The sequence below is a fragment of the Netta rufina genome, assembly GCF_964035555.1.
Source record: "Netta rufina genome assembly, chromosome: Z".
NCBI classification, from domain to species: Eukaryota; Metazoa; Chordata; class Aves; order Anseriformes; family Anatidae; genus Netta; species Netta rufina.
In genome coordinates, this window is record NC_140126.1 from 62,056,067 (window position 1) to 62,200,245 (window position 144,179).

Below are 144,179 nucleotides of genomic sequence, written 5' to 3' on the forward strand. Positions count from 1 at the left end.
AGAAAGTGATATCTTGAGTGAGACAAAAAATGGAATTATTTTATTTGCTACCATGAATTTGCCTCTTTCACACCCCCCCCCCCCCCCCCTTTCTTATTCAGCAGCTACAGTTTTAGCTGCAGTGTATGCCTGAGTATCAGTGTTTAATTTGCAATTTGCATGAATGCCATCACCAGTGAAAGAAGCAGTTTTCTCAGGTCAGATTCAGCTCTAGCTAGTGTTCTTGGTTGCTCACTCCACTGCCTTTCCATCACTCCTTGTTTTCCTAATTGTTAGGCATTTTGTTTCTTTCTGTCCTGACTGCAAATTAGTGCAAATTGTTTACATATCTTTCTACAGCTGTTGCAGCGTTTTTCAGGTGTTGCACATTGTTTGCAGCTGTGCAGCTTCTCTTCTGAGAAATGTCCTGTCTTTCCAAGCTCTGTAGTACAGTCTACTTAGTGTAGATGTATTTTTCCCTCAAACATTTTATTTCTAGGCAATTTGTTTTTCCCCCTCACATACCTAGAGAGATCGATAAAGGTTAGTCTGTGTTTTCCACCAATCTTTTCCACATTTTGGTCCTTGAGTCTTCTTTTCTATTTGGAATGGAGGACTTATATTCAGAGAAGAGGTTGGATCATGGGGGCCATGGACTGTTGACCCACTGCCTGCACCCATGGCAGAGTCTGCACTGGCTGTGCCTCACCAGGGCACTGCTCCATGGTTTTGAGCCAGCTCTAGGTAGCAGCCTTTCAGCCTGCATTATATGGCAAGTTCAAGGCAGAGTCCTGGAACAAGATGGTGCCAGTAGGCTCTTTGGGGTTCTTCCAAAGATTTCACAGCTCCCACTGATTTCAGAGCAGGCTCTGATCCTCCTGAGGATGTGCTTGTTGCTGGAGCGTTGGTCTATTGCTCTGAGTGACCAACCTCCCTCTTAATGGACAATTCTATAAAATACAAATATATGCCTTAAACTCACAAACCTGGTGTTTCTTAATATGGAAGCTTCCTCATAACACCCACATATGCCTCTGACTCCAGTTTCATTGTGCTCTTTTTAATGATTCTGCGATCCTGTTTTCTATGATGGTATACAAAATAGCCTTTCCCTCCTTCTTCATCTTCCCCTTCCTTCCTCTGCAGCTGCAGGACTAACATCAGGAGCCTGCACAGGGCAGTCCCAGAGTGCAAGCGCACCCTGCCACTCCATTTACCCCTAGCACAGCCTGCTGTCCATGCAGAGGCAGTGTTGGGAAGAAACAGTCCCAGCATCCTTCTAAGCAAATCCCTCTTGTGGCTGGTTGCAAGGCCAGAGGGGATCTGCAGACTGCCAGAAGCCAGGTCAAGGTTGCTGACAGAAGATGATATTGATGCCACGTCCTGGGCTGTGAGGTACATTGCCCTAGGAGGTACATTGCAGGGCCATTATGTCTACGCTGCATCAAGGTCTGCGCTGACATAATTATTTTAGGTATTGATCATGCCTCCTGCAATACCTACCAAGCAGATGGTAGAGCTGCAGTAGCCCATAATAGTCAGTACTAACACAACTATTTACTACACAATGCCACTCCATGAAACTCCATATTTAGGTTATTTAGCTTTGTTCAAAGTCTGCTCTGTAAATGTTAAAACTTCTTGGGAGAAGAGATTCAATCCAGTCCAAGGAAAAGAATCTAAGCAGAGCCTGGCAAAGCATTCAAATTACTCTATTTAAAAGGAAACTGGATGCTCAGCAAAATCGAAGGATCTCTAAAATAAGTAAAGCAATTTATTTTTACTCTCTCTGATTTGCTAACTACAGGAAGAAAAAACATGTTTTGCTTGACAGTACTTTTTATTATGCAGACAGGTCTTTGTAGGGGAAACAGGCCCATGAATTTCAGTGAAAGCTTCCTTAAATGCCTGAGATCATTAACAATATTGTTGGGAGGATGAAGGATTGGCAAGTGTAAACCAGAGTACCCAAGATGACTAAGAGCAACACAAAAACAGAATCACAGAACCCGAGATGATTCAGCACAGATAACCACAGGGGACATTATCACATCGTGTATCACTACTAATATTTTGTCTAAAAATGCCCTTAGTTGTTTGCATGCAGCCATTTAACAATTAAGGCTCAAATGTAAGAATAAATATCAGCTTAAGGGTATGGCTGTGATTTATGCAGTGTGTCTCAACATGGAAGACAGAGATTAGAGACAGTGCATCGGCACTGCTAGACACAGAGTGAGAGGGCTGATTTGCCCTGTGGCAGTGAGCAGGAAGCACCCAGGAAAGGCCCTGGCCAGCAGTAGGTGGCACCCTGAATCGTCCCCAAAAATGCACTTGCCAGCACAGAGGAGAATAAGGTCTGCTTTGCTCTGTGCTTGTGTGGATCAGACATGGTTTTGTTCAAATTTCCTTCTGCTGGAAGTGTATGTCTTGTAAATACACCTTAGTTTCTGTGCCATGTACTATTTTTACCTCTCCTAATGCAATGCATGAGGCTACTAACCTTAAAGTAACCGATGCAGGCTGGTTCCATGTTTGCCCCTCTCATCCTTTGCAACCTTTGTGGTCTGACAGACCTTCGTGGTCTGTCCTCATACTACATTGTAGGCCTACAAGAGAGGGCAGATAATCTGCAGATGCTGGCCAGCAATAACATATAATACTAACTTAGGGTTTGATCTGTAGGCAGTGGCTCTGCGTGAATACCTATTTGGAAGAAAAGAGCTTTTCTGTCTTGCTGCATGCTTTCACATCTGTCAATAATTCTCCTGAGCAGTGTACAGATGAAGCTGTGAAAGACAGATGCTCACATTTTACAGACTGATAGTCTTATTCCACTGTGCTTTACAACAATTCTCAGCTGAATCTCCTGTGCCACTGCTGTTACCTGAGGCTTTTACACCATTTGATGTAGGCTTGCCTAGGAGTCTGTGTTTATGGGAGCAGAAAAACAGACCTATGGAAGGTATCATGCGGCTGCTCTGTGAAATTTCCCAGACTAAGCAATGGCAAGATTCTGCTAAGCACATGGGCATGAGTAAAATTACCCTGACATTTCCCCTCTGAGTTATCATGTTCTCCAAATGACCCAAACCTTTTTGATTTAAAAAGAGAGCTACTTTTTTTTTTTTTTTTTTTTTTGAGGTGCCTTCTTGTGACTATGAATAAATCACATGCACCATCTTTCTTGTTTGTTTATACTGTTCTGATAGAAGGAACACTGAACAATATGTGTGTTAGATTGCAAGACAAGTACTGTTTGGACTTCTTTCATCCTTTAACTTTTTTGCTTGGATATTTGGAACAAAGGCAGTACAGCTACACTTATTGTGGTAGAAGGAACAGGGAGTATTATTCACTTGTGACTTACCGTGGCTGCCTCCTTTGCCCACATAAGAAAGGGCACACCATTACTGGAACCAAAGCAGAAAACACTAAAGAAATAGAGTAATTGTGATCTCTATTTTCTCCCTGTGATTCTCCCTGTTCTGCGTTGGCTGAAGGGGCGGGTACAGGTGAATTCTCCATCAGCGCTTGCCAACCTCCCAGAGACACCTGAAGTGCAGGAGTCACCACCCGGGCATGCTGAAAACAAGCTGTCTCAAGCACTGTAAAGCTTCAAAGCTGTGGGGACATATTGACTCTTACATGCAGTACTTTAGCTGATACCACTTCAAAGGCTACCTCTCTGCTGCTTGTTTCAGTATCTCCATCACTTAATTTCACCTGCTTCATTCTGCATTTGCTCTTTGTACTTGCAGCTGGATTTTATAGCTACCAAATGACATATAGCTACCAAATGACATATGACATAAGTGGTGGAGTCACCATCCCTGGAAGTCTTCAAAAGACGTTTAGATGTAGAGCTTAGGGATATGGTTTAGTGGGGACTGCTAGCGTTAGGTCAGAGTTTGGACTCGATGATCTTGAGGTCTCTTCCAACCTAGAAATTCTGTGATTCTGTGATATCAAGATTATATGACCAGCTATACTTGTGTCTATATAGTACATAGATTTTGATTTTTGAATCTGATTTTAGGCAGGGATTTTCAAATTAGCAATAAGTTCTCAGTTGACTATTACTGTAATGTGTTCCAGGTCACCTGAGTTGCAATTGCAGGCTGTAGTTACAGGTTTAGTAATTATTAACTCAGTATCAGGAGTGAGGCCATGGCACAATCAGCAGAAGAACTGTTACCAAACTTTCAGACCAGTGCTGAAAAAACTGTGTTTGAAGATGTCTTTACATTTTAGAAATACTCACTTTTTTCTTTTCTAAAAAAAAAAAAAAAGAAGAAGTTAATAAAAATATGTTTCATTTACCTAGGATGCATTGTCTAAGCTGTTTCAAACAAGGAGATGACTCTTGCATGTGAACTTGTAAGATAGGAAATGTTATGAAATTCAATACCAGTTTCTTATTCAAAATATGAGAGCTACTTGCAATATATAAAGATGAAAGCAACTGAGAAGGTAGCTAATTTTTAAATACATAAAACCTGTGAGCCAGCTTTGGCACGCAAAATAATACCGTAATGTATACCCCAAATTATTTTCTCTTCCATACCCTATGCAACCTGCAGCGCTGAGCACACCCCGACTGCAGAAGCGCGGCACAGCACAGCGCGCCACCACGCGGGCAGCAGCACACACACAGGAAAGCAGGTTTGTTTTTCCTGGCATGTGCGTTTCTACTGCTGTTTTGCCTTTTTACCGACACTGGAGGTCTGAACGATGCGAGCAGGGAGGGAGACGTGTTTCAGTCTGCAAGAAGGGGGTGCCTCACCCAGCTGCTGCCCGCCTGCCAGCGTAAATTCGTCGACACGGGCTGCCCCCAAATGATGGGCTTTTTCCTCTCCTCCTCATTTCTTCTTCCTGCACACTTATGCCAGCACTAGTACCTGGCTGGCCAAACAGCAAACTGCACTGATCTGCCTGAAAATAAACCAGAAGGACAAACTTGCTGGGTGTTTGCGTGACCACATATCCTCGTGTCATCACAAGGGGCGATAGGGAGTTTGGGAGATGGTGAGATCATCACCTTCAGCAGCAACAACAATTTATGGACATCTTCAAATTATGTATCACATTTAGAAATATACTATGTCTCTTAAAGTTTGCTAAATATGTGTAGGCTTAAACATTGTGCCCATCTGAGCTTGATAGAAGATGACTGGAGACAGCTGGCACGCAGCATCATCTAAGACCTGCTCCACTTCCAGTACCCACCAATCTCTGAGGTGGAACAAGCAGAGGAAGACTGGTTTTCCTCCACTTTTGTTTTACTGACAACTCAAGGTGTGCATGCTTGTTGAAAACTCTCACTAGGACGTGTAACCCAGTGTTAAAAGTGATTGTCTTACCAGGCACAAATACTTGCAGAGCCATCATCACCTGCCCAGCAAGAACAAAACACCCAGGTAGATTGCCAACAGCCATGCAGGCATTTCGGTGTTTATTGCATTCCTTAGGAGTAACTATCATTCTGCATAATTTGTATCATTCTGTGGCAATAAATGCAAGAAAAATGCTCAAATGCTGCTATTCAGAATATCTTCTAGTGTAATTCTGCCTGTGCCAGAGACTTCAGACTCTGCCAGTCATTTGCAAGTGATGAATGATGCCTGCAGAGCTCTGTAGTCACAGACCAGTCCTCAGGCTCATAAGCTATTCTCTCTTCAAAATAGGACTAAACAATGTAAGCCACCAAGACTAAGCCAAGTGATACTTAAAAAACAAAGCTGTAGTCTGTACTGGTATTTGTCCTGCCCCAGTGCTTTCCATCTTCTTGGAAGATATATACTGTAATGTAAGTTGCTTTAAATAGTTTAGTTAAAATTAGTTCCAATGCAGATTCCTTAAAGGAATTGAGTGTTTAATACTGACGGAAGTAATAGTGATACACATAACACATATCAGTCTACACTGTTACCTTTGCAAAATGGGAGACAGCTATCCCTAAATGAAAGGGAGGAGGGAAAACACTTCCTCATATTTTCTGCATGTGGGAACACGTAAACCAACAGTGTTGTGGTGTAGTAGTTATCTTGCAAAGTCACACCCTTATTATTCCACGGTAGCTCATTTGTGTAGTCATAACCTAAAATAAAAGTGTACATATAGGAGTTACTGTGAGGCAGCTGAGATGAAATATTTATTTTGAGCCATTTCCTCACATGGAAATAGTTCGTAATAACTTTTTCTTACAGAGTATCTCCAGACTGTAGAGAAAAAAAAAATGAAGTTTGAATGGATCAACATTATTATCCTCCAAATCCTGTGATTCTGAGAGGGAAACAAACTTGTGGAAAGTCTCTCTCTCTCTCGGCAAACAATGCAGAAGAGAGGAGCTAAAAACCAACAGCCAGCGCTGCCGAAAAAACTTTCATCAGACAAAATAAAGGAATAATCACTGTTGCAAAGCATTTTGGACATGGTTGCACAAATTTTAGCTCTTATGCTAACAGAAAAAAATGCAGGTGAAAATTAAGGAATAAACAGGATGTTTCTGCTGCTGCTGCTGCTGTTCCTCTAGAGTATGTAAAAGACATTTCCAACCACTTGTTAATGATTAAAACACCTGAAATGAATTATGTGTTTTTCAAGTCACTTGCTGTCAGTTGTTACAAAGCAGTAAGTCATCAGAAATGACAGGCAAGTCCGAAGACTTTAAATAGAAAGTCTGAAGCTCACAAACTCAACAGATGGAGACACATGATGCGTTCTACATTGTTCTTACTATGTAATCATTTTTTCAGTACTGGATAGCTAAATGTGTGTGTGTGTGTATATGTGTGTGTAACCCTTAGCTGCCCAGGCAAACAAACAGCATAGGATGGTTTACCCCCAGCTTTTGCAATTACTCAGTTATCCTAAGGCACATCCCAGTATGGATATTGTCAGACTCAGCTTTTGCTCTTGAGCCTCACAGCATCTCTGCATGTGGAAAAATACTGCACCTCCAGTAGCAGCAGTCAGAAAATCCTTGGTGGGAGGTTGGAGTTGTGTTATACTGACCAGCTAGCTTGTCCCACTAAGCCCTTCTTTTTGCTTCAAAAAGGCCTGCATGAAGAGGTGGGCTGGCAAACCTGGTCAGCATGTGCTTGAGTCAAACAGAAGTAAAGCTCTTCCCCAGAACTCACCAGTTCCTCGTTCTGAGTAGTTCAGATGCTCTGAAACCTGTCCGGCATGTACCAATTGTCATCCACAGTGGTGTTTACCAACATAGCTCATGAACCCCCTTACCTAATACGCTAGCTTCTATATGTCCATGTAGGCTTCTGTTCACAAATGTTCCTGGCTTAGAAGGTGCTTTGGCAATGTCATTTTTCTTTACAAACAACACCTGTCTTCTGTTGTGAGAAGCTGTGATAGAAAAAAAAATGAGAACAAACAAAAAAACACCTCTTCTTTCTCACTGCAGCATGAATGTTTGGGTGAGTATCTCCTAGCTCACATTTTCCAACCTTGTTTCCACTTGTGACTGCACTTCCAGTTCTACTGCCTCTGAGTCTGGTTCACTGTTCTCTTAGCTGCTCAGTTCCCCAGGCTTGCTGGTGGTGTGCTGAGACAGCAGCTTAGCCAGTCGTGGCTTCCAAGCTCCCAGCTCTGCCTCCGCATTTGCACCCTACACTTGTTGCTGGAGCCTGTTCAGGCAGTTCATCCTGCTTAGCTGCTGGCTTCTGGAGCAATTCTGTGAATGTATAGTTACGTATGGGGGTGGTCGGGAAAGAAAAAGAAGCCTGAATTCAACATCTGTGAGCCACCATGAAAGCATATTCTGCGTGAGGCTGTAGCTTTTGCAAAAGCAGGTCATAAGCTCAGCAGAGTTTCACACGCCTTGTGTTGGTACTTGAAACCACGAGTTGAGACCGAGAGTAGGAACGTGGTGCCTTGCACCGAATTGGCTAAAGCTGCTGGGGAATACCTGCCATTTGAGTGTGCCGCCCTCAAAAAGTGGCTTCTTCACATCTCCTGGAAACAAATATATGTTAAATTGAACGTATCCAGGGGACATTTCTGGGTACTCTACTGGTAACAGCAAGAAGTGTAACTTGTTCTTACTTGGTATGAGCAAATCCTGGAATAAATGTGAACTGATTTATATAAGAATACACAAGGGATTGGACATGTAGAGGAATGGTACTTTCCATAAAATGTAATGGACTTTCCATAATCCGGTGAGTCTATAGTCACCAAACATGTGATCACTCACAGTCCCAAAAAAGGGAACAATGCAGTACATGAAGGAGTATTAAGTGCAGATAAGAAGCTCCCAGTCATGGTGTCAATTGGGAGTCAGTGAATTTGTAGATTGCAAACATAGATCCAAAGAGATGCTCAGGTCTCCAGTAGGATGGGGAAGGTGTTAATTTGGATTTATGTATGCACAGCAAATACTCAAGGTAGTTACACATTAAATTTGTAGTGTAGTTTCATACTAGCCTGCAAAAGAATGATTATCAGGAAGTCATAAAAAATATTGAGACATTTCTCTTAAACTTGTTTTAGACTCTTTGGCCTAGAACTTGTGCTTCTGTGCTTCTTGTTTTGTTTTGTTTTTAATAACTATTTGGTGTCAGATTCGTAGTTTGCTGGCCTGTAATTACAGAAGTTACTGGTCTGTTAAGTTCTGGTAAAATGTGTATATAGCAAACACTAACTCTGTCACCCACAAAAACTAGGGTTGGACTGGTTTTAAATTCCTGTTGTTTTTGTTTGTAGTCCAGAACAGCAGTGTTCTGAAAACAGGAACCCTATAAGTTCAGACATATGTTTTAGGCATGGGCAGTTTATCCCAGCTTGGTCTTGTACCAACATTTTACTTTGTTTTAAACTGCCCACTTCGTTCTTCAGATGAATATATACAAGAAAAGCTATATTTGTCTGTTTAGCCCGTGGCTTCTCTCTGCTACATTTGCCCATTCCCTCATCAATGAAGTCACCCCATGTACCTTTATTATTACATTTCTTTTACGCATCTGTCAGAATATTAATTTTATTCTGTGTGTGTATCAGACTAGAAGGGTTTACAATGGTTTGTTTTTAAGTTTATGACTGAAGCTGATTATCCTCACAAGACTTGCTATTTCTGGACTCCCATGGGAAGCTGTGAAGATGTGTCCAGGCTCCTGTCAGTAGCACTGCATGGGGACTCCTTTTGGCAATTGGAAGTGTGAAGATGACCCTGGGCTAACTCAACAATCCTGTCCACTACGATGGCCCTACTTCCAATAATTAGCCAAAATAAATTCTTTGCAGTTTATACCAACGTGTCTTGTGACAATGCCGTCTTTCAGTTAAGGGAAAACTGAACCTTTTTTACATCTGTTGTCCCCCAAGCCCGTATTAGGTAGCATATAATATTTGTAATAAATAACTTTATAATTTTAAATTCGCAAAGCAGTTTACTGCACTCAAATTTTACAGCCAACTTCGGAAAACCAATTCTTTTGACTAAAACACATTCTAGTAGTAAGAAAATGAATTTATTTGTATTGTATGCAACTACAAAATAAATAAATACACAAATAAATGTAAAACATCTTGTGTGTGTACCTAGTACTATCAAGTCTAAACTATACCAAATGGCTCTGAAGAATGTAAATATGTGAAAGTGATGTTTAACATGCACAACATGGGGACAACTCGAAGTTGATACTTTCAGGGGAGGACCTTCTGCATGCAGACTCGCTAATTACTACACTCCAGCTGCTTTCTGGGGTCAACTACAACAGCTTTGGCGACAAATTTTATTTCCTTTACATTTGGGGCCGGCAGCCCCAACCCTTGGCTCGGCTGCACTGGCTGAGGGCACACGGAGCTAATCCCACCTCACGCTGCCCGCCATTAGGTTTGTGCGGCGGGGGAGAGGCGGGGCAAATGGCGGGCGGCGCCGCGGCGCCTCTCCCCGACCGCCAGCGCCCCCGGGCGGCGGCAGCGGGCAGCGGCCCCCCTTACCCCCGGCATGGAGCGAGGCGGCGGCAGCAGCGCCGCCGGCCCGTCCCCGTCCCCGTCCCCGTCGCGGTCCCCGTCCCCGTCCGAGGACCGCGAGTGCTGCGCGGGGCTGTGGGAGCTGCCGGTGGAGCGCTGCGAGAGGCGGCCGGAGTGCGGCCGCTGCAGGTGAGGCGCGGCGCGGCGCGGAGCCGGCGGCAGCGGGAGGGCGGCCGGAGATGGCGGCGGCCGCTGCGGGCCGGCCCCCGCCCCGCCCCGCCCCGCTGCCCGGAGGCTGCGCCTGGCGGCGGGGCTGGGTGCCCCGCGGGGCTGCTCTCCAGGCAGCTGCTGGGAAATGGCGTCCCCGCTGCTGGCAGGGAGGGCAGCGGGGTTTGTAGTGGATTTAGGGGCGCTGGGTGAGAGCTGCTGTTGTGCTTTCGTGGAATCGTTAGGGTTGGAAAAGGCGTCCGAGATTATCTGGTCCAAGCATCCCCCAAACAGCACTGTCACTCCCTAAACCATGTCCCCAAGCACCATGTCCAACCTCTCCTTGGCCACCCCCAGGGACGGCGACTACATCCTTCTGGTGGAGGGAGTGGGCAGTACCTCAGTGGCTCCTGAGGCAAAAAGTTTGTGCAAAAAACACCAAATAAAATATTATTTAATACCTCTGTTTATTTGATGCGTTGCTGTTGATTGGCAAAACAAATAGGCATCTGATTTTACGAAGTGTAGGTGTTTTCACTGTAAAATAAAGCTCTTTGAAACTTCAGGAGATCACTTCTGGTGAGGTTCCTGTAAACAGGTCTTGTAAACGTTCCTTAAATGAAAGCTGATGAGGCTTACTGGCAGATCTGCTACGTAAACATTCTGATGCTATATCCAAATTCGACTACATTGCAAAGGTATGCATAGTGTCAGTCATACCATTTGTAAATGTAAAGTTAGATATTGAAAAAAACAAACAAACATGGGTAATGGTTGATGGCCAAGGTGAAAACTGGACAGATACATGACTTCCCTTTTGCTATTCTCATTTTCTTCAAGTAGTTTTAGCTCAGGGGGCTTCTTGAGCCAGATTTGGCTTTGTGATTAATATGTCCCAGTTAATAGTTTCCATGCCGCGGTTTTCTCTGAACCCATGTAAAATTATTGTTTCCACAACATCTTGCTGGCAAAAAGACACCTCAGGCCTACAAAACCCAAATTGGAAGAATTACCCTTTTTAGTTTATTTTGATTCTGGCTTCTACCTTCTTCTTTTTCACGCAGCTTTCAAGGTGTGAGTGAGCTGGAGATTTGCACCTTGGATAATGTGTTTCTGTTTATTTTGGTGAGGACCAAAATAATGTCACAGCCTCATGCTGTGACTGCATAGTTTCTTGGTAACCTTTGGGTAAGGGATTTTGCTATATGCCTTTTGGAAGCTCCAGGTTGGTTTTTAAGAAGTAGAACACCCTCTTCTACATGTGTGTTGACCGTTTCTCAGGTCATCAGTAGTCTTGAAAAAGCAGCATTTCCTTTTGCAAAAGACACGCTAGTTCTTCCCATGTAAATCACAGAATTTTGTGAGTGTTCCCTAACTGTATTTTTAATTATAGTTTCTGCTTGTGTGAAATTTTACCTGTGGTAGGTTTTTAAGTTGTCTCACATTTGCTACCTCTAGTCCTGAGGGGCCAAGGAACTGTGAAATGAGAGTTAACCTACTGTCATTCAGCCATTTAACCTTGAGTTCTTCTGTGATGCCTGTGGGGTGCTGCTGATTGTTGTTTATTTTGTCAGTGTGTTTCACAACCTCTGCTGTGTTTTCTTCAGTGCTGGACAGGCTCTCTGATGAGTCACATACAAAAATGGTTTTCAGAATAGGAGTCTTTTTTTTTTTTTTCATAGTAAAAAATGATTGAAAGTATTTACTCAGCCTGTCATCACCATGTAGTGTTAAAACACTGGCTTTCTAAAGAGCACTAAATGAGATCTACTTGTTGCAAAGAACACTAAAAGAAGTGCAAGGACAGAAAGAAGGGAGGATAAAGAGACCACGTGCTTTTTAAGAAACAAGGAGAGTGATGAGTTTAAAATTAAAACAAAAAAAAAGTTTTGATGGATATTGCGATGACAGACTGCATTGTGCAATCAGTCTCTTTGTGTTTTCTCTCCATCATCTACCCCAGGAACAGTTTAACTAAACCATGGTTTTCATTGAGCATAGCATTCTGAGGCACAGCTTGGAGTAAAAGTGAACACTTAGGCAACTTAGGCTATGTCATGGGAAGACATATTGTGAAATGTTATTTTTACCCTGAATATTACCATGAACGATAGTTGGGGGCAAGTATCTCTAAATGAATTCCTAAATTTTCTGAAAAAGTAGATTTAAAATAGATTTTTCCTGTAAAGCACCTTAGTGGATGTGATTTAAGAGTATTTGTACTCCATACTTGTAGTGGTGATAGTCTGAATTAAGCACAAATGCGTAGAATAATGGGTTTTCTTAAGCATGATTTGGTGATCCCTCATGGAGACTGACTTTTTGATGTGGCAAGACAATTGACTTACAGCTTCCTCGCAAGTACTCAGTCAGTAAAGATGTGAAAAGGAGATGTAGGAGGAATAAGGTAGGTAATTTTTCAATTTAGATAAAATGAATGACTTGTAAATGTTGAAGGAGTTGAGTGTTCGTAAGTATTACGCTTTAGAGAGCTTTTTTTTGGTAGCAGAGAAAGTGGTGGCATTAGTGATAGCTTATGATGGTGAGTTTAAAAGAAATATTGTAAAGAAATTTTACATTTTGAAAGTATTTTTTTTTTGCGGTGTGTGTTTATGTGCAAGTGTGTGGAATGGCTTGTTTACAAAAAAAAAAGAGATTGTGAGAAATGATCTTACTCTTCAATGATGTTAGAGATGGCAAACTGCTGGTGCAAAAGAAGTATGTGCAGGTACTTCAAGCTGGACTATTCTTAAGGCTACAACTTGATAAATATTCTGTTTGCCTGCCAAAACCAAAAGGTGAGTGGTGATTAACTTTGAGTCACTGATGGCTATCTGGTCAGTTTTTAAGGCTTCCTTGGAAGACTTAGAGGTTGACTTTACCTCCAGGAGTTGAATCCCTGCTCCCATATATTTTACTTTGAAAATAAGCTCAGAATAGCATCCAAGTTTCTGCTAGTATATAAAACAAAATAAAGCAAGCCCCACAATAGAATCCATACACAATTTGGTGCGATGTGACGTGGTGTGACAGTCTTGGAGCCACATAACAATTTGAAAGTGTGGGTCAAAGCTTGTTCTTTTTCTGGATGCCTGTTGTGCTTTTAGGCAAAAAAAACATTTGGTTGTGCAAGAGTGATAAATGTAACTGTGAGAATCATTTACGATCTATGTTTGGCCATTGCTTGGTCTCAGTTTGTGGGCAATCTGAAATCTCTACTGGAAACTCCTGTATGTTTGCAAGACTTTTTTGTTGTAAAATTAGGGTAACAGCTGGTGGTGTTTTCTTAGGTTCTACTATGATACATGCTGTGATACAGTATTTGTATTTCAAGTTTAAAAAAAAAAAAAAAGAGAGAGAAGAACTTTAATCCTTTAATGCTATTGCTCCCTGTGCCTATATCTAAAATATTACATATACTTAAAATTGGTGTTCCATGTGGTTATGTGTTAATCTGTTAAGGTCAGTAGACGGATAATGACATGTCTGGATAATGAACAGTCTGACTTCATACTTTGAGAAAAATATAACGTTCTTACATAAGTATCCAATACATACTAATAATTGTATTGAGTCCTACAAATACTGAGTGAGAAAAAGTAATGTGATCGTTCTTCAACACAAGTAAATATATGCAGCTGCTTTACAGCACATCGGTAAGGTATTTAAGTGTAAACATGAATTTTAATGTTTAATTAACAATATCAGAGAAAGCGAAATAAGCATGCATTAATTCTTTTAGTGATGCCTTGTGCATAAATTGCTTCTTAGCCTTTGATTTCTTTGATGTTCTTAAAGTATGAGCTGTAGGCATTTATTTTCACTGCTCTAAGCATATTGCAATTTTTTACTTCCTGAAAATACTGGTTGCTTATCACTGTTTAAATAAACTGCTTATGTAACTAAACCTATATATTTTCCTATGGTTCTTGACTTGTAAGACGTGACTGACTGTTTTGCAATGTAAGATATTTTTCAAAAGCTTCATGCATTTCCTGTTATATTTGCTTTGAGAAAAGGAAATATGCGTGGTGACAGGCATAACTTGAATGGATTTTACTATGCTAGGTTCTTAAGAAGTGCATTGAGGGTGTTTTATTTTATTTTATTTTATTTTATTTTATTTTATTTTATTTTATTTTATTTTATTTTATTTTATTTTATTTTATTTTATTTTATTTTATTTTATTTTATTTTATTTTATTTTATATTACAACTATTAGTATTAGCACTTTCAAAAACTCCTAAATCCGGACAGTATGTATTTATGCTGTGATTATACATATCCTTTTTGCCCCACTTTTTTGCCCGGTTCTTTTAGGGTCCTGAACTCTGCCATCTCATGGTCACTGCAGCCAAGGTTGCCTCTAGCTTTCACACCCCTGAGCAGTTCTGCCTTGTTTGTATCTACAAGGTTCAGCACAGCAGCTGCCCCTGTGGGCTTCTCAATCACATGAGCTGGGAAGTTGTCATCCAAGCACTCAGGTCTGTATTGCTTGAGCCTGGCTGTAGTCCTCCGGCAGATACCAGGAAATGCCCAGGAGGACCAAGACCTCTGAATGTAAGGCTTTGTCTAGTTGTCTGAAGAAGGCTTCATCTCTTTCCTGATCAGGAGATCCAGAGCACTACAACAATGCGATAAATATTGTTAATAAATTAATTATAAAATGCAGTTATTTATAAAAATATAAATAACATTTACTTATAAAATTATTTATACAGAAAGTTTTTGATAACGAGTTTTAAATAATAAAATTTAATTCTGAGATGAAGCGAAAAACCTGTAGAGATAGCCCTTCTAAAACATGAAACTGACCTCCTAGCTTTCCTTACTCACAGTCAGAGGTTACGTTACGATGATGCCACGTACCAGAGTTTACGTGGCAGTGTCTCAGAAATGTCTGCAGTGTCAGCATTTGATGAGGAAGGTATTTTGGTAGATAGTATTCTGCATTTTGCTGATATGTCTTAACACAGCATGTGTGAGGGGTGATCATGTTGAAGAATTTAAATCTCAAGTCTGCATTTGGACATGTGTGTGGAAGATTTGCTCACTTTTCCAGTGGGGAGGAGCAGGAAGACACGGTGGCGAAGTTGTCCTTATTAAAACAGCTGTCCTTAGCTGCAGCTGCTAATAGCAAACAGGCTGAATTGTTTCGTCTGTTGCATTATAACTGAAGGAATCCACAAGTATTAAATCCTCATGGAGTTTTGCCTCTACAGCTTAACTTCATTTCTTGTAACTTTTTCTGTGATTCTGTGCTCTTCACCCAGAGGGTGGTCAGGCACTGGGACAGGCTCCCCAGGGCAGTGGTCACAGCACAGAGAGTGACAGAGTTCAAGAAGTGTTTGGACAACGCTCTCAGACACATGGGCTGATTTTTGTGTGGTCCTCTGTGGAGCCAGGAGTTGGACTCGATGATTCCCGTGTGTCCTTTCCAGTTTGGGATGTTCTGTGATTACTTTGCAGAAAACACAGTGCATTTGCAATTCGGTTGTACATTTGTGTTGATCCAATATCTGCATGTGTGATTTTTTTAAACTGTAGCCCAAAATGTGGGCACAGCATTCATTCCCTGAAGTGGTGAATTGCTAATGCCTTTGTGAACTAGTTTCAACACAGATAAGCATGATTAAATAGTTAGAGAAAATATAATCTTGCCACTCACAAGTTGTGTTTCTTCAAAAAATAGCTAGAAGTGTTGGCAAAGATTTCTCACCTCACTATTGTGAAAGTAAAATATTTATTTTTTTATTCTTATAATTTAGTTATTCTTCTGTACGTAAATCGCTTCAAATATATATGTAATTTAATACAGAGAGGTAGAGATGTGCATGTGTTCCAGTTTCCATAAGCTTAAGCAACTGAGAATAAGAGAGCTCAGTGTAAATTGTGCCTGACCCTGATCTGGCTCTTTGTTGACCCTGTAGCTATCACGAGTGGCATGGGGAAGCGCTCTGTTGCCATGACAGCTTTCTTTTTGATATCTGATTTATGTATTTGTAGCCAGACCTGAGCCAGCCCCCAGACTTTGAGCTGATTGTGCTGTACTGGCCAGCTGAGAATCAACAAGTTATTGTTGTCTCTTGCTTAAACATTTGCGCATTTAAGCAAAAACATTCCTTAAAGGTTTTATAGCCTAATGCAGGGTAGTTAAACAATAAACACTTATTTTTACAAATGCAAAAAAAAAAAAAAAAAAAGTATTGTGAAAACTTTTTATTTTTTGGCCTTGCAGTGATTTCAACTTTAAGTGATTATGTAGGTTTTCCTGTCATTGGAGCAATAGAGGTATTTAGGCAGTAAATAATATGTCAGCTTTTCTGAAGAGGTTAAGAAATTTTAGTGGAGTTGTAGGTGTGGAAAGGAAGCATGCACGAGCCTGAAAGTCTCTACCAGTTAAGAATTACCTTTATCTTTCTTATATGAATATGTCTCAAGTTTTTATTTTTTATTTTTTTAGTAGAAAACTCTCAAATAAAGGAGTTTTAAACCATGCTAGGAGGGACTCCTGGAATTACTTACTGAGAAATAAAGTACATGTAGAAGTTACCAACTACAGGTAACGTTGAAGCTGGACTGAAATTGATGCATACACCAAGATACATGTAATTTGTATCACATTTTAGGAAGAGATACTGTAGGTAAGCGAGAAGAATGACCAAGCGTTAGTACAGTTCCCAAGTTCAATGCCTGTGATTTCTTTTAACCTTGCCACACTTTTATTAATGTTGCTTTAAAATGACTGTAGTGTGCATATTAAAATCTGTGGCTTGTATTGGTTTGAAATATAAAATATCAAACTAAGCATTGTTCAGTGGGTTTCAGTTTATTTCTATTCTGCAATTAGTAGGTAATGTATCTATAATAATATATCATGTTGTTGTTTCCTTGTCCTGAATTAACAGTAATGACTGGTGCCAGTGCTGTTGATGAATTGAAAATTTTACTGACTTGAATGCTACTTCTTTCTGCTTGGCTAAACTTCGAAGGCATTTATTCATTTCCTATTATATTCTGAACAGACTAATGAGTACTGACCTTTTTAGGCCACTTATTTTGTGCTTGGCCAACTTAGTAGGCATACATTTTGATCTGCTGGAATTAAAAAAAAAAAAAAAAAAAAAAGCCAGTGTCAGGCTGGCCACATCCTTTTGACTATGGATAACTAAGTGCTAGTAGAAGCACAACCAGAGACAAGAACTGCAGCAGAGAATAATCTTGTTAATTAAAGCAACTGTAGTGCCTTTGATCTGCTGCTTTTCTGTAATTACATCAAGAGTAACTTTGCCTTGGGGATGGTAGTTTATTGTAAGAGAAGCCAAAGATGTTTCAACAGTGATCAAACCTCCTCAATTTAATCATATGGGATACTAAAAATACAAATGGTTCCTTTACAAGAATTGCTATTGATTTTTATAAACATAACACAAAGCAAAAAACTAAAAACCAGTATGTATTTTTTTCCTGTTACGAAAGTAAATATGATGGTTACGAAAGTAGATGAGAGCTGAAGACTCTTATCTCTATACCCAAAGGCTTGGTTTAGGGGCAGCCAATTCTTTCATTTTTCTTGCATTTTATGAGGGAGAATTTGGCAGAATTCTGTATACCCAGAATATCTTTTTTTTTTTTTTTTTTTTTTCCTGCCTTCCCTGAGAATGAATTTTCAAGATCTTCTGACTTCTTCCACCTGTAGTTTTTTCTCATGCCTTTCGTTTATGTATTTCTCTTGTCTTGTGTTTCAGTTACAGAAAGTGGTTGTTGCTGTCATCTCTCCTCCCAGCAGCTGTATTTCATTCCATCATCTGGTCCCTGTTTCAGATTTACCCATTTAATGTTCATGTTTGTTACTTCTTCATTTTTTGAAGTCGAATACTGTCTGCACTGGATTTGGTTTTCCCATGGCTCTTTTATAGCTTTAACTGGATCATAGTTTTGTTCCATGAGCTCTGCTGAAATGTTTTTTGTCAAATTCTTTAGTGTTTTTCGCTTGGAACAAATAATCAACCTTTGGATTCCTGGATGTCAACCTGGTGCTCAACTGTGTTGTTACTGAAAGTACAGATTTCCTTTGCCTTTTAAAACATTGTCCTCAACTACATGTATTTTTACCTCTGTCTTCCTAGGTACCATTTCCAAGTTACACCAATTAGGCCTATCATTTCTGTTAAGTTTCTATAAATTATTTTCCTCAGTTCATAAAGCTATTAAGCTTCTAAGTCAATAATGAGGACCTTCAAATTGTCTGTAACAGATGGTTTGGGTTCACTTGTCTTCTCACAAGTGTCCAGCTGCATCAGCTTAGTCACATAGAGGAGAACGTGTCCTTGCTGCACTTCGTTTTTGTATTGCTTGGCCCGATGTAAAGGAAACAGATAAAGTGTGTCGTGGGAGTTTCTTACTATGGCTCTTCTAGCACATCATTAGTAATTTATGCTGTAAATGTGAATGGTGTTTCTTCTTACCTAATAAGTAGTCAAATACTGTCCTGGATCTTTACTTCTCTCTACACATTTTTCTTAATTGCGACCATATTAGTGATTGATAACACACACACATATACATATATTATTTTTCAAGCAGAAAATCAACTGGCATCCAAAAGACTAGACATTTTACATAAAATTCAGTGTGCATGTTCCTTAGGTTTTGGAAGGAGCATCTTAAAAGGCATATCTTTTGTACATTTTTTTTTCAGTGTCTAGCAATACACCCTTAGAATGTCAGTTACAAAATAATTTCATTTTCTTGTGGTGTTGTTGAAATTGGCATTCTTTCCAATACTTCTTTCTAGTTTCCGACCTTCAATACTTCTATTTATTTCAAAAGTTCAGTTTAATGAAGTTGAAAATAGGGGAATCATGTGAACAAGCGATAGAATAAACGGACCAAATTGGAATGAATGCGAAATGTTCAGGAATGATGTATTCAGATGTTCACATCAGAAAGTGGAAAGAAAATACTCCTTAACTTATATAAAACACCTATAGTTTGTGGGTTTGTTCAGGAAGCCAAACAATCTGGAGAAATCCAGTGCTGGAAAAACTGCCATGATTTTCCATGTGAAGAATAAAAACAAATTACTTTAGATACTAGATGTCTGTTTACATTTCTTCTATATTCTAAAAAGCAAAAAAAAAAAGCATTTAAAATTGTAAGAGGAATACAGGATATTTGTTTCAGATGGTAGCCTTTCCAGCAATACTTTGAATGCATGCTAAAATGGCAATTGCTAAAGCTAGAGGTCTGGATAACCTTTTTTATCCAAGATATTTCAAGAGATGTCAGTTTCAAAATTTTCTTTTGGTATCTAATTTTTTTTTTTTTGAAGTCTTGAGTAATGGGGTGAAGAGTGGAGGAAAGCTAATGCTGTGATTACGTGTATTTAATTTCAACTTCACAGTGGTTACCAGCTTGACATAATTCTTCCAGACTTTAATGTTAAAAATCCTACAGAACTTGACATAGAACCATATTTATTAAGAAAACGCTTATTAGCAGGGGATTTTTAATTTTCTTTTTTATAAAGCTTGTAATACCTCCTTATCTTCTTAGATATGATTACGTATTGAGTCAGTAAAGGTACTGATATAATTCCTGTGAAGAAAGAAATATCAGTGCTGAAAAAATGATAGAGCGAACATTAACATTGAAAATTAGGTAGTCTCAGTGTAACTACAGTCAGGAAACCTAAACCCACTACTTCTTCAGTTAATCACTAGACAAACTTAGTTTTGGTCTTTGTGAGTATTTCTTCCTTGGGTGACAGGGAAAAGACAATGATTAATGACTGTTTTCTGATCTTAGAAGACGGATGGATAGTAAGAATTGTCCTTGAGTAATCCATCTATGGGAACAAGAGCAGAAGTCAGGTATCTAGCAGCAGAACCACGTGGTGGAAGCTGCAGTTTTTGAGAGGCAAGTGGATGTTCCCTGGGTAATGGCAATCTGCAGCTTAACAGATGGGAACAGAGTTCCAATACTTTTTATAAGAAGAACTTTATTTTATAGGAGAGTTTTCAAAGAGCAGCCCAGACATAAGGTCAGGCTGTTGAGAGGACTGTGACTAGCAGTGACTAGTTTTGTTAACACTTGTTTATATTCTTGACTGGTAGAAAATAGTAAATCAAGAGGGTGGTGTTTTAGAAAGAAAGGTTCTCAGAAAAGCAATTTTGGCATTTCTTTTGATTTATTACTTTTATGGGACAACAGTGGTGGTCCTCTTCAGTTTTATAATATATGGAACTTGTTTTTTTTTTTTTTTTGGTAGTTCTGAAGTCAGTATTACACTTAAGTAGTTGGGGATTAGTCCCTTTAGTGTTTCCTTTCGTATCTAGTGAGACTTCATTTAGAAACTTGGTAACTGCTCTCTCTTTATTAAGTGTGTTTATCAGACTGAGCTCTTAGTCTGTAATATCATTAGGATTTAAATGTGTTTTGCACTTTTTAATATAAGTACTTGTTAATTGTACTCTCTAATAGGGAATTTCTTCATTAAAATACCAAAGAGATGAGCAATTAAATCCAGATGTGGTGTTTCTCTTGGAGACCTACACCTATCTCCAAGTTCTCTTGAACTTGGAATTTGACCATTTAAGTTCTTCTGAAAGCCCTCATGTGGGTAGAAACAGACATTTAGTTGAATGATGCAGTATGCAATGCATTAAGTTGCTTTTAAGTGCCTCCTTGAAGGCCATCTCCAAGTTGATTAAAAAAAAAAAAAAAGGCCATCAAGTACAACAAACTTTCTTCTGCATATTTGCATCTGCGTGCACTGTGGAACTTAAGCAGAGGTGCCATACCATTGCTGAATGGTATGTATGCATTTTAAACTCAAGCTGTTTCAAGGGATTTAGAAATCTAAGTATCTTAGAGCTTCAGTCTCTAAAACTACTTTGTTAATGTCTTTGACATTTATAACAGTACAGTGGTTATAGTCCCTCAAACCCTATTTAGTTATTCTTTAATGCCATTCTGTTATGAGCCACTGCTTTGGTTTGGTATTTATTAAATGTTTGCAAACGTAGGTTGTGTAGCAATTTTGAGGGCGGGCAGGGGGGAAAAATGAACACCGGCAGTAGCAGAGGGCTAGTGAAATGTACCACAAAATCAAGTGGGGGAAGGAGAGAAGGAAAAACAGCAAACCCACATTCATAGCAGATTGGTTAACAGAGCTAATAGTATCTAACCTGGATGACAGGTTTTGAGGCAGTGATGGTTATATTTGAGTGAAAAATTTCGGAAACTCATTTGACGTCTCTTGATAGTATCCCGGTAGCCAAACTGAGAAGATACAGATGAGGTGAATGTGTCTACAAATTAAGGAAAGAGTTGGCTGACTGTGGAGATCCAGTGATCCACAATTAACAGCTGACATGACAGCTGTTTAGGAGAGGCTTTCTTGGGGATTGATGCTGTATCAGAGGCTGCTGGTCATGTTCCTGTTAACCTGATTGACGAGGTGGAAGGCGTGAACAGCAAGGCTGCAGGTGACATGGGCTTGGGAGGAGCAGCTGCTGTACAGCAGGAGGGTAGAGCTGCCGTTCAGGGAGATGTTGAAAAATTGTCATTAGGAACCTCACAAAATTCAGCAAATTCAGCATCATACACTCAGGGCTGACCAAGACCTGGCAGCACTGGAAGCCTGCACAGGGGGTGGTTTGGGAGCCACTTTGCAGCAAGGAACCAGGGCACGTATGTGGTCAGCAGGTTGAGTGGGAGCTGCAGCAGTGTGGCCCAGCAGCAGAAACGATCCAGCTCATGCCAGGCTGTTTAACTAGGCTGTAGCAAAAAAAAAAAAAAAAAAAAAAAACCAAAAAAACCCCAACAAAACACAACATAAAAAACTCGGAGTGAGAGTGGTGTAGTACTGGGGCAGGTCGCTTGTTAAGGCTGTGAAGCCTCAGTTTATGGAAGTGCCCAGGTCAGTTTGCTCAGGGCTTTTGAAATTATTCCTGCTTTGATTGGGAAGCTGGCCTAGATGACCTCCAGAGGTCCCTTCCGATCTGAACTATTTTATGAGTCTGTTTATAGCTTTGCACTCTGTGCTCTGCCTGAGCTCTTACCTGTGGCCTCTCAGAACAGGCAGTGCTAATTTTCTCAGCACAAAATCTCACTGTTGCGGTGCATGCCATTCCCATCAGTCTTCTAATGACGTATTTAGGTGCTGTCTATCCTCGTTTTTGTTGACTTTTATGAGAATGCTTGCTAAATACAGAATGTTAGTTACACAAGTTGTATTTTCAAGTTGCACAAGAAAGGTTCATTTCTGCATTGGACTTTCTTATTTGAAAGGAGGTATTATTGTAAGGAGCTTTTCCTCAGGAATGTTGTTAGCAGGGTGCCCTGAGTTCTCATTAGGTACAAGTTAATGTGGTTCCATTTGTTAATGGGTTTGTTGGGGGACTGCTATATACAGCATTTAAAAGCATGTGTGCTTAATTGGTTGTATACCTTAAAAGCAACATCTTAAAGTATTGCCAAAATCTTTAGAGTAACTTAATTAACTTGATGTCTAGATATATACATAAAAATGTCGTATAATAAGTAAAAAGCAACATTTTAATGAAATCTAATAACTGTTGAATAACAGGTTTATTATTTTAAAATACATTATTTATTGTATTACACCATTAAATCAGCTTCTATTTGATAAGATTTATGTGGAAGATTGCTAAATCAAAATCAAAGTGAAAGTATGTGCAACAGAAGTGCCTGCTATTTAGAAAAAGGACACTAGAGTGTAGTATAGCATTTATGTACTTGTAGAGCTACGAGGTATCAGAAAGTCTGCCAAACAGGACATTAATCTGCTTGCATACTGCCTTTTTCATACGGTTTATAATTTATAGTCAGAGAACTTGAATATAGCTCTAAACAAAACTCCATTCTTCTACCACCTATGACAGAAGTGAATAGTTCACTAGAATTAATTGAAAGTTGTTTAATATTTAACCATTTCCTAGCATTGTTTATTCATCATATAAAGCTCTGTTAACTTTTTTTTTATGTGGTTGGTTGGTTTGTTTTGCTTTCAGTTGAAGATAAACTGCAGTGAATGGTGGATTTTCATTTTAATGTGAATGTGTTCTGCTTTTTAGAAGGCATCCACTTTTATGTTCATGCTAAATATGGATTGGAATACGCTTTCTGTTGTGGATTCATCAGTTTTACCAAAAGAGAGTATAGCAATAAATTACTTTCGTTTCATTGCTTTTTTGTTGTTTGTGAAAGGAAAAAAAAATAATTCATAGCTCTAAGAGATTGGTTAGGGCATTGTGGCATGGATTGGGAGAAACAAAAACTTAGCTCTCCTTTTAACTTACTTCTGAAAGATGTGTGGGTTCTGAGCCTGCTTTCATTTAAAATGAATGGTAGAATTCACTTCTGAGTTCACTTGGTTCAAGACTGAGCTTCTAATTTAACTTCACTTTCTCATCTGCTGTGTTTCAAGCTAAGATTTGGACATGGTTTGCTATTAGCAGACAGTATACATGGCAATAGACTCTGTCCTTAAAGTAATGTATTAAGTAAGGTAATGTTGCATAGGTAGGCCTAAATTTCAAATGTTAAGAGCTATTACTTATGTGGAGATAAAGTTACTTAGAAAAGTCAGTTGTATTAATTATGTGGTCTGCATTTTTTTTTTGGTACAAGAGAATGTTGTGAATGTAACCTAGAAAAACTAACTTCAAAACAAAACTGAAAAATCTACATAAAAGTTTTGGAAACTTAGTGCTAGAAGTATTTATTCTTGTGTAGATTCTTACAAGGTTTTCCTTACTGGCAAGCTGCAATTATCCTTTTTAAATAAATAAAAAAAAAAAATCCAACAACAAAGCATCAGTGGATGAAGCTGGTTATAATTTTCACTTCTGCTTTTAGACCAGCTTTACGCAGCTTCAGGTGCATTTTGGACCACTGGAGGCAGCCGAAATTTCCTGTCACGGGCTTATTAGGGCAGTGTTGTCAACCTTCTCTTTCTCCAGCTGCCCTCTTCCACACAGGGTGCAGGAGAGCCTGTGCTCCCTTGCTCCAAGATGCCAAACTGGGAGGGAGAGAGGGAGAAGGGCTGGTCAGCTCCAAAGTGTGAAGGCCTTGTGCTGCAGTGAGGCGCTTTGGGCAGGTACATGGGGGGCTGGCAAGGCCTGAGGCTGAAGAGTGACCCGGCCCGCTCATCCTGGCTGGTCAGAGGGGTTCATCTGCTGTACAGCTGCTCAAGAGCCATGTGTAATACATTTTTGGTCCTCTTCTGGATTAGCACGACAGCTTGGTGCCAGCAGAGTCAGCTGTGCGTGCTGTGTCTCGTGGCTTCCCTCACTAGGGAGGAACTTTTCCCTTCTGCTCTGCAGGCGGAGGGGGAGGCAGACGCAGACCTCCCTTGGTCTGCACTAAGGTTTTTCTAATATATCAGTTTGTAAGTTCCTGTGTGTGGAGCTGCAGGTGTTAGCAATGCACTGGACTGGATTGTCTTCCAAATCTATATAAAAACATAACAAAATTTAAGAGTAATTGTGTCAGCTGCAATTTAAATTTACATAGCTATTATTTGTTGCTAACTTAAAACAGGAACTGAAATACATCTAAAAATAAGCTTGCTTGCGAATGTATTAATGCTCACTAACATGCCATTCCTTGGCGTTAAACAGAATTTATTATTGGATGAAATTCTTTGTTTTGAAGCCTGCTGAAAGTGGAGTGGCAGAGGGTGTTGCAGGTGCATCGGTGGGCGTCAGGATCCATGGGTGCCTGGTACTGGGTGGCAGGTCCACCCGAGTCAGGTTTGGGCTTGGTAGCATTTGGTGGAGAAGCCACACAGCAGGTGCTTTCAGTGTTACGAACAATTTAGTTTCTCTGTACTGTTTTATAGCTTAATGGCTTCTTGACCAGCTCCAGCCCACGTCTTTAAGATCACTTTCAGCTTTTTATTTTCAGTACTAGTGAAGAAAGTAAGATAATGGAGATATTTCCAGCCAGGTTAAGGCAGACCTGCCCAGTATATCATGTTGTTGCAGGTAAGCAGAAAAGGCAGCAACACCACTTCCAGTGAAATGGCTGCTCATGACTTTTCTTCTTTTCCATGTGTGTACATGGAGTAGAAGAGGAGTAGATCAGATTCTTTATCTGTCAACAGACATAAATTAAAGAAGGTTTGAGATGGAAACTTCAAGAAACTCTGAGAGCATTTTTATAAACATTTTGCGTTCTTACATTGGAAATAGTTTGCTGCAGCATTTAGCATTTTCAGATGTAGGCATTTCTTAACCAACTTTTAAATAAGCTACACATTAATTTAAATAAGCCATGGCTGGACCCAGCTTTATCACTTCAGGCCAATAGCACAATTTCTCATTTTTTAATTATTGTTTCAAAGGCTGAAATAGTAACAAGCATTTGTGGAAAGAAAACTCTTCAGCTGGAAACAAACATTCAAACACGTACTTCTGTAGTCTCACAAAAAAAAAATCCTTGGCTAATGATATCCACAAACCTCATTTAACTTAGGAAGCATTAATTTAGGAACTTGATATGCTCTTTAAAATATACTTCTGTTTTTACTTTATGCTGTTAACTAGTTTGTTCTCTGCATATGTACAAATGGGTGAAGTAAGATCCTGATTTTATACTGTCAGATTTTTTTTCCCCCTTGGCTTAGTGAGATCCTCTGTTTCCAGGGAAATTCTGGGCTTTTTTTGGTGACGGAATTTTGCTCGTCAGTGGCAGCCTCTAAACTTAGGAGGCAAATTTGGAATTATATGGCTGGCAGTGTAAACCTTCAGTTTAACTTCCTAATCTTAATGTCTCAACTGCTCTGTTTAAATGCCCTTAGTGCCTCACCTCATTCAATAAATTTAAGGCTCTGCTAACTGTCTGGCATCAAGCTTGTCAGAATGCCAGCTATTTTGCCAGACTGTAGAGCCAAGATGCATGAAAATGTCAGCGATTTCAGGCTCATTAGGTTTTGGCTTTTCTGGCCTCTCTGTAATGAGTCCAGTGCTGCATAAGCTAAATGCTATTTTTTTATTTACTCCTATTAGTTATTGTGGAAACCACAGCCAACTTTAATATATACAGTTGAAATAGTTGCAAGGGTGTTCTATTGATTTGTTAATCTCAGTTATTTGTAAGGAAAGCTGCCTGCCAAGGTCTGCTTCCATATAATAGGTTAAGGAAATATCCATGGTGGGTGTTTTGTTCTTTGCTTCTTAGTATCTTTTTTCTGTTATAGCACTGGAAGATATTTGTTGTTTTTAATATGTTCAGTTTAGCCTTATAAAGCTGTCATGAAAATCATAGGCTAAAAAACCTTGAACTTATTGTTTGTCCTGTATTTATGATACAGTTGGTCAGGCAAAAAAGCTATTTGCCTTGGAAAATGGTCATGTTAGCAGACTGCAGAGCTTAAAGTCTTTCATACAGGTGGTGTGGACCTTGTCCATGTTTCTATTATATGAAATATATTCATTGTTGTCTATATAGCTTTAGCATGAGAATATGTGAAAGATCACTTGATGTTTAGCATTCATACAAATGCTGTACTAATGAATTTAATAAATTTGTTGGATAACCCATTCTATTATAATGCCAAAGCCTGGAGTGAGGGTCCAAATTAATTTAAAATGCTTCTAATGTAATTGCTTGTCACTGTGTTATAAATTTATTCATAAAACCCACTTCACCCTTAAGAGTCAATTCTGTAGGATCAAGTGTCTTTTCAATTTTAAAAATAAATAAAGTCTGTTTCACAGTTTACTTAGTGTTCAAGACTAATATGAAAACTATGATAATGCTAAACAGAAGGAAAGCCTGGAATGATGCATAAACTACCAAATACCTGAAAGGTTATTTCTTTACTAATTTCACATATTTATACAAATCCTTTTTTTTTTTTTTTTTTTTTTTTTTCCTGGAGAAAAATACTCACACACACACAGATACATTTACTTATTTGCCTATTGTTTCAAGAAACACAGTAGCTGGTGTTGTTTTCCAAAAGACCAGAATGTTGTCCTTAAGCAGAACTCCGAGCTTGTCATGACATAAGTGACTGCTTATATCCCTCATCTCCAGAGAGCTGCCTTTACTTGTCCAATTCTGGTCTTAAATCTAGGAAGAATGACACCTTGTAATCTTTGTAAGTAATGCTTTTCAAATGTTTTGCTTTAGTTGTTCAAATCCAGCCTAGCTGAGCTTTGACTGGAAATCATTACACACTGATGGGTGTTTGGTGCTAAAAAGGAAATGAATTGGTGATATAAATCCCTTTTCCAATGGTTGGGTGCCAATAGCAGAAAACATCAAGATCAAATTCAGCACTAACAGAACAGCTTCTCTAAAACATGCTTTGAAGATAGTTTGGATGATTTTGCTTTTCTTAGATATATTTTGTTGCTTCTTCTTCAGTGGGAGCTAAGGACATAGCTCCTAAAATGTATTGGGTTGCTCTGAAAGTAAATAGTAAAATAGGACTGTGCTCGTGTGTAAAAGTATAGTCTGTGCTCCTGTCCTGAACACTTACTTTACTGAATGTTATTTTCTTTGCTGGAGAGTGTAGGAGCTGGACGTGGTCTATTGCCTTTTTTTTTTTTTTTTTTTTTTTTTTTTTTTTTTTGCTATCTGTGGCTCAACAGCTTGTTAATGTTGTTATTCAGTAACAGTACAATACATAGTCATGCTGATGAAGACTGAAAGACCTGAGAGCTGCTTGTGCGTGGCCTTACAACTGTTTTCTTTTAAATATGTATCTGTGCCAGCAAATCATACTGACAATGAATGGGTCAGACCCAAGCTTCATGTGGTGGAGAGTTGAACAGTGGAGAAAAACAGGTGCCTGGGGATGAGGATAAATACAGGGCAACTGTAGAGTGATGTTTCCGGGCTGATAGGAATAGTGGTTCTGGGATTTTCTGAGCCAAAAAGCATATCTTCATGCTTAAATAGCTCTTCATGATGGATACCTTTTTTCCTGTCATGAATCATTTGTTTCCATGATTGTGTGATAAGATGTATAATGGAACTATTCATGAAACAGATGCAAGTAGGTGTTTCCTTTTGAACTTAGTATGTGTTGGTATTGTTTCATGCTTCTCTCAACTGCTTTATTCTTTGTTTAGGTTTTCTGAAGTCCTCTGCCCTTGGCAAAAGTCAAGGAGCATTTCAAATTTGTAAGATGCGAACAGTTTTCAAATTGATTGAGAAATTTCAGTTGAATATAATGGAAAACACATTCTGTGTTTTTGTAGGGAGATTTGTAGCCCATGTTGTTGAGACTGAAAAACAGAGAAGGAAAGTGGATGTGTCTTCTCACCACAGTGCTTAGGAATAGGAGAACTGCTGACAACTGGTTCCAGGGGAAACACAATGCTTGGAAATAGTGCTGTGATCTTTTTGCTGCTCACAAGTAGCATGTGTGTTGTCTCTGTTGCTGTACCTCTTTTCTCGTCTTTAAATTATCTCTGACCATATCCCATTTCTTCCTCTGGGAGAGAAATCCCCTGCCTGCAGTAGTTTCAGTGATGGAGTACTGAATGGTACTGAAGGTTGGCGTAAAGGCAATTTTTGTGTAAATTATTGTATTGCTTTTTAGGTGCCTCTGTAGTGTATCATGCCTCTTCATTCCTTGTCAAAGCTTGGTGTGTTTTTAGTGTTTTGTGGCAAGAACAGATACTATATTGTGTCGACTTGTAAGAAGTATCAGAAAACTCATCTGGAAACTAATTTATCAAATACAATGGCAGTGCATATTTAATAGGTTGCTCACATGCTTAAGTTGTATTGGAATTACCCCTTACGATTCATGGTACTATCCTGAAACATAGAATGGTTTGGGCTGGAAGGGATCTTTAAAAATACCCAGTTCCAACCCCACCAGACCAGGTTATTCAAAGTCCCATCCAGCCTGGCCTTGAGCACTTCCAAGGGTGGGGCATCCACAGCTTCTTTCAGCAACCTGGTCTAGTGCCTCACCACCCTCAGAGTGAAGAACTTCTTCCTCATATCTAATCTAAACCTACCCTCTTTCAGTTTAAAGCCATTACCCATTGTCCTGTCAACACAATTCCTTGTAAAAAAATCCCTCCCAAGCTTTTCCACAGGCCCCTTTTAGATACTGGAAGGCTGCTATAATGTCTTGACAGAGCATTCTCTTCTCCAGGCTGGACAACCCCAACTCTTTCAGCGTGTCTTCATAGGAGAGGTGCTCCAGCCCTCTGATCATCTTTGTGGCCCTCCTCTGTGTCAGGTCCTGTTATGTTGGGGTCTCAGAGCTGAATGCAGTGCTCCGTGTGGGGTCTCATTAGAGCAGAGTGGAGAATCACTTCCCTCAACCTGCTGGTCATGCCTCTTTGATGTAGCCCAAGATGCGGTTGGCTTTCTGGGCTGCAAGCACATGTTGTTGACTCATGTTGAGCTTCTCATCAAACAACACCCTGAAGCCTTTCTCCTCAGGGCTGCTCTCAATCCATTCTCCCCCTAGCCTGTATTTGTACCTGGGATTGTCCTGGCCCAGGTGCAGGACCTTGCACTTGGCCTTGTTGAACCTCATGAGGTTGAGCTATTAAACACAGCTCTTTGAGTGCAACTGTCTAGACAATTCTTATCCTCTGAGTGGTCCATCCATCAAGGCCATGTCTCTCCAGTTTGGACACAAGGATGTCATGTGGGAATCTCTTCTGATACAGCAAGCTAAGCTTATTCTGGTATGTTTTAATGAATCTAAAATGTAGTGCTGTAGTGTCATTTCCTGGAACTAGATGGAACAGTTTTCAAACACAGAATAGAAATATCGGAGGTCCAGATAGATCCAGTCTGATCATGCATCACTTCTAGGAGGACACCTCTCTGTTTCTGCCAGGCACTCTGGAACAATGGAAGCTGCCATTAATAGGCATTTTCATGCAGCCATTGTAACACAGAACACCTCTACCTCATTAGCAGAGGTCATATGTCCTATATATCTGAAAATGATCTCTCACAAAATGTAAAGACATCAAATGACTTATCAGCTCCCTCCTGCTGTAGCGACAGAGCTTTTTTGTGTTATAAGAACTTGTTATAAGAACAAGTATTCCAAATTTCTGATTGGATGAGTTAATTTATTACTGGCTCAGATTGTTTGTAATGCAGTTGCTGTACGTTGGCTGGTAATATAGAAATACATGCTTTTTTCCTGTTGTGCATGATCTTTTCTTTGGGTAGAATACCTTTTCTATATGCATTTTTGTACAGCAGGTTAGCAGAATAATTAGTCTTGTACTCTTTAAATGTTTTCAGAACTTATGAAGAGGTTGAGAAGCTCAGGTGGAGAAGTAGTATTTGCATGTCTTTTCCAGTAATGCAAATTGGTTAATCAGCAAATATGATAATCAGCTTTGAAAGCTGTATTTTATTAATACAGACATTAATATATTGATAACAATACATTTATAATAATAATAAAGTTAAATATATTTGATATAATAAATTAATAGCCTTTTAAGTTATATATTCAAAATTAAAAATATAAATAATTTTTGCTGTGATTTGCAGGAGATGCTTGTGAGTAATTTTTTTTGCAGGAGATAAGTGAGTAATTTTTTTCAGGAAACTGGGATATGTTCTATTAAATTAACTGAATAAATCAATACACCTTTTAAAGCAAAACAAACAAGCAAAAGACCCAACAACTAAAAAACATACACCTGTTTTATTTCCTTTAACTTTTCATGGGAAACAAAAACTCAGCAGTTTGCTTTTTTTTTTTTTCTTTTTTCCTTCAGGAAGCTGGTGTTATATGAATTCACCAAGTAGAACAGGAAGTGCTTTGTTGATTGATGCCAATACTTTCTCCACCACTGTTCTTGATTCTGTGTTTTTTCTTTATGTGGCTGTTGACTTTTATAATGTTTTTAAGAATTATAATTGTTTGTATGCCTGCGAGTTGTGAGTCTTTTGACAGCGGTTGGAGGAATGTAGTGAAGACAGAAAAATCTCCGAAGCATGACTTTTCTCAGGAAACACTGTTAAACTAAGGCTTGGAAGTTTTTCTTGGGTAAAGAATGTGCAAAATAAGCACAGAGAAACCTAAACGGTGCTGATGGGAGCAGTGTTTCCATGAGAGCTCTAGCACTTCTCAGAAAGATGGCTTTCTAAGACTCATTCTGAAGAGCAAGTGAAGAGCTTGGTGGGCATGGAGTTAGAAAGATGAAGCTAAAAAACCTGTAAGCTTTGATCACATTTTACTTCTGATACATTTTTACTTCTTGATTTTTGTCTGTGGGAGTCAGTCTTCAGTAGGCTAGTTTGAACAGTCACGAGGATTGAGTTGCGTTAAAGGGTAAGGAAGTTTGGTAGGACCTAAACCCCCTTTTGTGTTCCAGCTTCAGAGGGACTGGGGGGTGGCTGGACTTATATTCTGAGTTTTGCCCAGTTCGGTGCTGTATGTCTGGTCACATTAATCACAATCACAGATGTGCAAATAGTGCAATACACTTTCACTCTAGTAAAACAGTTCCGTAGTACCATCCAGTTACCCATCCCTGCAGTGATAGCACAGAGCTTGGCTGTGGTGTCCTCACTCCGCTCCACCCTCCATGCTCTATCTCTTACAGTCTTACAGAGCACACCAAGCTCCCCAAGCTCCCCTCATGTCACCAATACCTAAGGTTGCAGGCGATATTGCCAAAGGGACTATCGTGGAACAGATTCCTTGCATATCTGCCACATCTCGCTCTGGAAGTTTCCTCAGTGTTGAACCTTCTCTTAAGATGTGGACGAACGTTTAGCCTCAATAAGTCACCTCCAGCAATTATTCCACAGATAGTAATAGGCAATTTAAAAGTGGAATAATGGAAGCAGGGTAGTCAAAATAACAAAACATGATGGACATGAATTTCATAATTTAATCTAAGGTATGGTAGAGATTATCTTTGATTATTTTTGTGCTCCAGAGTAACTAAGCATGAGACTGAAGGACTACTAGTATCACCTTCACTTAAGAAATATTTACACGTTAGTATTACAGAGACATCTTGTAGTGGCTTGAAGTCATGCCACATTACCTGCTACAGACTACTTCTACTGAGAAAATAAGGGCAGCTAATAGTAACCGAAACAGTGGCATTAGATGTATTGGCACATCCTGTTCAATTATAAAGCAAAGGAATACAGAGAACTCCTTCATTTATCTTTTTCAGCATTAAAGTTCACAGTTTCCCTCTTGTACCATAGTTTAAAAGCATATGTGAGCTTCAATTAACAGAGCAGATCAATAGAGCTCGTATATGTGGAACACCAGCTATGGAGTTTCTAGTTTAAATAAGATTCATATCTATTAGGATCAGGGGGTGGGCAAGTTTTGTGAAATCTCAGGTATACTATGAAGACTTTGACCTAAACTTCACGCTAGCTGTCTTTAACGTACAGTTCAGCTGGTGACCATGGCAGTTTGGCTGCTTGTGCAGGATCCATGCTTTTTATCAGCAAAGATTCTGGGAATACCAGATGCTCCTGCAGGCTGCACTTGCCCTGGATTTCACACGTGGGTGATGGGTCTCGGCTATGTAGAGGACAAAGTAATCAATTATTTCACCTCCACTCAGTGCGTGCGCGAGAGAGGTTCTCATTTAATCAGGGTGGCTTTTTATCCTCCATTAATATTGGCAATTGCATCAGATCACACACTGTATATATGGAGAGTGAAAGGAGAAATACAATGTACCCTGCAACTTCTCTTTAAGATAACATTAAGTCCTGTCTCTTACAGAAGGCTACCCAGATGGAGTTGTTACATTTTGCCCAGGGAAGTGCAGAACTGTGAACAAATACATTTTAGAGATAAAACACAAAAAGTAAAAAGTTGCAGGTACGTAATCCCAAGCCACTGCTGTTGGCATTGCATATTTTGCTTTAAATTGTGCAGAAGGATTAAGAATAGAAGAATGGTCAGAAATTGAGTTTGTCAGAGGTCCATTATGCCTAGAATGATGCCTCCAACCATGAGCAGATACAGTCTTGAGTATGTACCTCACAGCTAAGGAAGAACAGGGTAAGCATATGTTGCCACTTTTCTCCTTTCTTAAACTGCCTTTAGCTCAGGGGACTTTGAGTTGGATGCAGCTATGTACATTCATTACTGATGTTTGCATATTTCATGGATTTTCATTACAGGAATGCTTCCAGTTTCCCCTGAACCTATGTAAAGTTCCTGTATCCGCAGCATCAGTCAACAAGGAGATTGGAGGCTCTTGGCACAAAGAATTACCTCCCCATGTTTGTTTTTAACCTGGCTTCTTCAGACTTCTTTAATGCTCAGAGTACAAGATGGGGCTAAACCAGAGGTTCATGTAGTGGTGTAATAATGTTTTACCTTGCTGTGCAGCTAAACATCATCACAACCATTCTTTCACTCTGCCTCCTCAAATGGAGAGAAGATACTATGGAAGAGGGCTCAAGGTTTGAGATAGGGAGATCACTCTCCAATTATTATCATGGGCAAAACAGATTCAAAGCAGGGAAATTTACAAAATTTATTGCCTATTACTAACAGATTAGGCAGAGAAAACTAAAACTAAGAACACCTTCCCTCCCCCATCTGCCCTCTTCTGCCTTCTACCCCCAACCCTGAGTGGCGCTGGGGAACGGACAATGGGGTTGCAGGGGGTCTATAAAACTTTGCCTCCACCGCTCCTTCTTGGTCACTCTGCCCCTGCCCCCCCGTGGGGTCCCTCCCAGGGATGCCGTCCTTCCCCAACTGATCCTGGGGGGCTGCCCACAGGCAGCAGCTCTTCAAGCACTGCTCCCACACGGCTCCGTCCCACGGGGTCCATCCATCCATCCATCCCCCAGGAGCAAACTGCTCAGCACGGGTCCCCCATGGGTGGGCGGCAGCTCCCCCCAGACCCCCTGCTCCTGCGTGGGCTCCTCTCCAGGGGCTGCAGCTCCGGCCCGGGGCCTGCTCCTGCGGGGGCTCTCCATGGGCCGCAGCCTCCTCCAGGCCACATCCACCTGCTCCACCGGGGGCTCCTCCACCCATGGGGGGGCTGCAGCGTGGAGATCTGCTCCATGTGGGACCCATGGGCTGCAGGGGGACAGCCTGCTCCACCAGGGGCCTCTCCCTGCACAGCCCACAGGGGAACTGCTGCTGCCTGCCTGCAGCACCTCCTGCTGCACTGATCTTTGGCTCTGGCCAGCAGCAGGTCCCTTTTGGAGCAGCTGGAGCTGGCTCGTATCTGACATGGGGCAGCTGGGCTCCACTCGCAAAGGACTGTGCAGCCTTGCAGCCCCCTGCTACCAAAACCTTGCCACATTAAACCAATGCATCCGTTTAATTCTTTCAGCCTTTCCTAGTAACACTTAAAATCTGATAGGCATTTCTGAGAACTAATAGGCTGCCATTTTTACAGAACTGTTTCTTATATTTACATAACTATTTCTTGTATTGTAACTGTTTATTACTCCTGAATGTCATGCTATTTTAATGGGCACCTTAGACCCTGGATTTTCTATTGTTTTCTTCTAAGTGCATCATTTTGTTTTTATCTATGTTTAACATAATCCACTTACTCTTTTAAAATCCTTCTGTAACTGTTGTGGTTAAGGTGGAGGATGCAAAATATAGTCTTAAAACCATTTTTAGTATGCTTGTCCTGTAGCATAAAACTAGCAAAAATATTGTTTGTTCTCAAATTTTATACAGTTTATGGGCTTATGACGCTAAACTTACAACATAACATAATAAAACTCTTGAATATTTTTTCAATGTATATGTGTAATGGACTTGTGTTAGTATAAAAGATGTATTAAAACATTAGTACAGAACAAACATATGGTAACTGTGTGGCTTCCCTCCAGACTTTTCAGGTGGATCTTGACCTTGGAACCCTTGGTGTTTTGACCTAAACAGTAGAGAAATCTAATTAGCTTGAAGCAGCTATTTCTGTTTGGCCAGGCATGTTTCTTTGAAAATAGAGTCTGGGGCCTGACCTTGGCAATATGCGTTGTAAGATGAAAATGCTGCCACAGCTTCCTTTTCATTCTAATATTGCAAGCATTGTTCCTGTAACATGTGTTTGGCACACTTAACCTCTTTATATGTTTCTTTAGAAAACCTACTAGTGCTGAGCATAAACATGTAACATAATTTTTCTTTGCTTATGGTGGGCTAAATCCTTGCTTTACCTTTAGTTTTCTGAATGTAGATGTAAGAGTGCACTTAATTGCCTTCCTGGAATGGTGTCTGTGTTCAGAAATACAGTGGACATGTTGTAGGAAGGTAATGGACCTGATGCGAGTACGGACATTTGTATTTTGTATGAAAACTGTAAAGGGACTCTTGGAAAGAGTTTCAGAATTAGTTTGCTATTTTCCAGGCTGCCACCTATTCACTTTTAGACTATCTTTTCCCACAAACTAGTAATCACACTAAACCTGACACTGCAGCAATGCACAGTCCACTGTCTTGAATCAGTTCTGCTGGAAAAAAAAAACAAAAAACCACAAAACAAAAAACAACTAAATGTTATTCTGAATATGAACATTACAATTTAGTTGTGAAGAATGAAAGGAAAGCTATGAGTTCGGTGCATGGCTGTCCGTTCAGTATGTGGCTATATATGAAGCACTTCTGCAAGACAGCGTTATTTTTCAGTCCCACCAATGTGACTGGTTGCTTTGTCATGAGTTTTTGAACTAGAAATGCTGTATTGAAAAACGGGTAGAAACCTGTTGAGTAGCTTTGAGCAATAGTGAAATTGCATACAGGTGAATAATACTATAAAAATCGTCCCCCTTCAAATCCTACTCCCAACCCCCAGGCTTTTCCATAATATTTTGAATACTGCTGTTCTTGCCTGGAGTCTGGTGTAGATTGCTTTCATTTCCAGAAATGGATGAAAACTTAGGGTCATTAAATAAGTTCCCTGGTGCTGCCCCTACTCTTCTTTTACAGCAACATATGTAGGGCAAGTCTGTACCAAAAACTTTAAACAAAAGAAAATACAAAAAGCCTTTTCTTTCTAGGTGACTTTTCTCAGAGCAAAAGCAGCCTTTGTGGCTGTGGAACAGGACGTCTCTTGTTTGGAAGTGTTTCCTATCTGACTGCTCTAGTCACATAATGTAGGTTTCATGTAGGGATAAAGTTTTTTTGTCTCAGCACAATAACCATTAGGTATCAAAGTGAAAGTACAAAAATAAGTCCTTGTGCCCCCAGGATGGGGTTGTAAAAGTACCTATTCAACATAATTAGGTACCTAATTGGGTTATTAAAGTTAAGTAATGTATATACATATGTAAGTAATTAAATTATATTGGAAAGTATTCTATTTGTAATAATGTGTGCTCTGCTCTCTACAAATCAAATTATAGGTAGAATTGATTCTGTGACAATTTAAAAATACTTGCTTTTTGGGTAATTTCCTTTACTTTTTATGTAACATTAACAAAGCCTAAAAAGCTACCTATGAAAAATATAAGCCAGTGTGGAAAATACAAAAAACATATACAAAAGTGAGACTTAAAAATAAGTAAATTGTATCTGGCCAACTTTGTTATAGTAAACACCCTGAGGTCAGAAATCATCAGAAACTGTTTCCGTCTGCTTATAAAAGCTAGTGAACAATGCAGCTCTTTGAATCGAAGTCACCAGTTGACTGTTTTGGAATAGCTTTATGTAGTAGATTTTCATGCCTTAATCTCTCCTTAGTAGAAAATGCAATCATGGGGAGAACTTTAACAATTTCTCTTGTTAATGAAACCAGCCATGTAATAATGGGGAGAAACTAAGGAATCAGAGTGCAAAACTTGAGTTCCCAGTAAATTTGTTGATCAAAAATAGGATGAGCTTCTATTTAACACTTTGGGCTCAGGCAAGAAACAGCCAGTGGGAGTATTTGATGGTTCCAGGTTGTGAGGAAACTGTTTTCAGAAATTTTTGTTTAAATCAGTTACATGTGAAGAGAAAAAAAATGGAAAAAAAAAAGACCGTGTTACAGCACTGGAAAAAAAAAAAAAGTGTTACAGCTTTGGAGAACTGATAAGAGATTCATCAGACCTGGAAGTGAAGCTGGTTTTGGTAGGTTCACAGTGAAGGGCCCCGTTACACCCCCCTGAATATCGAAGTTAATGAATGCTTAATTTTAGGCTCAAGGCCTGTAAATAATGGAACAGAATATACTGTATTTATGGAGGAGTAGCAACAGAAAAATGTCAGCACTAAAAGGCGTTGAAGAAAGAAAAAAGGCACTGAAGCATTATTTCTGGAGTGCATGAGAATAATTTCCATTTTGTCAATTTTTTGGCCATGAGATTTTTAGTCTAAATGTTTTAAAATACTTGTTCCAGTTCTTGTTTTGAACAGTACCAATTCCTTCCCCTGCCCCCAGACTGGATTTAGATTGTTGTTAGCTAACCTTTAACTGTGTACCCCGTGGAGAAGGGAAATAATCTCTGTGTCGCAGTAGTTAGGGCTAGAAGTAGGGGGCTTAAATTAACACAACCTGCAAGCTGTTAAAGAGCAATTTATCCACTGTTATTGCCTTTTTATAGTGCTGCCATTTGCTGGTAAGAACTAATGTTTTGTTTTAAGATTGACTAGGGAACAGTTATGCTGGTTTAGATCACCAAAACATTTAGTGAGCTTGACTGGGTGCGTGCTCTCATGAACAAGCATTACAGTGTCTGACAGTGGGGCTGGACACAAACTTGGTCAGGGCCTAACCTGAGAACTTCAGTAAATCACATCTGCGGCAGTGTTTGATTACTATGTCTCATGAATGATCAACATACAAGCTTACTTTATTTTATTAATCATGGAGAGCTTTGTTAGCAGACGCTGTATGATTTTAGGTGGTAAATACTGGTTCACCATTGCTTCAGAGTTCAGGAAATCCACCATTTTTTAAGTAACTAAATAATATACACTAGTAGCTGTTGTGCATCTGTGTGTGTGCATAACAACTTCAATTACTCCTTGTCCATCTTTAAGCTTAATTCTTTGCTCCTGTTTATTCTTGGCCACCCAGCATATTAGGTTAATGCCAAGTAATATTTAGGTTAATTTATGTGTTCTTATGGTTCCACTAGTAATTTTAACAGCTGCAGTGCAACAACAACAAAAAAAATCAAATATTTTTTGTTTTCTTTTTTTTTTTCAGGCTTTAATTATCCTGATAGGTTTTCTTTTTTCTTGTCTACTATATGTTTCTGCATAGATGGAATTATAAAAAATGAAACTGGTTATAAATATAGTATGTTTGGGGTTTCCTGTGTATATACTTTTAAAATACTCTATTAGAAATAGTCTATCAATTATAATTATTATATATTATATTCTAGTATTGTTGAAACACTAAGTTGGTATGAAATGCAGTAACAGATTTGTAAAACTGGGGTATGGTTGCTCCTCTTGAAGACGATGAAAAGGTTTTTATAGTGCTTTAGTCCTAACCAAATCACAGGAGGGGTTTGAACACTTCTTGAAACTATCTGAATGAAAACCTTGCCTTCTTTTACATGTATTTTTAGAAGCAGTAGAAATCTCAAACAGAAGTTTATCACAGAATCCCAGAATTTCTAGGTTGGAAGAGACCTCAAGATCATCGAGTCCAACCTCTGACCTAACACTAACAAGTCCTCCACTAAACCATATTGCTAAGTTCAACATCTAAACATCTTTTAAAGACCTCCAGGGATGGTGACTCCACCACTTCCCAGGGCAGCCTGTTCCAATGCCTAACAACCCTCTCAGTAAAGAAGTTATTCGTAAGATCCAACCTAAAACACCCCTGGTGCAACTTTAGCCCATTCCCCCTCGTCCTGTCACCAGGCACGTGGGAGAACAGACCAACCCCCACCTCACTACAGCCTCCTTTAAGGTATCTGTAGAGAGCAATAAGGTCGACCCTGAGCCTCCTTTTCTCCAGGCTGAACAATTCCAGCTCCTCACAGGACTTGTTCTCCAGACCCCTCACCAGCTTCATCACCCTTCTCTGGACTCGCTTGAGCACCTCAATGTCCTTCTTGTAGCAAGGGGCCCAAAACGGAACACAGTACTTTCGTATGCAAGCCAGGATGCCGTTCGCCTTCTTGGCCACCTGAGCACACTGCTGGCTCATATTCAGCCGACTATCCACCATCACTCCCAGGTCCTTCTCTGCCTGGCAGCTCTCCAACCATTCCTCTCCCAGCCTGTAGCTCTGCTTGGGGTTATTGCGCCCCAGGTGCAGGACCCGGCACTTGGCCTTGTTGAGCTTCATGCAGTTGACCTCAGCCCATTGGTCCAGCCTATCCAGATCCTCCTGCAGAGCCTTCCTACCTTAATATAATATATTAGGGTAGGGTATACCTACCCTAATTGTAGTGTATGACAGTGTATTTTAGTACACTGTCATAAGGAGGAGTTCTTAGTGTGCCTTCTTGGATACGGTATATATTTGTACAATATATTAATGCCATCTGACATAAATTGCTGATTAATTTTTCCGTTCTCCTGCTCCCTTTTGTCTTGTAGCCGTCCTCAGAAGGTGTGTTTGTGTCCATTCCTGCCCATACATCCGCTAAAAGTCTCCACCTGCTTGTATATAATTCAGCATCCAGCAGAGGTGAGTAAGGCTCTTGTAATTTTTAAGAGTTCATCTAGAATCTTAATGAAGCAAATGGCATACAAGAGAAAACAACCATGTTTTTAACATGATATAATGATTTTGCCTTTTAAACCAGATAATTGAAATGTCACTTCATCTGAATTATTGTGTCTTCTGAAATCACAACTGACTTCCGCAGTTTTCTTACACACAAGACATCTTTTCTAATTTGAGTAGGCATACTAGAATTGGACCTTGCCTTGGCTTGGCACAAACTGTTCCAAGAGTGAGTATTGATACAGTGGCAATGGGGCACTTGTAATCAAGAGGAAGGAATATGCTTTATTTATATCTGTTCTCTTTCATTGCTGTTAGTCTTCTGTTATAAAAATATGAGTTATGCAATGCATCTTAGTGGTGACCTTAAGTATTTAGCCAATGGAAAACTGTGGGTTAGCTTCAAAACATCAGGGGTGTGTGTGTGTGTGATTTAGAAGAGTGCATGAGAGAACCACCAAAGCAGCAACTTTCTTTGAAGTTTGAATTGTTTTTTGCTTAAGGTACTTCTGCTTTTCAAAGATGCTAGGTGGTGGTGTAGTGTGTCCTATACTGGACATGGTACAGGGCATTCTATGTTTTTGCCTGTTCTGTGTCTTCAAATATTGAATGGACCCTTAATTTTTGGTTTAACTAATAGGGAAATTTATGTTGGTGTTTTCTTGTCTGTTAACAATGGAGTATGATGGTGGATCACAAGTATTTTAGAAGCTGAACTGCAGTTACAAGGATCTGGATAGGCAGTGTGTTTACAAATTAGACTGTGTCATTCAGAACCTGTATTCTTCTGATCCAGCTGTTTACTTACAGTAGCTCAATCTGCAGGCAGAGTCTTTGCCTGAAGCAACTTCAGCAGAATATAAATGACCAAATTAGAGAAAAGTGTCTAGAGAAACAAAACAGAAGTCATGATGTGTTTGGTCCCTAAACAGGAAAGCTGTGATTTTTAATTGGCTACTTACAGTAAAAATACTGTTTTGTGTTACTTCTTTTCTCAAAAGTTCTTAATTTTACATTAAGTCACTTGCTGGAAAAAAAGTTTCAAAATGTGCCAGAGAACTTTGAACTGGCATTTGATTTGTGCTGAATCTCTTGTTCATGGTGGAAGGTATTTGAAAAAGTTTGCACATTCTCTTTAGATTCCACGCACCATTTCTGTGTCCTTCTGAACAGCAGTCTACACTTTTTATTTATCAGCTATCACAACAGTTGTCCACTAAAATGGGATGCAACTTTTGTTACATGGTATATGTAACTATTGGTATATGTTAATGGTGACAACTGATCCAGGCAACGTGATCCAAGTTATGATAATTCATATGATAAACTAGTAGTGGAGGACCACTTTAAGTGAAGACAATCTATCTTAGAGGAAAAAAAATAACTATCTGACTATACAAGGGAACTTGGCTTATTGGAGATGAATACAAAGAAAGACTGAGAAGCTAAGAACGTGGTATATAAAGACCTTTGGAAATGTTTTAGATGATTACAGGTGATTCTTTTGATCTCAGAACGGCAGAGGCATGATTGCCAAAGGATAGGTTTGCTTTGCTGTAGCTGTCTACTCAAAATGCAAAAAGTCTTGAAGGCAGATAAGCCTTACAGATTTAGTATCAGTAGCTTATCCTTGAGTTTGCCTTATCATTACAGTTACTTTTGAAATGGACTGTGGGGTATATCTCATTAAACTAACCAGACAGGCAATGTATTTCTCCTACTGCACATCAGTGCTGACTTGACTTTCATTCTACACGTGCTTCATTATTTATTGGCTTTGGAAGTCTGCAGTGCAGCGAAGTAAACCACCAGCTGTGACCAAATGACTATTTAGACTTGTATTCAGGCAAGATGGTAATAGAGGAAGGTGGAAGCAGCATTTCCTGTGCTCTTTGATTATGTGTGATTATTTGTGACTGTGACTCCAGTCCTTACAATTCAGAGGGCATTCTGCCAGATACACACGTGAGGTGCTTCAAAAGAGAGAGGAACCTCTCCATGCACAGTAGTAAGGATTCTCTAAGATCCCAGATTAGGAATCCTGTCATCCAACTTCCACCTTTGCATAGGTCCGTTAATTTTTGAAGGAATTTTAAGAGAATATAGTATTTCATGTCGAGGGGTAAATACTTGTTTTCTGAATAGTGTTAGTGTACCATTGTTTATAACGAGAGTACTTTAAAAACAAAGTAGATACAAACCCACTATCCTAACTAGCAGGAGTAGTGGAAATGTGAAGAACTTATTTGCATAGCATAATTTCTACTTCTCTTCCTTCTTTGCACATATTTATTTAAATAAATAAATAAAACCATTTTCTCATCTTTCTTCTCTCATGTCTACACTTATGGATCTGATGGTCAGTGGCATAGTCAGGTGTACAAACTCGTGTGCACGTTTTTCTTACCTTTGTCTTTTATTGTCCTTGGAGTGACCTCTAGCAAAACCTGGGTGTAACTCAGGACAGAAGCCTTAAATCACAGCAGAGAGTATCTGTGTAGATTGATTTGTTTCTCTGCCTTCCTTCTTTGCAGAAGCATAAGAATTTTCATTGTTAAGAAAACTTTCATTATAAAGAAAACTTGTGTGTATTTAATGAACTTATGTACTGATCTCATGCTAGTAATTAGCTTTTACTTGCTCATTTTAATATTTGTTTTGTAGAATAGTCTTTATTGAACAGCAAAAATCAAATATAATTTGCTATTTGTCTTAGCAATTCTTGGAAAAAAAGGGAGGAATTATATCTGTGAGCTTTAATAAATATTTGTATTTGTTAGAACAGTCTGTTCACTGTAGAAGGACAATGCTATGTTAACAAAATATACCATGGATTCCCATAAAAGTAAAAGAAAAAAAAACAAACAATAAAAAACAACCTGAAAGCCAATCAACTCCTCCAATCCTATTTCTACTTCTGTACTTCAATAGTCTAATAATGAATAAGCAAAGAATTGCAAATCACTATTGGGACACTAAGAAGAACAAAGTTGAGAGTAACTGTCCACTTTCAAACCAGAAAATGGAAACTAACTGACCTATATATAAACTATTTAAATACAGACATTTTTAAGAAGAAAATTCTAAACAAATGAAACCTATTCTAATGGTAGTTTTGCTTAACCATTTTTAAGCTTCTGTTCACAAACAGTTCTTTTCAGCTTTGAATTTTATTTTTTATCTTTTTGTAAACATAGATTGTTTTTTAGATTGGAAAGCTCCAACTTTTTCTCTGCTAGTAAGAAAATGTGTTTATTTGATAGAAAGGTAATTCTGAAATAATGGTATGACACTGGTTGGAATGGTTGAATGACTTTTCCTTGACTGATGATAGCTCCTTTTGTTTTGGTTATCAGAGACAAATAATTGATTTTCTTCCAGTTCCTTTATTGCCATTTTTTACATTCTTATGAAGAGAGTCTTCTGACTAGTGAATTGGAGTGTTATTTGATTGTGATGAAATAAGGACAAATAATCCTGTACTACAATGATGACTTGTTTAGCTTTGCAGAGATAGATGGAATGAATGGTAGATTGAAGGATATTTCTGCCTCCCTTTGCTAGCTCTTCATTCACCAGGTACTTTGATCTTCATCTATCCCTAGGATACATCATTCTGCTGCTGCAGTGCATAATGGTGGTGTGTGTAGCAGGACTACTTCAGATCCATGATGTTTTATTTATACTTTAGTGAATCAGTAGGTATGGAACAGAAGAAGCAAAATTAATAAAGGTTTTAGGCAACAGTGATAAAGGTACTCACAGAACTAATTTAACAGCAGTCTGGTAGGCAATGAGAGCTGTAGGCAGCAGCACATTGATACTTGAGGAAGGTAACAGCCACCTGGAGAGAACTGAGAGAGCTAATCAAGGCCTTACTTGTTCACAAATACTGAATTGTTGATATATGACTTATAAGTAAAAAGATGCCTCCCCCCCGGAGGTTTTACGTTAATTAATCTTGTGGTTTAGGGACTGATCTTTGGTTTTCATTGGCAGAATCCTAAGACATTGAAACTGAGAATACTGTAAGAACTAATTTTTTATTGGGTTTCAGACTCTCATAATCATAGCTCAACCTGTAGCGTCTTGACTCCTGCTAAATTCAACTAATGTCCATCCTTTGTTCCTCATGTGATTAAAAAGACTGAAACCACTTTCATCTCAGGGTTTTCAGTGTTGGCTTTTTCTTTTCATCAAATGCGAGATAAACCCACACTCCCTCTATTTTGCCTGGAAACCAAAACTGACATTTTCTCTGTACTCTTTAACATTTACTCATGAGATCCTAAATATTCAAAGTCAATTTACAGTACTGTCTGGATAGATATTAGTATGTTCCCAGCTGTGTTACGTAAAGTACAGAAACAAATACTTTCTTCTTCCTCTATTTTCTGAAGCAGGTGTCCTCTAGTCCAACACAGCTCTCTTGCATGCTCTTTGAGATCTGCAGAGCCCCTGACCCCCTTACAGTCACGGTAGTCTTCTCCGCATGTGCTGCAAAGATGTAGGCAGATGCCTGGTCTGGACAGCCTGAGTGGCACAAGGTAGAGCACTTCTGGCAGCATTGGCACTATTCTGCTGGTTACTGTGAAGTGACCATGGGGTGGAGATACTTGTATTGCACATTGTTTTGACACACCCAGTGCTCCTATTTTTAGCACCCACTTGTGAAAATCAAGCCCTCCCGTTATTTTCCAATATGGAGACATTCTATTATGTTAATGCTAACATTTTTTTCCCTACTTATTACTGTTCAGTGAATTGTTGTTGTTAATTTTAATACCGATAACCCAGCTGAAACTTTTGCTAACGATGATGAGTTAGGACAATGTTGAGTTTAATGTTATCAAAACAATATGGTTTGAATGTATCTGAATTGGATATTTTTTGTGTAGGTCCTTTTCTATTAGCTGGTAAGATTGTTCTGTGTCTGTAGTCAAAATAACTTGAAAGTAAATTGAAACATTAATAATTCACAGAAGCCCTCCTTGATTTTTTATCAAAAGTAACTTTTTTTTTTTTTTTTTTTTTTTTTTCAGGAAAGTCGAGTGTTAAGGACAGTACCTTTGCTAGCAGCTTGTCTTCCTCCAGACAAATGTAAAATTTTGATTGGTCGACGTTTTAGTGAAGACAGGTGAGCAGGATTGATTATGCACATCTCTGAGTGTCTGTAAATTGTGGAGGTACTTCTTTCAGTATCTTTATTAATAACAAGCATAGTTCTTCATAGTTCTTAATTTTCATTTCTAGTGTGCACATTCCTTTCTGATATAAGCTTCTGATTTCCAGCAAAGATTTATTTGGTATGACAGCTGAAATGTTTGATATGTCTTCCTTTAGTTTGTAGCTTCTACTCTCTCAATTTTTAGCAAGATGCTATAGCACAATGTTTTCTCTCTCATAATGGTCTGGTTTCTTTCCTTATTTTCAATTTTCCACTTTATTTGCTACAATATCACCAGTATTTCAAGTAGGAAGATGGTCCATTCTGTCTTTGCATTGGTAGTAAATGACAAGGCATCAAGTTTTTCAGGTCACTTTTTGCAGCTGTGGTGCTCTTTGAAAGTTCCAGACTATTCCACTCTTAGGATAGCTTTTTACAATTCTTTTCTGACCCGGTACTTAGTTTGTCTTGCTGTTCTCTATGATTCTTTCCATATTTACTTTGTTTGACAAACCACTTGATGTTACTGAAATGCAAGTTTGTATTTAAGTGTGGGAGATTGTACTTGCAAAGGGAGTCCAGAGGTGAAAAATTCTTAGAGAATGTATTTTCTTCAAATCCTCTTCTTTTTCCTCTGATAATTAATTATAAGAAAACACAGCTTTCAGATCTCTTTTTTTATTTTATTTTTTTTTAGCACTTTGAGACTTTGGACAATATTGGTCTCCTAGGTAATGTCTTTCATCTTCATTAGTCTGAGAAACCAGTTCTTGGAACAAATGCTAATGAAATTTTACTACATACATTTTCAATAAAAGCAAACAAAAATCATGAATACTGATGAAGCAAATTAATTCTAAAATTGAATTTAATCTTTGGAGAAAACTTTTCATAGAGTTCACTGAACACAAATGTCAGAAAGTGATTCAGAATACTGCACCCACACCTTTGCGTTGTCTGTATGATAGCTACAGCACATTAGAAATACATCGCTTTTCTATTAGTCTTCTATAATAATCACTGTAATAATTATCTAAGAAGTTCCAGGCCACAGGGAAATTGTACTTTCTTCCCATTAAACCTGAAAATGAAGTAACTTTTTATCCTGATGTTTGTAGGGTGGAACACCATCAATGAAGTCTATTTGTAGTAAATCTTCTTAGACTTCTTTTTTTTTTTTTTTAAAGTGATGACTACAGGTCATACAAGATTGAATATCGAAGTATTTATCTAACCTAAAGGATTCTCTTTAGGTCAAAATCAGTTGTGGAACATCTCAACCCCCAGTTTAGATTCAGAATTATGTTGTCTCTATGAGAAGAGTATTTTCTGCCACAAAATATGTTGGAGATAGTGGAGGAAATTAAAGTCTTCCTGAGGTTAATTTGAATTTTGGGGATATGACTTTGGCTAGATAATATAGTATCCATGATATGCCTGCTTTGTACCGTGGGTATGAGACTGCAGAATTTTGGAATGCTCAGTCATTATCACAGAATCATAGCATTGTTTGGGTTGGAAGGGACCTTCGAGACCATCCAGTTCCAAACCCCTGCCACGGGGTTTGGAAACCTCCTACCAGGTTGCTCAAAGCCTCGTCCAACCTGGCCTTAACTCCAGGGATGGGGCATCCACAGCTTCTCTGGGCAAAGTCATTGACATCATTTACACAGTTCTGGGAGGTGGAGGGATAAGAAGAATGCATTTTTCATATGTTGCAACATGTTATTTCTACATTTTTTTTAAATCTATTTTTTATATTCTTTTTTCTTAGTTATAAATGCAGCTTGTCTGTGTTTTATTCCATATTCCTTATTTTAACTAGCACTAGGTACTTGAAAACCTGTCAAGAGGATCATATCAATGTTATTTTGGACTACAAGCATTCTATCAGGCCATAAACTGGGTAGGTGTGTTTAGATAGCTCACGGTAATGGAATGACTTAAGCTCTTTCTCTGGTGTGGTATATTCTAGTAGTAGGCATCTGAAGACATGGGTAGAACTATTGCAATGTTTACAGTGAATGGGGAGGGCTGTACTGGTCCCTGCCCGCTCTTAGAGTGAAAATCACTGCTAATGGGACTCTTAAAGGACCATAAAATATGAGCCAAACCACTGCAATTTATCATATATTAAACTAAACTTTTTTTTTTTTTTTTTTTTTTTTTTAAACCTGCTTTTCTCAAAAACCACACCATCTGTAAGTAATTTGTTAGCTGCTATACAAGTTAGTTAACCAACCTTGCCCCATGTGGGTGGATGCTTCTTTGTTACTTTGAAGAAAACAAATCATTAAAGAGCGCTTGCTGACATTTTATAAGGATTGTTGTTTTGAAGAATATTAAAACCTTACCTTTTGTTCTTTTGAAGTTCTGTGTTTTTATTTATGTCCTTTGTAGCTTCCACCAGAAATACATAGGTTGGAAGGAAATAGAAATAATGTAAGTGAATCCTGATCTTGCTCTGATCTTGCATGTAAACAGTGCCTACATGTAGAGGGATAATATGGTGCACACGTTCTTTTTTCTGCATTCAGGTAGAAGCCCTACGATGCAGTAGATCAAGGAGAGTGATATCTGTGGTGGTTACCTATACATTTGTAAATTCTCAGAATAAAATGATAGTGGGCATATTTGTATTATCACATTATCTAGCAGCTCTTGACAGCAGCTAACAGTAATTGTCATTATGGTTCTGAGTAAAGATTCAGCCTTACGTGCCAGCTGTTACTTTGAAGTCTCCATCACCACAGCTCTAGCAGTGGCACACCCAAACAGCAAACTGATCATTGCTAATCTAGTGGTCTGAAGAGATCTGCTTTCAGGTAGGGATGAACATACCAGATGAGCTAGGTAGCTGTTTCAGTCTTAGTGCCCCTCTCCTAAAGGGGATGAAAAACTTGTTGACCAAATGTAGCTTATTTTTCCTGTTATGTCCAAGCTGTACAAAATTACTTGTTTCCTATGGTTTGTAATCAGCATCTAAAACTAATAAGGAGCACAGACGGATTTTATAAGAAACTACATAGATTTGGGTACTGTAGCGTAACTGGGATGATTTGAAAGCTTAAAATATAGGTTCCTGAAGCTTATGATGATAAGTTTGAAAATTAAGATTTCTTTTTGATTCTTACTTTGTGTGTGATTTTTTTAAAAGCATATCTCTTTAGTATTTCATCTACTCAGCTCTCCCTTCTTGGGCTAGCTTTTGTTGTGCTTGATAACCAATACACAAACTATTCAGATTACATGTACCTTGTCTTTGATTGACCTATGTTGCAGACAAGTTAAAGAACCAGCTTTTGCTGAGTCTTTACAGAAGTAAACAGCTTATTAAAGGTTTTTTTTTATCTTTAATATATAATTGACACAGCAGTGGGAAAGATGAAAAGTGATCACTCAAGTTATTTTTAATTGCTATTTTATTCCCCCAGTCTTGTCCATCTTTCCTGCAATCTGGCATTTAAATTCTGGTAAAAGTACGTAATGTTTCCATGCTGAATTGACTCATCAGATGGCATTACTGAATTGAAAGAGCAGTTCTGCTGATTTTTCCTTTTGTTTTTTTCCAAGTACTTGAAGACTTAAACTTTTGAACTTTTTGGTGTTGATCATGTTACTGACAGAAACTGGGGTTAATTTTTTATATAATAAAATGATTAAAAATGAACAGTTTAGCACTTAGTGAACAGTATTATTGTAAAAATAGTACTTTTGTGAATTATTAGTATTTTTTGCTCGCTTCTGGTTTTTGTAGATTTGCAGTGAACTCAGTATTGTAGTACCGTAGCAGGCAGAAGTGTGAGAGAATGGGTTAGCGTCACTGTCATATAGGAGATTTCATTTTACATAAAACTGTAAAACACTTACTTGCACATCTGACATCTGGCTGGTACTGATTCTGAACCTGTTAAATACAGGCACCTTGCAAAACTCTTTGACTAGAAAAATGACATAAACAAGCAGAGAGCTCAATTAACTTGTATTGACATTTTCAAAACTCAGAGCAAGCTTTCCTCCTTGCATAAGGTCAGACTGACTCCAGGAAAACTAGTTTTCACTTACAACTTCATGAAGTGGCAAAGTAACCTGCGGTAAGACACTTCCAAGATGATAGTAAGGATTAACCAGGCCTGCCAAAAAAGGCGTGGAGGTCTCTGTTTAATTTCTGTAATGCAAGTGGTTCATTGGTTTCATTGGTTTAGTGGTTACTGTATGTTGCTGGTTGTTTCATGTCTTTTTTTTTTTTTTTTTTTTTTTTTAAGTAGTACTTCACTTACTGACTTTGCTGACACTTACGACATTCATGTTGCTCCTTTTCTGCCTGTCAGCTTTCAAATATGCACTAGTTATATACATAATTTCCTTTCCCTTTTCCTCTGCCTTTCTTGTTATGTTCACATTACAAATTAAAAATGATCTTTTTCCTCTTCCTCTTCCTCTTCCTCTTCCTCTTCCTTGTCTCCTAACAGCACAAATCCAGGTAACATTTCCTATCTTCTCCTCTCTTGTATCATTGCATCTGATTATTTTTCAAAACCCATACTATTTTCACAAGCTACTACCTGTCTAAGCCCTACATGTTTGACTATGATTTCTAGTCTTCCTTACTTGATGGTATCTGTAGCATTACATAGTGTAACTTCTGGTTCACTGTTCTTTATCAAAAACAATTTTTATTTTATTGGTATCTCTGTTTCAGTGCTTCTGCTTAATAAAGGTATATGTAATTCTTCAAACTTAATGTTCTCTTAGGTTTCTGCACACTCCAGACTCCCTCTGAGTATTGTTAAACAGTTTCCTCTTTTCTGCTGTTAATCAGTTCTCAGATGGTTTCCACTTTATCAGTGATCACTGTGGAGATTTTCAGTACCAAAGTTGATTTCTGTTCTCCATTGGTACAACATACCCTCCAGTCCATGATAGAATTTATTTTCTTTGTTCACCTTAGTTTCTCCTTCACTTCTGCTTTCTTTTCTAAATAATTCTAAATTTTCATTTTATTCAACATGGTGTATTTTGAAACCAACACTGTCATCATCTTTATTTCCTGAAATATCTTTGTCTACTTCTTTTACCGTCTTTCCTCAGTACTGATGATTTTTCTAGGATAAAGCTGACAGCGTGATAGTGTTCTGGTTTTTTTAATCTTGGTTTGTTGTCTTTCCTCCATTATGCTGTGCACTGGCAAAATATATTTGTCTCATGCCTTCCTTTCTTCTAGCTATTGTATTTGATATAGTGGCATTGTATCTTCTGATTTCTCTTGGCCTGGTCTTATTTCCTCTCTTACCATTTTTTTCTAAACTTAATTTTGATCTTGGAATATCTTCTACATTTTTCTCTTCTTCCGCTGTTTAATTTCTGTCTTTGTGTTATCACTTTTGCTTCGAAATGCTGTTCTCTGGTTCAGTTTTGTGTATGGGTGTCACAGAGGGTTGTTTCTTTTCTCTGCATATGATTTTTTCTGATCGTCTACAAACACGTGGTCATATCTTGCCCAAATACTGAACACTTGCAGATCTGTTCTCTTTTAGAACAGAATGAGAGGTCATAATTTTCTGATATGTTCTGATATGAATGCTAGGCTGGACATTAAAATTCTTGTCTTGACTTTTGTGTGTTGTAAATATTAAAGCATGCTTTTCTTGGTCTTGACAAACATAATAGTCCTTTCCCAAGAAGATCTATCCAAAATCTTACTGAGCAACTGTTTTCTCAGCTTATTGAACTACTCTGTCCTGACCATTTTACAAGTCAGAATGCTATCTCTCGTTGTCAGATTGAAAATAAGCTCATAGCTTTCAAAGCTTTTCTTTGTTTAGTGTGCTGTCATCCTATTCGCTCTTGAAATGTGTATTCACACCTCCTGTTACACAAAGATGTTTGCTTCTTTTTGATTAATGGTCAGAGCTGTTCCATGTTTAGGCTTATTTGATTGTCCTGGAAACAAATGTAGAAGTAATTAGCTTCTGTTTTATCTGTCCTAAATACTCAACTTGCCATAAATTTTATTATGTTCATGTAGAATCATGTCAGGCTAAAGTAGCTCATATTCATGCTCTCCATTATTATTATAGGTTTCTTATTCCCTTACTTAATATGTTTTACATCTGGTTTGTTAATTCCTTGATAGGGACTAGCTCGATTTTGTTTTGTTTTTACAATTCCTCAGTGAACTGAGGTCTGGTCTCAAAAGGTAAGAGTCTGCAGTGCTTGAATAATGGAAATTAATGCATTAGAATTTGCATATAAAACAACTTGCATATGCAGTTGTTATGCATGTGTTATGCATGTGTTATGGTAATGTACTAGGTAGCATTTTTAGTATATTGTATGTCTGAGGTTTTCCAAGTGCTTTTAGCATGGAATTACATATGCAGCAATAAGTGTAGCTTGAATCAAATCTGGTCATAATCATGTTAGCGTGGGAACACTGAATATCTTTTTCTTCCTCCCTCTACTTCACTAAGTTTGTGCTTCTACACAAGAACTATTTAATACTGCGTTATATGTAAAAAGTAACTCTTGGAAAACATTTTGCAGGACTGCTCATTAAAGAGCCTGTAAGAGAGGGTCTTAAATGTTTTTTCAGGGTCCTGAAGTTCTGACCTGAGCACTGCTAGCAGTAAGTTTAGGTGTATGCAAACATCTTTTGGTGGATCTTTTTTTCCTGGTGGTATGTTTGCCTTGAGAGTACTCCAGGAAAGAAAGATTGCTGGACTCCAAGTGGAATAGTAAAGTTGCATGGTAACAATGATTAAGGAAATAAATGGGAAAACAAGATGCCCATTTGTTCAAGGTGCTAGAGCACTCTAGAAAGGAAGATCAAATCCCAAAATCTGTTCAGTGAAATGTGTTCAACAGTAAGTTTGCTTTACAGGTTCTAAATTTAAATCTCTGAAAATGCAATATACTATTGGTAATATATATGATACAGTAAGCAAGGGCATTGAAAATACTAAAAAATGCAGGGGCAAGACAGGGGGGTAGCTAGGACAACTGTCTCTGTTAGTCTAGGTCAGTTCTTCCTGAGTACAGAGTTAGCGTAGTTTATGTAGCTGGGTGAACAGCATTCAACGTATGACTTATGAAACTCTAACTACAAAAGCATTTACATTTGAAGAATATCTAGTAAGACAGTCTTAATAAAGATGATACTTTGAAAAAAGACAATGGAGGAAAAAAAAGTGTTTTGATGTCTTTTCCTGGGATCATTCATAGGATATTATCTAACGATTGCTGTACATTTTGTGACTGAGTAGTAGATTTGCTACACACTATGAAAATATAAGGGTGAAAAAAATGTAGAGACTCATATTCATGAATAAAACATCACTACTGTGATTCATGCTCTTTTTAGGCTACTAATAAACTTTTTGTAGACGATTGTTCTTGAATAATAATACTGTTTGTTCTGCTCAACAGGAAATTCTGACATATTTAATGGCAATAACAACTGTATCTAACAAACCTAACATGTCAACAATTTGAATTACTTTAATTTGGTATTATAGCTATATAAACAGCCATGTCTCTACTGCTTGTGAATTTCAGTTTAATACTTTGTTGCAGCTTGGGAGGAGTGGTTTTGACTTTCCAGTAAAAAGAAAAAAATAAGTCTTATGTTCAAACCTCTCTTTAGTTTATTAGTTTACTAAATAGAATTAGTTTACTAATTCTGTCCACTTTGATTAAATAACATCCTCTAATGAATAATAACTATCAGGAAAACTGATTAAATAACTCTGCATCCGCCACCCTATCAGTGACAACAGTTGTGAAGCAATTACATGTTTATTTGCGTTGCTGTGTGAAATCAAGCTACAGAAATCTCCAGTACATTGTGTACAGTATAGGTGCTAGCTCTGCTACAGTAAAGTAATTTTGACCAGAAATGAATGCACCACTTGGGGAAAAAACAAAACAAAACAAAACAAAACAAACAAAAAAAAAACCTTCAACTCATATTGAAGTTACTGAATGCAAATTTTTTTTTCTGTTAATTTTGTAAAGCTTTTTGTGCTAATTAGATACTGCAGATAGGGCACTTTTCTTGTGCTTGTTGATGAATAAAACTGTTCCTACTGTATCAAATATCAGCTAACCAAGTCCATTTACCAAATGGTTTTAAAAAACATTGACCAAATAATTTCAAATAATTTAAAGCTATTTACAAGACATGATTTTTTATTTGTTCAAGCAGGCTTTCTTGTTAGGCCTTTCTCATGTGCTTCAGTGTGACTGTGTTTACTAAGCTAAATTTGCAGTTGTTGTTTCTGTATCTCAACCAGCAAGGTGTAGATTCAGCCAGAGATTTGAAATAAATGCTAACTCAAAATGTGCTTATTTAGTTCTGAAACTATTTAACCAAATTTCAGATTCCCCCATGTAATTTAGGTAACATTTTCTCCAGCTACTGTTGCTTTGAATTCGCAGCCTTCAGCTTGGCTGTTAATCCATTGCAATTCCTCTCTGCTGCTCTTTCCCTTTCACATTCTTCCTCTGCCCCTCCACGGGCTGCAGCGTGGAGATCTGGAGATCCGCTCCATGTGGGACCCATGGGCTGCAGGGGAACTGCTGCTGCCTGCCTGCAGCACCTCCTGCCCTCCTGCTGCACTTGCCTGGAGGGCTGCAGGGCTGGCTCTCCCACTTTTCTTTCCATGACCTCTCACTACATTTCTGGTGCTTGTTCTTAAACAGATGTTCCCTGAGGTACTCTATGTGGTGCTGGGCCCTGCCATGCCCAGCAGTGGGGCCACTGGAACTGGCTGTCTGGCACGGGGAGCCCGCCGCCTGGCCTCCCCTCATGGATCAGCCCCATGCCAGTGCTAGGCACCTGAACCCAACACAGCATTATGAACTTCTGCTAATGTTTCTGTTCTGTCGTAATATTCTGAGATTATTTCTGATATTAGTTGAAGAAAAAAGATTTGATGTTAAGGGTTTAATGTTGCTTTATGCAGGGAAAGAACTGAGCAATTGATCATAGTGACTAATGTTCATGTTTCTTGAGCTTTGTGGGAATAACGTTATGGTCTCATTAGTCTGCACAGGATGATTCCTCTGAGCCCATCCCAGCAACAGCTTTGTGCATTAGTACCAAAATTTACTTTTTTTTTCTTCTTCCCTTTTTAACTTTGAATAAAAAGTGGAATTTATCTAGCATTAGTAATTTTTGTTGTTTCGTTTGGAAAAATCATTTGAAATCATTTGTTACAATTTGTTGCAAAACTTTGAACCTTTTTAGAGAAACAATTATGGCTGTAATTTGTTTAAAGGGATGTGACATTTCTAGATACTCTAATCATAGCTGGTGTGCTTTACTTCCTGGACTTCAATTCCTAACTTGCTTGGATATTTTTGCGGTGTCTAGAAGTTATGTTCTGTTTTTTTTTTTTTTTTTTTTTTTTTGTACAATTGTCTGCTTTCTTTTCCTGTCATACCTTGGACTTGAATTAAGGTATGATATGACCTTTCCCTGTCATTCAAGGACTATAGCTTTAAAAATGTCTTTTTTTTTTTTTTTTTTTCCCCTCTTCCTTCCCTTCTTCTTTCCCCCTGAGTTTATAGAGTAGTGTTTAGAGAATTTTTCCTCTACAAGAAAGAGTGGAAGATTATTTTTGTCTCTGATGCCTTCTATTTCAATTTGGTCCTTCTTCTCAAAACAAGCACTTTGAAGAAGTACTGGCTTTTAGGGTATTCGTGGATGACATACTAAAAAGTGTAGCAAATGAGTTACAAATAGTGCAATAGAGATATTGAAAAAAAAATGTTTAATAGAAATTTTACAGCCTCGGAGGGAGGGTCTTATTACATAAATTAAGGTTTTCAGATGTTTAGAAATGCTAATGGGTGGCTAGGTTGTGTTACATAAAAGACATCTTGAGACAGCAGAAAACCCACTACAAAAATCTGTTAGCATTACTGCAGTTTCTCTGGCCACCTTTCTGACTGATTCCCACAAGCTGTTTGAGAGAGGATTAGACCTCTTAGTCTGAATGTTTGTTGTAAAACAGAGAATTGTTTTGGCCTTTGATTGCAGCTTCTAGATAATGCTATGTACTGCTCTGTGTGATTAAAAACTAGGTTTCTTCACAGTTAATTGATTAAAGAAACTGGGTGTAACTTAACCAACTGATGTGCATTACTGCTGCTTTTCTATGAAAAGAATATTCATTTTCATATATTCGTTCCCTTAATTTTTAAGATGAAGCAGCCATAAAATGTTTAGGTTATATGAGCAGTACATAGGAAGAGGTTACTAAATGCAGAGGAAAGATCATTTCTAAAAATAATCTGCCTGTGTTACTAAATATGAATGTTGGCATGAAAACTAGATAGGATGCTGTATCAATGTACATTCATGGGTGCTGATGGGTTTGTGGCATAGAGGCCAAAATATTCAGCTCTCAGATGGTAATAATATATAAGGAATTACAGAAATGAGAAGTATTCTTTGTAGAAAACTTCAGCCTTCTTTTTTGTCTGGTGAATGGAGGATATAGAGGAATAATATATATTTTTTCTGATTCAGTTCCTGTCTTGTATGTTGGTATGATTTTCTTTTCAATGTTTTTCATTTACAGCTTAAATAGATGTACTTCAAGTAGCTGAATAAATATCGAGCATACTTTATAAAATAACATTTTATGTGCATGTGTTGATTTTCTGTTCTGTTGTGACTGTGTATGTTGAGAATACATGTAGTAAATACCATGATGGTAGAGATGATCCAAATACTAAGGTAAGTGCATATTAATTAAATATAATAACAAATTTCTTAACTTAAAATTTCAAATCGTAAAAATGCCCTTCTACTGTTAGATACTCTTCTAAGTAACCACTAGTTAGGACTGTGATAGAATACGTGGATGTTTATTTTGTTATAAGTCTCTAAATCAAGCTGTAGGAAACAGTACTTCTCTGTGAACTGCAGTTATAACGAACAATATTTTCTGAAATAGTTGCCTGCAAGCTGCCACACTACCATATTTTTTCCTCCTCATCCATTCCAATGCAATCTCTTGGATTAATGCATTTTTCCCGAATTTCATTTCCACTGAGAATGATTCTTGTGATTTATGCACAATGAATTTATTTATTTATTTTTTTTCAAATAGATGTTTTTGGATTCATAGTGACATTCCTGGAGTTCCATTTTGACCAGTCATTGCTCTCAGTTGTGGTGGATGATTGCTAGCTCTTGTTAATGGGGACATCATGAAAGGACTAAATGTAGCCTTTTCCTTTATATATATATATAAAGAAAAGAAAAGAAAAGAAAAGAAAAGAAAAGAAAAGAAAAGAAAAGAAAGAAAAGAAAGAAAACAGCTAGTGTTTTGATTATAATAGAATTCATAATTGTGTTATTATCTTCATGCATATTAATTCTGCATAATGGAACAAGAACTGAGAACTATTCAGAATTATGTGCAGTTATAAATAAAAAAAGATGTTTCAAGCTGGAAGTGGTAAATAATATTAGGTAGAAAATAAGGTATTTATATGTTGAGATTGGTTAGAAAGCATTTTTCTATGAGTCTGCAAGTAATCAAATAGTACAGACAGGAAGTAATTGTCTATTTATAATATTTTTGTTTGAATTTAAGGACAACACATGAGAAAGGAGAAGTAAGTGGAAACAGGAATAATAAAAGACATAGTAAAAAGAACCACTGTTCTTTTTATTTAGTTGATTAAATGTTTCAGGCCAGCTCCACTTGCAATAGTAGTATGAAACTTAAGTTGTATGGTCCCTGTACAGACAAGCTGTTTTATTTATATTTATGCTGTAAAAGCTAATGTTATTTGAAATCATTGGTAGTGGCATTTATTTCTCTGGGGTATTTATCAGAGTTTTTACTAAGAAAGTATTTTATGTACAGGTTCTCATAGATTAAAAAGAATCATTTAATCAGCTATATTTATGTCCTTTTTCCTTAGTAAATTGTAAAATATATAGCTGTAAAATTACAGATTTCCAAACCTTAAAAATGCATTTTGTGATTTGATCTCATAATCAAAGTTAATTTACATAATTGCTTTGTTTAAAAAGGGGAAAAATCCAGACTACATTTGAGACTAAATGCCACTTACCTACAAAAAAAGTAGTGTATCTTTTATGAAAACATCAGTTTTCTCTTTCTCTGCATCTCTTATTCAATCCTGATCCTGGGAGATGGCTTCTGAGTGTAGAGGTTATATATATATACATATATATATGTATATATATGTATATATATATATGTATGTATATATATATGTATGCCATTATTCATTTAACTACCTTATGTGAGTCATAGAGATCAGTATTTGTACAGTCTTCAAAGTGCAAGAGTGTGAAAAGGGGTCAAGTCATCTGTTTATGACCAAAGTGAAACAGCAACAATGATGAGAAAAACTGAGAAGTTTCTATTAACCTCATGGTTTTCCACAGATAATAAATTAGTATCCATTCTATAATGTTACTACCATTTGTGACTAAATGGCAATGTTGGATTTTTTTTTTTTTTTTTTTTGAATGCTTGCGTTTGGCACTTGCAATGTTTAATAGATCCAATAGATCCCTGTTGAATTAAAACTACTTACAGAGTTTCAAAGAAATTGAATATAGAAGTGTAATAAAAATGTTTATGATACTACAACTGGATTATAATGAGATAAGATAGTGCTTAAATACACATCTCAAGAGCATGCATCCCAGAAATAATGAAATGCTACTTATCTTAACTATCATCATGAGAACTTATAAATCTGCTATTACAAAGTGGTGGGATACAATTCAGCCACAAATGAAAGATCAGAATATTTCTGTTTAGCAGAGGTTGTTGTCAGAGTAAATGGATTATATGTTCTTGCAATGCTTGCTGCATGCTAAAACGAAGGCTGAACAGTAATTTGCATGAGATGCAACTATTGCAAGTCAGAGTTCACGACCATAGTTGCACCTTTTCAATCACACCATCTTTTTGAACTTTGCATTAGCAGTCCATCATGGAAACATGGGTAACAGATAAGAAATTTTATATTGATGTATTTATAGAAAGAGAATATTACGATCTTAAATTTGGTCTAATTTTTAGTTATTCAACTAATATGTTAACTGGAGTGCCAGTTGAATACTGGCACTGTAGATAACACAAATTTGTTTTACCTGTTAATTCCAGCATTTTTTAAGTTCCACAAACTCTAATGAAAACTCAAAAACTAGTAATATATACAAATTCAGAAAGTACAGTGCCAGCAGCAAATGTTCGTAGGAAAATCATGAGGTGTTAAACTCAGGTGTTGGAACACAGGAAGTATCATCGCACGTTTGCAAGATAATCCTTCAGCATAGTTCCGTTACTTAAAATCACTATGTTTAAGAATATGTAAAAGGAAAGACCAACACTGGAACTTGACATTCATTATATATGGCTGCACAGTTGGAGAAGCACATCTGGAAAGATCCTGAGGATGTCACTGTTACTCCCTTATGGAAGTGAAATCCATGGTATATAGATGTTGTATTAATATAGTTGAGTACTGGAGAGTCTGCAGAAGTCTCATTGGGTTTATTTTAATATGTGAACTTAACGTTGAATGTTGTTACCACTGGAAAGACTGTGAGTTGTTTTTTTTTTTTTTTTCTTTTTTCTCCCATTTAGTTTCAAACCTTATTGCTGCAGTTACAGTTATTATTTCTTTTGTTGTCCTCTGTAGACATGCATAATAGGTTATTTCCTTCCCCTTGTGATTTTGGAGACTATTAGCTAGGTTTTCCTTTGGCCTTCTTTTCTCTAAAGTTTCCAACCTCTGCTTACTCAGATTATCTCTGAAGACATTGATCCCTCTTGCTGTTTTCATTTCTAGACCTTCTCCAGCTAGTTGACATTCTCTTTTTTTTTTCTTCTTTCCTACTTATTTGTTTATTTATTTACCCACAAGAAAAGATACTGTGCTTTAACTGTAGTAGATTAGTTTTTGATGTGGCCAATATTCTTATGTAAGAGCTGACTTGTTTATTGGTGCCTGTTGTGTTACTCACATGATTCCATTGAAAAGGGCAACTATGGAATTTGTTTAGTCAGGTTCACCTTTTGTTGATTTTATTTATTGTTCTTTTTCCTCTTAGTTGCACATTGATGTAATTTCTTCATTTTTTCCTCTCTGTTTCTAAATTTGCTTATTTTTTAACTAGCTTTCATGTTACTTAGACTTATGCTATGCTTTTATAACCATCTTTAGTATCTCAGTAAGTATTCTCTGTCACTTTTTCATGTTTACTTATACTTCTTATACTACTTATAGTTTTGACATTAGCAGAGTTCATGATTTAGCTAGTGTTTTCATTGTTTTTTTCCATCCTCCAAACCCTCTCAGGGCAACCTGTGCCAGTGCTCTGTCACCCTCACAGTAAAGAAGTCTTTTCTCATATTCAGCTGGAACTTCTGTGTTTCAGTTTGTGCCCCTTGCCTCTTGTCCTGTTGCTGGGCACCACTGAAAACAGTCCTCTTTACAGCTTCCATGAAGATATTTGTATACATTGGTAAGATCCACTCTCAGTTTTCTCTTCTCCAAACTAAACAGGCCCAGCTCTCTCAGCCTGTATGACAGGTGCTCCAGTCTCCTAAGCATTCCTCCACTGGACTCGGTCCAGTAGCTCCATGTCCCCCTTGCACTGTGGAGCCCAGAATTGAACACAATTCTCCAGGTGTGGCCTCACCAGGGCTGAGAAGAGATCATGTCCCTCAACCTGCTGGCAACACTCTTCCAAATGCACCCCAGGATGCCGTTAGCCTTCTTGGCCAGACGGGCACATTGCTGACTTGTGGTTAGCCTGCTGTCCATGGGGACTCCCAGGTCTCTCTGTAGAGCTGCTCTCCAGCAGGTCAGTCACCAGCCTGTACTGGTCCTTGGGGTTATTCCCTCAGGTGCAGGACCCTGCACTTACCCTTGTTGAACTTCATGAGGTTCTCTGCCCAGTGCTCCAGCCTGTCGAGGTCCCTCTGAATGGCAGCACGGCCCTCTTTGGTATCAGCCACTCCTCCTGGCTTGGTGTCATCATTAAATTTGCTGTGGGTGCACTCTGTCCCTTCATCTGGGTCACTGATGAACAAGTTGAACAAGACTGGACCCCTGGGGGACACCAGTACCTACAGGCCCCCATCTACACTGCTTTGCTGACTCCAAACCTCTGAGCTTGCTGTTCACCTAGTTCTCAATCCACGTCACTGTCCAGTCATCCATCCCAAGCTTCCTCAGCCTATCTGTGTTGTTATGGGAAACAGCGTCAAAAACCTTGCTGTAGTCAAGTTAGACAACATCCACTGCTGTCCCCTTATCTACCCAGCCACTCATCCCATCACAGAAAGCTATTGGATTGGTTAATTATGATTTCCCCTTGGTAAATCCATGCTGACTACTCCCGATCAACTTCTTAGTCTTTATGTGCTTGGAGAAGGCCTCCAGGATGAGCTGTTCCATCACCTTTCTAGGGCTGGAGGTGAGGCTGTAGTTTCTTGGATCCTCCTTTCCTTTTTTGAAGACCGGAGAATGTTCTACTTTTGTTTTGTTTTTATTTCATTTTTCTTTATTTGGAAAGCATGTTGAGAAGCCTCTGCTAACTTTTAGCAACATACAAATTATTAGGAAAAAAAAATAAAAATCCAGGCTTTTCTGATCCTTCATATGCCTTCATTTTGTTCTTTTCCTATGTAGTCATTACTTAGACACTACACAGAGAAAAGATCTTTCCCTGCCTTGTAGACTTCATCGAATGTACCACCTCTTTTTACTGGAGTATACTTCTCCAGCAAGCTCTATTTCTATTAACGTCCAACACATGTGAATTTAATGTCCCTTTAGGGACTAAGGTCCCTATCAAGTGTCACTTCTCTTACATAACACACATTTTTATAGTTATATCACTTAATTTTCACCCTACATTAATTTACAAATGTGGATTATGTACAGGCAACCAAGCCATGTTTGTTATCAGGTCCTTTTAGGTAATGTCAACTAAAAACTGTTACAAAATTGCTACAGTTATTTAAATTTCCAAAAGGAAAAATGAATCTCTTCTCCCACATTTTTTTTTCCTCCCCCCATAATAATAAGAATTAACAACTCAGGTAAGAATTTGCCATAGCTGGGTTAGAACATTACAGATCTGTACATATGTCGTGGTTTTTACAGGAATGAATGAGTTGTGTGTATTTGTAACTTCATCAGAGATTCACTAGAACTTTATTCTTTTGAGATTTTTATTTAAGGATGTGAGGTTCATGGCTTCAAAGTCTTAATCATAACAAATCTACACGAAGCTTTTGGTAACTGCTGTTAAGATGTTAAGAGTGCATGAAATACATGTGATTTAAAATAGACGAAGGATTAACTTAGTTGATAGTTTTCATGGCTATTAAATAAACACACAACAATTTTGTACATTAAATTCTTTACCCTCTCCACTTCTTTAAGGAGAAAAGTTGTTTGCAAAATAGCATACAAAGAGAACTGATTCTAAAGCCCATTAAGTTTGGCAATACACTAAAGTACAGTTTCTATATTAAGAAATGCATTTCTCATTTTCACTTGGCTAGGAGTTCATACCATTCTTTTGAAGCCTCTTTAAAAGTGCTGGGGAAGAACAGACTGTTCTTTTTTTTTTTTTTTTTCATATATAACAACATTCTCTTTCTTTTTTTCCCTGAGTGACACAGAGTTGTAAATTCTTTAAAACTTCTGATCTGTAGGGAGAGAAGTACTTCTTGTTTAGAAGTTCAACTTCTCATTCACCTCTTGAGATTTGGTAGCCAGACTCAAAGAGTCTGCCATCAGCACGTTAACTTTCCTGATTGAACTGGAAGGTAAAATTAAAGTCCCCATTAATTCTCTGAAGTTAGTCGTGCTTTACACTAAGACTTCTACAGAAGCACTACAGAAAGGTCTAGGACAAATGATGTGGAATAAGATGTAACTTGCTCTCCAGCACTGACCAGCAGCCACACTGCACTCACCCTCTTCTTCCCCTCTCATTCCCTTTGCCATGTCCAGCATCGTCATTGTCTTTGACATGTCTACTGGTATTAGGCCAAAGTCATGTTCAAGTGTTTGCAGATGAGCTTTCAAAGACAGCATGGAATGTCGATGTCTTGAACACTGGTTAGAAGGGATATGATTACAGGAGGAACTTCTTCTTTCACTGAATTGTTCCTGGATCCAAGTTATAATAAGTTAGTAGGCAAATTTGTCTGAGGAGATATTACTTAAAGAAGACTTTGCTGTGAAGCATGCAGTCCCACTGCCTTGTCTGCAGCAGCTGCTGCCCCCAGCACAAACATCCCTATTCTTCATCTGTACTGCCAAAGCTGTGTGTCTCAGTGACAGGCATGTTAGTCACAAGTGCTGTGAAAGCTGTGGAGTACTGTATAGCAAAAGATGAGAAGCAAGGCAAGAAGACCTCATTTCTGACTGGGCAGCTGCTGTATGATACAGTCATCTGTTTGTTCAGGAGCTTGGAATGGCTTATCCTGGTGTGACTGCCTGTGCTCATGCTTATCCTAACTTGTCCGTGTGCTCCTAATGTGCGTCTGTTTCTTTTGTGTTTAATTTCCCCACAATTACAAGTCTAGCTGAACCACAGAACTGTGTTCATGAACTTAAATAAAATCAGCTAGATTTATTAAAAAAAAACAACCAACCAACCACCACCACCACCAAAAAACACAACACACAGAAACCTAAGAAAATCTCACCTCCAAGGTTAAAAAGCCTAGAGAGAAAGAGTAGCTACAAGCCTGCTAAGCCTGTAGTAAGTTTTACTCAATTCCTCGTATCTTTTACCTGCTTCACACACTTGGAATCAGGGATATTGCTAATCAGGGTAGCTAAGATGTTGCTTAGCTACCTCCTGGTACAGTGTGTGGCCTGAGCTTTCTATCTAGTTATTCTAAGGCAGTGTGGACAGTGCATGTAAGCAAGTGACCTATTGCTGAGCTTGTGACTCTGCCCTTGTTTATAGGGAAAAATAAGGTGGGGATGAAAAGCAAAAAGAAATTTTCTTTTGTAGCATGGTGCTGAGCTACTTCAGCTGGGGCCCTAAGAAATTTCAAAACTGGCAGATATTCTTTAGTATTCCCTGAGTTGTCATGAATACTAAAATCAATCTCAATGAAGTTATCTCCTATGTTTTTAACAAGCCATAATATTTGTCTAAAATCAGTCTTGTGCTTCAACAATGGTGTTCAAACACAATACTAATGGTGTTCAAAAAAAAAAAAAAAAGTATGAAGATTTTTAATGTGTTTTTGTAGTAGGATTATATGCACTTACTTTTAGAAGTAATGCTCTGGGAAGATCTAATTGAAATCTAATTCTTACTCTTTTACTTCATGCGTTTGTAAATTTAAGCATGCAAGATAAAACTTCTATAGAAAAAAAGTTGTACTGTGGATGTGGATCAGGTTTTCAAAAGAACTCAGTAGGCAAAAGCTCTTTTTCAGCATTACAGTAAAATGACTAATTTTTCACAATTGTTTCCTGTGAGTTTCTTTTAAAAACATCTGTCTCTAGTAGAGAAAATCATGCCTTATACAAGTACTCATAAGTAGTTTGTGATCTGTGATATGAAAATAAGCATATCAGAAGCATATTCTTGCTCAGTGGCTGTGAAAAGTGGTAAGTGGTATGTACTTGCCTTTCAAATGCTACACCTATTCAGTGAGTTAACAGCTTCATTCTTATTTATAAGTTACAAATTCAATATTTTGCTGAGACTTATACTGATCTCTTATACGGATTTCTTATACTAATCTATTTAAATGCATTTGAAAGATGCAGATATTTTCAGGGGCAAATTCTTAGTTGTTATGGTGTCTAAGCAGAAGAAGTCTAATTGTACTATGTATCATCAACAAACCAACAGGAAACAAAGCCTTAAAACCCAAGCAATACAAAACCTGCAGTGGAATTAATGTAACATAGGTATATAGAGATACATACAAAAATATATATATTGTTTGAACTTGCAAGTTTGTATAACAAGCCATGTGCTTTTCTAAGCTAAGCATTAGGCATTTATGTTTAGGTCATTATTTCTATGTTTATTTTATATTTTATGACGAAGAGATTTGATTTAATAAAGCTACTGACATAGACTGCTGTAGTTCTGTAACTGTTTGTGTGAGCCATAACCTGCAAGGGGTTGTGCAGCATATATTTCTGAGAACCTGTAACTCTGAAAAGAATAGCTCTCTCTCTGCATGTGCTCAGTGTCACTCCAGGATTAAGTCAGTGGATAATAAGCTCTTTGAAGATACCAGTTATTTCCAGTTTCTAAAGCACTGTAGATTCTTATGGCAGTGTGTATAGGCAGCCTTCAAATCCTAGGATAAATATGTGGGACTTGCATTTTGAACCATTCCCTCCTTTGCTTTTGCATATAAACTGTTGTAAAATGAAATAACTGGAATTTTTGGAATGCATCAAAAGCTGTTGCTTCCATCTGAATTGTATTGCAAAGACACAGACTTTAAAATAACATTCGTAATTCCTAATGCATTCTTTTTTGTGAACTTTTAACCGGGTGTTCATTTTTGCTCCGTGAAATCATCTTGGATTTCTACTTTTGGCAGTGTTTTGAAATACTTTATGTACATAATTTATTCTTTTAACACATTTTCATCCTTTCTGTTTCTTACATTAGTATGAAACTGTATGTACATATGGTCTTTAAATTATTTGTTGGGAAAAAAATAAAGATAGAAATAAGTGATTCAAAATATGCAACTTGTTGTACTGGGTCTGGCTGGGATGTTAACTTTCCTTGCAGCAGACCATACAAACACATAAAGCTCCCCATAAAACACATAGTAGATAAATTTAGCCATGAATTGAATTAAAAGTAATTTTGTGCATTTGTACAAAGCACAGTCATTTTGGCAGTTGTGTAGTCCTTGAAAAAGCAAAACATGACTTGCAGTGCTGTAGAATCATTATGCTTTTGAATTAGTTTAAAGAATTCATTATTTTCTCCTACCTTCAGAACTGAATACACATTTCAAAGACAGTGTTTTCTTCTTACTATTATTTTTATTATTTTATTATTATTATGATCTAGGGGTTGTTAACTGTTTGAAATCTCTGTCAACCCTCAGTTAGGATACTTAGCTCTTCTGAGGATTTAGGTTCAAACATCTGAAATTAGTTACCAATTTTGTAGATTTAAACCTTGAATGCAAGGAAGTTTATAGTGAGATACCCCTTGCCTATGGTTTTGCATAGCATTATTTTTTGTTAAGCTAAGGTGATACCAAGTTACCGTAATGTAACTTATGTTTAAAAATACAGTGGGCAGGTAAATTTCCACGTAGTTCTATTTGTCACAGACTCGTCTTACAGATTTCTTTTCTCCGTTTACACTTTTTACTGTTTATTTTGGAGGGAGAGATTGTTATTCATTTTTAGTAAATAATGTTGACAGTAATTAAACAGGTAGTGTTGAATCAAATCAATTTGGACTGTTTGTTTGGAAACTGAAAGTGGTCAAATATTGGAGTACAAGATCTTGACATATTGGTACACTGAATTCAATTCCTCTTTCATTTTTGATGCCTCCCATATGGCCTTATATGAGTCTTAAGCTTGGAGTCTCAGTCTGAGGCACTACAAATGTGCCTGAACCTAATACTGGTGAAATTGTGTTTTCACATATGTCCCTGGAGAGAGATGATGGAGTGCACAGGTTTGAAGTACATACATGTCAGCTCAAAAAACATACTAAGCATAGCTTTCATCCCTAACATTTTCACTGTTCCCTTTTCCTTTTTCCTGTCTTGTATTGTCATTTCATTTTTTAATTTTGTCTGTCTGTCTGTCTAATAAGGAAGGTAAGAAAGGAGATTCTTGCTTGAATTTTAGAGACATGATGCAGGAATCCAACTTGCAAGGCTTAAAAGTTGTAAGGTCACAGTGTCAGCTGGAGTTTGTCTGTGTGAGCTTACATCTCTAAATCCTGCCTGTTTTGGAATATGTTCTTGCTCTTAGTGGTTCTTGATAGGTAGTATGGATAACCCACTCTGTGTGCTGTCTATACCTAACCTCATTCTAATTTTAGTTGTTAATAATTCTTACTTTCTCTGTTCTGGCTTCCCTTGCCATGTCAGAGGACAGATAGTCACATGCTATTTCAGTTTTTAGTATTTTCGTGCTATTGCTGTGTTCCTCCTACCACATCAGTCGTTCTTTATAATCTCTGAAGTGCTATGCAGATTAATTTCTTACTCTTTTTCACATGCTTTAGTCAACTCTTGTTTTGCATTTCTTCCTGCTCTTGGAATTGAGGCAACTGTGAAAACAACACTGTGACACTGCTGAAATTGATTTAAGACAAGTAATACAGGGTTTGTTACAAGACCAGCTTTTTCTCGTGTTCTCCCTTGCCACCTTACTCTACTACGCCTTTTTAAGGCTTTTGGTAATACTTGAATGACAATCCTCTCATAGGTTTTATCAACTAACTTAGTGAGTCTTGCAAAAACTTCAGGAATTTCTGTGTAAATTAACAGAATTCTTAATAGACAATAGCTATACCTCTAATTCCAGTGCCACATTTACAGGCCAACAAAAAGGAAGAAAAGAATGTGTAGGTTTTGGGGCCATAACTGTAGAAGTAGTAATAAAAAATAAAATTGAGGAGATTGTGGTACTTCTATACTTAGCACTTAAACAAATTTTACTAGAATACGTATGATAAATTTTAGTAAACAATACAAAACATCTTTTGTTAGAGGATTACATTAGAAGATGTTCTTAGACTTAATGATCAAAGTATTGGAAAATGTTCCTTAGAGATTGTTTCATTGAGCTTTTTGCTGATTACTTTTTTGGTTGTTATTTTCCTTCTTGATAGGAGCTGAGGGACCAACGCCTTCTCTTGACGTGTTGGATAGAGAGATTGATATGGATCTTTCTTGGAAAATTAAATAAAATTTGGAGAAAATGAATTGAATTTAGTATTGTAATCTGGAAGTATCTATTTGTCATGGATACCTTTAATAATTACTGTCATTCTGTGTGTGTGCATTGAAGGTACCCAGAGTTAGCAACTGTGTGCAGAAATCCCAGTACTCTTATTTTGTATCCTGGCGCTGAAGCAACCAATTTGGAAGAAGTCACTTTGGGGTCTTCCAGTCCACCAATTATGATAATCATTGATGGAACTTGGAGTCAAGCTAAAGATATATTTTACAAAAATTCACTCTTCCGGCTTCCAAAACAGGTAAGTTGTAATATGTAAATTAAAAACGTGTATAGTAGATGCTTACTTTTTGATCAGATAGAAGGAAGTGCTAAGTGAAATAATGGAATTTTTTATTCCTTTTCAAATGGAACCAGCTGACAAGGAAAGGAAAACTTGAACAACAACAATAACAAAGTATGAGTTTATGAGCAAATTCTTTATAAATATTGCTCTTTCATTTTGTCATTTGATTTTTTTTTAATTAATGCATCTAACTGTCGTGGTTCCGCTCGAGTGGGCAGCCGAGCTCCACCACAGCCGCTCTCTCACTCCCCCTCCTCAAAGAGGAATGGGGAGAAAATATGTGAAAAGGGCTCAAGGATTGAGATAAGGACGAGAAAATCACGCAATAATTATTGTAACGGGCAAAACAGACTCGGCATAAGGAGATAGTAAGATTTATTGCCTACAACTAACAAGCGAGAGAAGTGAGAAAACAAAGGAAAAAAAAAACAAAGCACCTTCCCCCCATCCACCCTCTTCCACCTCCTCCCCCCGAGCGGCGCAGGGGAACGGGGAATGGGGGTTATGGTCAGTCTACAGCACTTCTTCTCTGCCGCTCCTTCTCGGTCACTCTCGTCCCCTGTGCTGTGGGGTCCCACCCACGGGATGCAGTCCTTGATGAACTGATCCGGCGTGGGCTTCCCACAGGCAGCAGCTCTTCCAGAACTGCTCCAGATATGGGTCCGTACCACGGGGTCCATCCCTCAGGAGAAAACTGCTCCAACCTGGCTCCCCTACGGGCAGCAGCTCCTGCCGGGTCACCTGCTCCTGCGTGGGCTCCTCTCCACGGGCTATAGGTCCGGCCCAGAATCTGCTCTGGCAGGGGTCTTCCACAGGCGGCAGCCTCCATCGGTGCAGGGCCACCTGCTCCACCGTGGTCTCCTCCACGGGCTGCAGCGTGGAACCCTGCTCCACCGTGGTACTCCATGGGCTGCAGGGGGACATCCTGCTTCACCATGGTCCTCACCACAGGCCGCAGGGGACTTCTGCTCCGGCGCCTGGAGCACCTCTCCCCCTCCTTCTACACTGACCTTGGCGCAAGGCTGTTCCTCGCTCCTCTCACTCTCCCGGCTGCTGTGTGGCGCAGCGTTTTTTCCCTGTCTTAAATATGCTCTCACAGAGGCGAAAAACAACATCGCTTATTGGCTCGGATCTGGAAAACAATGGGGCCCTTCCCAAACATGGGGCAGCTTCTAGATCTTTCTCACAGAAACCACCCCTATGGCTCCCTGCTACCAAAACCTTGCCACGTAAACCCACTACACTAACTTCAGTGTATCACGTGTTGTTTGCAAAATTGAAAACCAGCTTGTGTCAAAAATTTTTAACTGAGGTGTTAGACAGTGTTCAGTGAAACATATAATTGTTTGCTACATTGCACAATAGAGAAGGTGGAAGTAGAAATTTGTAGTCACTTAAGAAGAGACAGTCTTTTTCACACATTTAGTCTTCACTATATTTAAACCTTTCTGACGTGCGGTAGATGTTCCTTAAAATTTAAGCAGAACAAATAATGGCCATGTGGGCTTGTTTGTTTGTTTGTATTTTAGGAAAATCAGCACCCACTCTGCTGTCCTTTACTTGAACTGTCAATAAGACTTAAGCTGAAGTTATACAATTATTGCAGCTTTCTTTGCCCTTATGAAAATACCTTAGATTACAATATAATGTTAATAACATTAATGGGTGTAGGTTCCTTTCACTGCAATGTATAGCATCACTATTCAGGGAATTTTTTAGAGGAGAACTGAGTGAATCTTTGGCACAGGAATCTTGAATTTAAAGGTAAAACTTAAATCTTGTGTAACTGAGTCGCTGTCACTGAGGAAGTTTTTGGCTATTATTAGGTTGAACTCAATTATATTTATATTGTATAAACACATCAGGCATATGCCCTACAATGGTATCTCTGGTTAAATGTCTAAATTTAGAAATAAATCTTAGAATTTTGCAAGTAGATTTTCTATACAAAGCTCTCATTTTGTTTATTTGTAGTTTTGTGTCTGCGTCGTGTGTCATTCATAATCGAGTACTTCTAAATCTGGAATTTTGAAAATTTTATTGGTTTGATTCTTTGTAAGTTTCTGAAAGGAAATGTAACTATTTTTTAAATGCGTTTTGTCATATGCTTGTCAATGGAGCATACTAAAACTGTTCAAACCTTTATATTTCTACTGTGGCTAGAACTTGTCTGCAGTATTGTTGGTTTAAATTTGTTTGAAAGTCAGACTGATGTCTGAAGTTCAATGCTGCCATTGCCTTAGGATTCCTGTTGTGTTGGTTCTTACAGCAAGGTCCTTGATTTTGTTCCTCACCAATTCCCTTGCATTTGTAGTGATACAGAAATGGTGTGGTACAGCATGTTTCCTGGAGGGCTAAATGGCCGCTGGCACTCTGTAAAAAAATAGATGCACAGCACCTTGAACTGTCAAATGCAGTGGGAATAGCCCATGTGTAAGACTTGTGTAGGTCTATGTGTAGGTCTAAGTTTATAGCTTCCTTGCAATTTCTTGTTTATTATGCTTTTTTGAAACTTCAGTGGACTGCAAGCTTTTCATCTGAATTCTCAAATGTGTGGGTGTTCTGAAGTATTTGTTTCCATCAGCTAGCTCCGTTTGGCTATCCAAAATCACATGGAGAGGTGTTTTTGCTACAGATTAAAAGAAAAGACAGCATTTTCTCTTGGGTTATTGTGATACGATATCTGTGAGATATTTATCCCCATATATTGCTGTAATAGTGTGGTTTGGAGGGAAGTTTTTCAATGGTTATTAGAATACTGCTTGCTTGGTCATATAAATGTAGCTTTTATTTTTATTTCTTAAATATTTCCATGAGACTGGGATTATTTGTCCAGGTGTAATTGGTGACAAAATTTCTTTTTCATTCAGGGGTGTTATTGAAATTATATTATGGAAAAAAAGGTAAATACTGGCATTTTTAATAATGGAAAAAAAATTCCTTCTTTGTTGGATCACCCTTTTGTCAGTGAAAAGCTGGCTGTTACTTCTGGGGACAAACCAGAGGCAATATGCAAATTTATAAAAATCCAAGCCCTCGTTGACTATGATGTTAGAATAATTTAAATGGAATACTGTTAAGTCAACATGCTGCTAATTCAAAAAAAGAGCTACGACTGTAACTGCCTAAGTTGTAAATAATTTGCTTTAGGGGATGAAATCTGTTTGATATAAAATCTGGGAATTGCTTTTAAGCTCTTAGCAATCAAGTTATATTGTTGTAAATGAAATGGAAGAGTAGATTCTAGGTTTTAGTCCAATTGTTTTGGCTTTCAGAGGAAGATGAAATTTACAGCTAGGAACTTATGGGATTCATTTCAATGTATTTCAGTTTAACTGCAGTTTTACGAACAGATTTTATGGAATTTATTTCACTGCAATTCATTTCAAGTTCTGCAGAACATTTGTCTTACACTGGCATACTTGATCACTGATACATGACTTGCCTTTAAGTAAGAAAGTGGTAACATACATAATCTCTTTAGTTGGACCCTACCAAATTTGCCAAAAAGTCAAACATTCCTAAATCTGTAAAATGGATATTCAAAATTCAGAGTGTATTCCTGAGTTAAGAAAAGCTGAAGAAAATGCCGTCTTAGCCTATTCACTTGGACAAGGGAGATAAATTCTATTCCTTTTAAAACTTGCAAAAACAGTTTTAGCTTTATTAGTCGAAACCTAACTATTCCTGTGCTTTTGCAACTTCTCTGTTTTATTATTATTTTTTTTTTCAGCTGGGAGAAATTAATAACTGCAAATGTAAGATCTGAATTTTTCAGCTGTATTCCAGCTTAGTATTCCACACACACACAAAATCTTTTCCATTAATTTGTATTCTGATTTGTGTCCTTACTTGAAAATTAATTTGGTTGAGTAGCTTAGGTGTTTTAAGTGTCTGTGGCTTCCACTCTTTTACATCCTTACTGCTGGTAGAACTTCTCTCAGTTGCTATATTTAAGGCACGTAATCTCTGCAGAAGCTGGAACAAATAGAAGTGTACTATGTGTTTTCTAAAGTTACTTTTTTCCCCAATCCTTTTTAAAGCTGACTTGAGTTCTTCTGTTTTGTGTCACTCAATTTTGTTTGAAGGCCTGAAATTCATGCCACTTTCTTATATCAATCTGAAACCGATACTTTTATTTTATTTTATTTTATTTTATTTTATTTTATTTTATTTTATTTTATTTTATTTTATTTTATTTTATTTTATTTTATTTTATTTTATTTTATTTTATTTTATTTTATTTTATTTTATTTTATTTTATTTTATTTTATTTATTTCTGCTAGCTGTTGAAATGTTTTCCACAGATTTGTGAAAGAGCAGTTATTTGAGTGACATTCAAGATAATTGCTCATTTATGCCACTTCACTACTAGCTTTGTCTGTCCCAAGACATTTGGCAGATCTGATCAGTAGGAACATTATGGTAAGAGAGGACTGTGTGTAGATTCTCCATTTTGTCATCTCTGTCCTCTTCCTGGTATCTTATTTCTCTTTCATTATGTTGGTGAGAGTAGCTTTTGATTTTTTTCCTACTGGGTTGAGATTACTGCTATTTCTTAGTATTTCTAAGTACCCTTCTCTGAGATCCATGACTGGAGGAGATGGCTAATTGTTTTTAAGATTTTGCTCTTAAATGTTTTAAACTTTACTATTCCAGAATATTGCTGCTGTAGAACCAGTTTCTTATTCTGTATTGGTATCTTTTTTTTTTTTTTTTTTTTAATCTAATGAAGTGTTAACATGTAAGGTAAATCTAGTTTCTAAATGACTTCAAGAAATAAGAATATCTGAATATGAAAGAAATTGATGATACTTTTTTTTTTTTCAGAAAAGAAGCTAATGTTTTGCAGATTGTTATCCTGTTATCTTATTTATTTATTTATTTATTTATTTATGCAGTGAAGTTCAGCTTATTTCACTTTATTCCTTCTTAGCATTTAAACTTGCATGTTATCGTTCAGGAACAAGTCATAAAGTGACCAGCTAGCGAAGCATCATTTGATAGAAACAGCTAACTCTTCTGAATAATCAAGAAAATTAAGGGACATAAGGCGGAGTCACACGAAAGGTATTGGAAACTAAGTATTTTACAAATACTTTTCTAAAACAGCTTCATGCTGGAAATTTTTTTCCCATGTGTTAAGGTTCCATTTTGCCATATAAATAAAGGAACCATACCTTTATTGAAATGAATATAAAGAATATAGTCAGTCATGCATAAGCCAGGAGAATTCATAGAGCACTACAAAAGTGGAAAGGTTATAGCCAATCTAGTTTTTCGTAATAGTTGAAAAAGTTTTTTAAGCACAAAATTGGAATCTTCAACACAGCAAAAATTGATAAATTCATAATGCAAACAAAGTGACATAAAAAGGATCTGTGTTAATGTATAAAGCTGAAGTATTTGTTCTAAACTGCCAAACATACTATTGAGTATATAAAATGTAGAAGGTCAATAAAAGTTCAGGATAAATTCTGCTCTTAATTAACCTTATTTATTGCAGATTAATTTGTTTGATCATCCTGATGTAACTAAAATATCATGCAGGTGCTTGTCAGGAACACCGGGTAAGAAACATAGCTATGAAGAAAATGAGCCTTCTGACATTTTAGTCATGCAAATTCTGTTTTGCCTATTTCTTATTGCAGCAAGTGTCCAAAGGGACAAAGGAAGTTATTAATCAGGTTCATATATTGTCATTATATATATATGTTATCATCATTGTTGAAAACAAATTTCTTAAAATGCTTAAATTCTTTTATTTTATTATTTTTATTGCATTATATTATCTGTAGTATTTAAATCCCATCCCAGTGGTTTACCTTTTTTTTTTTTTTTTTCCAAATGGGAGAAAAGAAGGGTGAAATTTTAAGTGTCATAAATAAGTGTTATTTATTGACTTGAATTCTGCTTGTGGGACCACTTCTTCACGCTGTCCCTTTGTTCTTTCACACTGGGCCTCTTGTAGAAGTCTGCTGGACCAGAAGGATTTTAATGCTAGATGACAATAGGTAGATAATAGTCAAATTTTGAAGACGGTGCACCCTTCAAGATTGAAGAAGCTCCAGTGTTTAATGCCATTTAAAAATGGTTGGCAATTCAGGAGTCTTAAAATCAAAAATCCCTCTCCGTTGTAATTGAGAGGGATGTTCTGCCGATGGTGCATATTTCCTCGAGCTAGTTTTGAAGCTATCAGTTTAAACTAGGCTGTTTTATGCATCAGTAGCAATTTTACGGCACCAGTGTGGTGTGACACAGCATGTGCTGTATAAGTGTGATTACAATCCTGGTAAACACTTATTAGCTTAAGCCCATGCTGTTAAGTGCTAGCTGACTTGAACTTATCTATGTAAATGCTCATATGGTCTAACTGGAAGTCAAAGAAATATGGGCTAAATACATCTGCAGTTTGGCAATCTGCCTGTGTAAATTTTTTAGACCTCATAAAAATATAACCCTGTAACTGTTAAAATGTTTGTTTTATTGAAAGAATGGACAGAAATTATTGATCACTAAAATACCAGTGATTCTTTTAAAATTCTGAAATCTTGCTTAATGCAAAATGAAACTGAAAAAAATATTTGAGGTAAGACATATAGAAAATGATTTAATAAAAATAAAGTAAGATACTGGATTGGAATATGGAATTAGTATTCACCTTCATAAGCTTTCTCCTTTCATTCTGTGATTTTTGAGTAGTGTTTTTTTTTTCCCAAAACTTTAATTTCATAAGAATTAATTATATTTAATAAGTGATAGTATTAAAAGATCCAGTTAAAACAGTACATTACTGTACTTTAGATTCACTTTACTTTAGGTTCACTATAAATTTAAAATTTATCTGCGTCCTGCAGGAAATTAAAAAATGATTGCTGTTTACAAATGAATCTGCTAGTACTGTAGGAGTTTATTACACCTGAAAGACTAGGTATAGATTACATATACATGTGAATTTGAGGAATCTTCACTTGCACATAACAATTTTTGGTCTTTTTGAAACTGTGTTTTGAACAAAAATTAATATAGGTAGGAGCAAAGGTAAATGTGGCAATGTTAATCTGGATCCCTATCCACATGAAAATGAACAAAAGCATGTAATCACAAGGTAGCCCTGAAAGCTCAGTTGCAGTCCATTGCAGTGTGTAGCTGTATACAGTGTTTAAGACTGCAAAAATGAGCTGTCTTGTTATCGTTAGGGCAAATCACAGACTTCTGAGACAGTTTTGAGGCTTTTTTTGAATGATGAAGTACCGATACAAATGTTGATACTCAGTTCCTAGGGAAAAATATGGGAAAACAGCAGAAATATTTTAACAGTTCATAGCAGATTTTCAGCATTGCTTGGACCACAGCCTTTAACAACTGCATTTGCAGCCTGTCTGAATTAGCATTCTGAACTTTAAAGAAAAGAGTAGTCTGCTGTCCCTACCCTTCTTTTTTACTGGAATTCCATAGCAACTGCTGTTTTAAAATGTTTAAATTCCTAGTGAAAATAAAGTACACAGTGACTCTTGAAGTTTTAAGAATTAATAAATATATTAAGATATTTTTGATACTGATAGATTGTTTGGTTGTTACGAAATGTAACAGGGCTAAAATCAATATTTAGTCTGAAATATTTTATATGCTAGTTGATACTTGCTGTTATTCAGATCACATTCAGCTGCAAGAGTTTTAGTGACATTGTTAGAATTCTTTATTGAAAGTACATCTCCCTGCAGGGAAAAAAAAAATACAATGTTTTCCCATGTTGAATTGTGACCTAATTGGCTTAGGTCTCTTTTGTCAAGTTTAAAGTTTGTATTTAATGGTTTGAGTGTTATTTTGTCTTTGCTTGTGCAGTTCTGATAGTACAGTATTAAGTCAGAACTTCTGCTGTAATGACAAGTAGCCATCTATCAGACGTGTAGTACTGAAGGTACCAGTTTAACATGGAGCACTGTGAAGTATATATACTTAAGCACTGTTTCTATAAGTGTGTGTTATCTACTATTTTGTGCTTAGAGGTACTTGTGCAAACGAGCATAACCTCTGAATAGTTAAAATTAGCCGTCAGGTGGTAAAAGAATATACTAACACTGTCTGTAAGCAAACACCAGCAGTATTGACTGCTTAAATTTTATTCACCCTATGACTATGTTCTGTGTTTTGTCTGTCTAATTGAACTAGACGCTGAGGCCAACACTGCAGGATTTGCTGTCTTTTGCCAATTTTTGTAGTTTAGTTTTTGTCTTAATTAGAGAAATAGGGCTGGGCCTCTGTAATTGCTAACTCTTGTTCTGAGCACATGGGTTCCTCCTATGTTCAAACTGTGATAGTTTGCCTTAAATTCAATTACATGAATATACACACTGGCTTTTAATAGCCTCTATTTTGATGAACTTTGTGAAAGATCAAGACAAAAACTAGAATTGGGTGAAAAGAAAGAGACTGTCATGCATGTGCATTATAATTCATGTTTAAATATTCTGTGAGTGATTCTCTGTGTGACTGTGTGTTTTTTGTTTCATGTTTTGAAACTCTGGGTTTATAATGCTATTTTGCAAGATCAAAATGAGTAGAATGTCATTAGATGTGGAACTTTGGAAGTTTTTTGTTCTAGAGAATTGGGTAGATATTATCTACCCTATGGTAGATATTAACACTCTAGATAGACTAGGGCGGCTACTCTAGTCCTTACGGTCACTTCAACTTGCCAGACATGAACTGGGAGTACCACACAGCTGATACAAGCAGGTGCTGGAGATTCTTAAAATACCTTGATAATAACTTCTTGGTACAGGTGCTAAGGGATCCAACTAGGAAAGGTGCCCTCCTAGATCTGTTGCTTGTTAAAAGAGAGGGTCTCATGGGTGTTGTGGCAATTGGTGGCCATCTTGGCCATAGTGACCATGAAGTAGTTGAGTTTAAAATCTTTGTTAATAGGAGGAAAACTGCCACCAAAACTTCAGCATATTATTATATTATATAATTTATATATAATAATATATATATAATACAATACAATATAATACAATGCAATACAATATAATATATATAATATTAATATATTTATATATATATTGAATGATTTTAAAGTTACTATAGGATATTTTAATAACTTTTATGTTTTTTTTTGACAATGTTTTTTCTTTTTGAAAAGAAGATTTGGAAAAGTTCAGCTCTTCCAGAAAATCCCAGAGGAAATATATTTATGGCTATAACATACTTTATCATTATTATTTTAATTTATGACTTACTGTCTGATATTTTTTTAATAAAAAATAATGAGCTTGGAAAAACTTTACAGCAGGAACTTATAAGACACATTGCTTAAGGTGACTTTTATAGTTTATATTATGATTACAGTAATTGTGTCTTGTACTCTATGAGCTGGCACCCTTTAGAGAAGCACATTATCCCAGGATGTTTTGCATAACCACAACTGAGGAAGAGACCACAAGCGTTAGAATATGCACTACAGGCTTTCTTGCAACAGCTGTTGTGCTTTGCAAAGGTAGTACAGAAAAAGTATTGCATTAACTTGGACCAGAGGATGCAATTATTTCAGAGGGAAGAACAAGCTGGTTTGCACAGCAGGCATGCTTGGCACAGTTAGGCTGCTAGTATATTGTATGAAGCAATCACAGAGCACTGTGGGTGAAGCTGCTTCCATATATGAGGAGATAAGCATAGCATAGTGGGAACAGATGGCTAAAAACCACATTTGACCTTCTACTACTTCATCACCAAAAAAAGGCTGAAAAAAAATAACCTAGGGACAAGCACAAATATAAAAATATGGGCAAGCTATCCCTAGTAATTGCCATTTTATTTGATGTAGGTGATAAATGAATCAGTTTTATTTATGTTTTAGTGTGTCTAGGACACTGTAAATCTAAGCATCTGCTAGCAAGTACCTAAATGGATTAATTCTGTCATCTTGTTTTTCTTTTTTTTAAAGAGCCAATTCTATAGAGTAATTATGTTTATACTTGTAGAAAGAAATGAATATTCACTTCTTAAAAATGTTGAACTTTGAAAGTGCTGCACAGTTGAATTTGAGAATTGGGGTAGGGGAGGAATTCATATACTGGTGTTAGGGTTTCAAATAATAATTTACACTGGATGTACAATAATGTATGAAAACGATAGGTCGTTTCATTTAATTTTTAAGCTGACATCTATCTAGCCAATTGTCCAGAGAAATGTTATTTCAGACAGTCAGGAAAGGGGTATAAGATGCATTTCACTTTTAATTATTTTGCGTTTTCTGCTTGTATGTTTACGCATAAGATTTATGCGTAATCATCTGTGATTCCTTGACATTTTGTAGTCATGCAATACTTTTTTTAACACCTCAGAAGAGCACAGTACATTTTTATGAAGTTTGAGTTTTCCACTTGTAATGTTGCCATTTGCATAGGTTGTGTGACTTTTTGCTTCTGGCCTTATTCACCTGGTGCGCCTGCTTGTGCTTGAGTAGGCGTGGTTTGAGGCTAGTGGTAACTTCACATTCCCTTTCCGTCTATGATTCTTTGTTGTACTCCTCTGCTAGTTAATGGGCATAATAATGCCAGTAGCATAATGCCAACAAATCATCCTGTCTATTTGTGCATTTATCACAGGATTGCTGTTACTGAAATGTTCAACACCTCATTTTCTATCAGCCTTTAGCAGGTTTTGACACATCTTTGTTTTTCTTATACTTCATTTTTCTTGTAAAAATTGGTATCGTCAGCTTATATCTGGTGTCTTGCAGCAAATTTTTAACTCTTAAGGTACACTGTTCAGTTTCAGCTTGCAGTGTATGCTCTAATGAGCTTGATAGGTGGTTAAGATTTGTGAGCATATGTTTATACAACAGCACGAATTCTCACGTGAGTTGATATTTTGATACTTCAGATGAGATTATGCCTGTGATCTCTTGCTGTCCCTCTCTCTCTGTCACCACCCTTCATCCCTAACAGACTTACTTTTTTCTGTGAGGTAGCTTTCAGATCAGGGAATCATTGGTAAATCAGGCACATTGTAACTGGTAATTTAACAATTGTAAGTTATTTGTTTATTTCTCCTCTTGGAAAAGAAGTGAGTTTGAAGCTTATGGCAGAAGCACCCAGAAATGATGATAATGTGTAAATGTGTTATTATTAAGAGGTTTTGACAAATACTACCTACAGTAATTTTTGTGCATATTTGTAGATTTTCAATACTAGTTTTTGATCACCTAGAGTCATTGAGAGCATCTATTTGTAGTAATTCTTAGAGAAGAACAACATAAAATAGAAGTTATTTCAGCTGGCACAAAGTAGACTATCTGTGGCTGTTTTTTAATGTGGGCCCTATCATTAAAGATTTAATTATATTGATCTAAACACCTAGCAGTATTTGGCACATGCCTAAAATATCTTTATCAGAAAAGATGCTAATCTTCTGTATTGTATGCATCATGCTGTATGTACAAGGATGTGCAGCTAAGAGACTGTCATTCTGACTGATGCTTTAAACTTCCAGGGCACATATGATGCAAAGGAAGTTCTCAAAATGAGGATAGTTTATTCCAGAAAAATCTTTTGGTCACAAAATTTATGTTCAGCTCTAGAACGATCAATATTCTGAGCTGTTAAAATTTGTTCAAGTTGACAGCTTATAGTCTTTACTTTTTTCCTTGAGGTATTTTCCAGATAGAAATACTTACTTCCCTTCTGCAAATTCACTAATTTATTTGGAGCTTCCATCTTGCTTCTTTCTGTTTCATTGTTCTTAAATATATTTGATACAACAGGAAGCAGCCAGTGCCTTGCTCTTGTGTCTTTTGTCTGTACAGCAATATCTGATTTTTTCTTAATTGGGCTTTCTTTTTGTTCTACCTTTCCAGTGGTCTTATGTGTTACTTGGTATGAGAAAGTTATGCAAATCTTCTTTTTGGCCTCACTGCATAAACGCTCACAAGATCAAAACTTTTTACAGAAAAGTAGTATGTTGTATTGTTTTGGAATTTGTCATGGAAGTTGCTGGTATTGATAAAAGGCACTTCGCAGCCATTCCGGAAGAGTGAATTTGCAGGATTAGTTATGAATCAAGGGAACACCTATGATTTATTTTTAAAAGTAAAATTAAGATGATCAGATGATCGTCTCTGTGGCTCTCCTCTGGACTCATTCTGATATTTCCATGTCTATTTCATTCTACTATTACAAAAAGTCAGAGACTCAGAGAAGTGTTCACATGCTCGTTCTCCAGTCCCCTCACTACACAATCCACTTGACCCCTTCAGCGAGGAGCTGGGCAGTGCATGGTGGCTCCTGCACTGTTAGCACTCTCCTGTCTTCATCCAGCTTCAGTGTGGTCTTTTTTTTTCTGTCTCCACTTTCCTCCTGCGCTGTTCCTTTTTGTCTTTTTTTTTTTTTTTTTTTTTTCCCTCTCTGTTTGCTACCCTTTGCTAAACAATTGTGCTACAAGATCCTTTGCTTTGTTCAAAGATGCTGCATGCTTGGCTGATGGGTACAATGGTAGGTCCCCTGCAGATCTGGCTGGAACAGCCATGTGTGGCACAGCTCCTTAAGCATCATCAAAGCTTAAACAGATGTGCTATCAATTCTGTACAGGCTGTGGGAATTGACATGGTAGCAATGTGCACATGCATTCTGCGAAGCTCCACCCCTCACTCCTGTGCAACTCCCCAAACCAAAAGCATCACACTGATTTTATCAACAGTATACATTCTATACATCTATCCATTGCTCCACATATCCCTCTATCAGCTGACCCCAAACACTTCTTTTTCTACAGAGTACAGTGTTTACAAGTGTCAAAAGCCCCAGGGCTCTGCTTCCTGGTGCTGTCAGTGGTATTCCACCAGCTCTGGTTTCCCAGCATCTCCATAGCCAGTACAGAGGCCTCTCTCTGGGACAATAGTTGCAGACCTCCCTCATTACTGTAATTTCTCTCTGAGAGAAGGACTGTTGAGTGATCATGCCCCAGCAGACTGATGTAACTGGATTAGTCTGTATGGGCTCTGTTAATTTACTATTAGGCTACTTAGTTTTCATATCCCAGATGTCGGAGTGCCCTGTTCCTGCTCTCTGACAGCTCCCACCTTTCACAGCCCAGGCAGCTCTGAGCACAGGTTCCCACAGAGCTCCAGCACTGCTAGCTGCTGATTCCAGTTTGCACTGAGAACTCACCAGCTGCCCCTGTTACACCAGCAAAGCCTGCTGGTTGGACTCCTCAGCTCTGCTCAGTGGTCCTGGTCTGCCTCTAGTGCTGGTCCAGGCCACCATGGCACAGCCTTGAAGCAGGACCTGGCTATTGTGGAACTGTCTGCAACCAGCTGTATCTGGCACAGGAAACCTTCCACCAAGGTCTGCCCTCCAGCTACAAAAACCCTGACAATTAATGTCCAATTGACATTGACAAATGAGCAGGTTCTAGGTCTGAATCTCTGTAATGTGACTCACCTTGTAGGGACTCCCTACGGGCTCAGAAATGCACAGGGAGCATGCCTCTTTTCCATAAGAGAAATGGGAAGGTGTCTTCCTGGCTTCACGACACCGCTCCAGGCATCCAGGGCAGTAATGGCTGTGAGAAGACAAGTGTAATAGGTGACAAGCTGTGGAGCATGAGGTTTTCACTTTGAAATAGGTTGTTCTAAGTCATCAGTGCTGGGTGCACAAAGTAGACAGTGGGTTTCTTTCAAAGAGGGCCAAGTTTTTAGATCCACTTCTCTGCTAGGAGGGAAGATGAGTTTAGGGAGCCCCTGTTGCTGAAGATGCTGTTTTGCTGAAGTGCTTTCAGCTCATTTAAACAACAACAAAGCAAGGTTTTTATGATGTGTTTCAACGAGTGATGGGCTGTTAGTTCAAGCATCCTAGCCAAATTCTTCCAATGTAATTAAAAGTTCTCTAAAACTCAGTTTCCCTCATTTTTCCAACTGAATTAAGTGTTCATTGTTGCACAACTTTATGGTCTTGAAATGAACTGTATAATGAACTAGAAAAAACGGTGACCTACTGGTAGGTGAGGTAAATGCTACCATATGCTTTCTTTTTTAATTATTGTTTTTTTTCCTGCCAGTTACTCATATTTATATGAGGTTTTAGGAATCCTGTGATAAAAGGTACTTTGCAAATGTGTAGTCTTACAACTCTTAAAACTTTCAAGAAGTTCCACATTTACATGTAAATGATAGTTTGAAGTGAAGACCTTCAGGGCAGTTTGTTAAGGAACTTGTTTGGGGCAGTAAGCCAAAAACTTTCAAGGTATCATACAAATACTCATATTTGGCACTGCCTGTATAAAAGTATAATTCCTGCTGAATTTATTTAATCCCTTCTGCTTGGCCTTTGTGTAAAATTCTTACTTCATGCACAGGATAGGCACAGTCCACTAAATGTGCTTGTTTCCAAACAATGTGGTCAGCTTGTTGAGAATGCTTATTGATAATCTAAACTACCATAGTACTCAAAAATAATATAAAGAAAAAAATCTTCAAAATACTTCATCTTCTTTAAGAGAAAGTAACACCTTTGGTAAAACCTTCCTAATGACAGAAAGTTATGATCTTTGACCTCATCTTTGACCTCATAAACTGGTTAATTAAAGGCATTGCTGCCACTTTACAGTCAGCATTCTAAAGAGGCCCTAAAAGTTTGAAGCATCAAGGCTATATGTTATCTTGAAATGCAGTTAATGAAAGAGAATCTTAACAATGTATTGGGCTGGAGAAATTCTTTCTTTTTCCTAGCTTCTGAGAAACATGCACCAAAATGTGTTTTACAATTTGGAAAACAGTGTGATGAAGTATTTATGAAGAACTTGTGCATTTCTGTTTCTTCCACATATTTGCTGACCATCTTATAATGTACTTGGACAGTTATGAACACAGACTGCTACTTAAGTTTCCAGAGTTTTGATCTTTCACCAAAGCCAGACACATAAACATCTGCTGTAAGAATTTATTGGCATTTTACCCTGTTACTCACATCAAAACTTCATGCATGTGTGAACAGCACTTACTAGACGAACTTCACCGTTTCTGTGCTGCCTCTGCTGAGTGAGCATGGGCTCACAAATACTTCAGAGAGCCTCAGAGTATGTCTTATCGAACAGCTTGCTTGAAGTGCTCTCATTGTAGGGAATCTTCTGAAGAACGTTCTCTTCTGTAAGTCAGAGAAACGATGCTCAGATGATTGGCAGAACCTCACTCACTGTGTGCTGCGTCAGCAGTAAGAAAGGGTGGCACTGCACTAACAGTGGGAAAGCAAGGTGAGGGATCTTTGTTCAAACAAGCTGATATAAAACAGTTACTAATTTCAAACAAACAAAAAGAAAATTAAAAAAAAATTATTCTAGGTATCCATCTCCTTTTCAGCTCTGGTGTTGAGATTGTTGCCACTGGACTTGCTTGCTTGGAGAAGCCTATAGGAAAGAAAGGAAGAGATAAATGCTATACAGGAAATGATGAAGAGCTATCTTGTTTAATGTAAAGTGTATGGCAGGTAGAATAAAAAGCAAAAGTGTCAACAGGTGTAAGACATAGAAATGTAGCTGGCAGGGACTTTGGACAGCACTTCAAGTTGCAGCAATGCTCTAATTATCAATGCAAAATTGGCAGCATACGCAGTTGAGCAGAAGCTGAACTTCATTCTGCTACTTTCCAGTAATGATGGGTAGAGCCTTGAAAGAGTTCACAGATGAACTGTAATGGCTTGAGATGTATGAGTAGTTGTATTGATGCACTCTTAAAATACAGTGTTGTTAGTAGTCTGGTCTGTTGTTATGTTTAGATAATAAAGCTTTATTTGGGGATCTCCTGTTTTCAAGCCTAGAGAATTAAATAAGGGATAGCAGTCTGTTACTGAAAGAATGTCCAAAGAGCAGGAGAATTTCTGTGCCAGGGCTAGCAGCTGTTCTGAAATGTAATCTGCCATGTAGATAAACCCGTCGCAGAGGTGGTTATCAACTACCTCCTAATACAGTTAGTGCTCACAGACATGGGTGCAATACAGATTAAGATGTATAGGCAATTGTCTGAACGCCTTGAGAGAGGATTACATGTAATGTAAAAATTCAAGCGTAAGACAATCCATTCACATACATACAGAAAACATACAGAATTAGAGTGAACAAAAGACAGCAAGAATCACTATCATTATCTGTCTGCACCTTAGTTCATTCCTTTTCCGATGTTCACTTTCTAGATTATTTTTATAAAGTGACCTATTCAGTTTGCTCAGGACATACAGAGAAAAAAAACAAAAGAGCTCTTTCATTCTCAACAGCTATGGGACTTGGCAAGTGGATATATGAGAACCAATTGAAAAACAATGCCAGGTAGAAAGAGATACTTAAATACTTAAGTTTGCCATAGAACCTAAGTAAGTGGCCTATGCCCAGTTCAATTATGAAAGGAACAGGGTTAAGGTGGTAAATAAGGGGTGCAGGCAGGCAGGAGGCTGATCAGAACCCAAGGCAATGGAGGCCAGTCAACAACAGATCCATGAGTTGCTGACTCCTTGGTGGTTTGGTTTTGGTTTTAGTTGGGTTTGGTTCTTTTACCTGTAGATATGCTTCTATAGGGGTGGAGAGGTGTACTATGTGTGTGGAGTCTGTGTATTTGTAGCTCTAATTCTCTGTATTTCTGTATATCCATTTTTACAGAGGGTTATGCATTCAGTCGTGCATCCTACTACTAATGGGAGAAAATACCTTGTTTCCACTGACTTGTTCTATAAACATTTTTGCTTTAGATCTATAAGATTTTACTGATAATCTCATAGAAGACAGTCACTTGTATCTGCAAACTTGGATAATACATTTTTGTTTCTGATTTATGCTGGTGTTTTTGAAATGTTTTAATTTTTGAAGTTGCAAGAAAACTTTGTTTTCATTAAATAAGCAGATTGTGTCTTCCTACTGAACGATGACTTCAACAATAAAAAAAAAAAGTTAAAATGTGTTATATGTTCTGAAATGTTTGAGTGTGTTTAGGTTTTAGCTGCTATCTCATTTCAGCTGAAACACTCAAGAAATATTTTTGGACTCTGAAGAACAATGTGTTTTATGCTAGGACTGTCTGACACTGATGTTTGAGAGACTGACATCAGTGGGTGAGAACTGAGAATTACTTTGGGTCAAGACTTTATTCATTCAAGTAGAGATATGATGCTGAGCAATCACCAGGAGTCTGTCCTTCTGACATTTAGGTTAATTTGAATTACATTTGTCCACTTTGACATTTTTCTGTTCATAAGTATATATTTATTGCCTCAATACAGTGACGTTTCCTTTGTGACTGAAAGGTCTCAGTTAATTTGTCAGATGTCTGTAGGCTATGCTATTTTCGTTCTTGAATTGTGGGCAGAAACTTTGCTTTTAAACTATTTCTTTGCACTTTCTTTCATAATTATTGTTAAACTCTTTGCTTCTATTTCATATCTATATAATTGAATACTACTGCTGCTAGAAAAATTCAGAAACAGTTGCCAGTTTTGTACTATAGTGCACGTACTGAAGTTCTTGTGGTATATGAACACTTTGTAAAAAGTAAGCTAGAAATAGTTTTCATTTTGATTTAGCTTGCTTTCAAAAAGAAAACTATATGATTGATTGAGAGATTTTTTTTCTTTTAATCTTTCTTTACTTGTTCCCTCCTATCCCCACCAAAGTTCTCAGGAGCTTCTTCCACTGCTTTTTCTTCCTTAAAAGGAAGGTCTTACTACTATTTAACACATTATAAGTAAAAAGAAACCAGAGAAAGCAAAAGTAATTAGTAAGTTCCAAAGAACAAAGCTGTTGTGTTGATGCTACTTTATGACACTGAGGTATTTAATTTCCCTTTTCAATTTTCTGATATTTGCAGGTAATTAAAGTTAAATGGCTGTGACAATACACGTAATTAAATTTGCTTTCTACATTTCACGACCCCATTCTCTAGATCTGTACTCTGCTCATTGACTGAATTTACTTGCAGTACTTTCCTGTTATATTAATTATTGAAAGAATAGTGCTGCATAAAATATTGATCTGTTGCCTGACATTCGTTTTTGAAATGTAAGCAAAGCAAGGGAGATTTTACCCAAAATAATTTCTGAATCTTTCCTTTCCCTGAATACAAAACCACAACGAATGGAAATGAACTAAGAATGCATAGGCATTTTATGAAGTGCCAAGCATGCCCCGTAAAACTCACATTTAAATATAATTACTTTTACATAACATAATGTCACTATTAAATTATATAATTCCTTACGTATAGGTAAAAACATGCAGTTTCAGAAGCTGAGACCTAGGCCAGATGGTACTTCAATTATCTGTAGACAGAATTTTGTCTAAATATCACTAGGTCAGTCCTATCCTCTGTTTTGTCTTAGTTGCAAGACTTTTCCTTTCATTACAATTTCACTATGTTAGCTGTTAACTTTATGTTAGCCATTTGGGTTAACCTAATGATATATTCTCTTACAAAAATTTGATCCTTTAGATTAGAACTTCAGCCTGTCTGCACTAGGACTTTATTTCAGTTACGTATGTTAAGTGAAGACCATACTATTTTGCCTTCTTTAAGAATAAGAAGGGCTTCTTTATGATTTTTTTAATGTTTGTAAAATATTCATGCTTGTAAATATTCATACAAGAATTACAGCGAAAATAGTGAAGGGAACCCTGATTTTTTTTTATCCCCATATGTAAGAAAGAATGGCATAATTAGCTTGCTTTTTTCTCCTTGTCTCTCCCATAGCTTCTTAAAAAATCACACACATACACAAATGAAGAGGGAAAATACTCCTTCTCTTCTCATTTTCAGAGCAGCACTTTTCACATGTGTCTCCAGATTCTCCATCTGTCTTCTAAGTGCTTTACAATGTTGGCTACAACTGGAGAACTTGGAGCTCAGAAAAAAAAACATACGTGACTTGCCTAAATTGTCACTATGGTTTAGTGAGCATTTTGTGACATGTAGACCGATGTCTTGTCTTTCTGAGCAGGATTCATGCGTACAGATGGAGGCTAACACTTACCTGTCACTGTTAGTAGCCTGTGGTTCTGACATCTTAGAAAGTGCTTTTCTAGATAACTTCCACACATTAAAATTTTTAATTAATTTGGAAGTTCCTGTTCGTTATGTAGTTAGTTAGATACTTTGTGCAGAACAGTGATTAAAGAGAATACCTTCTTTTTTACATACCTACAACTTACATGTCATTTGTAGAAAGTAGGCCAGAATATCTTGTCTGCTTCTTTGAAAAAGGAATCCCTCAGGTAAGCACAGGTTTATTCTCCTTTTTTTTTTTTTTTTTTTTTTTTTTTTTGTGTGTGTGTGTGGACAGTTAGTTCTTACTGTACATTATCCATGCATGAAACAAATGATGACAACCATTTTGGGAAATGGTTTGAAACATTAAGGTTCTGTGATTTTACCCTTTCAATATTGTATTCAATGGTAAGGCCTCAAAATATGCAGATGGGCATAAGCAGCTCTTGAAACAGCTTTAAAAAACGTTGTTTATTTTGCTGATACTTCTAAACTACTAAAATTTGCAGGTGTCTTGACTACCTTACTTGAGAATCTAAAGAGGAGGCAATTTTATTTGATTTTTCCAGTATGTGACAAGTAAAAGAATCTGTTGGATTCTCTTAGCTCCTCTGAGAATTTGCTCAAAATTTGAGTTGTTATGAAAACTGTAATGACAGGTAAAGAACACTTCAGAAATGATTGGATAGGCCAGAAGGACCTGTTGAAAACAGTTTTATAAAGCAGATGAGATGTTAAGGAGGCCACTAACAGGTCTTATGTGTTTTTATGTAGCTCTTTGATTTTGTAGTGAATTAAAGAGAGGGTGAGGAATTTGTTAGTAGTTGATGGACTTTCTCAAAACAATCTGCATATGTGGTACTAAATATTTTGGATTCCCTTTTTTATTCAATAAAATTATGTTTTAAAAATTGAATTTTACCTTAATTTCATACAGAATAATATGTAAAGACAACCAATATGGATATATGGATTAAATTACAGGTATATTTTAAAAAGTGAGGTATCTATTTTGGTTGCTATTTTTTAACCTTTAAAGGTATTTAGCAGGTATTTTAAGTATTTAGAAGGTATTTTAACTATTTAATGAATAGAACTTTCTTGTTCAAGTATCAAATACTACAGTCTTTACACAAACTTTACTACAAAGTAGAAACCGTGCTAAGTAGGAAACTTGTCTTTTGTAGATAAATTATGCCATCTGCAAGGGTTTATTTTTGTTTGCTTGTTTACAACTTTTTTTTTTTATTCTGTCCAACCCAATTCCTGGAGGTCTTAAAAAAAATATGTAGATGCAGAACTTAGTAGCATGGCTTAGTGGTGGACTTGTCAGTACTAGCTTAGAGATTGGACTAGATGATCTTAGAGGTCTTTTCCAGACTGAATGAATGCGTGTTCTATGATTCTATGATTTAGCATATTTTTTAAAAATGTGGAATATGTGATGTTATCTTTTAAGGTCATAAGAGCTTTGGATTTATTCAGATTTCTTTTTAAAGTCAGTCTTTTATTTGTGGATTCATTGCTTCCTTGCCCATGTCTTGGAAAGACCTGCTCAGGAAAGACTTCCTATTGAACAAATTTGCCTCTAAAAACCTTCAATTTTGCAGGGATGGTGTGGAGAAAGACAATGTGCACACTTGTGCTTTCTGCTGTTGTTGTTGTTTGTTTGTTTTTTTTTTGCCACATTTTTTTTTTTTTTCCCCAAAATTTTCTGTGGTTATGTAGTGTAAGAATCCCTGTCTCTGAAGAGCATGTTCCTTTTGCAGTTTAATTTCCTTTCTGCCAGTCAAGTATATCTAAAAGTGAAAGCAAGGCACATAGTAAAGAAACAGTCTGTACAATCTTAATTATCTCCATCAAAAAGACATTTAAAGAGAAAGGTCAGAATATTGCAAAACACTGAAAAACATTTTTTTGAGAATGTACTTATAAGATTCTCAAATATTTTGATTAATATCAAATTACAGCACATTTATTTTCTTTCAGACTTCTGTATGCAGTAACAGGAAAGAGATATAATGAAATCCAGAGATGCTGGTTTTAAAAGAGGTGTCATCGGACATAGTCAATGAACAAAGAGACTTCTTGTAGGATTATATTCAGATGATGAGCATTAGGTCACTCAATGAGTAGCTCTAGCGATTTTTTTTGGACCATTTATCTTTTGTGTACAGTGCCCCACTGAACTAACATTTTGGTTCTTAAATTGTTTGTGTTGCAGAAGCAAAGTAAAGGCATTCTTGAAAGTGCATAGAAATATAATGCATTTTCATATTTTAGCCACATATTTAATGACCTTGGAAAGAAATTCAGGTACCTTTTATAAGGGTGTAAGAAGGTTTCTGTTTTTAACCTGTGAAAAACTGAATGAGAATTGCAATTCTGTGTTTGGGTTCTTGAACACAGGAAGAAAGGAGCATGGGTTGACAGAAAGTTTTGCAGCCACATTGTGCAGTTCAGCAGAAGCAGTTCTGCTTTTCTAGGAAAGAAAGGATATTACGTGTTTACTTCACAGCAGCAGTGAGATATCCCAAGGCTTGTTGTAGTGATAAAACTCTTGAGTGTAACCTGAAGTTATAAATTGCCCGAGAGGAAAGTTACCCAAGGAGAGTGGTTTTGGGGGGTCATTGGATATTGTTCAGGAAAATGTGGAAAATATCATTTCATAGAAAGGGAACAAATTGCTTTTCTAAAGTTTACCTGAAAGTCACAATGCAGTTTACATGGAATATACACAGGAATGTCATGGATATGTCTAAATATTCAATGAAAAGACATGCGGAGTGGGTAGAGGGTTTTGTGACATCCATTTACTTTTTCAGGCTATCCATTTGTGACAGTTTCATGGCAGTTATTCCCTGCAGTACTTGGAAACAGTGCTCTTAAGATGTCACTTTAAATTAAAGCCAAGATTTTTAACAAAATTACTTATTTATATTCCTGATCTAAATTTCAGTGGCATGCTGAGGCTAACTTTGCTCAAGATATCTTCTCTGTCACGAATGTAACTTTATTTAACTGTTTGAGTTTTCTGTGCTTTAATATGTACAATATATTGCATTGGCTTGCAGGTAAAAGGTACTAGTACCAACTAGATACTGAGTGAAAGATGATCTTCCTCATGTCTGACTTCCTTTTCTGTTACAAGTTGTCTGTGAAGTAGCACACAGACAATACTTTTCCTCTTCAGTACCCTTAAATTTTTTTTCCTAGTTTCTAGAATGATGGGCAACATGTTGGGAAGTGTTTCTAGTCTCCCTTTTTCTGTGCCTTTTGAGTTCCTTCTAAAAGAGTTCTGTTGTTGCTGTTTTCCTTTTTTTTTCCCCACTTTCATTTTTTTTCTTGGAAGGTAATTATTAAAATAGCAACACGTATGAATAGTAATCAGTGTCTATGTAAAATGGGATGACTAATGGTACTTGCTTGCATTCTTCTTTTAGAGTTAAGCAAATTAATTCCCAAACAGAAATCCAGATTTTGGAATTTCTGTTCACACAAGTAAGGGAGGAGGGACTTTAAAATAAGTGCCAGGATTTTCATTGAAGCCATGGTAGCATGTGTTCCTCTACTTGCTTTGACATGCCTATAGTCTAATTGCTGAAAATGACAGAGAAAACCAAAAACTGCTGAAAGTGTTCCCTGTGAGATGGGTGTACTAACTTTATAGCTTATCTTTGTTTTTTGGGATGTGCTATTTTCCAAACACGTTTGTGCATTATGCTGTAGCCATTGGAGACTAAATCTAGTAACAATAATGATGAAGAAACTGGCATAGAAAAGGCGAAAAGATAAATTGGCATTAAGGAGAGAACTGAATTAAAACTTCCTGTGAGATCTGATGTCCTAATTTTTAAAATAAGAGCAGAAATCAATTGCCTGACTTAACTGACTTAATTTTTGAAAATTTCAAACAGCTGCCTTGACCACATCAAGGCAACGTTTTTGCTTTTATCAGTTCTCAACAGCTAAACTGGATCAGTGTTTTTTTTTTTTTTTTTTTTTTTGCCTGGGACATCTCCAAAGAGGGAAGAAAAACAGCCCTCAGAAATTCTGAAGGACCGCTATTTCTATGACAGAGTTCAAATACTCTGTAAATGCTCAAAGGCTCTAGCATTTGCTAAGAGTATGTTGGCAGAGAAGCCTGTGTTTATTAAATTAGTGTAACAGTGTGTAAGAACTGCTGACATGTGGGTTTCTGGAAAGCCTGGGTCTTAAGTTACACGTATAAAACTCTACTGTATGTGTTGTTTTATGCTTCTGATGGCTTGAAAATTAAGTCCCCAAACTCTCTTGCACTTACAAAAAGCATAGATACCCTAATTTCAATGTTTTGGCTAAACTCCAGTGTGTAATTGCATTCAGCTTATCTAAATTCCCCTCTCTAGTTTGAATTGATTGAGTTAGTCTCCATTTTCTGTCTTATGCTATTTATTTTGGTAAGTGGCATTAAATGGGCTGCTGTTTCTTCAACCTGATGTTGGTGTGTTAATAACTGAAAATATTCAAAGTATACATATAGTTTGCAAATTACTTTGACTAGCTAAAAAATAATAATTATTGTACCAATATATCTTCAACATAGTATAGGGAAATGGTTATAAAATACCATGATTCTTCTTTTGAAATGGTGTAATAGTGTTTATTTATACTCATTGTGAGATTTTGACGTGTAATGCTGGAGTCAGATAATCCAGTCTTGTTTTCATTAACTGTGAAGATACATTTCTTTAACTTAGAAGTAATCTTGCTGATTTGAGATACGTAGGTAACAGCCAAAGGATTGATCTGTCTGGATAGTGGAGAATTTTTGATGAGATGGTTACAATGCCCTACCTGAAGTGGCATTGGATACTGTTAACTGAACTTGGAGGGAAGTTTTATTCCCTTGGGGAATACTATTAATTGAACTCCAAGGAAATTTTAGACTTTTTGGCTGAAAGTGGTAACATCATCCTCCTCCCCAACCACATTCAAGAAGAGAAAATGTTTTATGTATTTAGGCATTTTTTTTTTAAAGAAAATATTCTTCCCATATGAAATATGTATTGATTCATTCATTCTGATGCCTGGCTTTGTCTTACCAATCAGTTTGTTCTCAAAACTGGTAAAGAATAAACCTTCTTTGTGTGTTTTATTCATTCAGTGTGTGTACCTACTTTGAGATAGACAGTCATTCAGTTAATGCATCCAATTTGAGATGAATAATAAAGCTGAAATATAGCCTATTTCAGATGACGTTTCTATGATCTCTTAGTTTCTATGATCTCTATGATCTCTTAGGATCTCTTAGTTAGATACCATGCTTCTTTGGAGTTAAGAGAAGGTAAAATGCATGTTTGTTGAAAGAAGCTGAAGAAATTAACTTTAGGAGGGAGTTGTCCTGGACATACGTTCTTCCTTCAGTCTCCACCACTGTGCTGTCTGTGGTATTTTCATCTCACCACCGTGAATTTGTCATTTTTCAGGAAAATGGATTAGGACCAATGGTTTCCATCCTCTCATTCTTACCCCCAAAAAGAACAAAGAATCTGGTTGCTGTTGCTATTAGAAGTACAAATTTGCCTTTTGTACTACCAGATAGAACTTTTCCCAGACAACTCCTACAAAGAAAAAAAGAGAAGCCTTAAGGCATTGTTGACCATGCCTAAGGAGGGGGAAGCCAGTGCTTCTTTAGTTAGTTGATGAGGTGGTTTCTCTCAGTCTCTGTAGAAATACTCTGTGAAGCTTTTGGTTGTCTGGTGTTGTGGAAAATAAGGGTAGGCATTTGGTCTGCTGCTCAGGCTACATCCTGGAGCAGCAGTGTGTTGTTTGGATTTGCCCTGTTTTTTAATACCAATCTAGGGAGTTCTGAGAAGGGACTAAAAGCTTTCTACAGTTCTGCATGTAATTGCAATAAACTAGATTTCTCATGATCCTTACATGGTCCGAGAAGGGGAATGTAAACACAAATCAAACCTTGAGGGACAAATGAAGATATTAATTTGCCAAATTTTCATTTACTTTTGCTTTTCATTTTTCACACTGAGGTCCAAATTCTACATTTTCTACATGTTCTCTTCTAAATGTTTATCCCTGTTTGATTTTTCAATACTACAACAAATTGGAGGAAGTAGAAATGTATCTCTGAAAATGGTCTCTCCAAGCTATCTAAACAGTGCTTGCTAGGAACTTTTAAAAGTCTGAAACATCCACATTTTTGTCCTTCAAACAAATTCAGTAAAAAGACCAGAATTTAAAAAATCAAAACCAAAACTTTCCTTTAATAAACACGTTAGGACCTTTTGTCTCTGAGATACATTTTTCTCCTTTCCTATATTTCAGTATATTAAGCTTTTATATCTAACTTGTTTGGCCTTTCTGGAATGGCTTTTTTTTTTTTTCCCTCCCATTAAATTGAGGTCAGTTAGAATTTGATCTAATTCATTCAAGGTTGTTCAGCAGCTCAGAGGTTCCCTTTTATATACGAGGGTCTTGAACTTTTAAGAATGGGTAATTGCATGTGAAAGAGATGATGGAAAATGACTAAAATAAAAACAAAAATGGGAAAAGTGAAGAGGGTAAAGCCTGAATAAAGTGAGAAATGCTGAAAAAACTTTGGCAAGCAGGATGGAGGCAAATATCACAGTATAGTGATAATCACTCATTTTCCAGAGAAGACAGAAATATAAAGATAGGTTTTAGGATGAAATTCAAAAAGGAAATGAATTGACTTGCATGTTTATAATAATTCCATAGGGTTTGTTGCATCATACTATATAAATTTTTAAAATAAACTGACGTTTTATTACAAATAAATCATGCTGATAAAACATTAACTTGTATGGTATTTTAAACTTATTTCTTTATATTTTCATATAGAGAACAGTATCTGAATTTTCTCACAAAGTCTAATTATGTAAATTCTGTGATGTTTAAACAGCTGTGTAGAAAGGCAATAAAAGCTTTTGTGCTGATAAAATAGACAATGTATTGGTTGAATTACATTTCATCTTCTGAAAAACCTTTAACTTATAAGGTGGTTATTACTTGAGGCAGAGCAAATAAATCAATTTCAAACATGATTCAGGTAAGCAAAGAGTTCTAATAAGTTACCTAAAATTATATGATTAAATGTTTAAAGATTAAATCTTTCATTCAGAACATGACAACTTTTAGCCAGTGGAAATATCAATGACTATTCAGAGTTATTATATACTATGATGTGTGTGTATAGGTTACTGTCTAGGCTCATGTATGTTTAGATTGTGCAATAAAACAAGCATGTGTGAATAGTTAAGTTTTATTTTTGTTACAGGATGTCTACGCGAACTGAAATTGGTTGTGAAAATTTCTTTGTTTTGAGGGTTTTTTCTGGTGAAAAGCACACAAGAATAACATTTTATACTGTACAACCTCTATTTCACTGAGTGTTTCTCTAACAATTGTATTTTCTTTAGACGTTTGTACAGTAACAAATATTCAGTTCTTGTCTCTGATGGTGACTTATAGGTTATACAGCATTATACATAGCAGTAGCACATCATTGCTAACTGGGAGACAAAGCATCAGAAAAGGTTAGAAGGCAATTAGCCACAGAGGAGAAGGGGCTTTGTTTTGCTTAATATTGGGAAGAATTATCTTGTTTGCTATATCAATGAGATTATTTTAGTAGAGTTTGCTATTTTTCAGGTGCAGTTAAAAACCAACATTTCAAGTCAATATGTAATTCGTACACAGCCAACAAACACCTGTCTCTCTACACTTGAATGTGCAGCTGTTGCTCTTACTATTATGGAAAAAAATAAGAGTATACAGGAGGTACGTAACTAATTTTAAATACTTGAGTTTTTAAATGGTGGCATTGGACCACGTTTTGTCTTTTCTGGAAAAATTCAGGGATAAAATTCTTGCCTTGATGATGTTAAAAATACCAACTAGTGTCAGATCATCTCCTGAATGTATTTGGTGCTGGAATATACATCTTGGATGAATGCAGAATTTGTCTTACAGACCACTTTTGCCTTTGGTAGTGCTCCATGTTGTATATGGAGTAGTATGTTATTGAAAATAACTCATATCCTCAATTCCTCTTTTTTTTTCCCCCCCCCCCCCTCTCCTTTTTCTTTTCTTACTTTGTCTAGTGCTTTCCCTGGCACTTCAACTTTTACAAATTTTCACTGTGCTGTCGTGAGGTTACTTTGTATCAAAATTCCCTTTTGAGCAGTGCAGTCTTCAGTTTTCTTTTTCTCAAGATTTAAGTTCCATTTTTCTTGTACTTGTTACTCAGTCTCCTTTTTTTCCCTCTTATTTTTCTCCTTTTTGGTTGCTCTTTCTCTTTGTTACATTATCTCATCCTATACTAATTTCTTGCACACTTCTTCCTGTAATTTGAAATTTATTGAGAAGGGTGACTCAGATTCTCTTCATCCATACATTACATATCTTTAAAAGTTGATTTATAAGGCACCACATATATGCTGTTCTGACAAAGCTTAGGATTTAGTCCTAAACCGAAGTACTATTGTGTATATTGTAGATGCATGTGATGCATAGAGGCACTGTTGTAGTTATCTTTTCCTGTGTTTTTTCTAAGTTTCTAATTTGGGGGTGGTGGGGGTGGGGTGTGAGGTGGAGGTATTTCTTGGAAAATTATTGGATTTTATGTTTTTCCAATATTCTATTTAAAAGTTGGAAACTATTGAGAATTTAAAAAATAACTTTGGATAGAATTTGTTGAAAACAATTTGGTTTGAGACAGATAATTAAGTATTTTACTGCATGGAGAATAGTAAGATTTCCTCTGCAAAAGCTAGGCTGCAGAGATGATTTGAATATCCTCTCACAGCTAGCTTGGAGATAAAGTGCTTTTGTAAGCCTGTCCCACTGACCTCCAGCACCGTGGAATGCAACACCCTGGCTTATGTCTTTCTGCCAGTCAGCTCACAACTCTTAGGTGTCATTCAAGGAATTTGGGATTTAACAGTGCTTGAGTTTAAGTTTATCCCAGGTCAAAGAATACTAATTAGACATTATCCTTTTCCTTGCAAGTTGTGATCCCTCTAGTCTGTGATGAAAGAGACTTATGTCCTTTTATAATCTTTTGTTGTTGATATTAATCATTTAATTAATAATTAAGCATTTAATAAGCCTTTTGAAATAGACCTAAGAGTAAATCCCAAACATAGACCCAGATACTGCAATCTGATTATGTGCCCAAAATGTAGTATAGAAGGATCCATGAAAAGAGTTTTAAAGCTCATTCGTGTTTTCACTGCATTCCAATGTCCACCCTGAGGTGTTTGTATCCTTCTTCGTCAGATAATGAATATTGTGATACCTGACTTCTGTTTAGTGAAAATGGCTCACAGGTCAAAAATTGTTTGCACAGTTGACATGGTGTAGAATATAACATCATCGTGTCAACCTCTGTGACACTAAAGAGTCAACTCAACTTTCAATCAGTTGCGTTTAGAATCAAGCTAGGACAAAATGCATGGCTACGGAAGTTAAGCCCAAGGAAAAATGTGAAATACTGAAATTAAAGTAGGTTTTGCATATTTCTTTTTTCCTTTAGTTTGCTGGGACAATGTTGACATATTTTTCCTTCATTAGGATTCCTGTATTTTACAGGCCAAGGGTGGACATTTCCTTAGTGTCTACAATTCATGGTCTTGTATTCTTGCTTTATCTCAGCCACGCAGAATTTGGCCCAACCGACTTTTCACAGACAAGATTAGCAGTTTCTCAAAGGTGCTTCTACAAGTTTGCCAGTAGCCAAGCGCTTCATAAACATTAGTGAACTTTTTCTATAACCTCTTTGACTTAAGTGAGTGCTATAACATATAAAATGGCAAATTGAAGTCCAGAGCAATGGAAGTTAAAGATGAGCGCCTAATTTGGTGCCAAAAGTAAGTCACTTGATTTTTTATGTGCTCAAAATAGTCACATTTTACATGAAACTCAGCTCCTGCTGACGGCACTTACACTTATGATTCCTTTATACATCTGCCCATATGGCCCCATGATACTGAGCCAGGTGACCAGAAAATGAAGAACCCGCAGTTAGTAACCACTTGAGTTAAATAAGTGGCTTCATTAGTCCTACATGGACTGGCACTGGGCAGAAGCAGTCCAGGATAGCAGTCCAGATACCTTGATGACCCTCCCCTCTTTCCAAAACCCCACTTCAAGTTACTCTGTTGTTATCCAATCACAAACAGTTTAGGTACTGTTACTTATTTTATTACCGTATGTTGGCTGAGTCACCCTAGTGATTGTAGTCTATTTCTAACATCAGACTAAAACCATAGCTTAGAGTAATGTAGCTGGTACTGAAGATGGCATTGAGTGTGTCTGAGGAAGAAGTAAGGAATGACAGTACGTGGATTTGACATGTCTCTTATTCAGCTGTGTCCTCTGTGGCTCCAAAGGTTCTATCTATGTCGTATTTTATAAGCATTTTAAAGTAGTTCTGGAATACAAAACCTCTGATAAATGATGTCTCCAAGGTGGCTTACTAAAAGTCTTTTTTTGTCTCATTTACCCCACCCTTCCATCTTTCTGCAGACTATACTCCGTCCACTTCAAGCTTTATGCTCTTTCCAGCTTCAGCATGGTGCCCAAATCCATCACAGCAAGGAACATCTTCTCAAGAACGGCTTGTATGACAAGCCAATGCCAAAGAATAAGCGCAAACTCAGAAGAATGGAGCTTTTGGTGAATAATGTAAAAATATAGGTAAACTGTACCTACAGTACAGTGGGATTTATTTGCAGCTAGCAAATGAATATTAATCTGGATTTAGTCCAGACAGATTCCCATACAGTAATAAAATAATTTCTAGGCCCTTCATAGTTGAGAGTTTATCTACCAGTATGACAAACAGCAGTGGACAAACTTTTTCATTTTGCAGTAGGCCAGATGCCTTTGTTTAGATGATAGATCATTCTCATTTCCTATAGGAAAGGAGAAAATTCTGAGCATAATTTAGAGTTATATTATCTCTTGGGCGAATAGTATGATCCTCAATAATACTGAATAAATTTACTTTGAAGAAGCTTTTATGAGTATGAAAATAAGAAGAATGTCAATGTAATCTAATGCTAAGGTTTCACTGTTTAGAAGTATATTGAATTTCTGCTATTTTAATTTCAATATCTAATTACAATAGGTTTTCAAACAGTAATTCCTTATGTTATTTAGTTCTCCTGAGCATAAGGCATGGTGTTTGTATAGTTCTTTTGACTTTGAGATTTTTATTTCTTCCATTATTAGAATTCCTTTTTGTAATTGTTTGTAACATTTTACAATGCAGTCAGGTTCAGTTTGTATCTTAGTCTTAGCTGTTCAAATTAAGCTCATATATATATATGTATATATATATATATACACATATTTACCTGAACACTTCTGATTTAAAAATAGAAATAAAAAAAGATGTGGAGAAATCATTTTGGAATTGTAATTCATGTACTTTTTTTTTTTTTTTAGCAAAACCAATTTTTCTTCAGAAAGGAATGAAAGGGACATTTTATGCATAAGACAGGCAATATATATCATACCCATACCCTTACATACAATTGTTATGATAGTTAGGGGATTAAATAAACACAGAGTAGACAGCATATTCAGAAGTATGATGCAGTGACAAATGTTTATTTTTAGATACAGCCTACTAACATGTTTGCAGATCCATTGGATTTTTTTATGTGTGTTCTTTAGTTCGTCTCTTTTAACTGTGATACAAAATGTATTTCTTTCTAATGTGAATTGCTACAGACAGAAGGATTGGGTATTTTTTACAGGCTTTGTGAATTAATGTTTTATGATCTAGAGAAAAAAAAAAAGATGAAATAAAGGTTTTGATGTTCCTTTCTTATTGTTTATATATTCCTCCGTCATGAAACTGATGAAAATGCTTAATGTTTTTCTTCACTGTCCATTCCACTCAAGATAGCAGCATGGATCAAATTGGTACTAATTAGTCTTTGACCAGATAAAGACATTTTGTCTTTAAGTTATGAACAGCAAATAAGGAAACTATTGAATTGGTGTGTAAACACTGCTCATTAGTTGATTAACTGAAAACATTTCTGCAATTAACAAGAGAGGTCAAAATTAGGTCAGAGATTAGCTAAGAAGTTCTGGTTAACCCTAAACTAATAATGACCTTTTGTTTAGGAATGGATTAACAATTTGATTTGTCTGGCTAAGCTAGTTTATATATATATAGTTTATATAATCTTGTCCTTTTCTGGTCAAGATAAATGCTGTATTTGTCACTAATATCAGTAAACCTGAATTAGTTTTGACAAATCTGAAGCAGAACAGTCTCAAGTGACTAATGGTAGTTTAGATGCACTCTCCATTGGAATGGAGAAAGGGTATGTTTATTCTGGTAGCAAAGCACAGTGCAGAAATCTCCAGCCTAGCCTGGAGTCTGAACTTTCTGTCTTGTGCAACTTGTGTGTGCAGTCTTTTGTGTGATGCTGCCTCTAGTTCTGGGGTTGGCATTGCTCATACTGGTCTGTGAATCTGTTTCCCTCATGATCTGGGATCCAAGCATTACTAAAAGAAATGGCAGTATCATTTAGGATTTATTTTTAATGTCACTTTTACATATATGGATGATGTTCACATTTAACACTGCATATTAATTTGGTTTACCTTGTTTTAGAGTCATTTAGAACAATAATGTATTTTTTGATAAATATTTTGAAGATTATTATTGTAAACAAAACTATAAATGTGTCTTTCAGCAGAATGTGAGCTTATATTATGCAGAACAGAAAGGCATTTTTTTACTGCCTGGGATTCACAGACATCTGTAAAATGCCTTGGAATTACAGGATCAGAGAAATAGTTGTCCTAATTGAGTTATAATCCTGCATTAAATACTCTTGTGTATACAATCTGTGGATTCAGAGTTTTCATGTTTTTCAGCGAAGGACAAATTCCACACAGCTTAGTTTTTACTTTTGTTGATTCCTCTTATTCTTCTAATTTTGCTCCTGTGGTTAACAGGATTTGTAGGACATAATGCTGGATACATGGAAGGCTTTAATTGCTAATTTCCCATGCTGTACTACTGTACTAGGTCAATCACTATGCAGCAGTTGCTGAAGAAATGAAAAACAATTCACTGAAAACCTCCAGGCATTTTATTTTTTAAGATTTTTGCATATCCCATTGCATCTCTGTTAGAGTGATAATTCAGGTGCAGCCCAGCAATCATATGAAGTTCAATTTCAGATTTGTTTGAAGCTGTTAAACACAAAATACAATACCTTTTTTTCACTTTTTTTTTTTTTACTTTTTTTTTTTTTTTGATAGAACTTGCCTGGCTTTAAAAATATATGCTGAATAAAAATTTAAGGGTAAGAGTTTAGAAAGTTTTATTTCAAGTGTTCTGGTTTCAGAATTTACCTCTAAATACACTGCCTCAAAGAAATGGGTACTCCACAGTCCAAACTCTTGAGGGAAGTTGTGCTTGATGAAGCAGCGCTCTTTGCAGGCAACTTCATTAGAATGAGTTTAATTTGCAGTTTTATTTTTTGCTGTAATGGTCAATCTGTTTCATTTTTTCGTACCAAAAGATTAATGAGTCAAAACCACCAGTCTAACAAGATATTGATTAGGAAGAAAAGAATGCATTTGCTTCTAATGTTTGTTTCTTTGTCCTTGTCCACTTTATGTTTCCAAATATTACTTACCAAAATGAAATCTGCCTTATATGTTCCACTACATCATGCTTTGGAGAACCTTTGTCATGGATAGCAGGCTTTTAAATGTGTATAAGTTTTGCAAAAGTGGGCACTGTTAAATCAGTGTGTTTTCATAATCCACAAGACGAAGTTTGTTGGAAAAAAAAACAAAGTGAGAAATCTTTCAAATTAAGAACATAAGAAAACCTTTAGAAAGCTTTCAAATTAACAGGTTCAAATTTCTTAATCTCAGATTAAGAGATGCTCAGGACAAACATAATTTTTCTGGGCTATGATGTTATATTATTAAGAAATTACCTGTTGATTAATTTTCCTTTAAATAAATGCAAAACTTTTCAACTAACTTAAAAATTTGCAAAAAATATTTTAAGGCCAGGGGTTTCCTTCTCAACTGTTGTATTAGAGTAAAAAACTGCTTATGTTGCATTATTTTCTACAACTTTACTGCTGATTTTGAAATTCAATTAAAAGCTGAACTTTTAAAAAGAGTAGCAGTTCACGCTTTTCTCTTGAGGTTTCTGTTTATTATGCCAATATATGGGAATATACATAAATTATATACTTGTTTTTGCTTTGAAGCTATGGAAGATCTAATTTGCTGTGTTCTTGTGCTGCTGTGTCTCTACATAATTGAATGTTTGTATATACTGATAACACAAGGATGTATATCAAATCCTTTGTTGTACCGTTTTAGCACCTTTCATTCAGTTAATGAATAGACATGGCTTTTTCTGTGCTATTTGAAGAAAAGGGTTTCTTTGTTATCCATTAAAAACTGCATCAAGATTAAATTTCTGTGGCAGTATCTTTCAAGCATTTCAGTTTCAGTTCTCTCTTCTCTTTTTCTGCAGTAGTGGCTGACTCTTATTTGCTACCCCACAAACACACACGCCTTTCCATAACCTCATAATGATGCATCTCCAGCTCAGTGGCCTACCAGCAGTAATGACCTGAACACGCTGTATCACCTATGCCCTTTCCTTCCCCGGATTCTTGTATTCAAGTGAAAAAAAAAGGAAAGCTGATTCTGTCCTTCTCTTCTCCCTACTACAAAATGTGTGTTTTAGGAAGTTCCATGCACCTGCAGCTACCAGATTTGTTCCTTGTGTTCCTTGTCACAATCCCTCCAAACACCTAGCACTTCATGTCTTGAATGTTGCTTCTTATGTAGTGGGGGACAGATGGCAGGGAAGTGAAGAGGGGAGAAAGCAGGGAAAAGACTGTGTTTTAAGATACTGGTTAGGGGACGTAAATAAAAGTTGCTTCTGTTGTCAGGTGTAGCTGGTATAAAGCTTGATACATGTCACTGTCGCTTGGTGTTCACTTAATACCAGGATATTTCTAACAGTTTGGCTTGTTTGCAGAGTGTATTTCAGGGTGGCTTCTTTGTTTAATGCGTAAGATGCATTAAAGACTTTGGACTCCTTTATATTTTATAAAAGAGGCCAATTATATTTTCTACCTGAGAAGGTACTTTTATCACTAAGCAACAGAAAAAAATGCTGTACTTATGTGGCTGCAGTGCTTGCAGCACAATTAGTTACAGCTGAGGCTGATGTATGTACCCCTCTTGGTCTGGGTGGATTGTATTTGCCTGCATATTGCACATCTTCTGTCATGGATGTAAGAGGCAGCAGATGCTCAGTTGGAAGTGGCTTTGAACTGTTCTCTCTGCCCATGTAAGTAATAATTAAAAACCTCAGTAGATGTAACAGACCATATGCTATGCTGTGGCCTACTGTGTCTGTAAGGACAGGTAACAAGTTTTAAGCTCTTATATCTGAACTGAAACCAGGAACTTATCTGGCATATGAATACTTCAATCAAGGAGTGTTATTTGGGCTTGAATGCTTGAATATTGAAATTGATAGCCTCAATAAGGATGTACATCAAAGAGTATATACCAGTGACTTAAAGCACATTGAGACAAATCTTATCCTTTGTGTGTTAGTGGAACAGAGCAATTACAATATTTGGCAAATCATTCTATTTACATATGTAAATATAGATCATATATTTATTATATGAATATAAAAGTAGTTATAAATTACCATCAGCTTTTAAATAGCTTATCAAAATAAAATTAACTTTCTATTAAAAAAAGTTAGTGGTTCTGGCTTCTTGTCTTTTTGCTGTACATGTTTGCATTAGTATTTGAAAATATAACATATGGTTAGACAAAAGTAATTGTATTTTTTTTCTTAATACATATATAATTTAAGCGTATTTATAGTGAAATGGGTTATGTACTCGTGATTTAGCATTTGCAGAATTGAGGTCTGTATTTGAACCTTTTCAGTAAGTATTAACAATAGGCAATGAGAAAAAGTGATACTATATTATATTAATTTATCAGTTAAGGTACTTTATTATACTACAAGTAAACTTATAAGGGAATTTAATTTTACACAGTCAAAGTCCTTATTTTTTCAGTTCTGGAATTATGTAGGATGTTTAAAGTCAATGCTAGATGTGCTAGTGTATTCTAAAAGTAGAGTAAGTGTTGGGAGGAGTAGTGGCTTTAGATGAAAAGATCACCTATACAATTTTCCTTTGAAAGGTTGTGAGGATTTATTTCCTTTTTCAGTAGGCAAGTCTATGGTATACACTTTTAAAATTTCGATTTAAGTGTAATAAAATCGTACAGAACTTATTGTTCATGCTGTTTCATTATGGATTATATTAATAATGGATTTGTTAATGAAAGGTGATAGGAGTCAGGTATTAGCCAAAAGGTTGAACACTGACCCTTTGTTACCCTTTCTTTATCCAAAGCAATTTTCTGTCTGAGTTTTTAAGCATACATTTTTTATTTTTTTTTTTGGTAGATGAAATGTGTGTTGAAGTTGACTTTGAAACAGTTGTTAGCTTCTTGTACTGTTTTGCTTTATTCACCTGCCTCCCCCCACAACAGACAGTAGTTCTTTCCTCGGGGGTTCATACTGCTGCTCTGCCTGTGATCAGCAAAAGTTTCATATTCTTTTGCAGGGCATGCTGAATGTACACTTATTCCTGCAACACTAAATCATCCTGGCCTCTCTCTTCAGACAGCAGTCATGTTTTGTTTTTGACCCCATCATCGCTTTGGAGTCACAGATGATATTACGCAAGGCTGTTCCATTTTGTTGGGGGCATTACATGTTTTTGATAGGAGTAAAGAGAACAAAGTATGAATGTGAATATCCATTGCAGTTACTGTTTAACAGAGGTTTATTTGAAATGGAGAAAATAAAAAGTCAATATTTGTCAAATGATAAAGGACAAAATATGGAAGTGAGCTTTTAAGGACCTAAAGGACCAGATTTTATACCTTGCCTAGGAGCAAGGTGTAATAATAATAATAACAGGAGAACCTTCTTTATGCGCCCTTCAGAAGGAAAGTCACTGCCCCTCTATTCAAAGTAATTGAAGAGCAATTCCTTCTCTGTGTACAGACATGCATTGTTTCAAAGAGGGAGACAAAATGGCATGACTGTTACTTACCTTAAAATGGTTGTAACTGTCTGTGTTACTTCTGAAAGAGCAAAACTCTAGGTGGAATGCAGCCTCTTCTTTGGGATGTTCTCATTTAAGTTTATAAGGGCTTTGAAGCAGGAGGAAGTTAGGTGTAATTAAAAACTGATCAAGAGAAGCATTCTTTTACCTGACAGCATTGCGTACCCCAGACATAAACTGGTCTGAATTACTGTTGTTATTTTCACAGTGTGTATACAAGAAAGTGATACCTAATTCAAAGTGTTGCTAAAGTTTGGGAAGAGAGAATTGATTGTTACTGGTTTTGTTTGTTTAATTTTTTCTAAGGTAGCTATAAACAAATTTAGGAACAGGGGATTAGTTTTTGAAGGAATTGGTTGGATGTGGAGAGAGGTATGAATGACAGAAACAGAGAATTTAGACCCTGTGATTTACATCTGCTCTGACTCCCCGTCACTTTCAAGTCAGAAAAACTGTAATGTGAATGCTATAACCTTTCAGAGAGCTAGGTCAGTCTTTGTGTTCATATTCCACTGAAATTCTCAAACAAGGTCCTGTGCTGTCCTTTGCAGAGATATGAACTTAACCTTTGTAAAGCTTTCAGTGAAATTCTGGAGATTTGGATTGAGTTAACTGTAAGTTTTAAATCTGACATCTGACTTTGATTTTTTTTCCTTGTAAAACACTGAGTGCATTCTTCTGCCTCAAAACCACTGAAGATGGAAACCTATTTGTATTATTATAGTTCTTTGTACACGTCTCAAACTTCTGAGATGAAACATCAGCTTCCTGTAATAATTGTATGAATTGTGTCCATTTCATGGCAATGGCTGATTTCTTCCCATTTATAAGTTCATCTAAAGTTACTGTCATATTAATTCCTTTATTTTGAGAAAGGTACTAGTTCCTAGAAGTAGGTGTTTGGCAGGTAGTTATTTATCTACTTATACCAAAATGGTATTCATATCAACCTATTTGTATTTACTCACAAATTTTTAGGAACTTTGTCTAGTGCACAACAGATGTCCCAGCTTTTAATCCAAGATGCTGTTTCTGATGTGTGGCAGGTAATAGGCATCCATAAATAAATACTTCATACGATCTTTTTTTTTTTTTTTTTTTTTTTTTTTTTTTTTTTTTTGAGGGAAAAAAAAGCACTTTTGCTTTACATTGGAACCTAATGAAGGGGAAAAAATAAAAAATGACAAGAGCGTTCTGCTGAGTGATTCTTCCAGTTAAGTTAATGATTTCTACAGGGGAATGCCTCATGAATAATTCAGATGAGACAGAAGCAAGTGCCTCACTGGCCTATGACTCAATGAAGAAATCATGTTGGAACCAAAGCATCCTATGTAAAATGTATGATAGTGTTAATGCTGATGTTTAAGTATTAATAAGTTTTGTCCTGCATAGTAGCCAGGGGTGCAGTAGGATTGAATCCAAGAAAGCATTTGTGTATATCTCTTCTGAAGCTGTCACAACTGCTTCGTTTTAAAATAGAGCTAAGTGGATGGTCATTGTTGCCTGAAGTAGGCACCAGTTCTCAGGCAAGTTGAATTGGCTTTCAAAAGAGCATATGCTGTCAAAATTATACACGTAGGTGTGTAGGAGTAGAGCAGGCACCCCATTTCATATCGCTCAGCTTCCTGAAGAAGTGAACTTTTTTATTTTTTTATTTTTTTTTTAAGTTAAATATTGTAAGCAGGGACAGAAGAAAACTTTCAGAGAAATTCAATGTCTTTTAAATATGAACTGTGGTAGCTCACACAGAAAATGTATAGCAAATATGAAATGCTGAGTTTTAATTTCATAATTATTAATCAAATATATATTTGTTGTGCAAATATGTCACAGTTTTGAATGCAGCCCATAGTTAAGTTTTACAGAAGGTAATGAGTGTTATCTGAGGAACTTTGAGGAACTTACAAAGGCTGCATAATTTAATCATTTTTATTTCAGTGCCAAGAACTGATAACATACTTGCTCTCTGCTTGAAAGGAGTTTTAGGAAAGTAATTGGGTCAGTTTTGCCTTTCTTATTTGTCTGTTTCATTAGTGCTGGCTAGTAAGGCTAGATTTCTTCTTCTGCAGTGATTGTGCCTGACTGCTTCTTTAGCATTTGCCTTACTCTCCTCGTGAATTTTTATACAGGAATATGGACTTCACTGCAGCGTGTAAAATTTGTTTTAACATCTCAGAGCTGAAAACATGTTCTAGTGTGCAATGGCATTCAAAAGCTCAATATAATACCTGGATAGCTTATGCAGAGACAAGACTTTGAATCTTTTATGTAGCTGCAAAGAGAAATGGAAAGTGGCTACATCTTCCTTACAGAGTGGCTCTGACATAGCTTTCTGCCAACTACACTACAATGCAAAAGAAATGTGACACAAATCTAGAATATGACTATAATCCAACAGAGAGAACACACTCCACAAGAATTAAATATCTAATTAGTAAGGTTGAGGAGATTATAAGCTTAGGGACATATATATATATATTATAATATATATATATATACACACACACACACGCACATACCGTATTTTTAATCTTAAAGGTTTAAACTTAAAATATATTCTACTACAATCTAAGGTGACTGGTTGAAATAGTACTGTACACTATTTTGCCATTACTTTGCGTCGTAACAGCTTGCTGTTTTTGAACAAGCAGAACATTTCTGCTTGGCAAATTTTTAATTTTGGTAACAGTAGCAATATTTTCTATAGCTCTTGCATGCTATCCTTATCTTTAGCAGTGTGCCTTACCACTGTATAGTAGGATGTAATAGATTTTAATTAAATCAACTCAGTTTGACAAAAAATATTTTAATGATGCTCCATAATGCCAGAGGTTTTATATTTAATGTCACTTAGAGAACATTGACACAGGGAACTCTTATGACATGTTTATATTTCAGAGGTCCTTGGATCAAAAGTCTGTTGTAATAAAAAATGACACAGTACTTGTGATGTGATACATAGGTCATCAGTTCTTAAGGCTGCATGGAACAGTATGGCTTGATTTCAGGAAAGTAGATGTCTTGGTGTAGAAAATAGATGAACCCTCTGAAATTTAATGTAAGTTTTATCAGGAGTATCAAGAATTTGGATTCACAGTAGCTTTTAATTCTTTTAAAGAAATTAAATCTCAAACTATATTGTTGAGCATGATTTTTGGTTAATGGCGCAAACAAAAAGATTTCAGATAATGTTGTGGAGTAATACTATTTCTTAATGGGTGAGATGTGGTAACTGGCCACATTTATCTTTCATATAAGCTGCAATGTAAAGTGGTGAACTTTAAACATCATTATGAGGGTAGCATATGTTTTGCAAGTCCATAAGCTGTCCAGTTAGCTGCAAATATTCAGTGGAGTGATGTAGGTCATATTAGTCTTTAAGCTTGTCCCTGCCAAAGTACTTGAGGAAGAAAAAACAAAACAAAACATCAAAGCTAATTTCAGCGTAGATAATGCAAACTTCACCTATGCATTTTTCTGTTCTCTTAAGAGACTTTTGTGTGTCTGTGAAACAGAGAAGTCAGGTTTGCAGTCTTGCTAGGGGTTTCTCAGTCAGGCCACAATTTATTCATAGCAAAATCCTAGTTCTCATAAATTGCAAACATAGTTTACGTTTTACAAAAGCATGAGATACTGCAGATACCTCTTCAAGAATGCTTGTGTTTCCTGAGCCTTTCAAATCCCTCTGTTGTCTTTTCCTTGATTTTCAACACCTCCTTTATGCTAGGAATTGTATCCCAGGCTCCTTGGTTTCTCTTTTGACATGCCCTCTTCCCAAATTAGGGCATAAACTGACCCACCTCTTACAAAAGCCACATTTAAATATCAGTGCATTGGCTTTTGCCTGACAAGTTGCTAAAAAACAGATTACCCAGTTTTCCCAACTAATAAATAATCAGATCCTTTCTCTTACATGTCTAGTTTTTGACTGGACAGAATTGAGAATACTTCTCAGAGTCTCTGGAGTTTAACAGCATATAAATTAGTTCTTTCATTTGCCCTACTGTGCTAACCACTTTCTATTAACATTGCTTTCAAAGATCACTAGCAACATTTTCCATTTTCTTTGCTCCAGAGGCTTTGTATGTGAATGTGAGATTACAACACTTTATGGTTCATAAGGCCGGATCTTATACTAAAATGGCAACATACAATTTTCTGCTGCCATGGCATCTGTTTTCTATAAGTTGTTGTGTTTTAAATTTGCTCCTCAGGAAGATCTCTCTAATTTTCCCATTTGGGACCTCTTTGGCCTTCATGTGTGAGCTGACATTTTATCAGATTGTAACTTTCTATAGGGCACTTATTGTGTAATAAATTATGAGAGCCAGCTCAAGATTTGTTAATTAAATTATAGGAGATGTTTATGGATGGCTTTTTAAGGTCATGTTGGTGCTCTTTTGTCTTCTCACTTGAACCCTGTCCTTCAGTCATCCATATGCATGTGGCTACTTCTTCTCTGTCTGAGGAAGGTCTACAGAAGAACAGTCCTTCCTTTTTTCCCATGCAGACACAACCGGTGTGTTCCAAAGGGGCCCAAGTGCACACTGGTGGAGATGCTGCTGGTATACACAGTGCCCAGTGAATTTAGACGTAGAGATGTTTACCAGAGTATCTGAGAGGTAGTTCTTGTGTCTGTTCCTTGAGGTAACTGAGAGCCTCAGTCCTTCACAGGTCCTCTCTGGACTCTGCTTGCTCCACAAGTAGCACATATCCAGCACAGCACAAAATGTCCGATCCTGCCAATGTTCACAACAGCACCCAGTTACATCAAGGCACAGATCTGCAAAAACAATTGGTCCTCCTCCTCTACTTGCTTTGCCCCTGTATCTTTCTCATGCTTCTTTGGGCAATGAAACAGACTTTGATGGCCAAAGGAAAGATATGTTCAGACACTCTCTTGAAAGTAATTTTGTTTAACAAAACTTTATTACATTGCAAGTGACTATCACATCACAAAACCAATATTATTTCTCCCTTGGGAAAAAGATTAAGCACTGTTAATGTTTAGTAATGAAAAGAGCTGCAGTTTTTTTTTAACCTTCTCAAATTTTGCCTTAGTGTTTGTTAACATTTCTGTCTAGTGACAAAATACCATCTTCCATTAAAAAGAAATTTGTGGCTCTCATTTCTCAGAAATCCCCAGGGAATCCCGTAGTTTTGAGTACTGATCCTGCTAAAAGTCATTTATACCAGTCATTTATTTTAATTAGTGGCTGTGGGTAATGGAGACATAGGCTTCTGATATTTACTCAGTTTTTGCTGATATTATTGCGTAAGCAACTTTTCCATGGAATGGAAATGTTTATGTAAAATTTGACTATACAAGGCAGTAGTAGTGAAGTGTTGTCAGACCAGTGCCTGTTGTGAAATCCCTTTAACCAATATGAGGGTTCAAGAGAAGCTGTAATGTTTGTTAAAGATTTTCAAATTATGTCTGTTAAACTGGAACTGAATGGGCATATAAAATGTAGTAGATATGGCCAATGGGAGACTCAAAGTCCACTTACTCTCCCTTGTTTTGTATCTGCTATGAAAATGTTTATGTATGTTTATGGCTTTAACAGAATCATGTCAGTGATTCCATTTTGGCTAGATAGCCTTATGTGGCAACATGAAGTATTGTTTTAATACTTCTTGTAAACATTGGATGCTCACTTCTAAACATATGTGAGCACTGGAGCTGTTGAAACTTGAGTTCCACCGTGTGCATTTGAAGTGTTCTGTTTTTAAGAATGTTGAAAACAAATTTTGATTTTCAACTAAGTATCCCCTTGGTGAAAGAAGTGAGTAATAGCAAATAAATTGATTTGCCTCTTAGGGAATGAATCTCGTGTAGTGATAGAATACATAGTTTAGTGCGGAAATAGCAGTATGACACTGGGGAACAGAGATAGTTGAGAAGCAGTATCAGTTCAAGGGAAACATGTTAGCAAGGCATTCTTAACTGCGCAGCTGGGAGAGAAGGAAAATAGCTAGGAAATTTCCCAGCCTAAAGAGAGAGACTGTTGAAAAATATGGCTAGAGGTTTAGCGGAGCAGAGAAAGTACTAATATGACAATGGGAAATTGAATAGATTTGGTAGGTGCTTTTTCAAATTGTATGTTTTATTTGTATATATAAAAATGTATAAATAGACATGCAAAATATTGTGTGATTAAAGAGAGAAGAGAGAGCGTGTGTATACTTTGTCACCAAATAGCGCATAAATGAAAGCTATTTTGTTTTGCATTTCCAAGAATGTGCTTTTCAAGCTGTTTTTCTTTAGTTTCTGATTTCAGAAGAATCCCTTTGCTGGGGTTGTGCTCTGTGGTGCATTGTTATGGGAACTTTACTTATAATTTATTTGCAAGCAAAATTAATTAATGGTAACCCTAGACAATATGTTTCTCCAAAGGAGAAATTATATAGTATTATTCTGAATATATTGTGCATAGAAAGTAGTTTTTGGAGTTTGTCTTATTTTTTATTCTCTTACATGCACTGTCTTTTCATGCTGCAGATCATATAATAGTGGAGTCTTACAGCTACATTCCAATTTCTAATATCATAGTTTGAGGGGAAGACTGGCATAAATCCTGGAGTAGGTAAACTTTGTGGGCCTTCCATAACCAGATACTTTTTTACTCAGATACATGGTCATAAAATAATAATATGTCTCCTGATTTGGGCTGAGATTTTGTTAGGTACCGAGTCTTGCAATGAGATTTGGGCATCCTTGTATTTCTTTGAAAATTCAGGTACCAATAGTAGCAGAAGCTGTTTTCCAATACTTTATTGTTAAAGCTCAGCAATAGCATCTAAGCTCAAGTACACAGACAAACACTTTGCCTAAAGGAAGTGCTGTAAAGTAGCAGCTCCCTTAAACTACAACACTAATTGTGGCTGCCGATCACTAGGTGTCAAGCTGGAGGCATTTTCTTTGTGGGCCATTTTAAGTTCAGCTCAAATATTTGGGAAACATAGGACAAACAATGAACCTGAAAAATTTGAAGTTGTATGTAACTTAGAAAGAGTTTGAATATTTACCCAGATAACCCATAGAGGCAAGGAGAAAAAGACAGATCTAAAGGCTATTTGAGTTTTTAGTTTTTTTTTTTTTTTTTTATTCTGTGCAATGAATCAGGAATACTATTATCCGTTGTTACTTCAAGAAGATGAATTTGATGATTTGCATCATCTTTCTGACAGAAAGAACATACCTTATCTGAAAAAAGTGTTATTTTGTTTTTGTTTATAATTCAATCCTTGTTCTTCACACACGAACTATTTTGCTACAACTTTACTAGCACCCAGTAGAGTTCATACATAGCTTGTAAACAAAATTTTTTTTTCTTTTTAAACACCTTCAAAGCAAAGACTTTGTCATGGTTGGATGGACCAGTACATTGCGGAAGCAGCCATTAGACCTGAAGACAGACTAATTAGATGTCTGCCTTTTGCTACATGATATTAAGACTTAAATTCTAGCACACCTAAAGTTCATGCCATTCCAAGCAGCAGTCAATTAGACAAAGGAAAAACAGTTCAATTTATTAGACTTCATGACTCAGGCGGTTGATTATACTGAGAAAACACAGAACTTGGTGCTTTAGCAAAGGGTTTGCTTTTGTAATTGACTAACTGCTGCCTCCTGCTCTATTGACCTTCACTAATTTGTAGTATTGTCTGTCATTCCTTATCTGCAGCTGAGTGGGGAGGTTCATATGTAAACATCAACATCATTAAGGTCAGGGGGGACTACATCTGTCTCTGTAGTCTGTTCATTTTAATTGTGTGTACAGTCAGATTGCAGGCTTTCTGCCATTTCGTTCCGCAGATCTATCTGAAAATCTGCAGTCTTTGTCATGCTGTCACTGTTTTAATAATAATGTGATAGATAATGAAAATAGCTATGGATCATTCAAAAGCATTGAGAATTTCTTCTGGTACAGTCCTCATGCTGCCACATAGTCCAGTGTCCCACAGACCTGGGGGGGGGGGCAGCTCAGCTGTGGATGCTTTTTGTGTACAGCTTTTCTGTGGCAGCTTTTTGGGTACACTGCAGGCTATGCCACTATGGCCTCTCAAACATCAAGAGGTATGTCCTGTTGTTCTAATTGCTGTGGGCCTCTTTCCCCTCAGTATATCTGCTGGGAGGCTGAAACAGAGAAAACTCCCCCAAACTTTCACTTTGAAAAGTGGCATAAATACTCCGAAGTTGCATTCCCAATGTCTATATGAAGTGAAAAAATGTGCTTGTGTTTACAAGAGCCTGCCAAGATTACAGCTTTTTAAGGAGAAGGCTATTTCCTGCTGTTATCAATGCAATATTTACGTTTGCAATTTTTGAAGACATTAGCTGTTGTGTTAGATAAAAATATTGTGACAAAAAGAGCTGTAGGATTAATGCTGTTTGCAAGTTTCTATATCATGTTAATTTCTGCTTCAGAATGATTGTATATAAAAAAAATTGCTCTTTTCCATCTCTAAACACTTTCACTGTTTCAGTTCTGTTTGTGATAATTCCCATAGCTTAATATATTTTAGCATTTTTTTTGTATTAGCCGTATTGTGTCCTTATTTTAATTTCATCTTATTGTTCAACACAGCAAGCTTTGTATTACAGCAAATCATTCTTATTCCCTTGATGTTTCTTTCCTTCAGATATTTGCATCTTCCATGCTTTATTTTCCCCTTTATTTACCCTGGCTAAGCTGATACACATGGTAGTCTTTTAAGAGTTTTTCCCAAAATTCTTCCTCTAGTCTGTTATGCTGTTATTTCTGTTAGTCTGAAGCTTTTCAGTAAGTTGTCTAGATATATACCCAGTAGACTTGCTGTTAACATTTTGCTAACAAATGACTGCTCCTTCTCTGCCCCCTAATGAGATGCAGGACCCAAACATATATATATATATATTCACTTCCCTGCTATGTATCCTATTAAACTGTCCCAATTAATAATCAGCTCCATTTCAGTATCAGGATTTTGAATTGTTTTGCATGAGCTGGTTCTAGTTTGATGTTTTTCAGGTTGATTTGCAATGTGTTTTTTTGTTCTTATTCCAGAGCTTCCGTGTTTTCCAAACAGTAAATTTATGCGTTCCTAACCTCTACTGATGTGGTATCAATCAGGAATAAAATTGACACATTTGCTTCCTGCTAGAGACTGTGGATGAGAATGCTAAATAAATGTGCTTCTTATGCTCTCATTTGATCACAGAGTACAAAAGCAGAGAGGGAGTAGATACTTCAAGGTCTGATTTCAAAGTAGTCTTGAATATATGGAAAGATGGTGGCTGCATTAATGGGCAATCAGCAGTTTCACTTTGGCAGAAGTTGATGAAAGTATTTTTAATAGCAGTGACCTACCTGATCCTCCCTCCAGCTTTGCCTACTTCAAAATGATCTTCAGAAACCAGTGCTAACCCATATGGAATGCTGAGAAGCGCTGAAACTCATTCTGTGCATCGTGATGACTAATTGAAAGAAACAGCTTGATGAATTTTCTAGTCCAGTAAGTCTGGCTTTTGCAGAGAAACTGCATTTCTGAATCATGGCAAGCAGAGACCAAAAAGTTATTGCCTCCAGCAGTAGGTCTTTGATCTGGCTCTGACTGATGCTGTGTAGCTGTGAATTCCTCAAGGTGATGCAGCATCACTTCTGAACCATATTACTTACAGATCTGAATGATGAAGCATAAAAATAACCTGTATACATATTTAACCCTGCAGCTGTGTTACACTGCACTTCCTTGAGCTCAAGGTCATGTTTACTCCTTTCATTGCTTTCTTGAGAAGAGCAGGGCTGTTTATGTATTTGAGAGCCTTAATGGTGGTATCTGTTCTTCAGTGTGACCAAGAATCACTACTGCTTACTAGGAAAATGTATATGAAAGAAAATAAACTAATTGATGCCCTTTGGCAACTGCAGTAAAATACTATCCTCTTCCATCAGATTTGCATATTACAAGGGTGCTAAAAGAAAGCAAGCATCCCACAATTCACTGCAAGCTGAGGAGGGGATAAGACCAGCTAGGAAGTGTTGTAAATTTCTTGTACAGCTAGTGGGAAGAAGGAAAATCCTCAAAAAATTTGGTTTATAACATAGTTACATAGAAATTATATGTACATTCTTGGATGTTATTTTCCTAAACGAGCCAGTTGACATCTGTTTCTCTGCCTTAGTAACATTACAGTAATGATGAGCAGATGAGGAGTGAAAGGAAGTGAAGGCAAGGGCAGCCCCCAAATGAAAAAGCTTTCTGTTCCACCAAGTCTTTTATGCCCAGATAGGGAAAGCTTTTCTCCTTTAAACAATGCTTCATCTTAGTGACAAGTGAATGACTGAAACACAAAGTGAAGTGGAGAGCAAGGGGTAATTGGGTTAATTCAATTTGACCTATATTTCCAAGATTTGATCAAAGACTGACTAAATAATTTGATGGAAGTTGTTTGGTTGTTTTGTTTTGTTTTTAAAAAGATTAATTACAGGTTGTAGGAAAATTGTCACAACATTCTAAACTTGACAAATATTGTGTGAGATCTGGGTACAACACTGATACCAACCAAGAATAGTTTCAAACTCCTCAGGAAATTAGTAGCTTATGTACAAACCTATGCAGTGGATGACAGAGGCTATGTGAGTCTAACTACTGTCTTAGCAAATTACTTTGAAATTACTGGTGAGCAGAATTGCCTTTATTAGATCATGGTGAAAAGGTGAGAGTGTCTGGGAAAAGAGATAATCTGGATGCCAGGGAAGGCAGCCAGGGAGTTCTGGAGAGACTGGCATTAAGACTGGGAGGAGGGAGCAGTCCAACTGGGAGGAAATTTCAGGCAGGTGTGAATGATACTTAGTGTGAGAAACCTTGGCAGATGTAATCTTGGCATGCATAAGTGACCACACTCTTCTCCTTTGAACTGACTTGTTCAAAGGAGAGAAACAGAGCTCTACAAGGAGAGAAATTGCTATCCTGCATTATGACAAAGAAAGTAAGTGGGAAATTGTGTTAGCAGATTCATGGAGACCAGTCTGAGATTTAGTGGTAAAAGGGCAGAAACTGGCTGATTTGTAGAACCTGATAATTAGACAGCTAGTTCACATTAAAGGGGAATCACAAAACAGTGAAACCTCCTGAGCCTGCTTTTCTCATTTTGCTGTTCCGTGTATGTTGATTTCCCTATCACTTCTCATTGTCTAATTATATTAAGAATTCCAGGAGAGAATGTTAATATTTTCATAATTTTTATGCTTTTAGGCCAGAGATCTCCAGCCTGCTTTACGTGGAGATAATCACATATGCAGCACACTGGATGAGTCAATGCCATACTTTGGAAAAGAAAAAGTATACTGTAAAAGTACAGGGAGATTATAAGAGGTAAATTTCAAATGTACAAGCAGTTTTTGCTGTAGTGCTGTGTGTGTGTTTTGCTTGACTGAAAGTAAATGTGATGCACAATGTGATGTACAATGGGGTAGTGCTGCTGTTTTATAAACCCAGGTATTGTCTACTGCTCTTCTTGTCTGTCCTTCTCACCCATGAACAGAGGTTTCAATAAGGCATCCGGCCATGGCCTCCACACTTCTGGGAGTGTGATACTTGTTTCATAGTGCCAGAACACCCCCAAGGTGCTGAAGATCTCTACTATGGAGGTAAAGCCAACAGGGACCGTTGAACATCACTGGGATCAAGTGCATCTGTGATGAGAGAAACTGGATGTTCTTGGTGGTTGAGGTTATGGGGGTAATTGTGCCTGTTTCTTTCCACTTTCCATAGGGTTGTTTTTAACTAAGAACGACTCCTTGTTTATGTCAAATACCCACTTATGACCCCAGGCCTTGTCCAACAAGGTCAAATGGGGTTAACTGCTGATGAGAACAGAGATACATTGCCACGTTCTCACAGTTTCTGTTGACTTACAGCACAAGGGCGCCCTGAGATAGAAACACACACACACACATACATGTCTTGGTTCTCTGAATACAGTCCTGCAATTCTTAGATTTAGCCTGAGTTACCAGCATGAAACACTGGTATTTGCTAACAACATTTTCTTTGTAGTTCCACTTGAACATTGCAGCATATAGGTAGATGGAGGAACTTTAAAAACTCCTGCTTACAGAGGACTAAAAGTCTCTTTTCTACCTACTTGAGGATGCTAGCCCATTCGAACAAGATGCAGAATTTCAAAGACAGTTGCTCCTGTGCTGTAAGGCAGTGGTCAACCACGGACATTCACTTCAATCTTATTAATGCTCATACATTATACATGATTAAGCTATTTTAGCTTGTTTTGTATCTGATGTCATGATGGTAGTCAAATGCTGAATCTCACATGAATTATATATATATATATATATATATATATATATTTGTCCCTCAGCACAAACCTATATTTGGACTTTGTTACTTAAAGACCAGGCACAGTCACCAGTCCTCAAGGTTTTCTCATTTAATCTTCTTTTTTTGTTCTGATGAAGGCTAGACTTGACAGGACTTGGCAGATCTGTGCAGACCAGATATCCCATTGATCAGTATTGCCATTTTGTTGGGTAGATGGGACCAAATAGGTTAGGCTGGGGGGTAGGATGAGGTACTTTCCCCATCCTCCCCTGGACAAGTCACATCCATGTTGCATCTAGGTTCCAGTCTTTTCTGGTCTCTTACATGCAGACTTAGGACTGACGCTGAAAATACAGCATTGCTTATCACTCTTGGATATTGGTGAAATATACAGTTAGTAAAGCACCTGTTTGGATTAGGATAAGAAAACACTTAAAGGAAAAATTATTTTGTCAATACTTAAAAGATTTGGGAAGGCAGATGGGAAACTAGGCTGGTGCAGTGCAGGAGGGCTGAATATCCAGCAGGTGGCACCTGAAGTATTGCATTGCAGCGAAAGCAGACACGAACCTAGAAGTACCTGGGCTTCTGCCTCTGTTCAAAGAAGGCTGAACTTTGTTAACAAGTTGTTGAAAAGAAAAGTCTTAATGGATGAGTGTTTTTATCCCACCATCTCAAATACCCATTCCAACCTTTGAGTTAATCCTGGGTTTTACTGTGCTTTTAATTCTCAGAATTAATTCTAAGCTTGGAAAATTTTTCTTATTTTCCATTTCATGCCTGTACCTTTCCTTTTTTGATTGACTTGAAAATCACTAGATAAATTCTGGGCTTTGTGAGGGTGCACTTGTGATTTCTTTAGTACACTTTGTTTTGTGTTCTTTCCAGGGGCTAATGTCAAAATTTGTTCTACTTTGAATGTCATAGGCAAATGGAATATTTTTCATTATGGCAGTGATTTTGATATTACCAGTTGGGTCTAAGTGGAGTCAACAGAGCTTCCATCTGACTAATAATCTAGTCTATATGTAAATAAATAGACCTGAAGTGACTGTTTAGTCTGCAAAATAACATGAATAAGGAGAAAGCAGAGCTTCACCAGAAGGCCCTGTTACCTGACTGAGAAGAAGCTTTCTAGTAGAGGGCATTGTCGACTGCGCCCTTAATGTTACGGAGAAGAAGGCTGTTTCAGCTTCTTGTATTTTATGGTTAGAAAATTACAAGCTACTGTTGGCTTGAATTCTTCTTTATGAAAAGAAATTACATAGACAGCCTGAATCATACGTATTTAAAACATTTTCACCCTTAATGAACTGGAACAGCTAGCTGGAGATTTGTAGCTTTTCAGTAAGTGTTTGGAGCAGCCAAGCCTTCAACTGTACAACCTCCAAAATGGCAGGTGTTGATTTTTCTCCCTGAGGCAGCAAGTGAAATATTAGCTATTAAATTCAAACTGACAAAAAATACCAGGTTCTACGTTTTAAGAAGAATCTGTAATTCTTCACCAGTCTTAAAGATAAGAGAAGAGGACTTCTGTCCTGTAAGACCCTAAGCACCTGAACCTTTAAGTGTTGCCCCTAAACAGATGGCTAAGGATGTGTTTAAATGCTTTCCAGGTAGAAGCATGATCTCTTCCAAGAATACCTGCATAACGAGGACAAATGCTGCCTGGCTGTACATGATTATACCTCCATTGGAATGGCTGCAACAACAGCAGTGTAAACTTGAAGAGCTGTAGTGCTCAATCAGATATTTCTTGACATCAAAGTCTTGATGGTGACAACAGTATTGTTTTAGTTCTTGAAAGGAAGAGAAGGATAAGTAGAAAATACATTATTCACTCTATACCCAGTTTCCCAGTTAATTATGAGCAAACTATTCTTGACCTCAATTATTTGCAATTGCTGTCAGAGAAACCTGTACAAATTAACTGTGAATGATCTATGGTACAGAACAGATGGTTCAACAGACAAACTTTTGTTAAAGTTTCAAAGCTCTGTATAAATTAATTTTAAAGACCAGTATTTACATATGGTTTCTGTTTGTCTTTCAAATCCTGGATCTCAGTTAGACTAACATATTTAGGTCATACTTTGGCAGTGTATATGGGCTTTAAGTAGGACTCCAGAGGCCAGCTCAGGAGAGACAGCACAGATGCAAGTTATATATGCTTCCCAAGGCTCTAGGTAAGTAGCTAGATGCTTTGGATGGCATCTGGCAGGTAGATGCCAGAAGTACGTGGAGTATACTCCTAGGTGCTGTGTGAACTCAAAGCCTATGCTACAAGGGTGAATTTGCTGGGAAGCTGAGGGACTCCGCCCTCTGTCCTTGTTAACACTGCCCAGGAGTGGACACATTTGTCTCCGTGTTATGGAGACAGAAAAAATGTATAAACCTCCAGCCCTGGCTTAAACCTTTCTTTAGACTAAAAGAAAGCTCTGGCTGTTTTCCAGGAAATGAAGGAGCTCTGGGGGGAAAAAAAAAAAAAGAAAAAAAAAGAAAGAAATACCTGTTCCCTCACTGAATGTTTTTTCACCCTGGTTTCTCTTGCACACTTAAAAATTCCCATTTTCTTCCCAGAATATTTTTTAAAGTATTTTCCGAGCTGGCAAATATTAGTAGCAGAATAAATGTTTTTATATGAAAAGTCTGTTGAAGATGTACACAAGACAGCAACAGTGTAATATTTCAGGAAATTCATGAAACTTACATTCATTACATGTAAATCTATCTTTGAACTGTCCTCCTCATCACTGAGCCCAGCCTGTGTTTTCATCCATTCCCCTGGCTAAAGGCAAAACAAACAAAAAAGCCATCTCCAAAGCCACTCTCCCCCTAGCTGCTGAGGCTTTCCTGACGTCCAGGAATATTCAGTGCAGATCTGTCAGCTATGCTTTGCACAGAAGCAGATTTCTTTCCTGTCAAGGCCTTTAGACTGGTTAACAGACAAACTGGGACTGATCTTCACATATTCTGTGGTCTGTTCTTTTCTGGTGTAGGCCCGAAAGCACTGGAAGTTCAGGTCCCAAAGAGATTGATACAAGTCTCTTTTGGTGCTGTCACAGCACCAGCGGCCAGGAATGACTGTCCACAGATACAAACAGGTATGACAGGAAATATTGTAGCCAGATTCTCAGATTTTATATCATTTGCATTTGAAAGTTTATAACAGCAGCAAGTATTCCTGATAAACTTTCCTGCCATCCTAAAGCTGCTGTTTATCAGGAGCTTTCTTTCAGCCACTGGTTATCTTTTTAAATGATCTGTGCCACTGAGTGGAAAAATGGCAACGAAAAAGATTAATAAAAAAGCTTAGTTTCCTGGGTTGCTAAATGTTGAAATTTAGTTTACTTTATTGATGAGCCAAACCTAATTTTATCTTTTAAAATTTCCTACAAAACATTACCCATTTCCCTATGAGTTCTGCCAAAACAAATATTCCCACTATGTTATCTTGTGAGGTAAGCTGCTGTTCCATATACTTTGTTTCTAGATACACTTTTATTATAAAAAGACAGTCTGTATCCAGGATGAGTTTCCAATATTCATGCCTTGCTGCAGAAAACAACAAATGCTCTGAGAACATTTTTTGCACTGATTTCTGGTATTAACCCTTACACCAAATGTAGCAACTGGTACGTCTCAGTAGAAGACTTCACAAAGGAAGGTACTGAGAGTATTAGCTAGACTAATACTTATGCTAGCTCTGTGCCAGCAAGCAATTTTGCCTTTCTGCAAAGAAGAACTGTAAGAGTGTTAAGATTAGTGAGTAAATTTTCCCCACATGACTTATTACTTGTGGCCTTTCATAGTATCCCTTTAGCTGGATACATTGTCATTACATGGCATGACCTTTTCAGCATATTTATCTGTCTCAGCCTTGTGGATGATGCAGTCAGAAACGTAACTTGCCGGGGAGAATGACTAATTCCAGAAGACTGCTCCAAAATCAGTTTTTTGGCAGGGGTGCTTTGAAAATCTAGTGTCCTGGTATGTGCAGCTGAAGCTCTGATATCCAAGTGTAGCATGGAATTCTAATTCCACAGCAAGGAAAAAAAAAAAAAAAAAAAGCAAAGTCTTGCTCCTGAATCAAAAGTACTGCAACAGTAATGAGGAAACTTGTCTCATTGAATAACAACATAGATTTGCTGTTTCAAATGCTAAAATAGGTACTTATGGTACAATATATTTTTCTCCAATGAAATAGCTTTTGATTTTGTGAAAAGTTCTTTCTGCCTTTTTTTGGTATGTTTGGTATTTTTTGGTATGTTTAAGTATGATCATTCTGTGTCTCCTTTTGTAGAGATCTATATTTCACAGGCAGAACATTTGATATTTGAGCAGTATATTATGTGTGAGGGATATGCTGACTTATTAATTTGGTTTCTTGGTTCTCCACTGTGGCATTTCTTGCATGTGTCTATGAAGTTTCAAATATTGGCTGTGGCCAGAGTATATCTTCTTTCCATTGAAACCAATGACAAAACTGCTGTTAATTTCAAAGATGCACTCTCAAGACCTGAACGATCTAATGTACTAATTCAGCTCTTCTACTCTTTACTCTTGAAAGATCACATACAGTGTCTCATTTGCAAAATACCAACAATAAAATCTGTCTTCCTGCATTAATCCACATACAAATAAATTAATAATATATCTATGTTGGCCCATATGTTTCTTTCCTGGCACTGTTTGGCAGATTTTACTCTCCCTCCCAAAGCTCTTATATCTCCCGTTGGCAGGTACGCATAAACAAAGAAAGTAAAATTGTATCCTATAAAGCCAGATGGGTCTGAGACAGGGGAACGGTGCAGTCCACTGTTTATGATACTGGAAGAAGGAAAGACATGATGCTTAAATAGCTCAATATAACCTGTAATTTCTGCATGGTGTCAGTGACTTAAGTGTTGCTATTTGAACATATTTTAAGCAGTTATTTCTGATGTATTATAAAGATGGTTGCTTAGTCTACATTTTTTTTCCCTCATCTTCTGTTTTATGGCTACCCTGCAGGACTTGTTTTTCCACTGTGACTCAGTTACTGACATTAACACCTGTTTTAGAGCCTGGAGCTTTTCCAGAGCAGGAATTTATTTTATAGTGGGTGCTACATCACACGGCTGTGAAATCTCAGATGTGAAGAGTGGAGAAATTCTCATTGTGTGCTTTCCTAAAGCTTTAATTTTGCAATTTGTTTATGTAAATAATACTCCTTTTTGCTTGCTGGCTTTATATCTCTGAACTTGTCTCAGAGGTCTGTTAAAGCTCTTGCTGAATGTCGAGATAGTGCCTCTGCTTGGGCCTGTCCCTGCTTCCTGCTGGGGCTTGCTACTTTGGGAAATAAGGCACTCTAAGATATGAAATGGGGTTCAGTTAGGCACATTTTGATTACAGAATCCAATAACACTTTCAATTTTCTCCTATCTCTAGCATCTGCTCATTGCTGACTCTGATGTGATTTGTACTCACAGAAAGGAATTCCCAATTATTGAGTCCTTTCTACATCATGCTCTCTATGTAAATTATTTTAATAATGAGCAAGCTTACATGTTATTTTTGGTCTATATATTCCGTCAAGAATGTGGAAAGGAGCAGACTTCCAATGTGTTTGTATTTTGCTGTCCAAAATACCCAAGACTCCCCAGTCCAGGCTTACATGAGGAGATCAAGTAGAAAGAAAACATGGAGACCTGACAAATTTCTGGCTTCATGAGGTGAGGCCCATAGAGAGGGAGTTGTGTGTTAGTGAAAATGCATGAAATGATCAAGTACAGCATAGGATATGTTTAAAGAATGACCTCTTGTAAACTTCTATAGACAATTCCTCTAGTTGTCTAGAATGGCTCCCTAAGGTATCGTTGAAAAGTCTCGCCAGAAGTAACAGGTTTGAGCAGCAGACATCTCATTCAAAACACTTTGCAGCTCATAAACAGAGCTACCTTCATAAGAGGCAAATCACTTCCATGGATCCCTGCTGTAGCTTGTGACGTTTTTTAGATCGTGGTAGTGCTGTGACACCCGATAGCCTATGGTTGCTAAGCCAAGCACACAGAACAGTTTATCCTACAGCAATCATTTTTGCTTTTAGCATCACATGAAGAGGCAGTGATAGGCACACATCTGAAGGTTACGAGTCTGCTTCAAGCTCGGATCCACAAATTGCAACTTTCTGAAAGCCTGTGCTTTATTTTATCTTACAACAGAGTTATTTCCTGTCCCTTTTCCCCAAGTTTCATTGTGCTGCAATGATTTCTTTCATTATGCTTCCGTGCTGTTAAGTGCTGACTTGGAATGGAGTCTGAGTCATCACCATGGTCCAGCAAAGAGAAGTGGGGAAGCTAGGAAGGACCAGAGGAAAAATTAGAGGAGGTTGGAGGTACTACAGTACCTCCTTCAGAAGTACTACAGAGATGAGTTTGGGAAAGTCTGCATACTGAGCTGCAAGAGAGGAAAAAATGTAAGGCAAGTCTATCTTTAAACTTCCAACATGATGGTAAGACCAGATTCAAACACCGCTATTAAACAAACAAAAAACCCATACTCCTATTTTTAATGTATTTTATTTTTTACTTGCCAGCATGCTTCCTATTATTATTATTATTATTATTATTATTATTATTATTATTATTATTATTTAGTTCTGTTCAGAACTATGTGAAAGTATCCTAAAGAACTGAGGTTTGAGATATTAATCCCGGAAATATTGATGCATAGTTAAAGCTTTAAGCATTAAGGAAGTCCACAAAGGTAAGCAGGTTTGTAAAAAAGTCACCAGGACGAAGAATGTTAGAATACAGTGTCCTATTCTTTAGACCATTTTACAAAGGAAAAAAAAAAAAAAAAAGAGAGAGAAATGAATCTCTTGGTTAAATTTCAGAATTTATGTTGAATTTATGTGTTTTCAAACAATGCGTGGCAAGTTTTTTTGTTTCTTTGTTAGTTTTACTTATATTCCATAAAGTTTCAATTCCTGTACAATAAAGAACATCATTTTTTAAGGAACGTGAAAAGTAACATTATAGTTGCCCAGTAACCAGAAAAATCATAGTCCATGTTAGACGGGAACACATTTCTGAGAGCAGCTGTCAGAGTGGTCAGATGTAGATTTGCAGCTAGCAACTCTCATCAAATGAGAAAGAGGAAGGAAAATGTATATAAATGATTGCAATATATTCAGTTGAAAATAAATGGCATAATTGTGGAGAGAGTTCCAGCTGAAAAATCTCATGCTTCCTCTAGTATACATACCCTGAAGTTTTTTAAAAAAAGTATGCACCTTGGACTTCTGTAGAGGTCGATGAAGCTGAAACTTAAGTGGAAGAAACTGAAGCTTAAGTGGAAGTAATCGTATTAGTCAGTCATAACCTAATATGTCTAGAATCTGTATGTCCACTGGAAGTAATAACATTTACTAAAATATTGTCTTTTTCTGGTGTTAAACAATTTAATATTAAGAAACATATATTATAGTCTATGCTGTTGAAGACAGTATGAATTGTAGAAAGAAGAAATATCAGCTGTCTGAGATAGTTGGTAATATTGCTGCTGGATGCTCTTGTTGGGCAAAGAAGATTACATCCCCATCTTTTCGTTAAAAACATGGAGAATTCACAGCATAAGGACTTCAGTGATGTTATGCACGTATTTTAAGGAGAGAAAGAAAATGAATAACTTTTTGTGTTGATTTTGCAGCGTGTTCCAGTGGAGCTCTACTCTGTCTTCAGGAAAGGCAAATAGAGAAATAGAGCTCAATTTAATTGAGCAGTTGAGTGACTTTCTAGTTGAAAAAGGTGTTTTTTTTTTTTTTTTTTTTTTTTTGTTTTTTTTTTTTCCTTTCCCCAGCATCAGTCTCTATTATTAACTAAGATGACATCCAATCCAAACTGTTTCCAGCTACCTGGGATTCTCATTACGTAGTAGGAGTGCTGATACCTCTACTACGTACCCCTTGCTGCTTGCAAGTAATATCTGTACTTGTCAGCGGGGACAGATCTGTAGCACAAAATTCTGAATTTCATGTCTCACCATTGTTCTTCAGTAACTGCACTGTGGTAATGCTGGGGACATCACTGCTGACCTATGGCAGATCACTATTCAATCTATGTAAGGCTGTACTAGTATGTGCTACAGAATGCCTGCAGACTCCTGCATACGAGCTGTGACTGAGTGTGGAAAGCAAAACAGTGTAAACCTGAATGCTGCTCTCTCGTGCAGAGGCTAGGGACAGTTAGGGCATAGAATAAATAATTGACAGAATGATTTACTGATCTTGCTACAAGCTCTGTCCAGTGGATAGCTTTGGTTTTTAGAGATACTACCTGAGATTAGTTTGAAAAACTTCAGAGAGGCTTGTTTTTGAGTGGTAATATTTAAAATAGTGTATTGAAGGAGTTTATCAGCAAGTTTTGTTTATTTCTTTTTCTGATATCTCCCAAAGGGAATTACTATGAATGCAGCTCAGTTGCATTCTTGCTTTGCTTTGCTCATTTTTCCTGCCAGCCTGCTGAAGTTCTTCAGTAGGCTATGTAGAAGTTATGTTGTGTATACTGCTTCTACGCACATGTCTTTTCAGGTTTCTCTTTTACCCCACATTTATTCTTTATTGTCTTGTTAGGCTTGCTAACCTTTTTCATTCATACAGCAACCTGGATAGAAAGAATGATTTCTGGCTTGGAGTCCCATAGAAAACAATTTCTGATCTTTTCAACTTGAATGTGAGGAATAGGAACAGCAGTATATGAAACCTGTTATGGCTAGATCTTGACAGATAGTATTATCTTTCAGAAAGAAATGAGTATGCTTGCTGCCAGAATGCACTGCTGTCTCTGCCCCAAATTCTATTTCTATTTCTGTTCTCCTTTGCAGAAGTGAACAATAATAAAACATTCTTTTGCTTTTTTCAATTTCTTTTTTCCCTTTTTTTTTTTTTTTTTGAATTGTTTTCTAGCCTAACTCCAAAGAACAGCCTGCCAGCAGAAATGAGGTCTTTGTAGAATGGCAACTGCTGATTCTCCATGAGGGAGTCTTATCTGGATAGATATCTTGGCAGTGCTGCATTAACCCTGCCAGGTGAGAAGTGGGCTGTTTGCAATCACACTTCACTTGGCTGGCCCAAGATTTTTATTTTTATTTTTTATTTTTGTAATGCCTTTAATTTTCCAGGTTAAGCTTGATCTAGAATTGAATGTTATTAAATTTTTAGCTTAGCTGAATCTTATTGCCCAAAGCAATAAGACCAAAGTGTAACAACTGACTGGATTATGGCCACAGAGGAGAGAAGCAGAGATGGGAGCAAAGTACCTGGGGACACTTGCTGCTGCCAGACTGGAAAAAAGTGGGAACAGTACTTAACACACACTAGCTCCTTGTTGTGTTGGTGCCCGTTGCAACCAGTAGACAGCTGTCTACTTCACCTGTGCAAGATAGCTGGCTCTATCCTTAGTATTCCAAGTTGCAATTACCATTTACTCTTTTATTTCTTTAACTGGAATTAAAATGTTTGGAGAGATAAAAGGTATTTTTCTATAGGATTAAGCATGCACACATTTCTCCCTTGTACTATTTGATAAGGATCAGAGCAATAGCGTGCCAAATTCCATGCAGCTTCTGCTCAGTTAAGCAAAGTCCACATCCTTGCACAAATGCTTTAGTTTTCTTGTGTTATGTGGGTTGCAGAAACCATAAAAATGCTGAAAGCTATTGCACAAGAGGAAAACCTTGCAGACAATAGGTGGGAAAAAGAGAATCTGATTCTTTACAAAAGCTGACATGTAGAGACAATTTTGAAGTGGAAGCTGTTCCACCTTTTATCCGTGTGTGGGTGGATAGGATAGATTGTCTCTGAAGTTTTTCTCATAAGTATACTTATAGAATTTTAGGATCAGATAAGACCATATGTGCTAAAGATTTTTTTCCTTCCACTATCAAAATAGTCATTTCATTAGAATGGCACTGTAAGAAAGAATGCATTAATTTGTTATCAAATACTTTCACTTCTGATTTGTGTTGCACTGCTGCTCTACAGTGTTTCTTCCCAAATTTGGGTGAGCTTTTAATTTGTCCCTGATTGTGTCCCTATTTGATGTGATGGGTGGGTGCTCTGAGTTTATAGAGAAATAAAATGGTTTTAAAGAAAAAAAGGAAAAACTATAATGTCAACTTTTTTAGAGAGTTTAAATGAGCCTTGGGGCTCTATTTCATTTTGTTTGCAAAGGTAATGTTCTCTAGAAAACTGTGCTGTACACTTCTGAAGGGTCTGATCTCACAACCTGAAGGGTCTTAAGATTTGTTTGGTCTTCAAGACTTTTGCTTGTGTTCTGCCTCAGAGTTTCTGGCAGCTGAAGGGAGAGAAGGTAAATCTTTAAAGCTTTCTGAGAAAGGCTATTCTTTTCAGGAGATAAATTTGTAATTGTGCCTAATAAAAGGATTTTAAAAGTTTATTTTGTCATGGGATTACAGCGTGGTTCTGAGTTTCCAGACATTTATACTCTGGTGTTTTCCTTATCTCTTCCCATTTTTTTTTTCTTGACGTGTCATGTCAAGCTATTGAAAGGCCATTCCGTTAAAGTCTTTTTTTTTTTTTTTTTTTTTTTTTTTTTTTTTTTTTGTATTTGGCTTATTTGGAAAACTTCAAATAGAGTGGCCTCTCTAAGAGGGAGAGGGAAAAGGGGAGTATTTATTCTCTTTGATCATAGGCCAACACTTGCTTTGGAAATAGTATTGTTTTGTATAAATAAAGGAGAAGGACTTCAAGAACTTCTGCCTACAGAGTTGGGTGAGGACAGAGGAGTGATTTTTAGTGAGACAAAGATTTCTGAGGAGTAATTATTGGCAACATGCCCATAAAGCTGAAACTGATGCTTGGCTTTCATGTCTGGTGTTACACTTCTATTGCTATCTAGTTAGTATAGACCAGGTTCATCTAATAAAAAGGTGGTATTGTTTTGTTCCCATCAAATTAAAAATTCTGGCCAGACATGTTCTGTTTGAGCAGAAGAACAAATTACAATTTATTGGGCAGATAAAGGCTTTGTCTTAAGAGAAAATATTTGCATCTTTAGCAAAAATAGAAGATGCTTATTTATTTATTTATCTATCTATTTATTTATTTATTTATTTTCCTGTTGTAAAGTGCCTGTACAGCAAACAGAAACAATTCTAAGACAGATGAGTTTGCACACGACAGGAAAATAACCCATGGGGCTTTTAATGATAGTCCATGGTTTGGGGAATGCCAAGAACTAGGATATTGCACAGTGCAAAAGTTCACAGCCATAACTGTTTTGCACCTAGTTGTCTTTTCAAGAATCACAGAATCACAGAATCACAGAATTTCTAGGTTGGAAGAGACCTCAAGATCATCGAGTCCAACCTCTGACCTAACACTAACAGTCCCCACTAAACCATATCCCTAAGCTCTACATCTAAACGTCTTTTAAAGACCTTCAGGGATGGTGACTCCACCACTTCCCTGGGCAGCCTGTTCCAATGTCTAACAAGAAGTTGCGTAAGTATTCACTTCTATTTTCTACCTCACTGTTTTGTAATATAAGATTATTCCTGAGGACTGCAACAGTTGGGAGTGCCTATTAGAAACATGTAACAGTAATATTGTGATAATTTTGGATCACTGCAGATGTTAGTAAATTAACGTACAGATATCAGATGGCATTTTCAGATGGCAGAAATCAAGATGGCATTTTCCTCAGCAACCCGGTTTGGGATTTACTCTAGTAAAAATAATAATAAAGTTAAACATTTCAGGGCAAAATTTTATTTTGAATACTACTAGCCTATCTTTTTCAAAGTGAAAGAAGCTTCTCTGGATGTATATCAATGTCATTGATGCCTCAGTTTGCATCAGTCTTCTGTTTTGTCAAGATTTGCTACTTCATGTTAGAGAAATGAATGAAGATGGATATTTCATTCTAACGAAAAAACTTAAGCGTCCTTTCATTCCAATCACAAAATTCCCCCAAACATCATAACACTTTGCGAGTGAGAATAGAACTTCAAATACCTGATAATCAGCCATTGCGTGTTTCAGAGCCAAGGCACCCAGCACTCCCAGACTTTGGGAGTGACAGACCATCATGTAACATAATGTTCATACATACAAAGTAGACAGGAAATTAAACAACACAACAAAAGATGGAATTGGATGTAGCAGAGATCTAAAAAAATCATGAATGATAAAATCAAAATTTTTTTTTTTCTTTTTCTCCCTATAATCTTGCATCTAATGATGCAAGGTCACTAGTTAAAAGAAATCAGTTTCACAATAATTTAAATAAATAAGATAAATAAGCTAGTCTTTTTTTTCTCCCCACTTAATTTAAAAAAACAAACAAACATTTTTTTCCCCAATTCAGAAGATAAAGCACAGAGTGAATATAACACCTGGATTAAAAATGTGGCCTTTTACTTGAGAGAATATAAAAGTTTTCTTGAAATAATTTAAAGAGGTTATTTGCCTAGGTGTTCTCTAAAGTATCTTTTATATCCCTGAAGATAATTATGAACCAGAAGAATGAGATGCTTCTTTTTTTCCCTTACTGCACCCATGAGACAAAATGCTACAGTGAAGCATGGCCATAGGCAGCTGTAGTATACCAGTGTTTGTGACTAAAGCTTACACTTATTTACTTCCAGAATATACAGTTTCCTGAGGCCTTAAATCTGAAAACAGATTTTTTTTTTTTCTTTTTTGGAAAAAGGTAACCATGACACTTCATACCTAAGATATAAAGCTAACAAAGAGCTACTCATTCTTTATAAAACTTTATGCAAATTGATCAAATTAGATTTATTAAAAATTATGAAGGAGAACTAGGAAGTTTTAATGAATAACTATACTGTGCATTATCTATGCACAAGGCAGACGTAATGATGCATTATAAATGCTGAGAAAATTTAATCAGTGTAGAAAAAATATAATGAAATGCTTGTTTAAACACTACAAAACTAATGTTATAGTAATTACTTCCCATTGAGCAAGACATGATGCACATTATCTAGGCTGTGTTTGATTAGTGATCCTGTCTATGACATCTTGCCTTTTCTTAATTTTACTTCAATATCATTTAAAAAATAAAATCTTCAGTTCAAGCCCCAGTTAGAAAAACACAAATGAGCATGACATGAAATCTATTTCTTATTCCTTTTCCTTTCTAACTCAGCCTGTATAGAAGTCTCCTGTGATTTAATATGTCTGTAAGTGGGGAGGCTGAACACTTCCACTTACAGAAAACATAGTACTGTGGATTCTGAGTTTTTCCTACCCCCAATGCAAAGTGATAACAGCAACATTACTTGTAATGATGCTCATATATTTCAAAATGTCCTTGTAGAAGGTGGATTGGAATACATTGAAGTTTTGCTCTGCATTTCTTGTGAGAATTCTTTTAAATGAATAAGACGTGGATTTCACCACAGATCTTTCTCAGTTCTTCAGAGCCTACAGGGATATTTTTTACTAATAGCTGCATGTCAGTCCCTTAAATGAAGTGTATGGAAATTTCTATTCATAGCTCCCCGTACAGCTATAAAGCTTAGGTATGGTTTTACAAGAAATTCTTATTCACTCTACTGATTATTTTTTGGGACTTTTGTATTTTAAAGTCATAGAGATACTGAATTGTGGCTGATGTTCTCTTAGCTACGTTAGGTCACAAATTATAGGTTTTTGTTTGTTTGTTTGTTTTGTAACAGTCAGTCAACAAGACTCATTTTAGATTTTGAGTCTCATTCAGCTCTCACTGAACATAGTGAGTGAGGGCTTTTCACTGGTTTTATGACAGTTGAATTAAAAACTTTTATGCAGAAGGCGTTGGAACCTCCATCTTGCATTACTTCATACCTGGAGGGAATTGTTTTGCAAATATAGAGTAACAACCATTTTATAGAGCAACAAGACCTAAAGAAGAAATAGTAGGCATTTAAAGAAAAGATGTAATATTCTCCCAGTAAATATCCTCCAATATACACAAACAGAATTGGACTAATTATAGCTATATTACAAACTTCTTTGCATTATATACATGTAATTACATATTAATTATAGTAATTATATATGTTATAATATATTATAATATATATCATGTACTATATATTTATATACATTATATGTTATATAAATATATATACAATATATAATATATTAATATATTATATTAATTATATATATATACTATATAAGTATATATAATTATTGCTATATTACAATTTGTGTTCACAAATAGAAGAGTAAATACATAAAAGACTGAATTTATTGCTTTTAGTTTGAAGCAAATAACCTATGCATGTTTCAGCATTCTACAGGATTTTTCTTTTATTGAACAAATATTTTTTTCATTGTTATAAACTGATCTTTAACTGTGATTTCAAATAATAATTTGTCTGTGAGCCCTAAGTTGATATTTTTAGGGTAAATTTTTTAATGAAGCTATCGGAGTGTCAGTAAGATAAAAGATATACAAAATGTTTTAAGTCTTGTATGTGGTCTTTAAAAACATTAACAACTTGGTAACAATTTGACTTAGGATAGTTAGGTAACAATTTGACTTAGAACAGTTCTATTGGTCTAATTTCAGGATTCACAGACTGAAACAGTTTTCAACATTTTTTGGGGTAATATTCATTTCTCAGTTTCTTGGAGGTGACATTATGTACTTTACTGTCCCTGAGATACAAGAAGGTATAGGTATTGTGTTTTGCTTGTATTTTCCCCCGGAATAATTTCATTTTTTTTTTTTTTTAAGCTCTTGGGCTAATTTTCTAAACCTTTGATCCCATTCAAATCAATTAAAAATACATCATTTCAGAAGTCAGTGGCCCTCTCATCTTAGGCCTAGGTACCAGTTGGTACAGTTGCTACTGTTGGCATAAGCCTCAAAATGAAAAACAATTTTGGGCTAATTTGAGAAAAGAACAGGTGAAGCTCAAATAATTTTGGAGCAAGGAGAAAATGAACAAGTGGCAGCTGCTCCAAGAAACATTGGCTTGTGTCAGTGCAGCATATGGAGGGCCAAATCATAAGCACATGATTTCATCATCTCTGTGATGAAGGCTTTGCCTTCAAATCAATAGTACAAAAAATTGTTGTTATTTTGGTTAATAAGGAAAATTGGGTTATGGCTCCTCCAGGAGGATCCTGCAGAGTCACAAAAGAAGCCAAGACATAGCTTCCCTCCAGAAATGCTCAGTGTTGTGAAAAGGGTGTTAAATCAATAACCTCACTGCTAAACTGAACTGACAGTGAATCAAACTGATATTCACTTACATAGAAAATAAAAGACAAATTTGTATGCGGTTACCTAGATAGTGTCTTTGTTTTTACAAACAGAACATGCAGGCTTGTGCTGTGTTTAAAGCTCTTTTAATATATAAGGTTTTTTTTTTTTTTTTTTAACCCTGATGTTGCATGATTCCTGTAATCTTTATGAAAGTAAATATTGTGTCACTGTGATGCATCCTACTTTGTACAGAGGCTGCACTTTGGGTGCGTGTCTGTAATTGCAGTCATGACATGAAGATACAGGGCAAAACTTACAGCCTGATTTATCTTTGTCAGAGGGGTAACAATGCTCAGCACTGAAATCCAGTCTATACGTGACTAAATAGAGCAATTTGTCAAGTATTTCATTGACACAAATTGAAATGAAACTAGTTCTCATACTCTAGAGGTCACTTTGCAACAGGAAGAATTCATTATCTAAGTATACACAGAGGAAAACTATTTCACAATTGAACTTGATTTGTGAGAGATGGATGTACACACATAAAACTAAAAACTCATAGGTCACTCGTGCAAAGTAAACTATAAAAACCTGCAGGCTCAAGTATTCCCAGCAAATAGCCCATTAGTTCCTCTGAAAAAAACAGGACCGCCATTGTGATATCGAAGTCTATTTCAGACTTTTTGCATAAGAAAACACACAAATTAACAGCTTCAAGCTTATATGATGCAAATATTTATTTATTTATTTTTTTTTTTCATCATATATATATGTTTTTGTACATTAGGGTACTGGAGACATATATACATGCTGTCCCTTCCTAATAAAATGAACTTTAAATTTCAGGAATTTTATTTCAACTACTGCCTACAATCAAAATTTATTGTAATAATGCTTCTCTTGTAAGTGTGTTCACTTTCAATGCTGCTGCTTTAGAGGCCTGATTAAAATAATTCCTGACATAAATCTTGACTGTCCTGGAAAAAGAGGAAATCTGCTATAGAGGAACTTTTCTCACTTACTCAAAAATTGCTGGATATGGAAGAAGAGGTGAGAAAAGACAAAGGTAAAGAAGAATCAATGATAAAGTTATGAGTGAAATGCAGGCTTATAGCTGCAGTGAAGTTTATTTGATGTGTGGCATTGTTTTATTGTGGCCATAACCACATGCTAAAGTCATCAAAAGGATCAGTAGCTACACCAGCATGATCCCATTGATGAGGATCCTCCAAATGGGTGGTATATTGCAGAGCTCCAGTGGTACATAGGCTAGCATGCAGGCTATCTCCACTGTGACTTGTGTGGGCACTCTGGCTGAGAATGACAGCAGTTCACAGCCCCTATGCCCACGTAACAAAGATCCCTGGCTGTGGCAAAGAGGCCTGTTGCCTAGGCCTTTATTTCATGTGGTAGCATCCTTTCTCTCAGAAATGACAGTCAAGTTTTGACTCTTTCATGGGAGGGGTGGCGGGGGTAGAACAGATTAAGTAAAGCAAGTAAAGCAAAAGCCAGCCTTTTCTTTGTTATGAGTGTTCAGAATATCTTTAATGTCCTACTAAGTAGTAGTTCCAGTATTGACTGGAAGTATTTCTTTATGTTTGGTATTATATATGGTATCTCATAATTTATCTCAAAAATGTTTACTAACCAATTCTTTCTTTGCAGAGAACTGGCTTAATTGTCAATTCCACTAGTAGAAGCATATATTTTGATAGAAGTTTTATACTGGGAAGTAAACTTTTTTTTTTTTTTTTTTTTTTTTTTAATCCTCTTGTCCCATTCTGCAAATTTTTGTTAATATATTCTGATTAGCTCTCCTACATGGTATGTACTGCTTTTTATTTATTTATTTTTATTTTTATTTTTTTATTCTGAAATAAAGATAAACCAGAGTTCTCAATTGCAAAGAGCAAGTTGTGATATAAACTACAAGAGAAAATGTAAAATATTGAAATGCAGATTCCAGTGCTATGTATTATCCAAGATTAAAACAAGGTTATCCAAGGTTAAAACAAACAAACAAACAAACATTGACACAGATATTTAAAAGAGCATATATACTGGTATAACTGTAAAGAGGGTAGATAGAGAGGCTGTATATTTCTGGCTAATGAAAAATGACAACCAGGACAAACAGAAGTTACTCAGTTTGGCTAGAAGTCTTTTATTTTTCTAGAAAATGCACCAGGAGTCAACCACTGAGAGGAAAAAAAAAAAGGACAAAGAAAACTTATCAATACTGAAATACTGAGATGCCTGATAATCTGTTTGCTTTTGACTAGTTGTAATTCATGGAAAAATATGAATAGCATAGTAAACAGAAATAAAAATACAGTAAATATAAACAACAAAGAAGAGGAAGTTGTAGACCCAGATGGTGTGAAAGTTTGTTTAACACACATTTGTAATATCTGATTGGAACTGTTTATCACTACTGAAACATTACCAACCAGTCAAGTCTGTTGGTAAAATTCTGCTTAGGACATTTGAAGTAGTTTAGAAATATGGTTAGGGAAATGTGGCATTATCATAAAATTGCTTTCAAGTAATCAATTAATAGTAAAAATATAAAGTGGAACCATAAGAATTACGGTTGAATATGTAGTCTAAATTCTGAAATGTTGGAGACATTCAGCACTGAATACTCATTACATAGTAAAGAATAATAGTTTTAAACTACAAAAAATAGATTTAGATTGGATATTAGGAATAAATTGTTTACTCTGAGTATGGTGGGGCATTGGAACAGGTTGCCCAAAGAAGCTGTGGATGCCCCACCCCTGGAAGTGTTCAAGGTCAGGCTGAGTGGGGCTCTGAGCAACCTGGTCTAGCAAAAGGTGTCCCTGACATCTTGATGTCACTTGCATTGGAATGAAATAATCTTTAATGACCCTTCCAAACCAAACCATTATATGCATTATTAAATCAGAACAGACAGTAAGAAATGTTACTCTTCAAGCACTGTTATGAAGTTTGGAAGAAACACAGTTTATGGGAAATGAAAAACCTGCAACAGTGTAGTTGAGAAAGCGGATGTTTACTAAGATGTCCTGATTCAGAGGATAAATTAAGATATAAATGAAAACAATAACAGCAATGTTTAAATAAAAAAGGAATGGGGAAGTATGAAATACTATAAATCTTAAAGGTTTGGAATGTGTGGAACAGAAGAGAATCTAGAATTATTGTGCTAAGAAGGAAAACAAACAAACAAACAACCCCCCCCCCCCCCCCCAAAAAACAGCAAAAGATTTAAAATTTCATGTAAGTAGGAGACAAAGAATGGCAAAGCCCATTTATAAATGGAGGTGATAAATTGATAATGAAAGGAAGAGAGAAGTATTCGTAACCATTTCTGTTGTGTACTTGAAAATAAATTGGATGATGTGTCAGTATCACCTGAAGATGTCATACTGCCTTCTCATCCAATAAGGGGAATAATAAACAATATTTAAAGATAAACACTTTAGACAGAAAGCATGGACAATTAATACACAGTCTAATACCACTGGGTAAGATGTCTTTCTTGCTAATATTAATATTTAATATATGTGGAAGATTATAATACTTCAGAGAGCTATTTGCAGTAGACAAGCATAAGATGGGAAACTTCTTAAACTGAGTTCAGCTTTAGGCACTGTAATGGAAAGGCCTATTTAATCAATATAGGAATTGATTAAAGAAAAGAGAAATACAGCAAGTTCCACATTTTTCTATGGAAATCAGGTCCTATTCTGTGTGATTATAACTCTGCATGCTCAAGGTAACTACATAATAAATATTTGAATACCGTTATCCAATGATATTCTAATGTCAAATGGACACTAAAGATATCAAAGTCAAGTGTGTTAAAGAAATTCAAAGGCAGATAACTGACATCTCAGGGAAGATCACCTTTAAGAGTGATATTTCTAGTGTATTTGCTACAGCATGAACTAGACAGATAGAAGCATTGAGTAGCATTGACCATTTATTACCTGTTAATAAATAAAGTCATGGTTGTTAAAAAAAAAAATTAAATAATAATAATTATAAAGACTATAAGAAGTAAAAATTATATAATTTTTTTTTTAAGAATTATAAAGACTATAAGAATAAAGTAAGAAATAGATTTAATTACATTACTTTGTATTGTTTCAGCATTTTATCTTAATATAGATCATTGTATTGCAAAGGAAAAAAAAGGAATGAAAATATATAGACAATATATTTTGTTTAGACAATATATATTGTCTATATATAGACAATATATATTTATATATTTATAAATATATATATTTATATATTTTATATTTATATATTTATATATTGTCTATAGACAATATATATATTTATATTTATATTTTATAATTTATATATATAACATATATAATTTTTATATTTATATTTATATATTATATATAAATATATATATTAATATTTTTATATATATAAAATATACATAATATATATAAATAAATATATATAATATATATAATATATATATTATATATATATAATAATATATATATATATATATAAAATATATATATAGACAGTATATATTGTTTAAAGAACACACTGAACTAAATTTAGAAAAAAATTAAATACCACAGCTGACAAAAACTCTGATGAAGGTCTCAAAAATAGCTGTAGATGCTTTTCTGGAATAAGTAAAAAGAGTAGTGAGTAGGAGAAAATGGGAAGTATACTTCTAGTGAGTTTGGTTTTAGACTATTGTATTGTATACAATTCTGTAGTTTGTGTTTTGAAAAAAGGAATTAAAGAATAAGGAGCAGTGGAATGAATATCCACCCACGTGGTGAGGCATTTGGGTAAAATATGTTGATGTGAGAGGCCTATACCTCAATACAACTAGATCATCAATAAAAGAAATTCCTTTAGAGAGAGTGACTGTTTTATCAAGGGGAGTGCAAAGTATTTAACCTCAGCTGAGAAAAGGACCAAAAGGAAGGACCAGTGGCTGGATACTAAAATCAGATAAATTCAGGTAGGAAGTGCGGTGAAATTTTCTCTTGTTTGAGGGATAGAGATGAGTCACTAGGGGGAAGCTATCAAGAGAAGTGCTGTTTTTATCCAGTACTTCCAGTCCTGTTGTTTTCAGGTTAGGACTGAGGGGCTGTTAAGAAAATTTACTTTAGTAAATTTACACAGTTTACATTTTAATACCTCTAATTATTAGAATTTATACAGGGTCAGCAAGATTAAATTTTGACCTCAGTGCCAGGGAAGCTCATGGAGCAGATTCTCTTGAGAGTCATCACGTGGCACTTACAGGGCAACCAGGTGACAGGCCCAGTCAGCATGAGTTTATGAAAGGCAGGTCCTGCTTGATGAACCTGATCTCCTTCTATGACAAAGTGATGTGCTAGGTGGATGAGAGAAAGGCTGTGGATGTGGTCTACCTTGACTTCAGCAAGGCTTTTGACACCGTCTCCCACAGCATTCTCCTCAAGAAACTGTCTGCTCTTGGCTTGGACTGGTGCACGCTTCGTTGGGTTAGAAACTGGCTGGATAGCTGGGCCCAAAGAGTTGTGGTGAATGGAGTCAAATCCAGGGCTCGGTGCTGGGGCCGGTCCTCTTTAATATCTTCATTGATGATCTGGATGAGGGCATCGAGTGCACCCTCAGTAAGTTCGCAGATGACACCAAGTTAGGTGCGTGTGTTGATCTGCTCGAGGCTCTGCAGAAGGATCTGGATAGGCTGCACCGATGGGCTGAGGGCAACTGTATGAAGTTCAACAAGGCCAAGTGCCGGGTCTGTAGGATAACCCGACCGAAAGCCCCGGGACAAACGGACACAACGACCAGCGTTCTGTGCCGTAAGCCAATTTATTACTGCGTGACATTATCTTATATAGTGTCAAAGCGTCCCACCCAGGAACCCAGGACCCCTCCCACTGTGCTCACAGGCACCCCAGACCCCTCCTTTCGTGCACGCAGGCACAACCCAGAATAATCCCACACGGGTCCTGCACCTGGGGTGCAATAACCCCAAGCAGAGCTACAGGCTGGGAGAGGAATGGTTGGAAAGCTGCCTGGCGGAGAAGGACCTGGGAGTTTTGGTTGATAGTCGGCTGAATATGAGCCAGCAGTGTGCTCAGGTGGCCAAGAAGGCGAATGGCATCCTGGCTTGTATAAGAAGCAGTGTGGCCAGCAGGGCTAGGGAAGCGGTCGTCCCCCTGTACTTGGCTCTGGTGAGGCCACACCTCGAGTACTGTGTTCAGTTTTGGGCCCCTCGCTACAAGAAGGACATCGAGGTGCTTGAGCAGGTGCAGAGAAGGGCGACGAAGCTGGTGAGGGGCCTGGAGAACAAGTCCTACGAGGAGCGGCTGAGGGAGCTGGGCTTGTTCAGCCTGGAGAAGAGGAGGCTCAGGGGCGACCTTATCGCTCTCTACAGGTACCTTAAAGGAGGCTGTAGCGAGGTGGGGGTTGGTCTGTTCTCCCACGTGCCTGGTGACAGGACGAGGGGGAATGGGCTTAAGTTGAGCCAGGGGAGTTTTAGATTGGATCTTAGGAAGAACTTCTTTACTGAAAGGGTTATTAGACACTGGAACAGGCTGCCCAGGGAAGTGGTGGAGTCACCATCCCTGGAGGTCTTTAAAAGACGTTTAGATGTAGAGCTTAGGGATATGTTTTAGTGGGGACTGTTAGTGTTAGGTCAGAGGTTGGACTCGATGATCTTGAGGTCTCTTCCAACCTAGAAATTCTGTGATTCTGTTATTCTGTAAATTTAATATTCTGCCATATAAAAGGGTTGAATTGTATGTCAAAATGTTCCTTCTTAACTTTGTCTGCATCAATACATGAAACAGAAGGAATACCTTACGCTATAACTCTTGTCTTTTTCTGCAGATAAGAGCAGAGGGCATTTTCTCAATGGTTGGAAAATGAGGAGAACTGAGCATAATAGTTTCTTGGGGTTCTCACAAAATATAGTCCTCTCCTATTCCTACTTAAGTGTTTGGAATTTTTGTATTTGGAGTCAGTATCACACAGGTCAAAGTCAGCCTGAGGGACCTGCTATAAAATGTGTGTATTTGCCTCTAAGCATTGCTGTCAATCCCTTCTGCTTGATTACCATTTAATGTCTTGCACATAATAAGTGCTAAAGGTATTTTGAGTGATTTCTTCTTTCTTTTCTGCCTGCAGCAAAACATTATGAGCACAATAATATTCTATATCAGTGAATGACTCATCCTTCAGACAGATTTAACTTAATCAACAATGTCTAAGTAGTGATGATGCTACACATAGATTTCAGCAAAAGCAGAGCTTTTAAAATTACCTTCCAGTTCCTTATTAGACAAGGAGTAAAGGAAATTGATTTCCTGTTTTGACTAAGCGGTCAAATGCTAAACAAGAGTTTGATGCAGATTTGCTGTTATTGTATTGTTATCTTGAAGTGTAAGATAAAAGAGTTGTAACTTTCCTGAGTTATCTCATTGATTACTCTGTTAGCTACAGCTTACTCAGTACTACCAAGTGTAGGCAAGAAAATGAAATAATGTTATTAATTTTAAATCATCAAAATTCAGGTTCAGAGTATTGATGTTAGGATCCTATATATTTTGGTGCCATAAACATAGTTAGTCAGCTAATGCTTTATAAACTTATTGTCTTAATTCTTCATATTAACAATAAACATAGTCCTTCTTCTTGCAATCCTATTGTTCCCCAAATAACTTTTCAAAGTTGCTTCAAGGATGAAGGTAATTGTTTTTGTGAGCTGTAGGAGGTATATGCTGAGAAATGCATAGCAAACTGTAGAAGACCTACTTTATCAGCTTAACTGCAGATATTTTCATGTTGATTTTTATTTTTTTCTCACTTGTGTATCAAGATAGGACTAATTTGACTAATTTGGAAAATACATTGCGTGATGCTGGTGTCAAGTGGTACTGTTACACTTATTCTTGGCTTCCTGTATGTCAGCGATTAGTGTGGTATGTAATCTTCAGAGCCCCATAAATTTGTTTTTATATAATTAAAATGGTAGAAAACAAAACATGGCAATGAGATTTGAACTCCTGGAAGCAGATGACATAAGTAATGTGAGCAGAGCTTCACACTGACTAACATATTGCTGATTCTGCTTTTATTCTAAATTTTCTTTTATTCTAAATTTTGTAGAATCTCTTGAGGAAAGATTGGAATTATGTTTGTGAATGGTAGAAGAGTTAGGTTTACTGTGACTGAAGTACTAGAGAGAAAGCAGTTATACATCTTTCTGTTTCTAAATTCAATCCTATTTGCATAATCATGGATTCATCAGGAACAAGAAAAGCAGAAGTGGTTTCCAAAGAGCACTGAATACAGCAGCACTCAGAGAACAGATTTCTTTCTGTGTGGAAAGTGATTTGTATCTTAGCCTTTTAAATTTAGAGTGTTTTCAAGGCCTTTCTTTCCCATCACAGTCATAAATTGACTCCATCTGAGAATCTAGATGTTTATCTTGGATACAGTTGCTCTATACAAGTTGTGTGGGTACTACTGATCTCACCTCTGTTGTCTATCACTGTGCAATATACTACTTGCCATAGAAATCACATCAGTGCTTTACTTAATAAATGACTAATTATCCTGGAATGCAGTTGGGAACTTGTTTGAAATCAGAAAGTAAAAGGTGTACAGTCACAAAGGAAAAAAATATTGGGAGAAATCATTTTGTGGTTCTTTTGATGCAAATGACAATATTTCTCTGATAAACCTAAGGAGGCTGGAAACCAAAATATGATTCAGACTCTCAGGGATGCAAACACTTGCTTAATAAATTGGAGGCAAATTTTATCTGTTGTATCTTGGAAATAATATTTTTATACAGCTCTGCTTCCAGCATCCATTTTCAATCTGTGGAATGATTGATTTTTCATTGTTCCAGTCCCTCCAACATTGTTCATGTTGGCAGCAATATTTCCCAGTAGTAAGCACAACTTTAGGCATATCTGAAATAATGCATGTACCTCTGTGGAAAGTGGGAGAAGAGAACTCCCATCAGTACTGTAGGCTGAAAAGAAAAACTATTGGTTCACATAAAAGGCCTGTGTTACAAGTCCACAAAAATTGACAGAGCATTCCTTTTTCAAATAAAGTGTCCCATCATAGCATGCCAATGAGGGCAAAATAAATAAAATGGCAGTATGTGCAAAAATATCATTTCTGGAAGAAAATTTTGTAGGAATGTTTCTTTGAAATGCATTTAAGTCAATGGTTGACAGGAACTTTGGGTATTACAGAGCAGTGGCTTGCCAGCATGCTCTACTGCTTGATGACATTTTGTATGCTTCCTCATTTGGATGCTATATTCTCTTGCAATAACTTAAAGCATAATCATACATTCAGGCCATGTCTTCTGTTTCAAGATGTTCAGATGGAAAACTCTCTGTTGAAAATGAGAACAATAAAGTTTTCAATTCTTGGAATGGCTAATATTAATATTTCACTTTCCTCTTTGTGTGTGAAGATAAGTTGTATTAAGGAATTACAGAGTGATTCCCTACATCGTTACTTCCAGTTCAAACCAAATTCTCTCTAAGAATGTTGAAAAAAAAATATTTTAAGACTGGTGTCTTTTTACTGCCAGCTCATGAGAGTGTATATGAAAGGGTCAGGAAAGTGAATGAAGTGGAAATTCTCAGTTCTGTAGTCTCCAGGGTAGGGAGATTATCTAGTTGCAGTGGCAATGCCTAGTGGCACCATGATGGGAGCAAGAGGAAGGCTGCCTACAGCAGGAGGGAGAAGGGAGTCATGGAGAACATTAGCTATTGCTACAGTTACTAATATGTACCTTTTAAAGTGGCAGAAATGGTGTTTTCCTCAGCTGTGATTTTTTGACATTTTGATAAATACCTGGGTTAGAATCAATCTGTCAGGGTGCATGGGGGTGAGCACTGCCATTTGACATCAAGAACAGAGTGCAGGGTGCAGACCTCAGACCACATCAGAAGTTGAAAAGCTGGAAAGCTTTGAGCTGCAGTTTGGGCCTTAATTAAGGAGAGACCCCTGGTTACAGTGTAAGTATCTAAAAAAGATCATTTCATACAGCAAAGTATGTCCTTTGCTGCAGAGGTTGGATAGGCCATACAGAGAACTAGGTAAGCTTAAGGAGAAAGAGCTTCTCATTGGAAGCAGTGCAGCAGAAATTTATCTATTTCAGCCTTTGCCATTGGGACCTAGGTTAGATTTTTCACAGATGATTGGCATCTGTTCTTTGTGGTTGTCAAGGACCTCTAAATTGCTGAAGAACCCCCGTGCCATGCTTTCAACAAGAAGCTTTATGGGACACTAAATACTTTATGAAATGAGGTTTTAGTTGTCTCATACTGAGCATCCAAATAAAATGGAACATTCTGACCTTGTTATTTCAGTAAATGGAGAAGTGCAGTATTGGTTACCTCACTGTACTGGGGTATCTCAAAAATGTGCTGGCTATTGCGGCACAAAAGTCTGTATAACAAAACAAAACAAAACAAAACAAAAAAACACCACCAATAAAAAGTGAAAATGTGTTGATCTGCATTTTCTTGTATAGCTCTTAAGTAGCAAGTCTGTGACTGTACTTGAGTATTTGGAAGGCCCACACATAATCCTGCAAAAGTAATCCTCTCTTTCCGAATTCTCATTTTATAAACAGATAGATCAAGACTTTGCTGTAAAAGCTTTGGCTCTTAATAGACTATAAAATCAGCAATTCTCAGAGACTGCTGGCTCTTCTCATTACCTTGTTTAAATCAAGCATTCTTTTGCAACTACGATCTTTTCCTTCCTTCCTTCCTTCCTTCCTTCCTTCCTTCCTTCCTTCCTTCCTTCCTTCCTTCCTTCCTTCCTTCCTTCCTTCCTTCCTTCCTTCCTTCCTTCCTTCCTTCCTTCCTTCCTTCCTTCCTTCCTTCCTTCCTTCCTTCCTTCCTTCCTTCCTTCCTTCCTTCCTTCCTTCCTTCCTTCCTTCCTTTTGAAGGTGGTTGTAATGCAAACTAGTTCAAGCAAGAATATACAGTGCAGCTTAATTAATGTGTAAAGCTCACAGAGATAATCACTCCTTCTGACTGCTGTCTTACTAAGATTAGGGGCTGAAAAATCTTACTTCATAAAGGTTCTCAAGACAAAAATAAATCTGTGAGCTTTACATCTTTCGTTTTTCATTTTTATTTCCATTCACTTTTACTGATTGAGCACAAACTGTAGGAACCCTGAGTATGTGCATGCAAATGAAAAAATGAAGTACCTTTTTTATAAGCCTTAGAAGCCTCAGAGGGACTGTATTACTTTCACTCAGCAAAAACTACTTTAAAAAAAAAGGATAAAACCATATTTGATAGCTGCTGAAAGAGAGAATAATCTAGATACAGACATTATGGCACAACATGCCATGCAGTTTCAATCTGCTACACTTTAGTAGCACATCAGTCACAATGAGCCCACTGTGAAAGCTTTTCTCCTCTTTGTATATTTTTTAGGAGACCCCTGGAGGTAGTAGGAAATATGAGTATTTTTGTGTGAAGGAGGGTGAACAAACTGTCTTTGCTGTAATCTGAACAGTTGCTGATAGATAGTTCTTATAGGGATCCTAAAATGGAGTTTTCCCAGCTGCGCTTGATGAGACTCTTCATCTCATCTAAAGCTGATAGCTCCCAAAAGACTGCTCCAGATCTCATCAGTCCTGAAACACGAGATGGGTGGAGCAGACTGTAGCAAGTGCCCACTTCACAGAGACCCCATTCATGCATTGGGTATCAGCATTTGCCAGCAGATAGCAGTTGGAGTCAAGTCAGAGACAGACAGTGACAGATTTAGAATTTTGCTCCAGTTGTAAAGGCAGTCCAGTGCGCACGCACAGACTCGTAGTATGAAGAGAATGCCAAGGAGCTGCCAGTGCCTTCCTGCTATAAACAGCACCTGTGCTGCCAAATGGTGCTGCTGCTGCATGGCCAGTCCCTTCTACAATGCCTCCAATTTATGAAGACAATCCTCAGGCACAGTTCTGTTTTTTTTTCTGGGGGTGAGGGGACAGTGGTGGTAGAAGTCAGGGTCACAATTGGTAGAAGTCAAGGTCACAATGAACAATGTGCCTGACCACATGATGCTGAGCACTCTGCTCGGTACCTAAAAGCCATTTGATTCAAGTAGTATGACTAGAAGCACACTTGTGCTCTGATCAGCCCCCAGGCATTTGTTTACCTAACCACCTAAAAGCTTGGTTAAAAGGTTTTTTCAGCCTTATCTGTCTGCTACTGTGAGTTGCTTTCAATCAAACATTACAAGTGATGCAGGATTGAAAAGCTGCACATACCCCTCAAATTCAAAGACCTACACATTTTAATATATCTCTTTTTCCAAGGTTAGGTCAAACCCATAGGCAAACAGATTGTTTTTTCCCCTGTTACCAAAACTCACTTTGTCTTAATATTCTTAAGAAACATTAATCTCCATGACTTGGTATTTTGTTGGATGTTCAGAGCTGTTCCGCATATCCTTAGAGGTAATGAATAAGACATGTCAATGGGAATTTTTTCCCTTCCCACACTGCTGTGGGAACAAATGCCCATCAGAAAAAAGCAAAGAAAATTTGTCCTCATGCCAATTGAAGCTGTTTATGATAAAGCCTGTCCAATAAACTGTATGAGTTACCTTCCCAGGCCAAAGTGTAACTGTGAATTTCAAATTGGTCTTTGCATATGGATTTACTGTGCACCAGAATTCTATTGAGATTTCAAATCCAGATAAAGACCTCCAGTGGTGCATTAACAAACAGGCCCCCAGCCTCCAATCACTTACAAATAAACAACTGCTTCAATATGAAATATCCTTATATATATAAGAAAAATATAAGAAATATATGTAATATACAATATATATACTTTGTTCTTTACAGTTTCATAGTGGCATTAAGGGAAAAGTAAATGGGAAATTAGGTTAAGAAATACCAAAGTGGTAGTTGCCTGGGGAAAGTAAATTCAACTCATCAATTTATAGGTGCACATTTATAAGTGACTCTTTGAGCACACTATTGAATGCTGTTGTATGCATAGATATACAGATATATTTCTTTCAGTATGTGCAAAGCAATTGATCTTATTTTGTTATTCTGTGATCAGAAAAATGACTGGTTATTCTAGGGCTAAAACTGGAGCTTAGAAATGGCACTGGAGTTTTCAGACTAAGCTGTTAAAGACAAAGTATCAAGATAGAT

The 144,179-nt window shown here is 37.0% G+C and overlaps 1 protein-coding gene across 1 annotated transcript; it reads left to right on the top strand.

The window, feature by feature from the left end:
• Positions 1-9,946: 9,946 nt before the first annotated feature.
• Positions 9,947-98,086, top strand: DTWD2 (DTW domain containing 2; the record flags this gene model as incomplete). The annotated part of the gene is made up of 6 exons (XM_084305586.1): positions 9,947-10,101; positions 39,606-39,696; positions 44,778-44,872; positions 66,977-67,166; positions 93,902-94,030; positions 96,779-98,086. 6 exons carry the CDS (start codon positions 9,947-9,949, stop codon positions 96,947-96,949), a joined length of 831 nt encoding a protein of 276 aa, XP_084161712.1. The 3' UTR covers positions 96,950-98,086.
• Between the last annotated feature and the right edge of the window lie 46,093 nt (positions 98,087-144,179).